General features: G+C 41.7%; 12 protein-coding genes across 18 annotated transcripts in view; 3 read left to right on the forward strand and 9 right to left on the reverse strand.

The window, feature by feature from the left end:
- Positions 1 to 3,487, reverse strand: part of cbx3b (chromobox homolog 3b) — a 4,380-nt gene extending 893 nt beyond the window's left edge. The window contains exons 1-5 of one of the 2 annotated variants that reach the window (XM_061080850.1): positions 3,330 to 3,487; positions 2,804 to 2,947; positions 2,542 to 2,695; positions 1,918 to 2,087; positions 1 to 468 (exon numbers count right to left, since the gene is read on the reverse strand). The exon at positions 1 to 468 is cut by the window's left edge and continues 893 nt beyond it. In XM_061080850.1, coding sequence (XP_060936833.1) covers positions 348 to 468; positions 1,918 to 2,087; positions 2,542 to 2,695; positions 2,804 to 2,946 — 588 coding nt within the window. In that variant the 5' untranslated portion in view covers position 2,947; positions 3,330 to 3,487 and the 3' untranslated portion in view covers positions 1 to 347. Of the gene's footprint in view, positions 469 to 1,917; positions 2,088 to 2,541; positions 2,696 to 2,803; positions 2,948 to 3,298 lie in introns of both variants that reach the window. The other variant, XM_061080851.1, reaches the window with a different exon arrangement.
- A 19,458-nt stretch (positions 3,488 to 22,945) lies between these two features.
- Positions 22,946 to 32,972, reverse strand: pde11al (phosphodiesterase 11a, like). Its single transcript, XM_061081626.1, has 20 exons — positions 32,190 to 32,972; positions 31,164 to 31,322; positions 29,811 to 29,900; positions 29,508 to 29,648; positions 29,354 to 29,418; positions 28,974 to 29,094; positions 28,638 to 28,713; positions 28,484 to 28,551; positions 28,258 to 28,350; positions 27,300 to 27,350; positions 26,972 to 27,118; positions 26,723 to 26,830; positions 24,982 to 25,091; positions 24,807 to 24,897; positions 24,299 to 24,399; positions 24,051 to 24,128; positions 23,899 to 23,962; positions 23,511 to 23,585; positions 23,331 to 23,414; positions 22,946 to 23,248 (listed from the first exon to the last, which is right to left on the reverse strand). The coding sequence occupies exons 1-20, from the start codon at positions 32,970 to 32,972 to the stop codon at positions 22,946 to 22,948; spliced, it is 2,808 nt and encodes a 935-aa protein (XP_060937609.1).
- A 4,708-nt stretch (positions 32,973 to 37,680) lies between these two features.
- LOC133014553 (sperm-associated microtubule inner protein 4) lies at positions 37,681 to 39,700 on the forward strand. Its single transcript, XM_061081820.1, has 8 exons — positions 37,681 to 37,769; positions 37,856 to 37,927; positions 38,035 to 38,064; positions 38,157 to 38,347; positions 38,436 to 38,524; positions 38,604 to 38,778; positions 38,860 to 38,945; positions 39,032 to 39,700. The coding sequence occupies exons 1-8, from the start codon at positions 37,681 to 37,683 to the stop codon at positions 39,698 to 39,700; spliced, it is 1,401 nt and encodes a 466-aa protein (XP_060937803.1).
- Positions 39,701 to 54,007: 14,307 nt separating this feature from the next.
- Positions 54,008 to 76,058, forward strand: osbpl3b (oxysterol binding protein-like 3b). Of its 4 annotated transcripts, XM_061081298.1 has the most exons (22): positions 54,008 to 54,103; positions 59,186 to 59,302; positions 60,574 to 60,627; positions 60,914 to 61,027; positions 61,210 to 61,386; positions 62,068 to 62,191; positions 62,973 to 63,076; positions 63,333 to 63,425; positions 63,512 to 63,671; positions 65,081 to 65,211; positions 66,636 to 66,737; positions 67,976 to 68,113; positions 69,447 to 69,537; positions 69,648 to 69,892; positions 71,187 to 71,324; positions 71,432 to 71,495; positions 71,607 to 71,685; positions 72,211 to 72,355; positions 73,878 to 74,022; positions 74,116 to 74,242; positions 74,799 to 74,921; positions 75,392 to 76,058. In XM_061081298.1, exons 1-22 carry the CDS (start codon positions 54,008 to 54,010, stop codon positions 75,486 to 75,488), a joined length of 2,664 nt encoding a protein of 887 aa, XP_060937281.1. In that variant the 3' UTR covers positions 75,489 to 76,058. The 4 variants fall into 4 exon arrangements, with proteins under 4 accessions (XP_060937281.1, XP_060937283.1, XP_060937282.1 ...); XM_061081300.1 differs by lacking the exon at positions 66,636 to 66,737 and having other exon boundaries at positions 65,081 to 65,215; positions 67,983 to 68,113; XM_061081299.1 differs by lacking the exon at positions 63,333 to 63,425.
- A 1,573-nt stretch (positions 76,059 to 77,631) lies between these two features.
- Positions 77,632 to 82,529, forward strand: gsdmeb (gasdermin Eb). The gene is made up of 10 exons (XM_061081095.1): positions 77,632 to 77,723; positions 77,994 to 78,205; positions 78,717 to 78,909; positions 79,144 to 79,318; positions 79,671 to 79,791; positions 79,895 to 80,014; positions 80,252 to 80,379; positions 80,480 to 80,663; positions 81,344 to 81,417; positions 81,518 to 82,529. Exons 2-10 carry the CDS (start codon positions 78,001 to 78,003, stop codon positions 81,743 to 81,745), a joined length of 1,428 nt encoding a protein of 475 aa, XP_060937078.1. The 5' UTR covers positions 77,632 to 77,723; positions 77,994 to 78,000; the 3' UTR covers positions 81,746 to 82,529.
- Positions 82,530 to 82,621: 92 nt separating this feature from the next.
- On the reverse strand, positions 82,622 to 92,493 carry pals2a (protein associated with LIN7 2, MAGUK p55 family member a). Of its 2 annotated transcripts, XM_061081219.1 has the most exons (14): positions 92,383 to 92,493; positions 90,481 to 90,565; positions 89,899 to 89,988; positions 89,119 to 89,237; positions 87,784 to 87,936; positions 86,980 to 87,129; positions 86,483 to 86,710; positions 85,352 to 85,483; positions 84,756 to 84,858; positions 84,555 to 84,626; positions 84,287 to 84,448; positions 83,986 to 84,188; positions 83,743 to 83,871; positions 82,622 to 83,657 (listed from the first exon to the last, which is right to left on the reverse strand). In XM_061081219.1, exons 3-14 carry the CDS (start codon positions 89,927 to 89,929, stop codon positions 83,481 to 83,483), a joined length of 1,659 nt encoding a protein of 552 aa, XP_060937202.1. In that variant the 5' UTR covers positions 89,930 to 89,988; positions 90,481 to 90,565; positions 92,383 to 92,493; the 3' UTR covers positions 82,622 to 83,480. The 2 variants fall into 2 exon arrangements, with proteins under 2 accessions (XP_060937202.1, XP_060937203.1); XM_061081220.1 differs by lacking the exons at positions 87,784 to 87,936; positions 89,119 to 89,237; positions 89,899 to 89,988; positions 90,481 to 90,565; positions 92,383 to 92,493 and adding an exon at positions 87,426 to 87,743.
- Positions 92,494 to 93,678: 1,185 nt separating this feature from the next.
- Positions 93,679 to 97,985, reverse strand: LOC133014554 (peptide YY-like). The gene is given in 5 exon segments (XM_061081821.1): positions 93,679 to 93,703; positions 94,246 to 94,335; positions 94,430 to 94,612; positions 94,800 to 94,855; positions 97,884 to 97,985. Coding segments are annotated over 5 exon segments (456 nt in total).
- A 1,353-nt stretch (positions 97,986 to 99,338) lies between these two features.
- malsu1 (mitochondrial assembly of ribosomal large subunit 1) lies at positions 99,339 to 100,979 on the reverse strand. Its single transcript, XM_061081669.1, has 4 exons — positions 100,636 to 100,979; positions 100,003 to 100,178; positions 99,839 to 99,920; positions 99,339 to 99,749 (listed from the first exon to the last, which is right to left on the reverse strand). Exons 1-4 carry the CDS (start codon positions 100,928 to 100,930, stop codon positions 99,598 to 99,600), a joined length of 705 nt encoding a protein of 234 aa, XP_060937652.1. The 5' UTR covers positions 100,931 to 100,979; the 3' UTR covers positions 99,339 to 99,597.
- A 2,331-nt stretch (positions 100,980 to 103,310) lies between these two features.
- Positions 103,311 to 107,484, reverse strand: smpd5 (sphingomyelin phosphodiesterase 5). 2 transcript variants are annotated; one of them, XM_061081366.1, is made up of 8 exons: positions 107,334 to 107,484; positions 104,877 to 106,102; positions 104,679 to 104,754; positions 104,434 to 104,574; positions 104,241 to 104,330; positions 104,082 to 104,145; positions 103,814 to 103,973; positions 103,311 to 103,660 (listed from the first exon to the last, which is right to left on the reverse strand). In XM_061081366.1, the coding sequence occupies exons 2-8, from the start codon at positions 105,996 to 105,998 to the stop codon at positions 103,553 to 103,555; spliced, it is 1,761 nt and encodes a 586-aa protein (XP_060937349.1). In that variant the 5' UTR covers positions 105,999 to 106,102; positions 107,334 to 107,484; the 3' UTR covers positions 103,311 to 103,552. The 2 variants fall into 2 exon arrangements, with proteins under 2 accessions (XP_060937349.1, XP_060937350.1); XM_061081367.1 differs by lacking the exon at positions 107,334 to 107,484 and adding an exon at positions 107,267 to 107,310.
- Positions 107,485 to 109,314: 1,830 nt separating this feature from the next.
- grinab (glutamate receptor, ionotropic, N-methyl D-aspartate-associated protein 1b (glutamate binding)) lies at positions 109,315 to 113,355 on the reverse strand. Its single transcript, XM_061080544.1, has 7 exons — positions 113,229 to 113,355; positions 111,941 to 112,426; positions 111,741 to 111,844; positions 111,150 to 111,350; positions 110,717 to 110,845; positions 110,471 to 110,614; positions 109,315 to 110,148 (listed from the first exon to the last, which is right to left on the reverse strand). Exons 2-7 carry the CDS (start codon positions 112,386 to 112,388, stop codon positions 109,996 to 109,998), a joined length of 1,179 nt encoding a protein of 392 aa, XP_060936527.1. The 5' UTR covers positions 112,389 to 112,426; positions 113,229 to 113,355; the 3' UTR covers positions 109,315 to 109,995.
- Positions 113,356 to 117,296: 3,941 nt separating this feature from the next.
- LOC133014513 (RNA-binding protein 24-like) lies at positions 117,297 to 121,471 on the reverse strand. The gene is made up of 4 exons (XM_061081775.1): positions 121,301 to 121,471; positions 120,956 to 121,079; positions 120,297 to 120,351; positions 117,297 to 117,660 (listed from the first exon to the last, which is right to left on the reverse strand). Exons 1-4 carry the CDS (start codon positions 121,466 to 121,468, stop codon positions 117,297 to 117,299), a joined length of 711 nt encoding a protein of 236 aa, XP_060937758.1. The 5' UTR covers positions 121,469 to 121,471.
- Positions 121,472 to 123,735: 2,264 nt separating this feature from the next.
- kif13a (kinesin family member 13A) overlaps positions 123,736 to 139,914 on the reverse strand; it is a 36,215-nt gene continuing 20,036 nt past the window's right edge. The window contains exons 14-39 of the mRNA XM_061082027.1: positions 139,084 to 139,214; positions 138,701 to 138,787; positions 138,448 to 138,623; positions 137,382 to 137,601; positions 136,690 to 136,852; positions 136,442 to 136,585; positions 136,202 to 136,351; positions 135,867 to 136,031; positions 135,556 to 135,729; positions 135,319 to 135,470; positions 135,109 to 135,241; positions 134,785 to 134,931; positions 134,340 to 134,372; positions 133,311 to 133,410; positions 133,075 to 133,201; positions 132,933 to 132,988; positions 132,718 to 132,842; positions 131,631 to 131,807; positions 131,457 to 131,549; positions 131,208 to 131,360; positions 131,041 to 131,118; positions 130,890 to 130,940; positions 129,945 to 130,032; positions 129,666 to 129,817; positions 125,612 to 126,800; positions 123,736 to 125,212 (exon numbers count right to left, since the gene is read on the reverse strand). Of these exons, the coding sequence (XP_060938010.1) occupies positions 125,079 to 125,212; positions 125,612 to 126,800; positions 129,666 to 129,817; positions 129,945 to 130,032; positions 130,890 to 130,940; positions 131,041 to 131,118; positions 131,208 to 131,360; positions 131,457 to 131,549; positions 131,631 to 131,807; positions 132,718 to 132,842; positions 132,933 to 132,988; positions 133,075 to 133,201; positions 133,311 to 133,410; positions 134,340 to 134,372; positions 134,785 to 134,931; positions 135,109 to 135,241; positions 135,319 to 135,470; positions 135,556 to 135,729; positions 135,867 to 136,031; positions 136,202 to 136,351; positions 136,442 to 136,585; positions 136,690 to 136,852; positions 137,382 to 137,601; positions 138,448 to 138,623; positions 138,701 to 138,787; positions 139,084 to 139,214 (4,398 nt within the window). The 3' untranslated portion in view covers positions 123,736 to 125,078. The remainder of the gene's footprint in view (positions 125,213 to 125,611; positions 126,801 to 129,665; positions 129,818 to 129,944; positions 130,033 to 130,889; positions 130,941 to 131,040; positions 131,119 to 131,207; positions 131,361 to 131,456; positions 131,550 to 131,630; positions 131,808 to 132,717; positions 132,843 to 132,932; positions 132,989 to 133,074; positions 133,202 to 133,310; positions 133,411 to 134,339; positions 134,373 to 134,784; positions 134,932 to 135,108; positions 135,242 to 135,318; positions 135,471 to 135,555; positions 135,730 to 135,866; positions 136,032 to 136,201; positions 136,352 to 136,441; positions 136,586 to 136,689; positions 136,853 to 137,381; positions 137,602 to 138,447; positions 138,624 to 138,700; positions 138,788 to 139,083; positions 139,215 to 139,914) is intronic.

Here is a 139,914-nt window from a genome sequence, read left to right on the forward strand (position 1 = left end):
CTGCTACAGGTTCGTCTGACCTCAGAGCGGCTGCTCTTCACACACAGGTTAGTTTAAGTCTCCATCACAGTCTCCACAAAGGCACAGTGACCTTCCTGAGCACCACGGGACAGAGAGCCCTGAACATCCGTCCCCGCTGAGGTTCTTCCACCCGACAGATTCCGAAACTCTTACCTGCGGCGGGATGCAATTTCACACAGCGTGCTTCTAATGTCAGCTGGAGGAGGACACTGGATGGAGGTTAAACTAAGCTTCGGGTGAGGACGCAGCCGCTTACCAGTTCTCCTCCGTACTCAAAACAAAAACACACACACAAACCCGCGAACACGCTAACACACGCGAGTGCTTCACGGCTCCTCGTCTCCACAGTGCCAGGTCAGCTTCTGCTCGTAGAAGTCGATGACCACCTGGGGACACCTGGCGCTGGCTTCATGCGCAGGCAGCAGAGCCACGTCATCCGAGTCCTTCCTGTGGGGGAGCACACGGCAGACGGGAAACATTAAAATACGGCCGCCACCTTTTTTTAATGTATGTAAAATGTTTCAGCAGCAACACACACGTCTGCCAATTTAGAATAGGTTATTGCGAAGGTACGGCTAAAAAAGACCACATCTTTTTTTTGAAAGCACAGCCAGAGGTAACGCAGCTGTTTAGTTTTCCATTTCCTCAAAGTCTGGGGCAAAAGGTGTTAAAGGAATTTCTCTAAACTGTATCGAGCTCCGAAGCGCTGGATCGTCCCATAATGCTTTGTTTGGCATGTTGCTTCAGGTGCCACGTGAAAAACACATCCACGTGTTAGAAGCACTGCACCGGGGTTTATAACACAAGGAGCAGTGGATTTTTACGATGCTGCAAAGTTATCAAAGTGCAATCAGATCATCTTTCTCTGCAATGATCACAGGTATACGACAAAATGATACCTCACATTGCGAAGACATTCATAAAAAAAGCGTTTGAATGCATGTATTTGATTGGCCAATGCCCACGCCTTTGATACTTCACACATCCTTTTTATTCAGCAGATTCCTGTTACAAAGTTTTAGTTTCGAGATTTAGCAATCAGTGTCATGTGTTAATTTTTTTCAAACTTAACAAATACTGTAAAAGAAACCACAGACATGTTATCTGACTAGTTGGGACGTTCTTCCCACGAATTGTAAACTGTAAATCTGCAGTTTACCAGTCAGAACATAGTTTGATCACATGCACTGGTCTGAATGTGTTTTAGTGTGATGGCGTCCTCAAACACATTCAGTGTGGTGATGCTCTCCATAATCAGGGTTTCTGCAGGTTACAGGTTTAATTGAAGACTTTTTTAAAACCCTAATGAAGGAGATTTACGATCTACTTAAAATACAGTCAGTTATCGAGTCACAGAATTGTTAATTGGATATAAGATGAAGGAGCCTTGGAGAGAATAACCCTCCAAACGCCATGTTAGCGTTCAAACTACAGACAGAGACAGTAGGTATCCACACAGGATGTTATCAGTTACAGTCTTCATTGTAGTTTTATTCCAACGTACTAATATATGTATTGTTGAGAGTGAACTGCAGCACAGTCATCTTCTAAAACCTTATTTGAAAAATGTGACAGAAGTAGCGTTAAGTCCTACCTTAACGTTAAAGGCCTAAGATTCTGTTAATTAAGATTTCAAGAGCCCTTGGAAACCCTGACAATCTGCTTTTGAATCTGGGAAATGTTTTGTCAGGTGGCAAATGTTGACTTGACTTTCAGTAAATGATACTTTCACACTACACATTTGGCAAGTGGCCCAATTACTCAATGCCAACAGCACAAATCTGACACATGGATGTTTTTGGAAGTGCAGTTTGTAGCTTCTGCCCATCAGTGCAAATTCTCCCACCACGCAAACATTTACCAAACCGCTGGCAAAAGGGGAAGCAGCGGAGTTACCATTTGACGAGGAACATGAGCTCTCCCTGTCTGTCTGTGGAGCCGATGATGCATTCGGGCTCGAGGTAAGTGCCGAGGTCGGCGGGGGAGTCTGAACGCCCGTCGCTCGGCTGGAGGCCGTCGCCGTCGCTCTGCAGAGTGCAGGCCTGCTGCTGAGGCTGCAGGCAGGACTGCACGGGGGGGGGGGACGACAAGGACAAAAGTACAGTGGTTAGAGGAAATCACAGAGGCCACATGAGCATTCGATTTACTGTATAACCCAGTGAGAAAAGAGGAAATGTTACAGCTTTCACTTTCATTGGTGTTGCTAAACCAACCACAGACAAATGCCATTTGGTTTGTTACTTAAAAAAAGCAGACTTTAACCTTTCCAAAAAAGCAGAAATTAAATCTTCAAACATGTTTTCGACTGCAACAACTATTGTTTTCCAATGCGACCTCTTTTGATTTCAGGAGAATAAAAAGAGAAAGAGTGCAACTATGAATCTTTTGTGGTGCTCAACAGGAAAAGGGATTCTAATCATGTTCCTCCTTTTTCAGGATTCAGGTGCAGACGTTCTGTAAATAACATGGAAAACAACTCGACTCACAGACAGGCCGGCTCTGCACTCCTCACATACTCACAATTTCCGTCTCTTGCTCTGTCATTTCTTCTTTGGGAATGAACTCGCTGTGCTCTTCCTCATTCTCATACCCGAGATGGAGGGCGTTCCTCAGGAACTCGTTGATGAGCTCGGGACAGTCCAGGTTGTCCTCGGGTTCCCACGTGTTGTCCGCACTGTGTCGGCAAGACGACAGACAGAAGAGGAGAAAAAAAAAGAACTAAACCATCAACCGCCAAAAACTGTGAGGAAGCGAGTGTGTGATTGTGCAGCACCTCACTCACTCGGTGAAGCCTTTCCACTTCAGGAAGTACTCCACTCTCCCGTCAGCGACCCTGCGGCGGATGATCTTCTCCACCACAAACTCCTGGACCACCACTGTCGTCTCCTCAGTCTTCCTTTGTTTGGCAGTCTGCTTCTTTCTCATCCTGCCAGGGCACAAAACAAGCATGACAGCCAGCTCATATTACTGTCACACACACAAACACACACACACACACACACACACACACACACACACTGCCAACACAACAGTAAGGGTCTCATTTCTCAGTTTGACCTCCACGCTCATGCACGTTCACGTCCCTGCAGCTGCACAACAACAACACAACTCTGCTGCTGCTGTGTCCTTCACACAATGATCGCTTATTATAGCGCTCCACCTGCTGTTCGGATCAGGAGCACAACACGCAGCTGCTTCTTCACAAGCACACGCAACACGTTACTGTTCTACACACACACACACAAACACAAGAGAGGAGAGAGTGTGTGTAACGCACAGGGCGCAGGAAGGAACAATGTAGCACGTACGCTCTCGGTGTCACTTTGGTCTCTGCGGGTCACAGCCTGCTGCTCTGCTACACACGCACACACACACACACGCACACACACGCACACACACAGACACACACACCGCGCCGTGGGTCGGTGCCGCCGCTTCGTGCGTGAACCCGCGTCCGATCGGCGTGTTTACAACTTTCTCATGAATGGCCGGAGATTAAAGATGGCCGTGGATGCTCGGGAGGAAGTGGTTGCCAAGGGAAAAGGTCACGCCAGGAAAACCGGGAGGAGACGACGGGCACGCGCACGCCGCCGCGGCCAATCAGAGAGCAGTGCCCGCCACCCGAGGGGCGTACGAGGGGGACAGCGGACTGTGAGCCGGGCATCGAACCCTGCTCCACACGCTGAGGGTTTACTCACTGCCAAACACATATGGAGCCGGATGTTTATTATTATTTACAGGTTAATCTCCATGATATGAATACAAATCAGAGTGTTAGCAAAACCACGGAATGTCCCAAAAATAATCAATTAATGAAACAAAAACAAAAAAACAACCATGATCAGAAATCTCTTTTTTATTTACCAGATGAATGAGCCTCAAAATAGTTACTAATCATAGTATATTGTGTTATATTATATTTTAAAAATACAACTTTTGCTTAACTTTTTTGATGCCATTTTAATTTGCACACAAATTACACGACTTTTCAGTAAAAAAAGTATTAATTACCTTTTACTCGTCTACATTTATTTAGTCACTATAGCTACTTTTGACTTTGTAGACCATGATCTACCATGATAATACTAAAATTTGTTGTTTGGATATAAAAATTTAAATATCATCTCCCATTAAAATATTAACATGCAGCATCATGCATTCATAATAACAAAAAAAATAATATTACTTTTGCTAATTAGTGTGGGTATATTTTGCTTGTTTTTATTTAATTTAAAACAATTTTCTTGTAATGCAGTATGTTTGTTTCACTGTGGTATTCCTACTTTTATTTTATCTCTGCTCCTGCAGGAACATTACTGTTTTCACGGAGTAGCTCTGTTCTCCACCAGCTCCTGAAACACACTGAGGACATCATAGAAAAAACTGCCTCTGGAGGATTTGATTGACAGCCCCCTTTTAGCCAATAACAAGGCTCCAAGGCTGCGGATTGGCCGACTGAGAAGCACTAACAGGCCCTCCCACTTGACCAAATTTACAATGCTTTCCTCCAGCGGTTCTACTTTGTTGTGTAGACACACACCACTAGGGGTCGCTGCCTGCTTGTATTGGACTCCCAGGGCCTGAAGCCCAGTGCTCCTGCACCTCAGTGAACTAATGAGAATGGATTTATGCTGGAAAGAAGAACAAAAGCTTTGTGGAACTACAAGGTGGATTCACATTGTAGCTGCCACTGATGCTCGGCTGTCTCTGATGCCATTTCATCCTCAAGGCTGGATTGTGAAACACCGGGTGCATGTGTTCATGAAATGGACTCATGGTGCACCACAGCAGCAACATGAAACTGCAACACAGATACAGGCATGCCCACAGTACAAGCAGCACGTGGTGATCTGCCTCAGCCCTGGGAATTGATATCTTAGATTAATTTTCAATGAGAAATCACCGGGGAGGCCCTGGGGATGTGATTAAAAGTGGTTTCGGTGAAAAGGCTGCCAGACACCTGCACAGAAGATGAATGTGGTGTGGATCGTCCTTCAGAAAAGAGTCTCATTGATCACAGTCTCAGCAGGGACGCGACACAGGTTCCTTCATATACAAGCAGCAAATCAATGTGTGGTCATTTAGAGGTGCCTCATCTGCTCTGTTTCACTACCATGTGCAGAGGAAGCCTCACATAGGAAGCAGACTGTTGTGTGATGCACAGGAGTCACATGTTCTCTGTGATAAAGTAGTCGAGCTGCTGTTTTCATCTGTGATTAATTATTAACACTGGTGGAAAATGGTTTCAAGAACTAAACTCTGCTCTCAGGAGCTCTCGCCTCAAACAAACATGTCGTACCTTGCAACATATTAGTTATTATGATGCTTTTGCATCTTTTCCTCTGAACACTTTAAAACTTTAAAAAAATGTATTTTTTCAGTTTAATTCTGGAAAAAACGTTTCAAAAAATTGGTTTTCTGTGCCTGAGTGGAGGTTTTAATAAGGTACTATTTATAAAGGGTTTAAAAGATGACTTTATTAGTGATCAATCCATTATTTACATATATAACTTGATATGCACATAGATTTAGATATTTATACTTTATATCTGTAACTACATATTAGTAAGAGCAACTTTGAGGTTGCAGGTTATAGATAGATAGATAGATAGATAGATAGATAGATAGATAGATAGATAGATAGATAGATAGATAGAAAGATAGATAGATAGATAGATAGATAGATAGATAGATAGATAGATAGATAGATAGATAGATAGATAGATAGATAGATAGATAGATAGATAGATAGATAGATAGATAGATAGATAGATAGAAAGATAGATAGATAGATAGATAGATAGATAGATAGATAGATAGATAGATAGATAGATAGATAGATAGATAGATAGATAGATAGATAGATAGATAGATAGATAGATAGATAGATAGATAGATAGATAGATAGATAGATAGATAGATAGATAGATAGATAGATAGATAGATAGATAGATAGATAGATAGATAGATAGATAGATAGATAGATAGATAGATAGATAGATAGATAGTGGTTTTAGTAGTTAAAGATAAGGGTTTAAGTTTTAGTTCTAGTATCGCCATGTCCTGTCTGGATACACTGCTTTGTGTTTTCAATACCAAGTTATTTATTTCAACTTGGGAACAAAACACAGAAATTACCCGAGACTGCTATAATTTCTACATTCACAACTTTTCTTATGGTATTTTCACCTTTATTAGATAAGCCAACACTGAACATAAAGCCAATTAATATGAGGAAAGAGTGAGAACGTTTTTGATGTGAAAGCATTGCAGTTTAATTTATCTTAATCACTATAAGAACCATGAATAACCATTTTAACACAGACAAATAACTCAGCAATTTTAATGTTTCAATGACAACCTGGATTTCAGGAGATGGAGTTTAAGGGAATTCGCTTAATAAAATGTTTTTTATGTTGTGCATGTGTTTGTAGCCTCAATGTCACAACCACAGCCAATAATAAAGTGATTTGAAGCCTTTTTTTGGTGCCTAAAACCAAACTGACTGAACCCGGTCATCCAGGATACTAAAAATGAAATACAGATGTTGATGAAATGACATGCTCCAGAGTGCAGGGTGAAAAGATATATTGCGTTGTACCGTCATCCCTTAAATCTCCACAGTTCCCTCCCAGACAGGCACATTCCTGGGGCCCACTGTGAGTGTATAGCCCTCATACAGATGGGCCTTGAGAGCCACCCTGTCGGAGCAGAAATGAGTCCAGATGGCTGGATCCCGCTGTGAGGGGCTGCGGATGGAGAGAGTGCTGGTCTGTGTGGCTCAGGCCAAGCCTGACTGGACCCTTTTCACATGGAGGGCCCCTACATTCCCTCAGAACCACCCCGAGGCTCTCGAGTTACAGCCAGGCAGAGGACATTCACATCCGACCTGTTTTCTTACCAAGCGTTAATCAGGTTGTGTAAGGAGCAGTGTTCAGACAAACAGGAATATTGATGGCTGGTCTGGAGGGTGAGCAATTTACATGTGCTCATTGCTGACCGATTGATTCATTGATTGACAGCATTCTTAAAAACAGTTTTCTCAGAGGTCCTTCACACATGTGACGCAGACACACAAGCAACTCTGCCACCGCTGCAGGAGGCCGCTGCATCGTCATGAGCTCCACACGCTGACTTCAGATCAAATTCAGACTCACATGCTGAGTCAATCTGGCTCAAGTGCAGTCCATGTCTTCTCTCTCTGTGTGTGTGTGTGTGTGTGTGTGTGTGTGTGTGTGTGTGTGTGTGTGTGTGTGTGTGTGTGTGTGTGTGTGTGTGGTTGTGGCAGAGAGAAAAGTGACTTTTCATGAGGACCAGAGGACGTGGGACAGAAGACTGGGATTGCTTGCGGAAATCTGTCTCCTGTTTCAGAACACCTAAAGTGCCCCAGATGCTTTTCTCTGTGTTATTCTAGACTTTGTTCTGGCATGGAGGTTCGGAGGGGGGGTCGTTACATGCTCAGCATCCTTAGAGTCACAGGGAATTTACACAAAAGGATCATATCTTTAGAGTTTCATTGCTTGTCGTCAGGAGACTTCTAAGATTAATGAAATTTTTAAGCCATAAATACTCATGTATAGAGCGTTGAAATAACATTGTCTCTGTAGGATCTTGAGTTGGGATAATTTTGTCAAACTGTTTTTTTCAATTTTTTATTTTAATAACAGCTACTGGGATCATATGAGTTATTTGTGCAACACATTTTAAACAAAGCACCAAAGGATAAAAGCAACAAAACATGAATTACAATTCACACTGACGTTAAAATCATTTTTTAAATGACTTGAGAAGGGATGTAAAAACAATCAGCAAAAACTGTACTGTATATATTGTTTTTTTATTTCCAATGCACCACCCACACCAAGGCAATTTCCCGTACGTGTAAATATACTTTTAATGCAATTAAAAGAATTCTGATTCTGATATGTCATTCCAGAGTTTGGGGACCCAGAAAAATCTTTGGAAAGGAATGAGGACTCCGGGTAAGGATCATATGATGTGTAGTAGAGAGAGTAATAGAGCTTCAGTGTCTCCAAGGGATAATTTATTTTAAAGAGAGTTATCAAATGAACAATGAGGACAAAAACGCTGTAATTGAATTTTGGTGTCATTGTGAATAATCTCCTAAACCACATAAAGGAAAACATCGACAAAAACACCCATAGACAAATCACATTTTCCAAAAGTAAAAAGTACTGCATTTAAAATATTACTAAACTAAAAGTTTCAAAAGGTTTTGTGGTACAAAAGTGGTTTGGTGAATGTTGTATTAGTTAATATAATTATTATCAATACTGACCCCTACATATGTAAATTACATTTTACTGTTGTGTTTAGGTAGAGCTGATTTGATTTTATAAGTGAATGTTCTGCACATAAAAGCTGAATTCACAAAAACAAGTAATTGCTGCAAAATAAATAAAGCAAAACAGAAGTACAAAGAATCATTGATCCACTTTACCTTGACTTTCATTCCTCCAAGCGATCCTGCTTTATGTGTTCACTATGTGCACATTTTAGAAAGAGATCAGTTATTTGCAGTTGCTCGATTTACCGTAATGGCCTGATTGCTCATCACAAAATTAGAACAGGGTCTTTCCTCTCCCTCATTTATCTGAAACTATAATGCCCAAGAAACAGAGTCCCTTCCCACCAGAGAGTCTTTATGTAGAATCATTATTATATTGACGTTAATAACTTTCTTAGACAAACTGCAAAATCATAACCAAACTGATAGACACACATGAACTGGGCTCTGTGCACTAGAAGAACTGATGATTAATCAATGAGTTTTCTGATGAACATGAAAAAGTAATTTTGTTCATGTTGGGGGCTGAGGAAGAAGATGTTTCGGTTTTAGTCAGTTTGCTTTTTGTTGCAGCAGAAACAGGTGCTGACTTCATGGCGCTCTTGGCCGGGAGTTTCCGCTCATGGAGCCCGTATAGGATCCTGTATCACACTGACTGACAGGTGAATGGCACCAGTGACAAGCAAAGTCCCATTCCCCCCAGGGGAAGGGAAAAAGATCGTCTTTGAACCTAAAAAAATCGAGTTCCCCCTCCCGTGCTCAGCATCGTCTTTCTCTCCCCGTCTCTCCCTGTGTGACTTTTCTTTCTCTCCTCAGCGTGGGTGTTTTTGTTCTGGGGAGTTTTGTGGCTGATGGAGCAGGTTGACTCGGGGCAAGAGAGTAAAACGTGAGTCAAGTTAAGTAAAGTACTTTCCGAGAGACACATGGGAATGTGTCAATCAGCTTTTGTCTGGAGCTTTTACGGGGAAAATGTAATTATTCCCTCCTTTGAATGTCATGAAATTAATATCGTTCAGCTTGTCTAACTCCAGCTTTGATGACTTCAAGGTGACGTTCAATTTGCTGCAAGGCCCGAGATTCATGCAACTTAAGATAGGGATGTTTTTCATTGTGCTTGAAAACTTAAATGTTGCTTTTGATCCAAAAGTAATCTACAAATCTCAGAAACGTCTGTCTGTTTGTATGTGGAACGAAAATCTCACCAACTGCTCAACTCATTGGCTTCACACTTGACATGTGTGTTGTTAAGGGCCCAGGGAAGTGCAGGGTGGAATTTGTTGGAATTTGGACATGTGACACACTCAAGAATAATAAAATATGAACAAATCGGCGAACAGCGCTTTGCAGTCCCTGGGGGGTGATAATATCAGATCACGAGTTACACAGCTGCTGATCGCCGATATTGTTAGAGTCATTTACTCTTTAGTAATTTCTCAACAAAGTAAAAGCACAATGTTCGTTTTGTCACCGCAATGCTTCATACCGAGCGGAATTACAGAGCTTTTATTTTGAAAAATTGTGAGTTTGGGTCTGAAGATTGGGTCATTGCAGTGAATCATTCAAATGTACATATAAGCCACACACGAGAAACGTAATAAATAAAACAAGTTCAGTTTCAGTTTAAAAAAAAAAGTTGATCAGAGCTCACTTTTGGAGTTTCAGAGCGAAAGCTGCAACCAGCATGACCACAGGTCAAGCAAGCAGCCCATTCCAAACAGGCAGCTTCAGACTGTGCACCAGTATTATTTTTATGGCAGTTAATAAAAAACATTGATTTTAGTGGCGTAATCTGAGACACACATTCACCATAATTGACGTTTGATTGATTGCTCTCCACTGGTCAGACACAAAGCAGTGACTGCTGCTGTCTGGAAGGAGATTGTTTGCTTTCTTTGTCACACGTCCCCTTCCATCTCGGCTTCTCTCGCTGTTAAGTGTTCCCTTTCACAGCTGCCCATCACCATCCGATGAACCCAAACAACCAGACTCTCTCTTGACTCGGCTCAACCTGCTGGGAGGGGTGAACTCAAAGCCTTGAGTCCTCAATGGAGTCGTTCTAATAGAAAAGCTCAGCACTTTGAGAAATTTGTTTTCTTATCCAGGGTCCGCGGTAAAGATTGACACCACCCTCACGTCCAGATCTGGATTGAGATTGACGTGCATGCGATAGACCCTGCGTGTATTTATCATATAAATGTGAAGGCTATAAACAATAACCAAGACTCATAGTAGACTTTTCAGCTCGCAGACAGCCGAGCAGTATCTCAACCTTGAGTGTTGAGAAGACCTTTGCCTTGGTAAATCTCCCTGTCACTGTGCAGCTGCCGACTGTCGACTCGCATCGGGCGCGACTCCGCAAACCACCGAATCCAGTCTGTTGACCTTTTGCTCCTCTCTCACAGCTGTACACTCTTACCTTCAGATCTGCTCCACGTCCAATCAGGACTCAACCCCTTAAAAACCTCCATTACCCCCCAACCCCCCCGCCACCCCCAATCTCGCTGCAGGAAACTGGTCCATGTGCAGATGGAGCCTGTGTCTGATCCGCACGGGTCTGGGCACAAGCTTTTTTTTTCTTGAATACAGAGCGTTCGCTTCCTGGACCCGGGAATCTGGAGCTTTTCTTCCTAAGCCAAATTTACTTTGACCATGACCCATTTCAGCTCAGCCAAACCAATTGCAGGTTCATGCCATCTGAGGGCTAAGTGCTCAGTGTATGGGCTCCAGTGCGAGCACATGGGGGGGACTAAGCAGCTCCTCAGTCCTGCCTGTCTGCCTGCCATCTGGAAAATAACAGCTTTAAGCAAGTCCTGCCAGTAATTACCCTGCCTGCTCCGAACAAAGGCCCACAACACACTGTGGTGAAATCTGGATAATTGATGAAGACAGGTCGCTGCAACTGATACTCCACTCCGAGCTGTGAAATGTCTAGTTTTGGTTAAAGACACTTGAGTTTGGTTGGAGAAATTGAATTTGGTTTTTGAGTTGGTACAGTTGAAAATAAAATTTAAAAAAGTTTCATAGCTGGAAAACTGCGATGACAAGTGCCCGACTGTGCTTGACGCTGTGTGGGTGAAAGTGAAACCTGCAGCCACACGGCTCCATCTGAACTTCTGATGATAAGAACATGTTGGAAACATTCATGATAATGAAGGTACACAAGTCAACAACATATATAGCATAGATCAATGTGTTTTTAGACATTTTAATGAAGACTTGTTATTCAAAGAGTTATCCTTGTATACAGTTTATGATTTAGAGTATGTTTAGGTTTTTTCCGGTCTCATCCCACTTTACCTACCTTTGTCGTTCAAAATAACATATTAACACTATTGGCTTCCAACTTGGTCGGTCAACTCAACATGTCGCACAAGTTGCTTTGTTATTTTCGACCATACACCAACCTCCACTGGCAGCTGGCTGAGCGAGAAATATATTTCCTAGAATTTTAGAATTTTCCTTTAACTTAATTTTGAAACTCACAAGTTTGAGGTCCTTTAAATCAAAGCCACCACTGTGTGTAGCCAAGACAGCTCTTCCTCAAACAGACAGCTTTATACTGTGAAATAGCCGCTGGGTGTGAAATTTGTTTTCCATATAGCATGGTTTCCACACACTGGTAATCCAGTGCTGAAAAACCACAACCGGTCTGAGCCGCTGCCTGGACCTGACAGTCATGAAACTGATTTACATTGTCCTCCCTCCAAAACGTCATTTTCAATTTGAATCTCATCAGGAGCTAATCTGGAAACCGTTACTCACTGAGTCTTGAAAATAAATAGTTTGCAGCCGAGAGTCAAAAATTGAGATGGAGGAGGCGGGTGGGGGGTCGGGGGACTCACAGGGTGTTGGGGGGGACAAGTGGCTAAGTCCCTCCGGTTAAATGCCATGTTTCGGCCAATGCACAGGAAACAGGCTCTTACCAGCCAGGAAATGAAGTGGCTAGCACAGGCCGGCTTATATTTCCTCCCCTGCTTTCAGAAGGGCCTTGTTAGCGCGGAGACACCAGGGCTCCGGCTTTTTGTTCGCACGGAGCCAATGGTAAACATCGCTGCAGCGTTCTTAAAAGACCTTAAGTGCTTGTGATGGCTGAGTGGTTTGTTGCCATGAGGTCTTGAGTTTCTCAGACCTCCAGATTCCCTCCCACCTCCCCCCATCTCCGAGGGGGGAGCCGAGTCAATGGTCATGATGTGGAAGAGCCCGAACAGATTTATGGGCGGGCGAGAGAAAGGACCTCTCTGACTTGTGTTTCACTGATGAAATATCAGGCTGCATTTTAAGAGTATTTCAACATATCTCTCCTATAGATTAAGGATTTTCCATTTCTCACTCCTGCTGTTTTACATTTGTTATCCTCAAATTAATATTTCTACACTATCACATATACACTGCTGATCCATCTAAAGACAATAGCTTTTAAATTAATGTATCTTAAGAATGCCTTTGCATTTTTGTGTTGATCGTTTCTTATTTCAAGTCTGATGCACCGTTCACCAGAAAATCACTCCTGACAGATCGTAACATAAATCGCTAGCAAGAAGGAACTTAAGAAAAATAAACAGCTCATCATTTGTATACTTTCTAAAGCGCTCAAGGATGAAGTCTTGTGTTACACTGGGACCCTGACAGTGCGGCTTCATGGTCACCTTGAGTCAGAGCGATGAATAAAGTGCCACAGCTGCCAGCAGAGAGAGAGAGAGAGAGAGAGAGAGAGAGAGAGAGAGAGAGAGAGAGAGAGAGAGAGAGAGAGAGAGAGAGAGAGAGAGAGAGAGAGAGAGAGAGAGAGAAACTGGATTTTAACAAGCTGAGGCTGATCCTGAATTCTTTAAGAGTATGAAACACTGACCTAAGATAATCATCGAACCAGAAATCAGTTGTCTGTTGAATCAGAATAGAAGTGTGAATCGTGCAAGTTGAAAGTAAACACATTGGAATTTCTGTATTGATGAAGTCATGTGGAAGAATGAAGCCGTTTGCGGTTTAAACTAAATACTGCAGAGGGAAGCCAGCTGAGACTGCTCCATCAACAGACATTTGTTCACTGCTGACAGTTTGACCTGTAATTCTGGGAAAAGAAAAGGTGACACAAATGTAATTACCGATGTCTGTAAAGATTTTTGGGTTTTCGAGAAGAGACACGTGGCTGGAGACCTCCATGTTTCACTCTTCATTTGAAAGGTTAAACTTTATTAAGTCATTAATTAAACCTATCATTTTTCTCCAATGACAAATTTGTTATTCTAATTGGAAAATATGTTTTCTTTTAACCACAAATTAGATAAAGGTACGTTCTTTTTTCAGTACTAAGAAAATAACTTATGTACATTCTCTGTAAATGCACTACTCTATTCTATTCTCTTTGATTTTATTCTATTTGGGGTTTTGTTTTTCTATTCTGTTTTCACATGTATCTGTATTTGTGCTGCTATAATACCTGAATTTTCATCATTGGGTATCAATAAATGATTATCTTATTTTATAGAAAGTTTTTCTGAATATATAAGCTCCAAGATGTGTATCAAGAGTTACCTCACCTCCTGTTTGAGTAGCAGGACCAGCACGTGTCCTACAAGACTATCAAAGATGGTCGACATGAGAGGTCACCAGAAGTAAAGCCAAACCATTTGAATTGCCCCCTGGATAAGCAGAGAGTTAGTTTACCATAGTTTAATGTGTCAACAACCTAATATTTGTAACTATGAATGTTCATTGCAATCTATCAGATAATTGATAGGCCCCGTCTCTCAACCTTTGTTCCCTGTCTGTCTCTGAACTTTAAACCATCAAACAAAGGCAAATTTGCCAAAATATGAATCTTAAGAAAAATCCCAAATCCCAAAAAGAACACTGGAGGAAAAGTCACAGGGCCTCCAAGGCCAGCCAGACCATAAGTTCCATCCAAAGGTTTTTTGAGATATATATTAGCCAAACCAGAAAAACAAATGTAGAGATAAGTCCATTTATCAAATAAAGTGCAGGCTATAAACTATAATAGCACATTATGAAAAGCCAGAATATTGTTGAGTAACTTTTGGTCAAAGAGGAGGGAAGATGACAGGTGACTGAGGCTCGTGTGGACAGAGATTTCCTGTTAGACTACAGGAACTGGCTGCATGCCCACACAAACCCGGCGCTGCCTCGCTCACGGAAAGGACCACCTCGGTGCTGAGGCCCGCTTCGACGCCGGTGAGCAGTGATTCATGGTGTGCAGCTCAGGGCTCGAGCGTGGAGTCAGTGTAAACAATTACAGTTGAATTGATGTATTCTGAGTTTGTGTCTGTCTGATTATGGAGAGGAAAGAGAAATACGGTCGTCCGACTGAGGTTGGGGTTTGAGCTCGGTGAACACGTTTGCAGTGTTTAATGTCTTGTCAGACAGTGATGTGTGAGAGCTGGGAGAAGCTGAGCGGCTTTGCTTTGGCACTTGTGTGTCTGGTCATGGAACACAAACTGATAATGGAGCATTAAGGGGCTGCAGTTCAAGCTAAACACTGCGGTCGCAGAGGGGCTTTGAGGGAGAAGTGACGCCGGAGTCAGACGGAAACCTGTGAGAAAAAACTGTTTCTCATCCCTTAAATAAAAACCTTGAAGTTGTCAGTAAATCAAGCATGTAAATAAAACGAGGCTCTTACACACCATGAATCTGAAGATGTTCTCTGCAGTGTTTATAAATTCATTCCAAATAACCACATTTCTGCTGTAACCTTTGAAAAAGAGGTTATGTTTTCACCCCTGTAAACAGGATTACGCAAAAACTACTGGACAGATTAACACAAGCATTGGTGGAAGGATGCAGTTTGTTCAATAAAATGTTCTTACAGATCTTAATAAGGGGGCAGATCCAGGACCATTTTAACCACTTTCTTTAATAATGCAAGATAGGACCAAGGAATTTTGACATTTATTTTGTGGATTCATGGATCTTATTATTATGACCATATTTAGGGGACTGATATATTTTAGTGCGTGCAGCTAGATTGAATTTAAGGGAACTATTGGCCCTTATGTGCTCTCCTGAGTTTGGTATGATATAATGATGATACTCTTCTATAAATACAGAGCCATAGTGATACATTTCATGTGAGGGTTTAAACACTGATATTAAAGTCCAAGAAAACGTCACTGTCCTTGATATAAATCTGGACTGCGTAGGATCCTCGCTTTGCTCTTGTTGCTGGCCGACTTTGCACCACTTTTACACTCCTCCGACTCAGTTGTGCTTGTTTCCATCTGTTGGAGAAGGGGTTAGAAGTTGACTGGCAGGGGTCCTGCTCTCTGAGAGTTAGAGTCTGGCTGGAGGGGGCTTGTTTCTATGAGGGGTGAAACACCCGCCCGTCCATCACCCTGACAGAGCTGACAGCCATTCAGCCAAACCAGAGGAGTTCCTGCCAACAATCAAAGGGCTTTTCATTGAAGGAATCCAGCTCTGGCCTGTCATCAGGGAGGGGCGGTCCCAGCTGTCAGCAGGAGCAGGGGGAGACCCTCAGTCCCTCCCCTTGCTTTTCTCTCCCCTCACAAATCTATGATCAAATCCATGGTATTGGTCAAGAGCACATGCTCCACCCTCTCTCTCTCTCTCTCTCTCTCTCTCTCTCTCTCTCTCTCTCTCTCTCTCTCTCTCTCTCTCTCTCTCTCTCTGTGTCTCTCTCCTTGGCCAGCTAATTAATTCATCTGTTTTCAACTTATCTACTTTGTGTTGCTGGACACACACAGTTTCTTAATTTTTTTAAATTTATTAATTTTCCGTTTATAATTCAATTTGATATCCACATTTATTTTGATAGAAATTAATCTTCCCCTTCTCCTATAATACATGTCAGTTCTCTTGTTCAACACTTGAGGGAGGCAAAACTAAACAAAATGGTGAGCAGCAACATTGCTGAAAATTGTTCAAAATAATGTGTTTTCAGATCATTTTCAGGTGATCCAGACTATACGTCAGCATCAAGTGTGTTAACCCTCAATATGTTGTTTGTATCCAGATGCAGATTTTTTAATCTTTACGTTATAATTTCCTCAAGACAATTTTTTTTTCATTTTACATCCCAGGTTTCATAATAATTATAATAATAATTGGCATTTCTGTTTGGAAAATGTTGCTTTCTGACTGATTTATTAATAAACTGATCATGATCATGTGTGTATGAGTGTAAAAGTCGTAGTGTTCCTGATACAGATCACTCAGTTTCCTTTTCTGTAAATGTGTATAAAAAGAAAACAGTTAAATCTTCCTCTGAAACATATCATGCTTGGAAATTGTAGAGTTTAAATCAGTTTCTTTCTGGTCTCTGAATGTGAATCTCTTTCAAGAGAAATACACTGTAGTGTTATGTGACTGTTGTCTCACTAACCGAAGGAAAACTGCATCGGTCTGTCTTCAACTATATATTTGTTGTGTGTGTATTCTTCCCACATCAGGCGTTCATTTAAGTGCACACAAAACAAATACGAGAGTGCACTTGTACTGTTCTGTCAGTTTTCAGTACAGTGTCAGACAAGAACTCTTGTCTGATGCTTCAGTGGGTTTATTACATAACCAGTGAGCCGTCTGCATGAATCAATTATTCATCTCCATGTCATAACACTGAGGATGCTTTGATAATGACAGACAACCAGACAAGGCAGTGCAGTCGAGAAAACACGCACCGCTCTCCTCCTAGTCTGTGGCTCTGCATCATGTGACCGCCAGGAGAGAGAGAGAGAGAGAGAGAGAGAGAGAGAGAGAGAGAAAGAGAGCCTTCAGATGAGACATGTTTCTCTTTTACAGAGGCCGCATGAATACTTTATTTTGAAAACAGCCCTTGGCATTTGGGGCATCAGCAAAAAGCCTGTTCCAACACATTGGATTCCCATTGAGGTGTGGTCAGTGTGGGACAGATAAAGGAATTCCAGGTATATTTCTTCTCGTAGAACCTTCATCAACTCAGGTGCCGCTCGCTGACTAGAGGGTCACAGGTCAAACAGTTCAGCCCGTCTTGATTTATCTGTCAGGATAATCCGCCATGAGCACCTGCTCTGGACAGCTTATCTAGAGACGTTAAGTTGTAGAAAGAGTGAAATTATGACAAGCCATAAATGTTCAAAGGCTGCTTTCTTTTTTTTTAAGATGGCCGTGGCTCTCTCTCTGCTCACGGAGATGAAGAACAGGTCCTCTCAGGTCCACAGTAAATCACGAGGTTAAAACTCACTCATACTTCATAGTGACACCGTGTCCTTCACTTCTTTTCTCAATTTTCTGCTGAGCTTCATCTCCGCAAAACCCACATCTGGGTCCCAGTGAGAGTACAGTGGTCGATTCCCCTGTCGCTAAAGAGCTATGATTAAAACCTCCTGCTGGTTCTGGCTCATTTCAAACTGTACATCTTGCACACCTTCGTCTCCTAATGTAGATATTTTATTGCAGAAAACTGACAATTTGCTTTGTGGTGGATCCTCAGGGAGCAGATCAGAAATCATCTGTTCAACCGCTGAAGTCTGGAAGAAGCTGACATGAACAAAACACAGTGTAGAGTGTGTAAATTTGTACATATGATTTTCATGTTTATTGCCACCCAAGCAATTTATTTATGGCAAGAACAACTCTGCTCCTATGATGATCAAAGGCTTGAATAAAATGTTCGATGATGAGCTTCAGAAAAGTCTCTAAATGGATGTTAAGATGAGAGCTTTATAAAATATTGTCAAAAATGATCAAAAATTAACTTTGTAACTAAACTTATGGCCACATCCTTATAGTACTTTAGGTAATAAAATTCTAATTTGAGCATCTGTAGTTTGACAATTCTCCAAACAACATCTGCTGATGAAAATCATGTGTTTTTACTGAAAGCAGGGGGCGACACGGTGCTGCAGCGGTTAGCACTGTTGCCTCACAGCAAGAAGGTTGATTAAGGGCCTTTCTGAGTTGAGTTCTCAATGTTCTGTGTGAATGTAAGAATGAATGGTTGTTTTTCAATAAAGTGCATTACACTGTCAATCTATAAAGGGTGTACCCCCCCTCCTGCTTAATCTCAGCTGGCATTGGTTACAGCCCCTACACACGACCCTTAAAGTATAAGCGGTATAGATAATGGATGGATGATTGAAAGCACTAGAACTATTAAGATCGGCGAGACCCACCCGTCCCCTTGAAGCTGCACCAAACTTCAAACACTCATAAATATCAGTTCCCACATGTGCCGAATTTTTTTCCGTCAAGATCCATGTATTATTCCCTGAGAAATCGGTGAATATGTTGAAAGACACCTTATCCCCAAATATGAAAGAAATTTATGAAAAGAATTCCTGGATCGTCCTTCTGATCCTGATCCACACCAAACTTGAATGGGTTCTTTTCTGAGTCATACCGTATCCTTCCACCAAGATTTGAGATAACCCCTCACATGATTTTTCTTTCTCACAAACATCAAACCAACCAACAACATACAGGGGTGAAACATAAACTTCATTGGCATAGTTAAAAATAAACTGCAAAATTATTGCTGATATGGTTTATTCCTGCTGTTAAGTTTGCTCGCAGCATTAACATGAGCAGGGCCGTGCAGGGCTATCTGTTTTTTTTCAAAGTCATAATAGAGTTTCAATGTCGTATCATAAAAAATACATGCACATAATAAAATAAGTAATCACGAGGCAAACAAAGCTATTCCTGGTGTATTACCATTAGTATTGAGATGTTTATTAATATTTATAGTCTACTTCACACCATTACATTTGCATAGTTTTGCTCGCCACAATATGGCTTCTAAAATTGGATGTAGGACATTTCCTCCAGATTTGCAAAGCGGCGGTAAAGTATGATCTCATTACTGTAATTATGTTTACACGCACAGTGTTTAAGAGATTCAGCGTAACTCATTCTCAGAGGTTATCACAGGTTGCTTGGTTTCTATTCTCAGCCTCCGTCTCATAAGAAATGACTCAGGATACAAACTAGTTGTATGAATATCTGAGAGGTTAATAAACATTACACACGTCTCCCCACCCCCCCAACCCCACACCCCCCCAGCTGTTTGTATTTTACTCAGTCTTTCTGCATCTGTTTGTCAGTGTGTCCACATATTACAGTATGTCAGCTGCAGAGAAGTGAGATTCATTGTGCTGGTGTGTGAGGGAGATAAAACAGAAAAACAGCAGAGGAGAGAATGAGAGGGAGGGAGGGAGATCAAAAGACGATGGGAGAGTCGGGGCCTGTATCAAAAATGAGGTTGGAAGGCTTCCCCTCCTCTCACCATCCGCCTCTCCCCTGATCATCGACCCTGAGGAGAATAAACTCAATCCATGTTAAATTATAGATTAAGGCCCGACTCTGGCGATGGCTTGGCAGCTGGCGGCTGCATGCATGTCGAGCCGGAGCTGAGTTTCACACACTTCTGCTGCTGTTGTTGCCTCATCTCGCTGCCTTATTAAAATCAACTTCAAACAACCTCCACAGATGAATAACATGGTTTAAAAGAGACTGTATGAATATGTAAAGATTCTCTTTTACAATGTGCTCTCTGTGAGGCCGGGGTTGTGTTCTCCATTGCGCTCTGTGCGCCGTGGACGTGTTAACCTCTCACATCACTTTGCAGGTCACAAGTTTTTTTCTCACTGTTTTTTAAATTTTTTTTATTAACAGATAAGCTTTTTGTTCTTTTAGCTCCACGACAAGAGGAGATGAAATGCTAAAAATGTGTCGCTTGTTGTATAATAGAAAGAAGAACGTTATTTTTTACTCTGCCCATGTGGTAGATCTTGCAGCGTGAGGGAATTAAGTTTGTTCTGGAGATGGATGATGTCTTAAGAAGTATTTATTCTCAGAACTGGATGAGTCAAAGAGAGCAGGCTGATACAGGAAGTTAATAAGTTAGTTGTATGTCATCAATAGAGTATTAAGATCTCACCATGTGGCCACACACCATTAGTCTTCATGTGGAGCTACAGGAAAAATATATCTAAACCTTGTCTCATCTCACAAAACTATTGTTGTCTCTCCTGAATCCCTCTCACAGAAATACTATTTACCTTCATCCAGTTATTGTCTATGAAGCTTCCTCACTCAACAGTGAGTCCTGTACGAATGCTGCAAGATACAGAAACACTGCCTTGTTTCCACGTAGACCAGCTATCACTGGTCTGCATAATGTAAGAAAGCCAAATAGTCATATTTTTTTCATCTGCAAACAGCTAAAAAATATAAATTTGCTCATAAAATCAAGTTTGAAATAATACGCGATCTGAATTATTTAAGAAAAATAAGTCAAGTTGTGATAAACAGTAAATTCCAAACAGCCAAATCACTGACATCAGTTTGTTTTTTGTACGAATGTCTACTGAGTTGTTTGGAGGAAATAACATTTGTCACAGATTTCCTGTTTATGCATCTTGATTCGTCATCCCTGCAAATGCATGAAAACCTTCTCTGCTACGTCAGTGGAGGCACAACAGCATGCAAAATTACAGATAATTTTCATAACTCAGCCTTGAAAAATGTGTTGTATATCCCTTTCTCCAAAAAAGAACTGCCTTTCCGAAGCCCAGCTCAAGTTTTTCACAATCTTTGAGCCAAAAAAAATTAACCAAAAAGGTTCATTGTTTATGTCCCACAGACAAGACACTACCACGAGAAGTGAATTCATTCTCAATTTCTCAGAGCTCACACTAACTAACAAAGGCTGTCCTCTCTTTAATAGTGGAGTTTCATTATCAATACCTCCCCATGGTACTTCATTGTGATATTCATTCTTGCATTTTATTTCATCAATCATGTAATTAATTCTGTAAACATAATTTATAGTTTACTTTTAACTGGCATATATACCAAAACATTTAGTGCTGTATTCGACTAATTCTACAGTATTCTATTTGAGTCACAATAACAGTAATCGTTAAAACGAAAAATGCACAAATTATAGAAAATACCACAAAAGATCGGTTTCAGTGCCACAGCATTTTATTCACAAAACCTCATCTGGAGTCAATTTCCTCCCTTTTATCTAAAATGTGACACATCCCTGTCTTCTCTGAGAAGCTGTTTTTAGACTGTGTATAAATAGCAGGAGAATATGCCAATTCTACATCTTGCATAAATATAGTCCGGTGTATGAAAAATAACGAATGTATAATTTTGGTACAGTCTGTGATCGAAAATAGAAATCTTTATCCGTCCTCAACGACAAAAGTAATAGTAGAGCAACAATATTGTCACGTTACAACACTTGGTATCTACCTTTACAGCAGTTTCATGCAAAGCAAATCTCATAGGGCATTCAAAGGCATCGAGATAAAATCCAGTGTCTATACATCAATTATGATACATGCAGTTTGAACATAATCAGCATGCGGTCCGGTCTGAATTAGTGATGATAAATCACAAACTAAAGAAACACAGTTTATACTCTACAATAATGAAATCTTCTAAAAGCAGAGCTCAGTCTCGTAGAGGTTTTTCATGCTGTTGTGTGCGGTTTAAAGATAAACTGGAGAATGGAATGAGCTAAACTTTGCTCGGCTGATGCATATTTATAAAGTCAATGAGTAAACCAGTTACTTTAAGAAGCACAGGCAAAATAATATAATTTTCTCTATCTAATCCTCTGTGTCATCACTTTTAAAGGGATAAGGAGGGTGTACGCGCACATGATGCAAACATAATACACAAGACCACAGAACAAGTCGACGGCTGGAGGCTCAGGTAACAGAAAAACAACGCCATGCAGCCAAAGGTTTGCAACTGAGGTAAGAAAGCATATCGGTAAGAAACATTCAGGAACAAGCTCGAAGCTCTGGTCTACATTCATAATGGCAGCAATCATAGTGACAGGGAGAAATCACAGTGATTCCTTTTGTTTTTCGTAAAGGCATTTGCAAGGGGAGAGTGTGTTCGAGGCAGTTCCCATTCAAAAGCATTACTGTTATACATGGCCCTCTTTGGTTTCATCAGTTCCTCACTCTTAGATGTCTTTAGATAGATAGATAGATAGATAGATAGATAGATAGATAGATAGATAGATAGATAGATAGATAGATAGATAGATAGATAGATAGATAGATAGATAGATAGATAGATAGATAGATAGATAGATAGATAGATAGATAGATAGATAGATAGATAGATAGATAGATAGATAGATAGATAGATAGATAGATAGAGAGAGAGAGAGAGAGAGAGAGAGAGAGAGAGAGAGATAGATAGATAGATAGATAGATAGATAGATAGATAGATAGATAGATAGATAGATAGATAGATAGATAGATAGATAGATAGATAGATAGATAGATAGATAGATAGATAGATAGATAGATAGATAGATAGATAGATAGATAGATAGATAGATAGATAGATAGATAGATAGATAGATAGATAGATAGATAGATAGATAGATAGATAGATAGATAGATAGATAGATAGATAGATAGATAGATAGATAGATAGATAGATAGATAGATAGATAGATAATATGGGAAACTGCCCTTTAGAGTGTGATAAACAGGAATTATTCCTGCTCCTGAGTCTAACACAGTGACACACTTTTGGTTAGTGCATGTAGAGCATTAGAAAATCACAGGATGCATATGGGAAAAGTCCCATGCGAGTCATTAGAAGGGATAAACATACTTTGACACTTTCTGTGCTTTACTTCTTTCCTGCAGGTGTCGTGCTGTCAGCTGACAAATCGTCACAGCACTCTTCGCTCTCTCTGCACCTCAGAGCCTGGCTGCACTTCGACTTGGATCCAAACTCAACAGGCCTCACAGTCTCAGTGGACTCTTGGTGTTGATTGGTCTCTGCCTCCTCGTGGGGCTCGGGACTCGGATCTGATTCCGTGCTCTCAGTGGACGTCTTCTGATAGGTCGAACAGAGATCCTGCCACTTCTTTCGATTGGCATCAATCTCTTCGACCATTGGCTCCAACTTCACATTGAGCTTCAGCAGGCTCTGTGCGACACACAGGATAGATCTCCAGATAATGCTTTTACATTCATATGAATCATTATCTTAGACATTAAGAGTTACCTACCTGGTAAAGCGGCTTACAGATCCCATCTATCCACTCCAGCTGTAACACCGGTAGTTCATCTTTCCGATTACGGTCAAATATGGCCTAGAGAGAAGTGATACGCTTCTGTCATCTATTAAATGGTCACAATGAGTATATGCTGTTCACGCAGCATAAAGATTTGAAATCTTCATTACTCACTGCTGGGGTCAACTTCAGCTCTGACCTCTCCCTGTCACCTTGCTCAAAGAATTCACTCGTCACCAGCTCTGCAACCTTGAGACATTCATGCAAATCATTGATATTTCATTAGTTTAGTTAGTTTGGGTTCGTTCTGTGCCCTACACATTATGTCCCTTGACAGTTTAAATCCTGACAAAACATGTTGCTTACATCGTGACTCAGGCACACAGGGAAACATGTCTGAGCAAACATTGTGGGAAAGGAAGGGAAACATCCTGGATGAACATGCATGAACATTGCTGTATCCTAAAACTATTAGTATGAAAAAAGCGGCAAATGCAAACTGTTTACATCTCTAAGCCTTCAACATGAAAGATGTGAGAAACGATGTAAACAGGACTCTAACCTGTTTGGAGATCTTCCAAGGACGTGTGACGGCGCCCAGGTCGCATGCTGTCATTAGCATAGATCTGTAGATGGTATCAAAGCTCAGGTTTAGCACTTGTTATGGTCTTCCGATGTAACACGAACAGTTTTATTTTAACTAAAGATAGAAACCTGAGAACTTCTCTGTGTCCTTCATCCGTCCAGCTGTAGTCTCCGGAGAGAACACACTCAAAGAACTTGTTCCGGCGCCTTAGAATCCAAAGAGGCAGTCAAAGATACAGAAAATGTTATGCAACACAGTTTAGCAAAGGCACTTCACATTTGAACAGGAAATTTGATTACGACTCTTTGAATTGCTGGCAAGAATTTATCAAATAATCTGCACTAAGCTTTTGCAATCCATGAAAAAGAAAACTTACTCAAAGTGCAAAGTAAGGTCTGTGGAGAGAATAGCCTGCTTCAATAGTTGCATCATATTGCTGTATTCCTTGGAGCAGAGGTTTGCAAAGATATTGTGTCCCTGTAAAAAAAATACAACAGCATACACACACACACACACACAGAGAAAAGCAAGCAGGGATGAGTAGCAGTGTCTCCTCGAAGCCAATGCATTGGCTAAGTCATTGCTCACTGTCCAAGCAGCTCCCATTATCGATGTTAATTTGCAATGTGCATAGACTTTCTCTGTCCTCTGTTCAAACAAATCAATATAGAACTGAGTGGCCGATGATCAAATGAAGCAGACTTGTAACATCACTATAGTGATCGCCGCTGCCACTTAACATCAGAGGTTTGATGCCCGAAGCTTAACCTGGTCGTCCAGAGTTCTATGACACAACATGTTGAAATAGTTTACAAGAAAGGGATCTGACAGTGGCTTTTCCAAATATTCATTTCAATTAATATTTAACACTTGCAGTGCCTGACCTCACTTTGTAGGATCATGACAGCGTGATTGAAGTGGTGATGCTCCAGTGTGGCTGACGTTCCATAGAGCAGAGCCAGAGCCGAACCTGTCCTGCAGGGAACAACAGAGCAGTGAAGCTTTCAGTCGCCAAGCAGACGTCTGTTTGACATCACACTTCCGACCTGAGCAACTCACTTGGCTTGAAAGGCGTTGTTGGTTCCCCGGTGGTCCAAGTCATGACAAAGGCAGCCAACCATCAGGGCCAGTATCTCTGCCTCGGACAGCACATCTTGAAAATTGGCCGTCTGCAGAAGGCAAAGCAGATAGACATCTTCTTATTCGTCTATACAGCAGAGGGATAGAGTGGGATAGGATAGGATATGGTAGGAAAGGATAGGACAGGAAAGGCTGTGGTAGGATAGGGTATGGTAGGATAGGATAGGATAGAATAGAGTGATGTAGGATGCAACAGGATAGAGTAGAATAGGGTAGGATATAGGATAGGGTAGAGTATGATAGGGTACGATAGCATAGGATAGGATAGGATAGGATAGGATAGGATAGGATAGGATAGGATAGGATAGGATAGGATAGAATAGGATAGGATAGGATAGGATAGGATAGGATAGGATAGGATAGGATAGGATAGGATCGGAAAGGATAGGATAGGGTAGGATAGGATAGGATAGGATAGGATAGGATAGGATAGGATAGGATAGGATAGGATAGGGTAGGATGGGATAGGATAGGATAGGATAGGATATGGTAGGAAAGGATGGGACAGGAAAGGGTGTGGTAGGATAGGGTACGGTAGGTTAGGATAGGGTGATATAGGATGCGACAGGATAGAATAGGATAGGATATAGGATAGGGTAGGATAGGATAGGGTTGGATAGGATAAGATAGGATAGGATAGGATAGGATAGGATAGGATAGGATAGGATAGGATAGGATAGGATAGGATAGGATAGGATAGGATCAGAAAGGATAGGATAGGGTAGGGTAGGACAGGATAGGATCGGAAAGGATAGGATAGGGTAGGATAGGATAGGATAGGATAGGATAGGATAGGATAGGATAGGATAGGATAGGATAGGATAGGATAGGATAGGGTATGATAGGGTAGGATATCATAGGATATGATATGATAGGATGGGATAGGATGGGACAGGATAGGATAGAATAGGGTTGGGTTTTGGGAGTGAGAATAGTTTTTGGATTTTTGCGATTCTCTGTGCAGACCTGATCACACAGGAAAGTTGATCATTTGTCTCTGAGGCTTTACCCAAATTATCCCTCTTTTGAATTCTCTCTTTTCCTCTGATGTTGCCTCATAATGATGTATTGTTCAGTGACTGACGGCTAGTCTGTATGATGGTAAGTCCACTGAGACTTACATTTCTCATGACAGGTTTTAAAAAAAAACCTCAGCATGATATCCTCCTTGAGGGTCTAAGTTTTGATGGTGTCCTTTGGTGGAATTTTGTCTTTGCTGTATTAGACAGTTTGACAGTAGAGTCTGAAAGCAAACACGAGGTTGTGACTCAAAACGTTGGTATGAGAGGAAGTGGAGACACACATCTTAGAAATCTGGGTCAATTTAGTTTTAAATCTGTCTATTTTAGGGCCTGGATAAAAACTTAAGTTTTAACTTCTTTAACCCTTAACATCCACTATCCTTCTTCCCTGGCCATCATATAAACAGTATATATTTTTTACGGGCTTCACTTTAGTTTAAGTACTGTGATGTTTATAATGAATTAAATATTCAAACCCAGGAGCCCCGCTCCCCTCAAATTCTGCCTGATATGCTTGAAACTTTTGAGATGTTCACTGCAATTCAAAACTAAAGTTCTGTGGGTTTGAACAAAGTTGCTGACTGAATACACTGCAATGCACACACATTCGAGTTGACTTGAAGTATCTTGAAACTTACTGTGATCATAAGAAACATGCACTGGGACACATTGAAAGCATGCCTCCAGTTATGGTACACCACAGTCCGATAATTCTTCCTCACAGTCAGGAGCCAGCGGCATAAAACCTGAAAAGAAGACACATATCCAGGTGATATACATACATACATACAAACATATGTACACACATGCACACCTATAGTAAATATATGCATACAAATATCCACATTAGTCATACATACATAATACATATTAAAGGACATTTTCACCTCATAGTCAATTTTAAACTTTTGCACGACACCAAGTTCCAGAAACATTCTCAGTGACGCAGTGATCATGGCGTCATTGTCCAAAGAGAAGTCGTTGAAGTAAAACTCATCGATGCCTAACTCACTGCTCAGGGGGATCTTGGCTGCCTTGGGGGGAAAGGACAGAGCTGTCAGTCACACGCTGTCAGCAAGGAGGTTGTGGAGAATTAAAACAAACCGAGAGTAGGCTTAATTCATGTTCCACTACTGACAGACTCTAGATTGAAGTCAGTAAATCATAATGCAAACATATAAATGTTATTTTCTTCATGTTTTTGCAGAGGATTACCTTGAGTCTGTCAACTTCTACCTTGGAGCAGGTAGCATGGTAGGACAACATCTAAAAAAAGAAACACAAATCGTGCAAAATAGTGAGATATAAAAAACTCTCAAGACCACAGTAATTAAAGCAGCTGATAATACATGTTTGCCAAGAATTTTGATGAAATCCAACCCTTCCTAATTATCTTGTTACATAATCAGGATCAAACAAAGTACATATCTGTTTTAAACAAACTTGTTGATACTTTTTGTGTCTCCTGACAGAAAGAAATATCGATCCGATGTTAAAAGAAAAAGCAGACATATGTGACACAAATGCGGCTTTGATGGGATGTGGACACATTGGCACATGTATTTATGAATTATTGATAGCAGCTGAAATATTAATGGTGGAGAAGCAGAACTGTGTTTGCTGAAGGATAATGTTACAGCTCGGGTTATATAACGGGCAGTGGAGCAGAACACAGACGGCGACACTAATAGATGTGAGGAGCCTCTGATATGATTAGCATTAATCAACGACACCACTCTCTTACATAACCTTCATTCTCTTAGCCACTCATTTTTATAATAGATGTCAAGGACTGGGATGAAATTAGATTCGGAGTAAAGTTTGGAGAGATGGATTGAGAATCATTTGAACAAACCAGAATGGTAACCCAGTATTTATCTGTTTATTCATATCAATGTTGTTTGTGCAGAGTTCATTTGTAGTCTCATTGGCTGATCAATTAGACTTTATTTATACTTGCTTTAATGGCTAATATCCTTTAAATACATACTTAACTTAAGTGACTGTAGCAAGAAAATAGGACATTTCATAAATAGATTTTATTTATCTGTTCACCTGTGTATTGTTATAAATATAATGATTTAGCGTAGAAAAGTTATATACACAACAAAGAAACATAATATTGTATTGTATTCTCTACAGTGGTGAGATTCGTTTTAATCACTGTACTTACATCCAGTGCCACAGACTGCTTGGCCCAAGTCTTCTTAACCTGATTGTACATCATCGTGTTGTTTATTCCAAGTCCACAGAAAATGACGAATGCCTTCATACACAAGACAAGCCAGAGAAAAAACAACAACACATTAAATGAACTAAATTGGCATCTCCAGAGTAACCATGTACAGCAAATCCAAAGTCTGGTCATGCAAATCCGAACAGAGTTCTATGTATTTAACCTCAAACAGTCTCTGATCTGCATCATTGAAAGTCTTCCTGTCCAGTCGGTTCAGAATTTGTGCGACCCCTGTGGGAAGAAAAGGCACGCATCAGTGACCAAGACATGAACACTGGTTTCCATTAGAACAAATAGATTGTTTCTGGTCAACGTACCAATTATCTGATGAGTTCGATTCCAGATCGGGACACATAACACTGATCGGATGTGAAACCCTGAGGCATGATCCGCCTGTGAAGAGAGGAGTCAGTGACCGTGGAGAAAGACCGAAAGCAGTTCATGTTAGAGAGATGAATATCTTTGTGTGCGTGGCTCTAAAGCAGGTTATGGCACAAACATTTCATCCACTAATGTTAAAAATCATTTTACGCAAACAAATTCACCAGTGTTTATGAAAACTGTACAAATTATAACTTGTGATGTGTGTGTGTGTGTGTGTGTGTGTGTGTGAGCTTTTAACAGGTCAAACAGGGACAGTGAAAGGTCCAGACCTCAGCATCAAAGCGCGGGTCCTGACACACGTCGCTGATGTTAACGGGCAGTCCCGTGGAAGCCACCAGCTCAGCAATGCTGTTATTGATCAGCCAATCAGAACACGACAGCTTCTCCAAGCTGATGTGGCCAGTGATGCAACAGGAAACAAGTCAGTTAAACATCAAGAACAACAGCAGCAAATAGTTCAAGTTTCTTACTGGAAATGCACCAAAGAGTCATAGATTTTCATGAAATATTCTTTGTATCTTATATCCATGTGTCCTTTTGCATCTTATATCCATGGTTACCACGTCTGTTGCTTTAGTACCCCCCATGAGCTAAATAACCAACCTGTCCGACTGTACCCAGTAATTTTTATAACCTTCGAGAGTTTCACCTGATGTCACGGTCAATGTTGCACAAGGGCGACATGAGTTCAAACGTCTTGGAGAACTTTACAACCTGCAAGAAAGGACAGGAGTTGCCACAGTGAGCGCATTTAGCAACAGAGACAGGAGAGGTTTGCACTGATAAGGAATGAGGCGCCTCACAGGTGAGTCGATGTCCTCCAGGAGAAGCACAGAGCAGCGTTCACACTGCAAGAGGGTCAGAGCTCGCTGCATGATCTTCCTCACAATCTTCTCCAGGTCGGTCTGCTCCTCAAACAGGTCGTTGACCACCTCCAGCAGAGCCTGAGGAGAAAAGCAAGGGACACATGGTCACCAGTGTTCATTAGTAACATCTGTAGTTAAGCACTTAGAGATAAAAATAGGAATTTACTATTTATCCTCCAGGGGCTATAAAACCAGTAAACATCTATTTTCTCCATAAATGCACAATTTGCAACTTCTCACCCTGCTCCTGTCATACTCCTTGCGAGACTCTGAAAACAACTTGGCATTGGAAATCGATATTCCACAGAATGGTAGATACATCTGCAGCACCTGAGAAAAAGTACAAAAAATAGGCAGGTGGTGAAGAGCATGCATAATCTATAAATGTGAGCTATTTATATGCTAAAAGAAAAGGCATAAAAGAAGAGAAAACAATGTGTGTTGATGGGGGCGGTAGGTCACGATGGAGTCGGCTGTTTCTCTGCATGAATTCCTCTCCAACAGATTCCCTGTTAATGAAGTATTGATGTCGAGAAAGACACCATTTAAGATGCCAAAGGCCTAGAAATGTCCAGATGAGCTGACACATCTCGATGGAGTCCTTCTCGTCTATTCTCAGGACTAGTTTCTGAAGTTACTTTGCCTCGGCTATATTTAGTGATTTTATTTCACTTTCATATGCACAGAAGACTAAAAATGCTGCTGCTACTACAAACTTGGTTTCTCTGAAGTCAAAGTCAGAGAGCATACTGTATGAATTAAGAATAAATGAATTTACACAACTTTATCCTGCCACCTTGTGGACAAACTGTGACACCTCTGGACACAGGTGAGTAATCTGATAATGTTTCTTACACACTGTGTGTACATGCTTTTGTTGATTTTAATGTATCTACCTGAAATGAGCACATTAGACTTTTAATGACCTTGCTACACGCACATGCAACAAGAAGCCAACACTATTCACCTCACAATATATTGGTTGCTCATCAACAAACTGAGGAAAGAAATTCCTCGGCTGTATGAAATGTAAGCAACGTTATAATACATGCAGATTCTAGTAAACCTATTTGAAGTGAATTTCTCAAGGGAGTATTTGACAATGTATCCTCTCAAAATGCATTTCCTAAGTGTGTGGTTGTGTGTGTGTGTGTGTGTGTTGCACTGCCAGACATATTTAATGCTCCACACTCAAGTGAGAGTTGACCTCATCTCTTCACATTTGTCTGGTAATGTGTTTCCCAGGGAACACTTTGCCCCTACTCCGCAGCCATTAAAAAAGAGAAGTACAAACAGTGTTTTCAGCTGCATGGCTAAAGCGTTCCTGTGCAAGTGTGTGTGTGCGTGTGTTTGTGTGTGTGTGTGTGCGGTGTGTGTGGGGTGTGTGTGTGTAAATGGTGGTGGGGATTGAGTGGGAAGGTACACTATTCTCCACAGAAATTATAACTCCAGCACTAAAATAAACCGTAATGGCCAAAACTATAACTTCAATAAACCTGGAGAAGATAATAAAATACAATGTGAATGCCACAACCCTCCCTGGTAACATGAATTTTATTTTTGATCAAGCAAGAAACATTATATCCTCCTCACCTTCTCATCATCCTCAGTGAAGGGGCTGCCCAAGGGGTTCTTGTTTATTGCTTGCACGACACCTATGACCTCTCCATCACTGTTGCAGATGGCCAGGCAGAGGATGGACTGAGTCTTGTAGCCGGTCAACTTGTCTATTTCATCACTGAAGCGGTGATCCTGGGAAAAGGAATCCCACAAACACACTTTACACATCCATGAGCCAACATGAAAACATGCATCACATTCCACCTTGCAGCCCTGTATGACCATATTTAGGCACCACTGTCATGCACAATAAATAAGTTGTGATTGTTTGGGATTTAAATCCACGGCTCTAAAGGAGGCCTCTTGTTTTTAAGCTGAAAACTATAATACCCCTCCTTCCTTGACACATTTCAACACTATTGCAGTAATAGGCCTGGACCTCAGGGGGATCTGCATCATGTTGCCTTAGCCTCCCCAGCAGCCCAGGGCCATGATATAATGATGTGGTGCGCAACTGGTAGCGGATATAGACGAGATCTAGCTTGTGGGAAGCTGAGAGACTCGCAACGCTTGCTTCCCTGCGTTGTTGATTTTTTCTTTGAAAACTATAGAGTGAAGTTATTCTTTATTCTGACATGTTTTAGGTAATTAATCGAAGTGTTTGTTCAGTTTCTTTGAGTGGAGCGCGAAGCATCGTGCGCAAAAAGTTTCATCCCAGAATGGTGGCACAACTGTTCCCAGCATTGCCCAGCATTACCAGTCTCCTCTGGCAACACAACGACCTCAAAGACAACTCATTAAAATGTGTCGCACTCATTTTGAACATGTGTGGATACTTTCATGTGACCAAAGGGGAGAGTCGCCTGCAGCAAGGACTCACTGTTTATGTTCGTGTTTTCTCCAGATGCTGCAAACACAGATCTGGTTTTCACTTGGGTCATAAATCATAAATCAACATCTTAACTCTCTTGAAGTATCAGTGAATCTGCCCAACTTTGGTCCAGATATTAAACGTGTAAATATCATCTGGATGATTGTGTGCACCAGGCTCACATTTACCTGATATGCATTTGGGATGTTCACAGTCTCCCCGTGCTCTGCCACATACCCAATGATCCCCTTGCCCCACGGCACCTGCACCTCATTGGAGTGCAGTCTGCTGGAGGATGGTCGGACCGTGGTGCCCGAGTGCACGTCGAAGAACTTGGACACCAGCGTCCTCTTGTGCGCGGGTCCCTCCACGAGGAAAAGCGAGCACCTGTCTGCGTCCACCAGGATGCACACGTTGATCAGGATCTTATAGCTCAGGTTGGTCAGGTCCAGATCGTTGGAGATGTCCTTCACCAACTCCAGGAAGAACTCCCGCTCGTTGGTTTCCTTCAGTCGGTATTTGTAGTCGATGGCGCTGGACGCGTACTGGGGCACGCTGACCCTGGACTCCAGCAGCGCGCTCAGGATGTGCGCGGTGGTCGGAGGAAGGGAGCTGGCTTTACGCAGGAGCGCACGACGCCTCACGCTGGACTGGGACTCGTGTTCGATGATGCTGACGTGCTCGTCGTAGGTCCGGTGCGCGGTGGTGGCTTTGGACCGGGCGAAGTTCCGTCGCAGCTCCATGTGGGACGACCTGCGCCGGAGCCCGTCCGGGTTGCCGGACCACAGCGGGTCCCTGTGGCAGGCGGCGCCGCGCTTCTCATCACTGGCTGGGGACGCCTTGGACGGCTGATGCTCCTTCAACCACCTGCTGACCTGGTCACACTTCGCCTTGCGGACCAGATACTCCTCGAAGAGATCCGGATGGCAGTCCAGGAACGCTTCTATATCCGAGAAGTCAAATGTTGTCATGGTGAGAGCAGCTGTGAAGGGCCAAGTGAGAGACTTCTAGTGTGGATGGAACAAGACTTTCTGGTCGAATGGTTGAGAAGAGAGGGGAGAGAGGAGAGAGGAGAGAGGAGAGAGGAGAGAGGAGGGAGGAGAGAGGAGAGAGGAGAGAGGAGAGAGGAGAGAGGAGAGAGGAGAGAGGAGAGAGGAGAGAGGAGAGAGGAGAGAGGAGAGAGGAGAGAGGAGAGGAGGCTGCAGCTGAGCTTGTCAAAGAAGTGATGTCCTCATAAAATTTTTCTTCATTCACCCCACATGAGCTCGTCCATCGTGTTCTCTTGTGAAACACTGGGAGCACATGTGGTCCAGCACGTCCAGTGTGTCTGATGGAGAGAGAGGAGCTACAGCTGTCAGTCAGGGAGATGAAGCTGTGTCTCTGGAGTAGAACAACACAGCGCCTATATAGCCTCAGTAGAGAAAAAAAAACTGCAGGGCAGTGTTCACTCTCTCTCTCTCTCTCTTTATTCTACACCACCTGAGACTCTGTGCAGGGCTCCAATCACAACCCAGCACCAATATGATGTTTTATTTTCATTGAACACGCGCAGCCAAGGCACTATTTTCATATGTAGGCTCATATATAAACATATGTACTTATACGTGTGTGTTGATATAGATATGACAATGAGAAGGGTGGTCTGCATGTACTTTTGTACTGCTTGTTCTTCCATGATAGATAGATAGATAGATAGATAGATAGATAGATAGATAGATAGATAGATAGATAGATAGATAGATAGATAGATAGATAGATAGAAAGATAGATAGATAGATAGATAGATAGATAGATAGATAGATAGATAGATAGATAGATAGATAGATAGATAGATAGATAGATAGATAGATAGATAGATAGATAGATAGATAGAGTGGCTGTAGAGGTATGAAAGCTGCAGCTCTGACAGTCAAACTAACTCTGAATAACTCAGGGAAACAGGATATGACTGAATTGATGGAGAGAATGAAAACAGTGAAAGACTATAATGGCACTCAGTCGAGCCCATATCTCTGCCAAGGCCAAACAATCCGACACACAACTGTCTAACTCTTGTAATGAAAAATAAGAGGAGCAGGGAACATGCCTGATATTCGCTAGAAACTCTCAACACCATATGCAAGTCAGATTTTGTTTAACATCATGATCGTAACCACTGCATCCTTGGTGCAGGCAGAAGACTTTATGTTTGCACAATTTTCACTGAGTTGCATGCAACTGGAAAAACACTCATGTCACATATTAAGATGTCAGAAGAAGCTGCTTAATATGATTTGCATCAAAGTATTTCCTATTTGAGGGGTAAACACATATGTGTGTTATCGCAGGGTGATGTGTGGCCTTGCAATTAGAAGATTACAATACTGTTTCTTTCATACTCCCACCTTCATTTTCATTTTCAAACACACACACTAACACATAAAAAAAATCCGTCTTTGGTTGTGAAATGTTTTTTTATTTTTTTACATGAAATTAATGAAACATCCTCCAGAGCTGTGTGCTTTGAGGTGCAGGTTCACAGGTTCATCTTTTATTCTTTCATTCTCGGCTCGCATGAAAGAAGCGGTATGAATGTCTCCATAAACTCTGTGAAGGAGATCGTGCTCGATGTTTTATAAAAGTGTTGCATTTTTAACTTTACCAAAACCAAATAACACTCAGCACTCAAATACTCTCAGGCCTTAGAGTATTCGATGAGTGCTAGTAGATTTCAGAGGTTGTTGGTGCCCAAAGATAATATTTGGGCCTCTGGCAGCTTTTTAGATGGAGTAAAGTTAGTTTGCAACAATGCAGAAAATAAAAAAAAATCATCATGAGAGAGGTGCATTCATTTCTCCCTATATTCCTGATGTTATTGGTGAGGTACCTATATCTACTGATTAAGTTGAATTTCTGCCGGTGTTTGAAACCCTCTGGGCATCAACCTGAATCCGCACAATAACTTAATATTAGGGAAATCACTGCGGGCCGCGGCACATTTATAATGCAGCAGCAGGAAATGTAATCTGGAGAGCGGCAGTTCCGCTGGGGCAGAGCCGGGGTAATTGGTTACTGGACTTAGCTCAGGCTGCTTGATCGCACTTGTGTGTTTTTGCAGAGACTTTGGACAAGGTCTCGTGGGAATCCCAATTAAAAAGCAGAATGCAGAATGTGGGTCTGGTGAGGGTCAACAAACAAGGTGAGGTTTGCTGCTCGGAAAGCAGCCGTGTCATGTCCAAGGAAAGGCAGCTGCATTGATTATAAGTCCATCCCTGATCGGTTGATTGACAGCTGGTATTTAGGTGCAGTTTTCAGGTTCCTGGTGTCTTCAGGAGCAGATCAGCTTGTCCTATTTTAAACAGCCTGACTTCTTCTTTCCTCACTTTGAGTGATGGGATGAAAACATTATTTTCTGCAAAAGTTACACGGTGTGTTTTCTTTTGTCTCGGATGAGTTTTTGATATTTCTTTTTCATTGGTTTGAATCAGAATCTGCTGATTGTTTGTTAGTTGTTTACTGTCAATCAAATCTGTTCTAATCACCCCCTCACAGTCCTAATGAAGCAGATTAGCTGAGTGTGTGTTGGCCTTTTTAATACACAGACATTGTGTTTCATAGGTAGCTTGTTTGGTCATGATTTTTTAATGTTGTTGTGAATTATTAACATATAAAGCCAAGCTATTAGGGGTTTTTAATATAATATAGTCATTAAACAACATTGTATGGACTGGGCACTATTAGGCTTCTTGGGTTCCCTGGATAAAGTAAGTTATTGTTTCAATTGTACCTTATTTTTTTGAGTCTCATCAAATTAAGTTTAAGGATTAATACAAATCCTTTGAAAAGTTTAGGGAACCCTCCAGAGACACTGCTTGTATTTCATTGGTGTTCTAACTTTAATCAGAGTCGGATGTGTTGTAAAGCTATGAGTTGGCCGGTATTCACCAGAGACAAGGAAGAAAAACGTGGCTTGTGGTACAGTCATTAGCACAATCACCTCACAGCAAGAAAGATCCATGTTGAAATCCCAGTTCGGCCGAGGTCTTTCTGTGTGGAGTTTGCATGTTCTTTGTTTTTTTTCGGATACTCCGGTTTTCTCCCATAGTCCAAAGACAAGCAAATTGCCTGTGATACACCAGCGACCTGTCCAGACTGCACCCTGCCCTCATCCAATGTCAGCTGGGATTGACTCAAGCTCCCCCATAACCCTCAAAGAGCAAGCGCTCCAGATAATGGATACATGCTCAAGGAAGAAACTCACAGCAGCACCATGGACAGCGCACATCTAGCCTGCCACCAAAATCCTTGAAGAACTCATTCTACAAATTGAGCACAAAATGTCTGAATGAGGTGAAAATTGTCCCTGAATCTCTCTTTGAACATGATTTTTTTTTGTCAGTGTCTGCAGCACATTTAACTGTTTCTATGACAATGACAATGAAACGTGACTCCTGAAACCAAACCCTCCTGCACACAGCTTGTATCTGGTGACAGTGTGTGCTAGTCAGAGCCAACTCCATTTTCATTTCAGCGCAGCTTTAGTTTAGTTGTATGAGTTTACCAGACTGTGACTGTGTAATATGATCAGATCCACACTTGATAACCCGGTGACATGCAGCAATGAGCAGTGATTGGATATGAAAATACTGACACTGACAATCTTGATCTCTATAGTAACTACTCCTGCACTACTGGAACATAATGAATCACAAGGTTACATGTACTTAGCAAACTCAATGATTGTGTGATGTTGCTTCAGTGTTTTGTTTTAGTCTCACAAAGGACTTTAAGGCCACACCTCTGCTCACACACTTGATGCTGGGGGTTGGATTGTGTGTCACTCACTGAGATCCCATTGTTTATTGTAACACTGTCACTCTGACCGTTCCAGGAATTCAAACCCATGTCACAGGCCACAGGCGAAGACGAGGGAGTCCAGTTCTGTGAATGTATCCTTGAGGCTTTCCACATTTATTCTCCTGGACCTGAACAATGACGGCTGTCGGTATCTGCATCGGGAGGACGGAAGAAACTTGTCTGGATTAGTTTCTCGGCATTCACAATAAGGGGTAAAATAAAATCTATTCAATCAATTTTGTTCTATGCCCCTATCTTTGAGTAATCGTTGTGCAATTATTTCATAAATTAAACTATAACGTGTGCTGTAATGCTATGTGTGAACGTACTGTCAATTATATAAAGCAGGTCAGGGGTTGCAACAAGTCATGGAAAATTTAATTAAATGAATGCTTATGGTAAAACAATAAGACAAAACAACATTATTGATTAGCAGATGAGGTTTTACCACAGATTCAACTTAATTACCTCTGCCAACAAGGTCATGTCTTTAGCACCTCCATGTGTTGGTTGCTTGCTTGTTTGCCCATTAAATGGCAAAAATCCAGACAATGGTCAAGGAATGTTTTTCCAGTCTCTGAAATATTCTGATATGGGGTTGTTTTTTGAAATTTTCACAGATTTTCCTGGAATTATTCCTCCAACTTGATGAAAAAAATCAGGCACATTTAGAGGACTGATACCTATGAATCTGTGCAATTTGTTTGAGCTTGATTGAGCTCAAGGGGACTCGCAGGGAGGTATGCTCTCTTCTGACTGCCATTCAAGTTTGTTAACTTAACCTTCATGTACTTTTCTCTCCTCAGTATTTCTTACTTTCTGAGTCAGAGTCCCAGCAGCTAGATGGAGCCGGATTCTTCACTTACATACAACGTCCCTTCTGATTTAAACAGGCGTTATCCCTGTGACTATGGAGGCGCCATTATGTCTGAGTGAGTTTAGTAACATTCTGCATAGAAAAATCTAAATTAAAAATGTGATGCATCAAATGTAGTTGAATAATATTTTACTTTCACAGATATATCACCAGTCCAGAGCTTTATACCAATACTGGCAAAAAGAAAAGTAAACTTCGTCTCAATGACCAGTTGTAAGTAGCCATTGATTTACAATAATTCAAATATAATTCAGATTCTTCAGTAGTGATACAAAATAATACGTGTTGTTTTTGTGTTATTGTGTCGTGTCTTTTCTCAGAATACCAAAACCAACTGACATAAATGTGGCGTGAGTACCTGCATGAACACACATTCTTAACGTGTTTTCCTGTGTCTGCCTCAAACATTGGAGACTCTTTATCTTTCTTTGTTTTACAACAGGGAAAAAATGTCACAAATTCCAACTCTAAGGGAACATCCCTACTCATCCCACATCTCCCGGTTTGCAATGTTCCCATCCTTCCAGTCACCAGACGACCCGGTGACAGGAGTCAGAGCTGCCTCCCAACCTTACCCCAGCCGGCTCATCCCGAACAGTGCACCAGACGTCACTCTGCAGAGCAAAACGTTTGGTAAAAGTGACAAATATTGTGGCAAAATTGGATATCAAAATAGATTTCTACTGAGAAGTCTTGAAGGTGTCTCTATTTTCATATAAAGGTGGCCCATATAGACATGAAATCTTGGAGACGCCAATAAAAACCAAGCAGAAGGCCGTTAGGTGGACGGGAGAACACAGCTTCCGGGATGTGAGTAATAAAATACATGGCTTCATGTTGTCGATGTCAAGTTAATCAATAATTTAAATACCTCACCGACTTCCTCCAGCAGTCCGACGCATCGAAGGGGGAGAACCAAGTGTTCTACCCGACTCCTCCAAAGACGGTCCTGCCCAACCCCAAACTGCGTCACTGGGATTTGTCTTTATCTGAGCGGACGAGCAACATGTTGAAAAATCTGGAGAGGACACACTGGATCACCTCTTACCAAATGGACTACAATGGTACAAGCCCAATAATTAGATATCTTTTTCACTTTGAAATCGATAATTAATAATCTGCCATTTAAATTTGATATTTTGAAGAATCTGGGCCAGCCAATCCTTTGAAAGTAGATGACTTCGAGGAAAAAACGAGACTCAGTGGGATCATTTCACACACTGCAACACTGGTAAAACACTCACAGTGTGTGTTACCTTTACAATAACATAGGTACAGTGTGCAACATTAATCTTAATGAGTGTTTTTTTCCGACAGAGAGAAGGGTCTTATCCTGTGTTTGTTCCCTCAAAACCAAAACACGCATGTAGAAGAAGACAGGGGAGCCACGTGGGGAGGAGCACCTGCAGTCCCACTGCTGCTGAACTCCTGAATACATCCTCAGCTCGACAGCAAGGAGCCGCTACAGCTATTATAAACCAGCTTAGGCCACAAGAGATCACAGCTCAGCATAATGAGGCCCCGGATTTAAATCCAAAGGGCCACAGTTGGTCCTTTGGAGCACAGAGGGATGAGCCGTCCCAGGGGGCTTCACGCAGAGTATCCATGTCACAGAACAACCAAGAGGCAGATAGATCACAGCAGAACTTTAAAGTTGCAGGTATTGAATCACTTACTGAGTCACTATCAAGAGCCCCTTCAGAACTGCAGAAACCAGCAGAGGGCAGAGAGCTGGCACACGGCATCTCTAACCTCGGCATCCTGCAGAGGCCTCGTGTCCTGCCCGGCATCCGGCCAGGCGACAGCGCTGGGACTACGAGTGGAGCAAATGCTCTCCTGGACCTTCAAAATTCATTCAGTAAGACGGCAGCACATCGCAGGTTCAATAACTCTATCACACATGCTGCTGTGGACCTGAGGGACAACGTGGTCACAGGGAGACAACACAACTTCTACGGGATCAACTGCTGCTACTTGCATGGATAATCTCATTGCGATATATTTTGAATCTCTATGGAAAAACCAAAGTGATATTTTAATACCTAAAATTTGATCAATTACTAAATAGGTGGATAGGTCACCTAATGTCATCATAATTTAAATGTTGAACTTTGAAAATGATCTAAACTGAATGTACAAGGCTTGATTTCCTCTCTTTACATGTTTCATGTTATGTAAAGAGATGATGTTAATTGTTAATTCACTCTGATTTTAACACATTGCTTGCATCTTATTGGCAAATTCACACACCAAAATTCTGAAATGAAAAATTCTAACCTTACACTACACCTACTTAAGCTTCTAAGAGTATCCAATCTGTCTAAGTGGGTTATGTTCTTTCGCAAAGGATCCAATCTGCCTCCAATACAAGAGGAAGAAATATCCCTACTAGCCTGAATGTTAAAGTTAAAAAAAATCCTTTTTGACTAAATTTTTTAGATCGTTATTTATGAATCTTTAATATATCTTTTTTAAATATTTGACACTTACTAATACATTTAAAGGTGTTTTCATTCCAACTTTACCACCACAGTTAGGAATGATTTTTATGACAATGTAACATGTTGAAGTGTTGGATCTTTGGTCTTTGACTCTTTTTCTTTGAGCAACTTTACAGACTGTTTTTATACTTCTACCTTAATCAGTCAGGTCTATCTGCAAACATTGTTAATTTGCTCTTTTGTTGCCCACATTTCATTTGCAATATTCATTAGAGTCCAAGGTGTATTATACAATAATGGTCTTATGTAAGGCTCCCATAAGCCAGGGCCCATTGTAAGAGTAAAATAAAAGAAACAGCCTTCAAAGCCTCCACGCTTCACATCCAAGAAACATTCTGCAGCAGTCAATTCATCAGGCTGCACAGATGAATACTTTGATCCACTGTAACCTTTCATATTTTTACAGGGAGGAGTGTTCGTATTCAGCTGATTCCCCCTCACCCCCCTCCCCAATATATAACATGACACAGGTCACCTTGCAGCATTGTGCTGCCAGTGTTACGGAATCCAGCTCTCTTTGTTGTAGCTGCTGCAGTAACCACCTTGGCTCCATGATGTAAAAGAAGAGGAGGAGAAAAAAATACCTCTTCGCACATAATCTGTTGCTGACTTGCTGCTGTGAAAGGTTTTTTTGTGAGAGTACGTCCTTGAGCAGCAAGACTGCAACCTTCAGTGATAGAACCCTTTCTCATTCAGAGGTTCAGAGAGACAAGGAAAAGCAGATAACAGCTGTTTCAAAATTGACCATTATGAATGTTCTTGCTGAATATTGCAGACAATCTCATACTGTGAGGTTTTTATTCATAACAATGCAACACCTTAACAGCAGCTAAGATAATAATGTTTTTGTGTTTTTTTGTCAACAAACATGATTAAAAAATGTACTTAAATAACATTTATTATCGAATAGATCTTATAACCTGTGTAGTCATTAGGTCAATGCTCCTCTTTTATATCAGTTTATATATTTAACAGATTATTTTGCAATGTGACTAAATTTCTTTTATTGTGAGGACCGATGAAAATCTGTGATTCAGCCTTTTCTCCAGCAGGTGGTGGTATATAATCATTTAAGCCATCACATGATGTTATTTTTGTTTCTGAGAATATTTCTTGTTTCTCATACCTTTTCATTTGTATCATGTTATCATGACATAATCAGTAAAACATACATATTGCTGTTATCCCCAATTTTTTTTTTATTATTTGAATATCAGCTCCATATCTATGTATATACAACCATTAAAGATTAAAATACATTTGCAGGTAGTCTATATGATAAATTAAAGGCTCCATCAGTAAAAGAGCCATTTGCATTGTGGTGACCGTGGTCTTCACTGTTTGCCCTTGCTTTTGGGGATACTCCTCGACACGTCACGGAAAAGATGCTGTCAATGACACGAGCCCCGCCCCCTTCCATGTGACGCCATCTGCTGTCCTTCATTTCGATTGGACGCGGCAGCAGCCTCTCACGCACCCCCCTCCCTCCTCCACTCGCACGGAGGCGGAGAGGGTGATGCTGATCAGAGGGGCCCGATGGTGCAAGTGTGTGCATGTCAGAGTGGAGTCAGGGAGCCTGTGTCGCTTCAGGCTGTAATTTTGAGTTTCAGCAGCTTTATCCTCCTGCACCTGAATATTCTGTTTTCAAGCTCAACACCTTCAGGACCTGGAGGTCACATCTCTGACTCTGCCAAGGTGAGTGATCCTTACTGATGTTGTTTTTACCAGATTAAAGTAGGAGTTGTCATTCCCTCTGGGGTCAGCAGTAGGATCAGGTCAGCTGAATAGTGATGTAGAAAAGTGCATCTAAAGTGAAGTTGCCAAGCTCTTTATGTGACTGAAACATTTTGCAGCAGTTAAGTGAAATCTCCTCAGACTGAAGCTTCAAAGTGAAACAACGGCAAACTAACTGCATGTAATTCACTTCAAACCCTCAATTAAACCTACATAATACCATGTTTTGCATTGTTCAAGGTAGGTACAGATCCTGTCAGTCTCCATGGAAACTCCACGAGCCCACCTTTGCTTTTATTCTTCCAGACAAGTAAAGGCAAGTTGTGGAGTCTGCCCGCTTCCATATGAGCTTTAGGTCTGTGCATTCTTTCAGTGCATCTCAATCTCTTCATGAGTCAAAGACTGTTTCTCTCATGCTGAGTGCATGTAGGTGTGTGTGATACAGTGAGCACCATGATTCACTTTCAGATTCAATCAAGGTTTGAGCTCAGCATCTCAAACTCTCCACAGAGCGAAAACAGGAATATGGAGGATTTCAGATGGAGGAGAAGTTATCAGCACACCGATAATTACAAATCTGTGTAAATCCACCGTAATGATGGTGATTCCAGTTCTGAATATGGGGCTCGCGCCAAAGTTTCCCAGTCGTAATCCTAAAATATCCGGTAGAGTGAAAGCTGTTTTGTTTGGCAAAATATCACCATGGCTCACATAGCTTTCCCTCTACGACATTTATGGTAGTGTGGCCTCAGCTCTTTGGGGAGTTGTGCATCAACGGTGAAACAAGGGAGTCTTTTCAGGTGCTGCTTGTTGTGTGTCCAAACATGTCTGGGGATAAATAGGGGCCACTGGGGATATCGGTAAAACAGGTCATGAATGAATGGCACGAAGGAAGGGGGGGTGGTTCTAGCACATCCTGCCCTCAGACTGGGTGCACACGTGACAGAGAAGAGCAATGTCAACTTGAAATTTGGATTTGACTTGTGGAAACGCTTCTTAGAGAAATACTTTCTGGTCAAATTCAGCTTCTAGACCCCTTCTCTGTTTCCACTGTCCCAGCTGTGTTCACCGGGCGACTCTGGGTTTGTTTGGAGGCCAATTAGTCACTTCTCCTTATTGCAGCTCCTGAGGCTTTTTAATTTTTTTTTTATTCCTGTCACACCCAAACCAGTGGCTGCAGTGAAACACATGTGAGACTGTGAGGGAGAGGAATGAATGCGATCTATGGAATGAAGCAGCAGGAAAGAAAAACACGTGTCTGTGCAAAAGCATGTGGTTAAAGCAGCAGCCGGGCATTTCACTGCATCGGGGCCTGACCTCTATGGTAATTTCAGTTTTCCCCTGTCAGGCTGAATCTTATATAAATGTGCATGACCCTGTAATCTATTAGATTACACTGTATACAGCTATTGTGTATTTTTGTGCTGATGCTTTAGAGCTGGACAAGTTAAAGTTGAAGTCACTTGCAGCCAGTGTTATCCAAATGGTGTACGTCTTACAGTAATCTATGCAATGTTGCTTCAGGGCCTGTGCTTAAAATAAAAGATAGTACAAATAGTTTTTTTGTGTATCCAGTAACGAAGAGGTGAATAATACAGAAAGTGGATAAACTGGGAGCAGAGCAGCTCTTGTGAGCCTCTCGTGCATGTGGCAGACCTTCATGATTTATTCTTGTGGGTTTATATGCGAACAGGTAAATATGTTTTTACAACACAGAGAGTAACATAGTGTGCAGGTTTTTTTCCAGAAGCAAGAACAAAATAACAAATAGTAGCATTAGAGTTTCACTTGTATTACTTTGCTCAGTTGTTCTCATTGATGGTATGGTTTTTTAATGGCAGAGTGCTGCTCCTGTCTTCATCCTCCTCCAGGCACCAGAGAGGCTGAGGGGAGCTCCCTCAGAGACCGCCAGATATCAACATCAAATTTTAACGACACCGGCAGACACGTTTAACTTAATAACAATAGCACACTCTGAGAGCAAAGTCGAGTTTCTACTGAGCTGCTCTATCCGACCCACAGTTATTCTCTTGTTGTATAGGACTAAATTATTCAAAAAGTTCACTATGTTAAAAGATAAAAGCTCTGATGTGCTTAAATAATGTAGACGTTGAGTCCAGAAATAATATTTCCGGTTTAACATTGATGTTTTTTTCAAACATCAATGTCAAGACAAATTTCTGCAGGTCAGACATAGTTTATATATTTTCATATTTACAGTTATTGGCCCCTGATAAATATTTATATTAATAAAGAAGATGATATAGTCTAATTTCATGAAAAGGTTCTTAAAGTGAATATTTCTATAACATTTCCTATTTCTTAAAAGCATTTATACTGCCTGGCTAAACTTCAACCTGCGTGTCTACATATTTATTTATCTGTCTTTGTATATTCAAGAGCCCAAACTTATGGATTTGTGTTTCTGTCCCAACTCAGCCGTGCATCTTAAGTTATTAGCATGCAAGTTCACAAAATTAGCCGTTCAGCTCTCTGATTCACCCAATGATCAGTACTCCTGGACATTTAGGATCAAATATTGTTGTTGAAGACATTTGTATGCATTCATGTTCCCCAGAGGATTCATCTTAATGATCCTTGAGCAATCCATTACTTCACCAAGTTGACATTTAGCGGTTGGAAGTGGAATATCAGGGTAACAGGGGTGCATCGCTATTGACTGATATTTGCAATAAATGTTCAATGTCCCAAGAGGATCAATTAGCTTGACTCCGGAGATCATCTAACTTAAATTAGCATCTGTCATCAGGTCAACCCAATACTTTGGATTGTGACCCCGGATAAATAATGACATATTCCCATCACCCTTAGCTGTAGTTTACTAGGTGCTAATTAGTAACATGCTAACAACATAAACCAAGTTGAACATGGGAAGTATAACTTTACAATCATTACCATTGTCACTGAGCCTGTTAGCACGCTAATTAGAGCAGCATTTGGCCCAATCCACCACTGTACAGCATTACATAGCTGCTAGCATTGCTGTGTTGATATTTAGCCTTGCTAGCATACAGCTTTCACACTTTTATCGCAGCTTCAAGAGAAAAGTATCCCGCCATCATCGAACTTGAAATTGCAGCTTTTCAGAACATTTACGACTTTGTATTTGTTTCTGACGTCATCTCTGTCTACCCAAAAGTGGAGGGCAATGGAAGACCATGTCCTGTCTGCTCTCTAAGGACTTTGTAACAGACTGTGCAGACGTTTCAATTCAATTTTATTTGTATAGCATCAAATCCTAATATATATTACCTCAAGGCACTTTACATGAAAGGTCACTCATCGTGTCACGATGCTGCTGCTGCGTCCCTATCAGACCACTTTAATCTTTTGGGGAAGTAACAGCTGGATCGTACTGTCACACTATAGTTGTTATATGTCATGCATTCATGTTTTTTCTTTTCCCCCCACTCCTTTGTCGGTGGATGTCTGCGTCCTAATGAGTGCGTGTTGAGTTATGGGGCTGTCAGGCTCCCCCACACTGCAATGTTTTAGAGCAGAGCAGACAGGAGAAAGAGATAGAGAGTGGGAGGGAGGATGGAGGTGTGGGAGGGAAGGGAGTGTGATGAGGATGTGGTTGATTAACAGGATGCTTTGCGGCTTTGGTGATCGAGTGAGCAAAACAGAGCCTGCTGTATTTGAGACAGTCGACATGAATGAAGAACAACACGCCCTGAGCAGCAGGAAGTTAGCGAGAGGGAACTTTAAGTGCCTCTGTGTTATTATTGTGATCACAACTGCAAGCATTTTCTCTGGCTGGGAAAATGATGAATACAGAGAGATTCAAACTTGTTTTCTATGCTGTTGAAAATGTAAGATTACAGCGGCCAGTGGGCATTTTAAGCTCTGCAGCGTTGAGCCTGATTTTTGGAGTGGCTCCCCCCCACCCAGCTCTTGGCAACCTTTCACCGTGCCGCCTTAAGCAGATCAGGAGCCGGCGTTACCATCTGTGCGCCTCATTCAGAGAAGGTGTGGTCGCACGCACAAACAAACGTGGGCTGGCAAACATTAACCTGCCTGATCAAGAGATGTACCGATGAATAATAGATGTCGAGTTGGGATGGAGCCATCTTCTGTCTCCTGGCTAATGGCTTGCTGGGTGCTGCCCTGCTGAACTAAGATAGAGCTTGAAGGATATATGGTACGACTTCTAGACTCTTGTTTGGTGCCCTGATACTGCAGCTGGATTTAAGAAGAGAGATTTTTTTTTCTTTGCCCTACTCCCAAAGACTCTGCTCAGGTCTTTTTTGGGAAGAATACAGGGCAGACGTAATGGCTGGAGAAGGAAAATAATTACTGCTCTTCTCACATGGATCAGGAAGCAGGTGGAGCTGTGTGTTACTTCTGCTCTTCGACAGATTGGAGCCTCTTGAGGACCCTGATCTGAAACTCGAAACACATCACCTTTGAAAGACACAATCAAAGAAATACTGCATTACAATTTTAGCCACTTGTGTTCTCCTCTTATTTCTCCGATCAGAGCCCATGTATGCAAATGTTGTTGTGATCATCATTTTAACGGAGATTGGGTACAGAAAAGAATGAGACACCATTGAAGAGAGTGCTCTCAACCGTCTGTGTTCGCCGCTGAAGAAACTAGATGGTCGTCAGTCTTTTGAAATGGTGTCTATTAAGTGAATTCAACTGGAGGAAATGTTTCTGTGTGTGAATGAGTTTCTGAAAAATGAAAACAGGCCGTTTTGCCTAAAAGTTTGAAAGGCCTTCAACTATAGAGCCATACAGTTTGTCATTTTCAGAAATGATTGGCTTTCTTGTTTGGACTTAGATGAGACGATCAATTTCACTCTAATGTTTGTCTGGTCAATGCGAAGCTACACTGCTAGCAGAAAGTTATCTTAGCTTAGCATAAAGATTGGAAACATGATTTACAGCATCTGTAAAGCCACCTTAATAAAACTATATCTTGTTTATTCAACTTAAATGTAAAATAATTACAAACTATTTCCTGTTTGGGTGCTGTCTGATTAGGTAAGTTTGCAATTTTGTAAATAAAGTAAATTAAATGGAAAGGCTTCATATTCAAAGATAAGGGGCTGCTTACAGAGCTAGGCTAGCTGTGTTGTCATGCTAGGCTATACCACTCTAATGTTTTTATGGTTAGAATGAAGCTAATGCTAGCATGCAGTTAGCTTAGCATGAAAATTGGAAATGGAAATGTCTACATCAGACTGATTAGTTGTGGTAATTATATCTTTAAATAGTATCATATTAATATATATTTTGACATATATAAACATGTAAATAAAAAAATGAGTAACCAAAGCAACAGGTTTTTAAGCTGGACTTTTTGTATGATTTAAAGAAATTACTTGTTGGCTGGTATTTCCAACTAATTATATACTAAACTATATTTATCTTTATCCTCCAGCAGGTATTTCCCAAAATGTCAAACACACTCATATAACACAGAATCGTATCGGGATGTTGAAATTAATCATAACTTCAGCTTGTTAATGCTGCCAAAGTAAAGAAGTGTATTTTAATAATTAAAAGCAGATGTATTGCAGCACTAAATCTCAATAATGATTTCAATGTGGCCAAAGGGAGAATATATTTCTCTGCCTTTCGCCTCCACCTCACTCCTTATTTCTCTCTCTCTCTGTATTTCTCTGTTTCAATAATGACCACACAAAGACTAAGTGGCATCCTCTCAGCGGGGAAATGCACAGATGTAATGTGATTTCTGTTATTAAAGTGGTAACTTTTAGATGCAGCAAATGTGTTCCCTTTAGTGGGTGGAGGCTGTCAGACGATGCTCTTAATGGGTGTGATGTTTCCAAGGCAAACAAACAGGAACAATAATCCGGAGCTCGGGACAAACTGAGCACTGATGAAGTTTATCCTGCGGAGGGAAATTAAACACAATCAAAATGAAGCATGAGTTACTGATTCGGATTTATCCAGATTGATGGGTGGACGACATTTCTTCATCAGAGTTGCCAAAGTTTGTTTTGTAGCTGCTTGCTTGAAGCTCTGGATTAAGAGGAATGAGCTGACCGCAGAGATAAGGTGGTTACCACAACACCATGTTGGGCGTGTGGTGAAGGCCGAGGCCATTTGTTTTGTCAAGTGTAGGCAGATAGTTTCAGAGGTTAAAAAAAAAAGAAGTGATTTTTGCCCTTTTGAAGCCTTCTCAAATCGACATTGATTTTCTGCAAAGTAAATAATTAGGTTTGATCAGTCAAGATAAAAAGACTCATTCATCTTATTATAGTCTTTCCCACATATTTGTTTGCTTTACACAGAAACCCAGCTGGAATTTATATACGAAATATAATTTAAGGGATTATGTGAACCTGTGTGCATCTATCTAAATATCATCTTCTCAGCCTGGTCAGAGTCGATGATCTATCTATAGTTTGAGATGACTCGTTTTTCACCGGGGGCTGTGCCTCGAGGGCAGCTTCAGGCAACACTTTCCCTCGTCATCACTGATCTCCAGCAGTGTTCCGTCTCTCCTAAAATGAATTCGCTTGTCTTCTTCTTCGCAGTGGGAGTGTGTTTCAAAGTCTGTTCCCACTTCCCACCCAAATTCTTTGAATTACTGCAGAGCATCAGCTGCCAATCGGAGCTTAAGTGCTTTCATTTTTTCGCAAACATGAATCCATTTCCTCAGAAAGCTGCGCGGCGGGGGGGGGGCCACCATGAGACGTTTATTCCGGTGAGTCACGTCCTAATGATGCTTGTTAGGCTTGTCAGTCCCTTTGGCAGACTGTGGAGACAGTGGAGGGGCCGAGGAACATCTGCAACATGAACTGCAGAAAATAATGGAGGCCTTTCAGCTTCTGTCAATCTAGTTAGTGCGGCTCAGAAGGACATTAAGCAGCGATAACTGCAGTGAGTAAGGACTGGCTGCTGACTGTTCTCTGATACACCTCAACTAACCATAATATAATATATGCCTATTAAATCTCATCTCTCTCACCTCATGAAATGGAACCATTTCCTCAAACACTTCCTGATAGTCATTAGACATTCTGGTTTTTGCCCGTAACCGTACTCATTGGAATTACATGATTAGTTGTGATGGGAATACGTCGTCATTAAGGATCCTGTTGAGTCAAGACACTTGACCATGTAATTGCAGCACGGCTCAGTGTCTGTTGTTGCAATGGACCTGAAAACATTGGATGATTACCAGAGAATTGATGGTCAACTGTTTTGATTATCTTTGAGTAATTACACAAGCATTTTTCTGCTAGTAAAATTACTTTTAAAAATGAGTATCGTTTACTTTTCTATGTCTTGTGTGATGCACTGTTCAGTATGTTAAACAAAACATACAATTTGAACACAAAAAAGCTAGATATTTCTCATGACTGTTATCAAAGTTAGTCAATAATAAAAATGACCAATGGTTGCGGTTTCAGTTGAATGTTGTCCCGCATCTCTCTTTTCCTTTTTGACTTGTTTGCTCTCTACTAGATAATTCAAAACACCCTAAAAACACAAAGGACACTGCTGCCACCAGTTTTGCAAGTGGTTAGTAATCAACCAACGTTCTGGGTAATTCAAGAATGTGACGTCATGGTGGCACTAGAGGAGAAGTCAGGGGACAAAGTCTGTGTGGTATATCGTCTGGGAATCATGACGGCCAAGTTTCATGGTAATCCAGCCAATAGCTATTGAGAGATTTCATTCTTGACCAATGAGGAGGACCAACCTACAGAGTGATGGTTCCATCCTCAGAGCCACTACAGTCACTTGCTTGGTTTCTTTCTGGGTTCCTTCCGTCTGACGGAGGTTCTCGAGTTGTTCTACAATTAGAAGAAGGTGTTTTAAAGCGTTGCTCCACATCTGTCTCCCCAATGTGTCCCACCCACACTGGAATATCCAAGCGTGTCACTCACCTCTTCACAAACCATTTAGCCTTTTCTCCACACTCTGTCAAGAGCATTTGCATGTATATCCCTTCCCCTAACAAAGGGGTGACAGGCTAAATAGGGCCTGAGAAATGAATAGTGATGAAGTACAGCTTGTATTCTTGTAGACGTATAATATTTTCTTTGTCTTTTCCCCACCTAGGATAGTCAGATATTGTCGATTCAGTTAAATCTATCGATCCCGTTACAACACTAAATATTATGTGTGAGAATTATTCAACTTTTTACCCAAGAAGTTTGAGTTTGACCTTCTTTGTGATTTTTCAATTTATACACATTGGGATTATGCTGTCATGTGTATTAGGATGTGGATTTTGTCCACACAGCCCGGCACATATTTAAGTTAATGGGACATGAGTCACGGTCATTGTCTCTAAAGGTCAGCTCAGTGCCATCTTTAAAGACTTTTTTTAATTATTTTTTTACAGCAGTCAGCAGGTTTCCTGCAGCAGAAGACATCAGATTTTATATATTGTATTGTTTAATGTCTGCCTTGATTAGATTACTTATGTTATCACAAAACCTTGCACTCTTTTGTTTTTGTGTAAATGCACCTGCACATGTGCATATTTTTACAGGTGTTCATGTACACATATATGAAAAGGAGGCCACCATGATGGCAGTCGAACTTTCCTTGGGGCCTGTGTTTATCTTTTGTCCTGTAGCTGTCTTTGTCCCTGTGATCCTTTCTGCTTCTTTGTCCTCAACACACTGGACAAACACACTCAGCATTCATCGTCTGTCAGCGTTCGTGTTTTTACCAGACGTGCATGTTGCTCTGCATGTTCGACTTTCGCTCTCCATGTTTGCTACAGTTTCTTCACTCGTGTTGCTCAGTTTATTAATGACAGCAGCAGCCGTCAAGTGAAGTTAAAATCCATACTAACAGTAACCTCAATCACAGCTCCTCTGTAATTTAATACGGTTTTATCGCAGTCACTTACTGCACTTCTTTATTGCCGTCAATGAGCTCTGTTAGAAAGGGTAATTACTGGAGCTCTGTCGTCGGATGCTCCTGCCACCATGATGAAAGCCTGAGAAGTGATGTTGATGTATCAGATGAAAGGGTTCCCTGAAGGATGGCCGAGTGAGAGACCTTCATATAGTAGCTGGTGTGATCTGCGGAAAGTGGATGAATAAAACATGGGCAATGGAGAGCTGTGATATGTACTATGGATGACATTTAGTGTGTCATATATCATGATTGTCTTTGGCTTAGATTGTTTTTGTCCTGGTACGATTAATTACATGCAGAAATAATTGAGCGCCAAGCCTGTGGTCCGCTGCGTGGTGTTGGACGGGAGGTTTCAGATGACCATGCTTTTGTCTCTCCAGCAGCACAAGTGGCTGTGGCCATTATGCAGCGCAAAGCCTGCGGATACAGAGCAGGTAATATGATTAACCTTGCCGCTGCTTCAAAGTGGTAATCAACACGTGGCGTGTCTGATTCAGTGGAGGTGGGAGGAGACCAATAAATGATTCATCATTATCATTTCAAATTTGTCTGATTTGAATGCAAAATCCTAAATGTCCGTTATGTTTTTAACTTAGTAGAACACAGTTGTTGATACTTAACAAGTGTTGATGACCTTGTGAGTAAAGTGACAAAATGCTAAATTTGTAGTTTAATTATCATTTATGTATTTTATCCAGTAGCTGGTTACAGCTTCTGAAATGTGAGGATTTGATACTTTATCATAAATTAAATACATTATTGTATTGAACTCCTGTTTGTACAAAGAAGCAGTTTACAGATGACACTTTGAACTCTGGGAGGAACTTTTCACTATTGGTGGCGGAGAGTAAATTATAAAATGAATTATAAAAAAAAAAAGATAATTGGTGGCTTGTAGCCTTACTTGTACCTATTTAATTATACGAACGAAGATGTTGCAGGTATTTGTCATGTTGTGAGAGATATTTTTTTATAACGCTGTAAATTGTAATCAAAAATATTGAAATATTTTGTATAATGAACAGCGAATATATTTGTATGTAGCCCTAAACATAATATATTGAAGGAACAGAAGGAAAAAACTTAAATATGTTCAACTGTCTTGTCTTTTAGACAAAATCTCACCAAAGGTCACTGGTTAATGATAAATGAATGACCTTAGAATGGTTTCAAAACTCTGTCCTGCTTTGTAACCTATAGTGATGATCTGATGCGTGTTACCATGTGGACTGACAATATTTACACAAACACTTGTGACTGGTGCCAGTTTTCCTGTTTAACGACAAATGGCCACTCAAAGTTCATTAGCGAAATGCACCTGTACGTGCTGATGTGGTCGACCAGGCACACGTTGTTAATTAGACTGTGTGAAGTGTGGCAGCTGACTGAAGGTTGTCATTTTCGAAAAAGAGGCTCCATTATTTTCACACGCTGTTGAAGTGTTAATTTAACGTGACACTGTTTATCTCACATCTTTACATGTGACACTTGTCAATGAGCCGTCTGTGGAGTCAGATGAGCCCCCCCCACTCTGTCATCTCCTAAAATACTGAAGCCAAAATCCCTCCAAAGAAAAAGTTGGTGTTTAGTCGATAAAATAATCAGTAGGCAATCAACTTACAAGTTTATATGAATAGTGGGAAGTAACTAACTACTGTTAATACACTTTTTCTTTCATGTTCTTTTTTTTTGACGATTAATTATTATTATTGAAGTAAATTTCTGAGGAAAACATGTTTTTAAATAGTCGTCTGTTTGTTGTTTAGTCTGAAAAATGTCTGTTACAATTTCCCAAAGCACACCATGACATCAAGTACATGTTTTTACTGACCAACAGTTCATTTTTATATTTTTTTAGTTGCTCAATGACTGGACCGAGACCTGTTTTAGTCATATTCAGGTTTATAATTTTATTGTGGGTTTTAACTTGAAAAGGTTTAGATGTTCAACTGTTGAGAAAAGACATTCCTTTGCCTCATACTGGCCATTGCTGCAGCTCCTCTTTTCAGCTTCTGTCTGAAAGACTTGGTTTTCGCTGCTGTCTCTTTAAGGGCCCTCTCCTGATGAAGCCTGCTCTTATTGGCTCGCTGACCCGCTCTGTAATGATCGCAGCATATGCCGGAAATGACGGCCTCTCTTCTCTTTTCAAGCGTATTAAAAACATTTTAAAACTCATATCATCTACCCCTTAGACTTCTTACACAAGAACGCAAAGAGTGGCCTTCTCAGCTGCCATGGTTCCAACGTTTGTATTATGGCGGCAACAACTATCAATTATATATATATATTGATTATAAAATAGTTGGCAACTCATGTAGTAATCGATTGGTCAGGTCTGTTGTAATGCACGGCACACGCTTTGGCAACATCTCCTTGGGTGGTGGCAGTATATCAACCAATCCCGTGCCTTGTTTAGCTCACGTGAGGAGCCATCCTCTCTGGAGCAAATGTTTTCGGAGACAAACAATCGCTGTCAACACAGCAGAGACAAGTCGTCACAAGTGTGGGAACACTTAACATAAAAGCCTTCAGAGACTGTATAAAGCTGATTTCACATGGAACAGCAGCTTTCCCGACGAGAGAGAGAGAGAGAGAGAGAGAGAGAGAGAGAGAGAGAGAGAGAGAGAGAGAGGTGGTCGATTGTTTGGGCATCATAAAACCATTATTATAAATTGTAATAGCAACTTTGTACTGATGATAATAGGTCTAAAGGAATCCTCGGAAGGACTTTTTACTGTATGATTGCTACTTTAACTCAAGTCAAAGTCTCTGAATACCTCTGAGTGCATGTATTTCTAGCTAATGCTTAACATTCGTAAATTCTGATTATCCTTCTCTGGCTATATGAGTAAGATATGCATGATTTAAATCTGAAGTCACCTATGAAATTCATGTCTTTCAGTCTCGTCTGCCGATTGGATTGTTGAGAATCCTTCTGTGCAGCTTTCATCATCGTGTCCCTTAGTTCTGCTCCATGAAGATGGAAAAAACGAATCACTTTGAATAAACTAATGCCTTTTCAGTGAGAGAGAGCTAAGGGCTTTTAGAGGGCTTGCTTATTAAAGCCATTTTTCTCCACCCGCGTCCTCTCTTTGTCTCTCCCCTTGACCTCCACTCCACTCCTTTGTTTGCAGGAGGAATGTTTCTGGTACTCCGGACGTAGCCAGTCTGCAGCGAGATGGGCTCAGAGGAGCGCAGTTCGGCCATGTCACAGAAGATCTCCTCCCTGTCACGCAGCAACAGCAGCTCCTCGTCCAAGCATGACAGCCGACAGGTAACTCACACCAGCTGGAAACACTGGAGGACCAGTCACACGTTACAAATGCACATCCGGCCACACGTCATTCACTGCTCACTGGTGCAGTTAGCCTCTGTGGTCTTGTTACACTTCCAGATCATTTCCCTGATATAACGCAGACAGACAGTTTGGATTATATGTTATTTTTCTCCCTAATCATTTTGTTAATTGCAGAGGTGTAAAGTAACGAATTACATTTACTCACGTTACTGTAATTGAGTCGTTTTTTTGTGCACTTTGTAATTTTTTGAGTAGTTTTTAAAATGGGTAATTTTACTTTTACTTAAGTAGATTTTGACTGAATTATTGTACTTCGCTACATCGGAAATTACATCCGTTACTGAGTAAAAAAAAAACATAGTTCAAGGCACAAGGCAATTCTCACTGCAGTCGTAGACAGTGTTGTGCGCGAGGCACACCTGCCAGTAGTGATCTTTTCCGTATTATTCGGGAAGTGCCTTTTCAAAATAAAAGAAACCATTTCAAAATAAATGTATCAAAACTTTGATTTGTTGTTCCTTTTGTTTGCAGGATATGAATAAATAAACAGGGTAAATTAGCAATAATAAAAAATTTAAAAAAAAATTATATATATAATATATATAATTGATTCATATGAAGTACAGTTTTAGGCAAGGGGTAGTGATGGATAAAGTTTTCTTTAAAAAACAAGTTAAGTCTTTCATTCTCACTTTCCACCTTAAAACTATGAAATTAACTGAACTATGAACTAGTTCAGAATTTAAATGGTGAACTATGAACGTGAACTATTCATGTTTACTTGTATGAACTGAACTTTGAACTAGTTCATGAGAGGTGTGAACTTGCACAACACTGATGGTAGATGCTGCTTAGAGAGTCGATGTCACGAGAGCTAGAGAAGGATGATATTGCGGACGACCAACAAGCGGAAGCATCGAACTTTCCGCCAGTTGAGATTAAAGCATATGAAGAAAACCTGTGGCCACATCTCAGCAAGATGTTTGTAGACTAGTGCTCTAAAGGTGGACCAAAGTTTAACCAAAAGTTTAAATATACAGTGACATAGCGGCATTTTAACTTTTTATTTTAGCTGTCATGTGGTTCATGTCTTGACATGTCCTCCCAATAGTTCTTCAATGTTGTGTTGACATGTTAAATGTTTAATGTTTGACATGTTTAATGTCATTGCACTTATATTTGAAAAGATTCTCCTTTAATTAAAAATAACTGTTTTTGGATTGGATTTATGGCCCCTTGTCCTTTTTTGCACTGTATAGGAGCGGCCCCCATCAAGTTGTTGGAAGTAACTAAGTAACTTTTACTTAAAGTACATTTTAAATTAACTACTTTTTACTTTTACTTGAGTAGATTTTTAGATGGGTACTTTTACTTGTACTTGAGTAAAATTTCATCAAAGTAAAGGTACTTATACTTGAGTACAATATTTCAGTACTTTTTACACCTCTGGTTAATTGCAAATATAGCATCGGGCAACCCTCAGGGATTTCTCTGGGCCATGGGAGGAGAACGACCTGACACCAAATTCCATTTCAGAAAAGATCTTGTGTTTTTCTCAGATGTTCTTGTGAGACTTTATTCAGCTCTTTACAAAAGCAAGCCTGAGGACACAAGCGCATCTCAGCCGCTCTGCGTCATATATCTCACACACAGAGGAATCAGATCTGCCAACTTGACGGAGATGTTTTCTTTCTCAGAGATGTTTGTAGTCTCAGACCACAGCATTTCTTACAAATGTGGCAAAATGTAAGAGAAGCTTCTGAATAACTTAGATGCATTTTCCCCCTCAAAGGTTGTTCTCTCACATCCACATTAGTGGAGATATCAGCACCGTGAACACACTGTTGTTGCATTTGCCTTGAGCACTTATCTGTTGGCAGCAGACTCATTAATTTTTCATTACCTGCAACAGCTTTTCTGTTTGGAAATGAAAGTAATACAGTTCCTGTGCAGTCCTCCCTGTCGGACACACAGACACCAGTGGTTATAACACATAGACAAGTGTTTTCACCTGCAAAGACGTTTGAACAAACAAATAAATAAATATATATCACCTTAAAATCGCAATTTCACACCTCATAAGCCTCAGTCATGCTTGGACTGTAGTTTTGTATTACTTATGTCAATGTCAATGTCAATTTTATTTATACAAATAAGAAATCTTTTATTCTTATCTAACATGAATTCTTAATTAAATATACTGAAGAAGTCAGTGTTGTTGTGGTTCTCTCACTCACTGAGTTTGACCTTGCTGTGCTATTATTATGAAAGAATCACTTGAAGCTGTCCAACCACTGACCAGATGTGATCAGATAAGAGCAACGCATCTAACATTTGATCAGGAGACTACAGCCTGAGCTACTAGCACCTATAACGCTCCTTATAACCGACAAGGAGGTTTTGTTTTCCCCCCTGTCCCTTTTGTTTTTGTTTGCTGTTTGTCTACATGATTATGCATAAACTACTCCTCAGATTTTAATGTTAGAAAGAGTCCATTAAATGTTGGCACAGATCCCAGCAATTCCAGGAACTTTCTCTAACATTGCAGACTTTTTTTTATACTTTTTCACGGATTTCACAAGATATAATTCATGAATCCTGTTGGAAAAGAATCAGGTTTGGGACTGATATTTATAAGTGTGTGCAATTTGGTGAACATCCAAATCAAGTAAATCCAGTGGTTTTAAACGTGGTTTCATAAGGGGATTCTTGGGTCTTTGAAGTTACACTCTACTGAGTGTGATAGCTAACTCAACACCATAAATCTGTTTAAAGTTTCTTAAGCTGAGCAATAACTGATGTTGTATATTTCTTGGTTGGATAAAATCACTTTATTTTGTATTTAAAGGTGAAACAAACATGACCAAACGTTTAGTTAGTGATCTTAGTTACATTTGGCCAGAGAGTCTTTGCACTCTCACGATTTCTTAATTTACAGATTTTTATATTTAAACATCCCAGTTTCCTTTATTCTTAGCCTGATGTTTATCCCTGTAAGTCAACATCTTGTTATGTCACTGTTTCCTCTAAGAAAATGTCCCTTGACCTTGAAGCAAAGCGCCTGGCTGGTATATATATATGACTCACTGTGTGTGACTGTGTCTATCGGAGCTAGGGCGAGCGTTCAGGGAGAGATGGTGAGAGAGAGAGGGAGAGAACGCCCCACAAGCCACGCCCCTCCTCCACGACCTCCATCCCCCACCCCATCAGATAAGAGGGTTTATTTTAGGCCGCCTCACCTCCAGCAGTCAGCGTCTCTGACTGATACAGTTTGTTTGGCCAGGACTGTTTCCTCCTGGAGTAGTCAGGGACGCCCTGGGACAACAAACACAGAGTCACCTCAAACGTCTGCCTAGTCCGTCTTGACACCTGTGACGTGACCAGCTTTCTTGCGTTTTTGTCCCTATAGGAAAATTCATGATGCATAAGGTGTATCACCATTGCCGCATTCATACAAGGAACTACACCTTAAAGAGTGATTTCATGAATTGCTCCTAAAAGTGAGAAAATAGTAAGAGACATATACTAATCACTATTCTTATACTACAATGCCACTAAGTAGAGCACATACCTTCAGCGAGGCCAAACGATCATCAAACATGATGGTCTAGTTCTGTCAGTAAAAAGAAAAGATCCCTGATTCGCCATTTAATCTGCATCTAAGTGTAATATGTTCTCCCCAGGCCCAGATCCCATCCCTCCACCAGGTTTGGAGGAAATTGGTTTGGTAGTATTTGCATAAAATCCTGTTAATAAATAAATGAACAAACAAACCAATAGACACGAGTGAAAACATAACCTTCTCCGTGGAGGTAACAAGACAGAGGATTGCGGGCTAAGCCTCGTCCTTGGATGGCAAGGATAGGGAATATTGCATCTGTGATAGATAGACTTTTGAAAAGGATGCATCCATTTGAGCTCATATATGTAATAATTGATTTTAGCTGGTGATCTTTGTCGCACATGATACCCCACACTCTATCCTGTTTGCTCTCAAACTGCTCAGAAAGACCAAAATAACAAAAATCTGGGTTAAAATTGCAGCATTAAAAGCTTCCAGGATGTGGTTGACTTCCTGTTTGCCCCATGGAACACAAATGGCATAAAATAAGATTAAATTTTAGTTTTGTGATGAATTCAAATTCTGATAGTGCAAAGAGTATTTAGTTTGTTTGGTTGTAATGCTCAGGAAAATATATATCACTCTTTTGCATTTGTTCCTTTACTAACGTTTGTGTGGGTCTTTTTGTGTATCAGGTTATATAGAAATATTGAGTGTTACCACTATGTCGAAATGTCGAGATTGCCTCCCAACGATAGACTTTTCTCTGCCTGGTAAACGTTTAAAGTCTTTCCAAATTCCACTCGTCCAGTGTGTGTTAAAAATACATATACTTCAAAAACGACATCAAGCGATTGTTTCCACAAGCTAAGTAGCTCGGCTTGTGACGAGCAAACTGTGTGGAAAATCAATGGACTGCCTCTCTGAACAAAAATTGATTGATGACCAATCTTCTGTCTAACTGATAAATCAACTAATCGTTTCGTGCTATGAAGCACAAGTGAGTCCTCAAAGATATTACACAGCCCTCTTTTGATACTGTTTATGCTGCCGTCCTGGAAATCTCACTGAAGTCCATGACACAGCTATCTGGATTAGTCTGTGATGAAATATCATCTTAATCCTTGCATGTGCAGGGGATTTGGACTTGAGCGTTTTAATCTCATCAGGAAATTATTATTATTGTGAAGCGTAAGATTAGACGGGTAAGATAATTTAATAAGTGGGACCATGAGGTTAAATTTGCAGTTGACACCAAACCTTGTATGGAAGCGTTTTCATGGAGCAGAGGACACAATTCTAAACACTGCCAACAGCAGCAAAAAATTACAATATACTTTTGATACTGACCTTCACGCTGTTGTTTGATGTATTCATTCACTTTATACACGGCTGCACCTCACGGCAACTTTAATCTGCACGTGTCTGCATTAAATTGAGTGTCGGCTAATGTTTGTGTACATCTCAGAGTTTTCATAGACAATGTGTGCCCACAGGACAGCTGGGAAATAGTGGAGGGATTGCGTGGAGGCTTTGGCACCGTCCTGGAGCCCCAGAGACAGGAGGGCTACATGCTGAAGAGGAGAAAGTGGCCTATGAAGGGCTGGCATAAGGTATGATCCAACCTCTGGGATGTCCTTAAAGGGACAGTTCACCGGAAAATGAAAATTCACTCATTATCCTCTCACCACTTATCCGGTGGAGGGGTGGGTGAAGTGATCGAGTCCACAAAACACTTCTGGAGTCTCAGGGGAAACAGCGTGGCAGGCAAATCCAATCCCTTCCGGAAGGACACATTTAGGCTGAACCCACAGTGGTAATTACCTTGTTTCAAGTCGAATATGAATGTCGGGGCTTTCGGACTCTTGGATGACACCACACAAGCAGTATGGAGGAATCTCATGATTTTTCTGTGAAGTATCCCTTCAAATGATCCTGGCTAAATTACACTGCTCATCAGAGCAATGACATGAAGACGTGTTTTCTGATGACCTTTCCATTTCCCTATTTTACCGAACATGGTCCAGGTTGCTTTAACACGCAAAAAAGAAAAATTGTTGACGTGACTCATTTACGTTTTGAAGTAATTGAATGAGTTTTTGCTGTAGATGGTTTCATCCGCAGAGGAGTCACATGTGCCCCGGGTCAGAGGCTCTTCACGCGGCGTCTAAAAGCTTTCACTGGGATGATGCTGTCTCCAAGGCTCAGTGTTCCTCTCAGATGCATTAGCTGATGGTCTGTTGGTTAATAGAACCGTATACATTTAGTATTGACTTACAGTCAGAGCTTTGCAGATCGTGGTGCTGTAAAGAGTCAGACTCTGTATATGTAGAGAAAGGATTTACAAAGAGAACTGAGGAGGAGGAAGATGACAGCAGGAAGTAGGATAGGGAGGCAGATGCAAGAGACGAGGCTGGGTTGAAAAACATCTATCGATGATCTCGGCAATCGACGGTGGACAGATGGATCATCGATCGCCCAATGTCAAGACCAATATGTGGATATTTATAAAAGAGATTTTTCTAAAAGTGTAAAATATCAAGGATTTGATAATGATGTCTCAGGAATAATAATAAAAAAAAAGATATCGGCCAATTTATCGATATCGGATTTGTTTTACCGTCTATTATCTGTATCGGCCCCAGAACCCCACAGCGTTTGGGCTCCACTCCTCAGATCATATCACAGTGTGGCAATAAGAGGATCTGACACTGGAGAAGATCCCTCAACGCTGCAGCAGAGACATTAACAACACACACGACCAAGAGGCCGACTGTGTCATGATCACTCACAACAGTGACGTCATACTTGTGCTGTCAGGGATGTCGTATATCATCATCCCAGCTGCATCTCATCGGCTCATCGTCCCTCTTTCTCCCCACAGAGATACTTCTTCCTGGACAAGGGCATCCTGAAGTACGGCAAGTGCAGTGCTGATGTGAGTACAGACGCCTGCCGGCTGCCTCCCATCTGGGACGCTATGTGTCTCTTGTTGTACAGCGCTCTGTGCCAGTAAATGAAATACCCTCACAATCTCCTGGTCATCGATAGGAGTCACACAATGCAATGTCAATCTTGTATAATTCTCCTGCATTGTATTCAGAAAGTCTGCCTGGCCAGGTCTGAGCAGACTGTTACTGCTGCTTTCAGCACAAAATAACTGAGCTGCATTGTGTGTCTCCTCCGGTGTGTTTAAAGCACCATGTGTTGACATGTGTTGGCAGATTGAGAAAGGGAAGCTGCACGGCCGCATTGATGTGGGTCTCTCTGTGATGGCCATTAAGAAGAAAGCCAAGTGCATCGATCTTGATGCCGAGGAAAACATCTATCACCTTAAGGTAAACTGCAAGGCTAATACATATAAGGCATCCCCCCCTGTCTTACAGGAAAAGATGGTAAACATGGATTATTTAGATTATTGCCTGTGACTTCCTGGAACAGCTGACGTTGGAACGACTTTAAAATGACCTCACCATACTTGTCCTTGTGCTACTTTCTGATTGTGGTATCTGCTCTGCAGATTAAGTCACAGGAGCTGTTTGATGAATGGGTGTCCAAGCTGCGCCACCATCGGCTCTATCGGCAGAACGAGATTGCCATGTACCCTAATGAGAAATCCTTCTACTACCCTCATTACTCCTCCCCCAAGTCGCCCAACTCCCCCAGCTTGGCCAAGACTAGTGCCTCTATCAGAAAGGTAAACATCTCCATTACACAGCATACGGTCAATGAACACAAAGTGGTCCGTAAATGCTTTCCTCTGCCTTTCTGCTTATGGTTGCCAGTGACTACATTAACATGGACGCCAACAATCTGACTGTTGACCTGATTCTGAATAAAACATGACTCTGATTATGGTGTTTACCTGTTTTGCTAAAAGAATATTTCCATTCATATTACTGATTACATGTTACAGAGCATAGTCTGATAATGACGCACGTCAATATTACTTCCACTTAAGTTTCTGCAAGAGTAAAAAAAACAAACTGAAATAATGCATAAAGCCAATGTTGATTGTTTTCTTTTTAATTTTGTGAACACCGCATCTCCTTGGTGATAACTGCTGCATTTCAATATCACAAAATGCTGTGAAAACTCCAATAGGACGTTATAATTAAATTAAGACATATACATGTCTACATAATGCGGCTAAGGTCAGAATGCTCCATGTGTCTTAATTCTATTAATTCTTTTCCCCTATTTTTTCTTAAGTTAATCAGAAAATGCTGTTTACATGTCTTACTCAATAACTCGGGTTAATATTGGTGTCCATCTAAATGTGTTTATTGCTCCATCAGTCAAAGCCCCTCTATTGACACATTTCTATAAGGGATGCAAACAGTGATTGTTGTGACCTTGGTTTTGTTTGCTATCGCAGTGCATGTCTATACAAAGACAGTCCACAGTGCATTCTGTCGGAGCCTTCCCTGTGAGCTGCAACAGCCAGGCCAAAGTTACAGCCTGGCTCCAGTCATCAGATGATATGGACAAGTGCTCCAAAGGTGAGACTACACAACTGCCCCCTGCGATGCGAGTATGTGACCACAAACTATATAGACCTATACAGAGGCTGCAGCTGAAAGGTTTTGGAATTGCTTATTTGTTCGTGAAGGTTTGTCCTGTTTTCAGTGACTCTGAATTACAGTTAAGGTTTTTGCTGTGAACTCACAAAAGAAATGTTTTTTCCTCGTGAATGGGAAATCTCAGGGACACCTCCAGAGAATCATTAAGCACAATTGTTGACTCACAGACTAACTGATTAGATTTGAGTGGTCAAAGGTCAGGGTGACCTCACCCCACACATTTTAGGCCTCTTGAAAACAATATCTATCTTCAGGGAATTTCTTCAGATTTTGACCATTTGACACTGGGACTCAAAGCTTAACTAATCAGAAAACAGTGGTCAAAGGTCAGGGTGACCTTATGTGAGTCTGTAGACTCAAACCACACTGGTTGGCGGAGGCATTCAACAAGAGGGCCGTACTTGTTTTCATTCAATTAATTTGTATGCTTGTCAGATGCTGGTACTAACAACAAATAGCTCACAGTGTTGTTTATACAGAAAGAAGCCGTTGATTACTGATTCACTGTTCGCCCCTGCTTCCTTCATTTGAATTCTTACTATTTCAACACTTTCCCTATCTATTAAATGGGAAACTATGTCTTTTTAAACCAGAATGTTGGAAAATCCTTAATCAACAAGGGACACAAAGCGTTGATTCTGTTTCTGTTTCTCTTTTAATCTTCTTCCCTCAATGTTGATCTTTTGCCTGCTCTGAGCAGACCTGTCAGTCTGTGACGCCTACCTGCTGGAGCTCAACCACCTGCTTCAGAGTATGGAAGTCCTCCATCGAACATATTCTGCTCCATCCATCCAAGCCCTGCAGGTCAGCGCTCGTTTTTTTTCTGGTTCCCTTCATAGACTGGTTCCCTTTGTTTGGGTCTTTCATCACAATTCAACATTTTAAAGTCTAAAGAACCAGCATAGTAAATAAACCACATCCAAAGCAGAAGAAGACTCTGACTTTTATACAAAGTAACTTCTGGTTCTCTTCTTTTATCCTTTATCTCCATCATACACTGCCAGTTGTGGAATAATATTCTCTGAAAATACTTACAAGTGTCGTCTTTTTTGTTCATCAGACATCTACATTTGACAGCCCTAAGAAGGAGAAGAGACTTCCAAAGAAATGGCGGAATAAAAACTACAACAAAGACGTAAAAACAACTCTGCAGGTAGAAAATATGACGATGAGGGGGATCATACTTTTTCTGTGTGTGTGTCTGGCCTTTTTGGATTTATTTGCTCTTCTTTCATGCAGGTACCCAGCTGCATCTCCTCTGGCTCTATCCGCCTCCATGCCTCTAACCCCAACCTCTCCTCCGCTGCACTCGCTAATGACAAAGCCGACACCGAGTCACTCGATTCTCCCTTTGATGTGGCCAAGCTCCAGGAGGACTTCTGCCGTATCGCCACCGACTGTGAGTGAATGATTTTAATGAGCAGATTGGTTTTGATGTGGACGTACGACAAACTCAAGATTTAAAAAATACTTTACAAACTCTCTCTGTCGTTTTTGCAAGTACGATAGCACTGGTAATGTGTTGTTAGAACAGAACAGAACAGAAGTGACAGTGGTGCCGCCATTCAGCTGTTAATTACTGATAAACTGTCAGTCTCAGTTTTCATTCGTTCAAATTCTGACGATGGTCCCTGTCAGCATCCCCTCGCTGCTACCGCGTCAGAGGTTTGCATTTTGTAAACCACAGTGGATTAAAAATCTCTTTTGTATACAGAAGGTTGCTTCTTATGGGACTAATTTAGTTTTCTGCCTTCTCCTCCGAGAAATTCATATTAATAATGAGGAATATCTGTGTTTTACATAATGATATCCCAATTTTATCGTTGCTCCTGGGAATAGCTAGCCTGGGTGCCAGACGAACTTAGCCCCGCCCACAACATTTGTTGTTCGGGAAGTTCGGTCTGGAGTCGCTCCGTTGGGGAGAAACTATGCTCGTACAGAAGCTGTACGGACCAATCAAATCGTCAGGGCGGGCTTTATACGATGATTGACAGATGATCTACAGTGACGTAGTCAACCACGTCAGCAAAGAGCGCTGCCTGCCGCTGGAGAGCTGAGACATATTTAGATTTCTGGTAGCGACGGATCTCTCTCAGAGCCTCGCGACCGGGACCGGGAAGGTCCCGGGTCCCGGTAGCGGTGGGGCTTCTTCACGCCGCCGCCGGCCGGGGCTCTCACAAGAAGCCCTGGTCTCCAGCTGCTTCCTGGGGGCTTTGCCTCCGGTGGAGATACGAGCGGCATTTGCAGCATTTCCATTGATTTATTTATAGAGTGAACAAACTCGTGAAACAGACAACTAACAACTATGCGTCGCTTGACATACGTCACATACTACGTTGCTCTGATTGGTTGTAGGTCTATCCAATTGAGCGAAGAGGCACTTGGTTTCCTGGTTCCGTTGAAACACGCCCCATAATCACAGCCCAATGGAGCGGTCTCAGACTCATATTCTGACTAGAATAATGAGTCTGACAACGTCAGGCTAGGGAATAGCTGTCAACGCATTTAAATTGCGCACTTGAAATTATGAAGATAAGGATGTGTGATGAGCCTTAACTGATTAATTTTTTGTTTTTTTAACATTTTAACAGCATTTTTATGTAATGTATCTTCCCAAGCACCGATTACGAAAGGCGTGGGAAAATTACTGTCATTAAACAAAGATGGCAGCCTGCTGAGGGATGGGAGCTAATCAAAATTTCACTTGTGTGTGATAGACTTTCAGTGGACTAACTGGGATTTGCTCTATTTGATATGAATACTTGGTTTCGCATCTAACGCTCCCTGCTTCTCCTCTTGTTGCCACAGTGCATGCAACCATGAAGTCGGCCCTCAGTACGCTGACGTCTGAGCGGGAGAGGTTAAGGACGTGTCTGGACCACGAACCGTGTCCGCCTACCTCGCCGCAAGTTGTCGGTTTGAAGAACACGCTGGCAACGGTATGTGAATTACAAACATCATCAGCAGGCACGGAGATCTGTACCAGTATCGAGAAACACATTCCACCTTCTTTAAGTCTACTCTCATGTCCTCCCACTCCACTTGTCAGCCCTGACACATTGATGAGTCTTTTAGAGGAATCACTAGCTGCTGGTGTGATGTGTTCGACCCACTTCAACATGACCACGTTCAACAGTCATGTTTCCAGGTGCCTCCCACCCTGACTCTCTTTCTATTTTCTGTCTCTATTCACACACGTTCATTGACATGCCGACTTCTTCTTCTTCTTCTTCTTCTTCTTCTTGGGCATGAGGCCGCCTCTCTGCTCAAACCATATAAAGCCATAATAACATATATTTGTTACTTCCTATATTAGCCCCTATTCACAATATCTTTGGTTTTAGGTGATCTATCTATCTACCTATCTATCTGTTTTTCTGTCTGTCTGTCTCTGTCTCTGTCTCTCTATCTCTATCTCTATCTATCTATCTATCTATCTATCTATCTATCTATCTATCTATCTATCTATCTATCTATCTATCTATCTATCTATCTATCTATCTATCTATCTATCTATCTATCTATCTATCTATCTATCTATCTATCTATCTATATATCTATCTATCTACCTATCTATCTGTTTTTCTGTCTGTCTGTCTCTCTATCTCTATCTATCTATCTATCTATCTATCTATCTATCTATCTATCTATCTATCTATCTATCTATCTATCTATCTATCTATCTATCTATCTATCTATCTATCTATCTATCTATCTATCTATCTATCTATCTATCTATCTATCTATCTATCTATGTATATATCTATCTATCTATCTATCTATCTATATATATCTGTATCTCTCTCTCTATCTATCTATCTATCTATCTATCTATCTATCTATCTATCTATCTATCTATCTATCTATCTATCTATATCTGTATCTCTCTATCTATCTTACCTATCTATCTATCTATCTATCTATCTATCTATCTATCTATCTATCTATCTATCTATCTATCTATCTATCTATCTATCTATCTATCTATCTATCTATCTATCTATCTATCTATCTATCTATCTATCTATCTATCTATCTATCTATCTATCTATCTATCTATCTATCTATCTATCTATCTATCTATCTATCTATCTATCTATCTATCTATCTATCTATCTATCTGTCTGTCTGTCTGTCTGTCTGTCTGTCTGTCTGTCTCTACATTTCTCTATACATCTCTATATCTATTACTGTCTCTCTCACACCTGGTAAGTCACATCATTTGGACTCTCTCTGCCTTCTGCTGATGTGATAACACATGTTTATTATTGCACATATGTCTCTGTTGTAAATCTAAATGATGATATTCCGTGTTATGTCGGGTGTTTTCTATATATGATGTTTACACTGGTTATTTTTCCAGGCTTTAGCCCAGAACTCTGAGCTGAGAGAGCGCCTGAGCAAGATTCATGCCGAGTCCCACATCGTAGAGCCCACACTAATAAATCACACTGCCCCTGTGCAGGTGGGTGCAGGAATGCAGTGACTCTACCCCCCCTCTCCCCTTCATCACCACCTTCACAATGATTATTATTATCTCCATCTTTTTTCTTTTTTTTCATCCTACACTGTCTCGAGTTTGCCACGGAATGAATGAGCTGTCCTTCCCCTCTCTTCGAGATTCAACGAACGTTAGCGCTCCTCCCGCCCCCTCACTGCTCTCACTTTGTCTTGTGATGACAACGGAAAAAAAGACACAAAAAAAAGTGAACAGAATTTTCTTCACGACGTACCAGGAATAGGACAAAAAAACCCTGTTGAGTTTCTGTTCTTTTTAACGAGAAAGTGCTTCCTCTCAGTCTAATGGTTCGGAGGAAGACCTCTCACTACCTGACACATTATCTTCTCCTGAGGGAAGCTCTTTGCTCCCCTAATCAGATTTGCTGACCTGAGAGCGAGCTGATCCGCTTAATTGTGTCCCTGGAAATTTGTAGAACACACATTGACCAAACTAATACGCCGTCTCTGAGATTATCCCCCTGGCTAATTAATCCGCTTCACCATTAACTAATGAGAGATGGGCACACTCACTTCCACATGTGATTCTGTGTAAAATACTTTTTTTATATGTTTGCATGTTTTCAAATGTTGCAAGAAGAGTTACGTGAATGGCTAATTTTAAATGTGCATCTTTTTGTTTGTGATATAACAAAATAGCTGGTTTGCAGTGAAAGGGCCACGTCCCACACACGCAAATGCGAAGTAAATATCGCAGGTTCACCGCCGATACATTTGCGTTTGTGTGACTTTGCCTTAAGAGTGGCTTTTTAAACTTGTTGCAAAGTTGCAGGATTGACATATTGTGATACTGTCTCTAGAACTACCCTACTACAATATGTTATATACGTTTGTGAAAAAGGTATTTTTATCGTAGCTGTAGCTGAGTTCTTCCTTTACACAAATGTAATGTTCAGATTTTTAGAAGCGGATCATGTGGTCAGTTCAAATGATGTCACACATGAGCGTTGTGAATTAAAAACAAAAAGACTGTAAGCTCTTAAATATCTTTATACCGCTATGACACATGAAAGCATGCAGTAATTAATTTTCCTTTTCCTTGACACATCATAGTCATTTCAATAGGCAGCTCTCTCTATCTCCACATTGTATTCTGAATGACCCTGTGATTGCCACGCTCCCTCCCTACAATGAGGTCATTCCCTACCTGCTCTTAATTATAGCTGTGCACACTGTGTCTCCTAGAAACAAGACTCCGCTGATGCGTCCCCTCCCCTTGTGCACCAAGTGTCCAATGAGAGCAGAGCTTCCGTCGCAGAGTCTTTGTCCGAGTTCTTCGATGCACAGGAAGTCTTGCTGTCCGCCAGCTCCTCTGAAAATGAGGTAAGTGTAAGTGTTAAAGCTTTTACCCTCCACGCTGATTTTTTTCCTACTCAGAATCAATAAGTAGAATAGACTATAAATACTGATGTCTGGGGCTGAAATTAATTCTTCTGCAATGATGGTTTGATCCATTATTGCTGCATCAGCTGCCTGATACAACCCAGTGGTAGAGTGGGAAACAAAGAGTGGCACTCAGTAGAGCACGTACCTCCACCAGGGCCCTGCCGTACCCTTATGAAACCACATTTAAATTCACTAAATCCAGATTTTTATTTGGATCTGCAACCAATTGCACACACTCTCTCATATCAGTCCTTCAAATATGCCAGATAGTTTTCTTCAAGATTCATGGAACTATTATTTTCTGCGATATTGGTGAAATGTAAAAAATAAAACTCTTGGTCTGCCCCTTTGTCCAGATCAATGCCAAAATAATTCCATCCTTCCACCAAGTTTTGTGGAAATTCGCCATACAGCTTTTGCATAGTCCTACTGAGTATGTACAGACCAGATAGAATGGCACTCAGTCAAGCACCTACCTCCACCAGCAGTCCCCTTAAACTCAATCAAGCCGCACTAAATTGCACACATGGATCAGTCCCTGAAATATGCCCGATTTATTTCATCAGGATCCATGAATTTTTCCCTGGGAAATCTGTGAAATGTCCTATCTCACAATGGTAAAGACAGTGATAAAAATCTTGGATGCACCCCCCTGATCTATATCTGCAGCGAAATGAAATGTGTTCTTTCATGGCCCATGTCCCATCCTTCCACCAAGTTTTGTGGAAATATGTCTTGTAGTTATTGAAAAAGCCAGAGGACAGAGGCGAGAACATAATTCATTTAATTTATTAAAAATAATCCAGACAATTGAGTCTAAAATTAAATTTCCATCTGAGGTTTTGAACACATTTGACTCAGTTCCGTCTGTATCTGTTCACCCTGCTCTGACAGTTCCCTCCATCGCTGAGAGAACTGCTTCCCTTTTATCACCATAATGTTTGTAGGCATCTTTAATTATTAAAGCTAAGTTTTTATGTTGTCTGCCCTCCGCTTCTTCTTTCTCCTCTTTCATATGTTCGTTTGTAAATGTCTGATCAGTTCACCGCTGGATCAGAAACAATGTGAAAATGGAAGTTAATTACTTAAATCTAAAAATACAGCACACCGAGGTGCAAATTTGTCCCCAGGTCCTCAGGGACAATTCATCTCCAGATCTGCTGCTGACGTGACAGAATGCTGAAGGAGGCCTGCACAGTCCCCTGCTGCTGCTTGTATTAAAAATGTGTCTTTAATCTATCAACTTAAGTTTGAATCGTTTTTTTTGTAGGCGTCGGAGGATGATTCATACAACAGTGATGTCAGTGACAACATTTCCATGGACTTCAGCAATGGGACAGAAATCGAGAGACCGAACTCAGGTTAACAAAGAGCTTTGGTCCAATTTCAAGGGGCTCAGTGACAAAATGCTGTTTGTTGTTTGTACCACACAAATAACTGTGTCCTGACCTCATTCACCATCTGCTCCCAGGCTCTGCAGAAGAAGGCGCTTCCCTCTGTCAGCGTAGATCCTGCCTGCCCTCTCCCAGTCCCAACAGCAGCACCGTCAGCCTGTGGAACATCCTCAGGAACAACATCGGCAAAGACCTGTCCAAGGTGGCGATGCCTGTGCAGCTCAATGAGCCGCTCAACACCCTGCAGAGACTGTGTGAGGAGCTGGAGTACAGCGAGCTGCTCGACAGAGCCGCCAACACACAGGACCCGTTTGAACGAATGGTGAGATGGCACGTTGACTTTCGCTGTTTTGGCGAGAGTCGGCAGGCTCATAGTTTTAATGCTCAGATCACATGTTCTCTTTCAGTTCTCAGTGGATTTTCCTGACTCTGTCCAAAATTCCCAAAACTTTTACCAGCACTAAAACTTACTGGTTGATATGTTAAATAGTTAATCCCCACATTAAAACATGGTAAACCACTTGATTAAGTTAGACTCATTGTTTAGTATTTGTTGAATGCCTATGAATCTTAGATCCCATCGGCTATATCAGATGCATTAGGACAATGTGATCCACTTCTCTTGCTCTCCACACAATCTGTTAATCCAGAGATAACCAAAGCTTGCTCCAACATGATTAGTCAAACTTATTCTGCATATTCGTACGTAGAATCTGTTAAAATACATTACCTGCTAGCCTTTGCAGGAACTGAGAACTATCAGACTAAGATGTCAGAAGTCAAAAAGTTCTATCAATCAGTCTGCATGTCTTTGTACTATTGGAGGAAGCCAGAGTTCTGGTAGAAACCTTCACAGACACGGGGAGAACATGCAAACTCCACACACAGAGACCCCGACTGAACCAGGATTCGAACCTATAACCTTCTTGCTTTGCCGACCTCTATCAATACAAAAAATGTATTGAAGCAGATTGTTTGTAAAAGCCCCGAATGGCCCATTAGTGGTTCCTGGCTTTTGTTTCTCTTGAGTGGACTAGAAGAAATATTGTCCAGTGCTGGAGCTCTTACCAGCCCTGCTTATTGTATTATATTCATGTGAGAGACAATTTTCTGCTTGCGGACTCTTTAGTGTTTCCCTTTAGCTCACATGTGTACTGTCTGACTTTGTAGCGATTCAGTTTAAGCTTCCTGATTGTTCTTTTGTGAGTGTGTGGGAGGTGCAGCGATGCAGCCTGCGGACTGGCTTTGTCATAAAGGACAAAAGTGCAATACACAGTGTATAAATGTAATATGGAAAGCAGTGGAAGTCATCTGCAGTGTGCGGCCTCCCATTATGATATGAAATGAATTCAGCTCCTGGCACACAACCATGTGAGGAGCATTCAGACAGATGCCCTGTTCATTACAGTAAAATGAGGAGGAAATAAGAAGTGCTGAGAATTAAAATGGGATGCTTATCATAAAAAATGTGTGCTATAGCTTATTGTCTTAGCTCTCTGGGATTTTTTAATCCCTAAAGTTTTCCCAATTCCGCAATTAAAAGTTTCCGCAACTTATTATTCAGTCTCGAAAATTGTGAATAAAGTGACTAACTGTATTGTCTTGTGTTTATGCAGGTATACATAGCTACATTTGTTGTGTCAGGCTATGCATCCAGCTACTACAGAACTGGTGGAAAGCCGTTCAACCCCCTCCTGGGAGAGACGTACGAGTCTGACCGGCCAGATAAAGGCTTTCGATTTGTTGCTGAGCAAGTATGCAAGTTTTTTAAAATTTTGGTTGAACAATCACAGCATTCTGATCATAACTCACAGAATCTATGTTCTAACGCCGCTCTTTGTTTCCCCTTTGTCATGGTCAGGTCAGCCATCACCCACCGATCTCAGCCTGTCACGCAGGGTCTAAAAACTTCATGTTCTGGCAAGGTAGAGGAATATATAAATGAGCTGGATCTATTATTGTTTTTTGTTCATGATACGGAGCAGCTGGTTGTTCTGGATGAATGTTGATGTGCTTCTCTCCCCCTGGTTCTGTAGATGTCAGGTGTAAGAACAAGTTCTGGGGGAAGTCGATGGAGATTGTTCCTGTGGGCACAACTCATGTAACTCTGCCGGAGTGAGTCTCTCCTGCCTCGTTTCCTCCAGCACAGGACACACACACACACACACACATACAAAGATACACACACACACACACACACACACACACACACACACACACACACACACACACACACACACACACACCACACATAACATCTGTCTGTTTAACTTCAGAGGACATTGCATTGATTTCCTAGAGGCTTACTCTAAACCTAACCACAGTTTCTTCTTGTCCAACCTTAACCTAACCTCAACCTAAACCTAAATTAACCTAACCTTAAAACTTGTCTTCATCTTAAAATGTTATGATTTATATCATGGGGATTTTTGTTCCCATAATGTGACTATGTTAACAGACTCAGGTCCCTACAACATGAGTATTACCTGGACAACACACACACACACACACACACACACACACACACACACACACACACACACACACACACACACACACACACAGATTGCACACACCAATGACCATGACAAGTGTGAGGGAACAGGTTAATCAATAGTTTTATATTCTCTTTTTTCTTAGATTTGGAGACCACTATGAGTGGAACAAGGTCACGTCCTGCATCCACAACATTCTCAGTGGACAGCGCTGGATCGAGCACTACGGGGAGATCACCATCCGAAACACCAGCAGTGACATTTGCCAATGCAAGATCACATTTGTTAAGGTGAGGTCATCAATCTCCGAGCCCATCGTATGACAGCAGATATGCGGGCCAAGACTCCATCTTCTGTTTGCTATGTTTACAGTCTGACTAGTGGCTTTAATCACAGTTAAATGTTTCTCCACAACAGTGATACTTTTTGATTGTGTTGTGTCCAGACGACATTTTTGCTAATCTGCATAAACATCTTTCTGCATATGAAGGCAGATACTTCAAAAATGTAATTGCAGATGCATTTCGGTCAGTGTTTTCTGTTCTGCCTCTGAACTGTGGGCAACCAAGCCTGCTCAAACACAGAAGGTGACTGATCCCAAAATCTCATCCCCTTCTTTTAGTTTCTTAATATTGTTTATTATAGAGATAAAGGTGAGATTAACACTGGAGAATCATTTAGAGTTTTATTTAGTATCAGTATTCAGTGCTGCACCCAGAGAGCCTGGCCACCTCTAACATCTCCTTTCAATAGGGTTTTATTAACAGAGGCATTATTGTTCTAGACACGTGTTATCAATTCTGCCTGCAGTGTCTTATGTTCCTTTTGATCCCAGACTAATTATGATTATATTCACTTTGGGCTCGAGAGCAACGGTCAAAGGAGGAGAGAGAGGCTTTGCTCTTTAAATAACTTCACTAAATCAAATAGTTGGAATTAAGCAAGTGATCTGGAGAGAATCAATCAAATATTTTCCATGTCTACTTCACTGCCAACAACTGCTCTGGCTCTGTGGACGTGGCAGCCCGAGCCGACCAATAACATTTACATCTCTTCAGAAGTGCTAGACTGTGAAACCCTCTGCACAGCTGCTGGGTGGAGACACCAGGACACACCAGTATGAGGCCTTACGGAGTGTTGTCACCACATTTATGACATAAGTATATCCAATACTGTAAACTATCGTGATTTATAGGCCACAATATTTGAGTATTTTAATATATTTAAGTATATTGTTGGTCCATAATACCATAGCTCTCTCAATTGCCATATCTTAGTGTTGGTAGCATAGATTCTTTATAAAGGTGGACTCCCCAAAAGTGAAGTAAAAGCATGTGAGCCCCAGAGTGTCTCATCAAAACAACTTCAAATGAAAAGGCATTTTTCAGTGAATTGTATTGATGACACGTCACCAACAGTCATAGTAAAAACTGCACTTCCTTCCAAAGTCTATGAGCTCTCTCCACAGATGGTCGTCTTCACACGCAGGTCAGCAAAGATCCTCTTGATATTGTCAATATCAGGTGCATGGAGGGCTTTACCCAGAGGAGAAGGTTAATTGCTTTAGCTTGTGTCCAATTTAAAAGACCTGAAGCTGCGCGGCATGGCAAGCCAAAACATGCCAGAACTCATTATGCATCCTCATTTCTAATTAAGCACAGCAGCCACGCAACACACTCTGGTGCTTTACGCCACAGCAACATCTGCTGACTGCGACTGGACTCCGTCACGATTTCTGCACTGTCCGTTCCTTCTCAGCTGCAGGGACACACGACAAGGAGATTAACCTGTTCTGTCAATTTGGTTTCACAGGCCAAGTACTGGAATTCTAGTGTGAACGAGGTGGAGGGAACCGTCACGGATCAGAAAGGGAAGGTGGTCCACAGACTCTTTGGAAAGTGGCATGAGGCGGTTTTCTGTGGAGACCCACCTTCAGCCACGTGCATCTGGAGAGCAAGTATGGCAGGTTTCTCTAGCAACTGTGAACCTGTATAACATATTTCTCCCTAATATGATATCTTAACGCCATGGTTGTTTGTTTGCTATGCAGATGCAATGCCAGTGGACCATGAGCAGTACTATGGTTTTACAAAGTTTGCTGTTGAACTGAATGAGTTGGACCCATCTCTGAAACTGCTGCTGCCAACCACAGACACCAGGCTACGAGTTGACCAAAGGTTAGAGCAACAGATGGGAAAATAAAAGTATATTCTCATGCACGTAGGATTGGACTTTCTGCAATATCCTGAAAGATAAGACTGAAAGAAACACTAGATTTCGGCCACAGTATTGTGATATGATGATATCAAAAAATAGCACATTGCCAGTGAATATCTAAGCAACACATCTTTTTTTATCTCACATCACGAATCTCAGTCGAACGCTTGAGAGCCGTCTTGAAAAGTGCACACCCTACGCTATGATCAAAATAGCACCGAAACAGACACATCAATGCTCATGTTAAAAATAGTAAGTGACCTCAGAAACTCTCAGATCCATCAACATTATTTGAGATGACATTTGCACGGTTTAAAAGTCTGTTAACTAAAGGCTGCTGTCACAAGGCGCCACAGAAATAAGAGGCATTTGGCAGCAAAGTTATTTCGATACCCTGATTTATGTATATTCCTTTTTGTCCATAATTGAGTTATAATAACACACACACAAGTGGAGAATAAATTTGAATATTTGAAGATGTTTTATAATGTTTGTATAATGGATGTGTCCTGGCAGATTGCTGGAGGAGGGGAAGTTGGAGGCTGCAGAGGAGCAGAAGCAGAGGATCGAACAGCTGCAGAGAGAAAGACGGAGAGTCCTGGAGGAGAGCAATGCCACACATCTGCCTCATTTCTTCAGGTAGCCCAGACCTCCCCTCTAAAGAAAGTCATGTATAGAGAAGTGAGAATTTCTTAGCTTAGAAATACATAATGCAACAACTAGACCGATAATTCAAAAGGATTATTCATTGCTTTGTAACGCAAATAAAACTTTTATACATTCCCTCATCATATAGATTTTCATTAGCAATGACAGTGAAGGCAACAATTCCCATGATCCCACAATGCTTCATGATGTCATCAAACTAGGCCTTCTGTTATTGATAGGATTGATTTCCTTCCATGCATTAGTATATATAGATGTACATTACTATGCTTTACATGTGCTGTCAACATTATACCTGATTTCTCTGTAGTAATGTTTGTTTTTGTCAAAACACCCCTAGTGGCCCAAAATAGATAGTGTATGTTTAATGCCTTCACCTGCAGCTTGTCATGGTAACACAATCATTTCATCATTACTATCTGGAATCTCTGTTTTCCCCTCAGGAGGTCAAAGGACGATACGTGGGTGAGCAACAACACGTACTGGGAGTTGAGGAAGGACCTCGGCTTCGCCCACATAGATTTCCCGGTGCTGTGGTGACCCCTGAAATGTACCTCACACACATTTTCCACCTGCGCAGCCTCTACTGTGACCCAGGCTGGTTCTGGTGACGTCTGTATCCCAGTCTTGCCGTCCACATCCAATCCTGTCTTCGTTTTTGCAGTTCATCAAAGTTGTTGCCTTAATAGCAAGTGCTTATCTAAGTTGTGTAAAGATGTTTATGCAATTAAATTATGAAAAAGTTGATCGATGTAAACAGATTTTTGCCCACATTCCCACCTCGAATGTTCAAGAGACAGGAGCTACAAACCAAGAGGCTGAAAAGAGGAGCTGCAGCAACAGGCAGAATGAGGAAGTCTTGTTTTTTTAAACATTAGGGCTTCTAAACCTTTTTACAAAATAATATAAAGAAAAATTATGAAGCTCAGAACATGAGCATAATAGGTCTCCATTAATTATTGCTCTACACTAGCGTAACATGGACCGAACAACTGGTCACTTTAGCTGCCGTCTCATCATGGACATTCTCTACCTCTGAGATAAAACTAGCCTTGATATGCCAGTCATGAAGTAAACACATGTAATATCTATTCTGCACCTGCCTGATGCCTTACTGCTTGTACTCATATTGTTTAATTTATTTTTTGTTGCATATGTTAAGTGTTTTTTTAAATTAATGTTTTGTAAGGAACTCTTAAGAACACATGATCTGTAATCCTTACTGACCTTTTCTTTCTGTCTTCATCTGAGTAATTACAGCTTTTTGCTATGACTGCGTCAATGATTGTGAACCAATGAGCTGCTGTAGCAAACATCAAATCCAGCTATTTTTCACTTCATCCATTTGCACCGTCGTCTCTGTGGACTCGGGGAGGACTTGTGACCAAAAGTCTCAGAGGCTATGCTCCATGAGCTCAAATAAAATCTGTGATGCTTTCTTTCTGTTGAGTCATTTCTTTTTTGGGGCTGTTTGTGCAAAACACTGACAGCACCTTGGCTATTACCATAATTTCCACTTACCATCCTGAATTCCACAGTGTCCTTGGGCAAGATAATGAACCCCTCAATGTCCCTGATGGCTGTGTATGAGTGACAGTGTTGTACATAGATGTAATGTATGAATGTAGGGTGAGTGGCAAAACTGTACTGTAAAGAGCCGTGAGTGATTATCAAGACTAGAAAACACTCTTTTATTCACATTTATTATCAGAAAGTTGTCATATTACTTTTAATAAACCTCTGCATTTAGTTGGGATCTGTCTGCTGGTCTTGGGACAGAGCATGGGCGTCAGTCAGGTGAGCCAGCAGGGCCATGTCATGTGATCACTTAAATGTCTGGTTTCTGGTGGTTAAATATTGTTAGACTGTCTCAATAAATCTTAAATAGAAAGTTGTATCATGTGATCCTGGTATGTAGACAGCACATGAAGCTGTGGCCATGTCCCCTGTCTCCTTCAGACTGTGGTCAGAGTGACTTTAGAGAAAAACAATGACGTTTCTATATGGTGTTAAAAACAACTTCCTAAAAAAGCACTTCTGGTTGTCATCACAGACGATAATACACAACACTACAAGTCAAGTGAAGACAGTGACGTCTGTGTGTAGTCACTGAGAACCGGCCTCTAGGTGTCAGCAAAGAGCCGCATTGCTGCTTATACGGTCAAAGAGACATCAGTGAACTTTGCAGTGTTGTTGTCAAGTTTACAGCCTGAAGCTTTGACAAAGAAAAAAAATCTCCGTTTCTATTATATAATATTTAAACCACGTGAGGGAGAATTATGTCATTTAATTTCAGGTTGAACAATCAAAAGGACAGTTCATATTTTACCGGAATATGATCAAATTCTTTAATTCATTCAATGTGGCCTAAATAACGTAAGTGGCTTTATTTATTCTTTTTATTTATGTCATGTATTATATTCTTAAAATTATGTTGCAGGCTGAGGGAAAATACAACTATTGTTATTATTATTATTATTATTATTATTATTATTAATAGTAGTAGTAGTACTGTTATTTATATTTATATTGTTATTGTTATTATTATTGTAAATCACAATTTTTATTTTATTTTATTTTATTTGTGTTATAACCTAGGTCTGGTGTGTTGACAGTGTTCAGTGACACGCCCACAGTTTCCTGAGGAGGGGGCGGAGCGTCTTTTGTGTTGAACAGCCTCACACTGACGTGAAGAAGAACTGTCTGTTCTTAAAGTCTGAGCTCAGAGAAAACTTTTGATCTGCTTCCTCAGAACACAAATCACCCGGGGACACGGTAACAGTTGTTTTCTGTTTTATCCACGATGCTGAGTTTTGTTTCTCGAACACCTGAAGTCTCGATCCTGAGAGAAGCAGCTGAGGCTGATGTGTTTGTTGACGCTATTAGCATGTTAGCTTCAGGCAGAAATACATGCATTCAGTGTATTGATGTTGTTATGGGGACTTTTTTAAAGAAAGACAGGAAATGAAGGGACGGTGGAAGGATTGTTGACCAAAGTCAGTTGAGCCCACATGAGTGCTGCGGTCTTTGTCTTCATCCCTCCAGGTGGGAGATGTTTGCCACAGCCACCAGGAACTTCGTGGAGGAGGTGGATCATGGGGGTTTGCTGATCCCTGTGTCCAGCCTCAATGACACCATTGAGCTGCTGACTGTGGTGGTGAAGCGTAAACGTTTCTGGTTCTGGCAGAAGCCCAAGTATCTCCCCACTGACTTTAACCTGAATGACATCCTGGCAGGTGACGCCCTCCTACAGCCAGGTAAACACCAAACACTCTGTATAAGTACCTGCATGTGCTGTCATGTTAGTTGTTGAATATCTGCAGCATTAAATCACAGAAAACGATAGATATATAGTCAAGATACTGTTGATTGCAACTAAGAAAACAATAACAAGGGACTGGTGCAAAACTGAATCTCCTACCATAGAACAATGGTTAGGGATTGTAAGAGAAATATACTGTATGGAGAGAATGACCTACCAACTTCCACTGAAGGAAGATGTTTCCATAACAAAGTGGAAAAAATGGGTGTTGTATGACATAACGAAAGACATGTGAACTGTAAACTGTATAAATCTGATTTTGTAGAATAAGGATACCTGCAGCCATGACTGACTTTTTTTAATTTTCTTTGTTGTATATGTCTTGTATGTGTAAATGTAAAAAATCTGAATAAACACTACAGTTTAAAAAATAAAAATAAAAATAAAAAAAAATTCACAGAAAACCCTGCTCATGCACTGCACCCTATTTCCTCCTGTTTCCACAGTTACCATAGAGATAGACTTCATCAAGTTCAACGGGACGTATGGGGACAACATTCAGGGAGCTGTGGACGCCAACTTCAGCAACTCCAGCGTGAGCCTGAGCGGCAAAGACTCGTCCAAACTCCAGTCGTCCTTCGACAGTTTGAAAAAAGAGGAAGTGAATGTGCAGAAGCTGCTGCAGGGATCCAAAAGCAGGTCTGTTCCCCGACCTGTCTCCAGCGTCCTGACGGCAAAACACCAGACACCTGACCTCTGTGTTACAGATATTCACACAGCAGCAGTGATCTTTGTCCACTCATAAAGCTGCACACAAAACACACAGTCAGTTGAATATGAAAACTCACAAGAGAAAAGCTTCTATTTGAAGAGGGTTTTATTTACATAAGTGAAAAATATAACGCTGGTGCTGCTGTACATTCATTGTCTCAGGGTCCTGGACATGTCCCACTGTCTGATCCTGCAGGCCAAGGAGAAGCACAGGCGCGTGCTGGGGATTGTGAAGGAGCGCATTGTGACCACCAAGCCCTGTTCGGTCATAGAGGAGGTGCAGCAGGGCGGAGAGTGTGGAGGGAGCCTCACCTCCTGTGGGCCCAAGTGCTCCAAGGTAGAGAAGTAAAACTGAAACAATCTCATAATGTCTCTTGTTATCAACCCATTATCTATATACTGCTTATAAAAGGTCTCTTTTTCTCTGAATGAGTTTCAGCTCTGCATTTAACTTATCTTTGCTTTTTAAGTAGTACAAGTGGAAGTTAACTTTGTGCCATTTAATGCTGAAAAGTGATTTAAATTCAATTTCAGCCACATATAATTTTTTGTATTGACTCCCACATGTTTTGCATAATAAGAGACACATTCATAGGTGAAGGGTGCATCCCCAGCAGCTGTTATTTTTCAGCAGTAATTGTTGTTTTAGAGTCTGTAGTCAAACGTCTGCTGTCTCTTTGTTTCTGCAGGTTTCACTGAAAGAGAACGGGAAGCTGAGTAAAGACAGTAATGTTACCATGGAGATTCCCACCCATACTACCATTGCCTATGCCCTCATAGAACTAGAGATCAAACAGGATGGCTGCTATGGTGAGGAGTCATCAGCTAAACCAATACATTTGCATATTTAACCAGAGCAACTGATCCTGAATATATTAAATATGTGAAATGTGACATGCTGCGTTTTCCTCAGAGTTGTGTCTGATGTCAGACACCAAAGGAGGTTTTGAAGTCGACGGCCATGCTCACACACGACTGTGTGGTGCCTCCGGAGCTGATCTGCACGCTTTTGATAATAGCCGCCTTCAACAAGGTAAATTACTGTTTTTCTCTCGGCAGCTGTGGAACATGTGACTGTAGATGATGACGTGTTTAGAAATATGTCCCGGCTCACAAACGACCTCGGAGTCTTATCAGAATGGTTTGATAACTTCTTGTAAACATCTGCTTTGACCTGAACCTTTTATCTGAAGGTTTTAGTGGCCTGCTACATAATTCGCACATTCTGTGTTTGGAGTAATTTTGAATGGCTTTTTCTTTCTATGAACAGATCTTGAGAAGTTTCACGATTACTTCCAGCTGCTGTCGACTCTCCCTGCCTCCACACGGTCCTCTCTGCTCCAGCAACTCACTCAAGTTATGCAGGACCAAGTAGCCGTCCGTGCACTTCAGGATGGGGTAGGTGGGACAGGGCAGAGGCACAATGATAACGTGGAGTTAAGACCATAAACCTCTGTTACGACTGCCTGTTAAACATGGGTGTGTTCCTCTTGCTCAGCTGGACCAGATGTGCCAGGATAAGAGCTCCGTCCTGGGTGATGTTATGACGACAGAGAACCAAACACAGAACGTCCAGGCAATTCTGGACCTCGTGGAGCAGTGTAGTGAAGCAGAGACAGCTCAGGCAGGCCAGGCCACATCCCTCCTCACAGCACTCCACCTCATTAGCAGCGCCTTGGACGGTGGGTAAAAGTACTCTCTGTGCAGCCTTTATTACTTTACCCATTAGGTAAGTCGAATGCTGCATGAAGTCCTGTAAAAAGAGGCCGACTGATAGGGAGTTTTGGGGCCATGCTGATATTTTTGTTAATATATAGTTGAAAATTATTCTATAAGATGTTGTTTTCAAACCCTCACGACAAAGATATGTAAGTTCAACCATAAACTTTATTATAAATGAAAATTAAACACAAATGTTATCAAATATATAGAACTTTATTTAGGAAAATAAACATATTTTTATCCCAAATGTAAACATATATATATATTTTCAGCGTTGTTTATTCAATAAAATAAAATGTCTAGTTTTTTGAGGTTATTTTTCCCTGTAAGGAAATTGGTTTGCAACAATAATCACAGGGTATTTTGTCAGAGGTAGACATTTGGTCAAGATCAGCTAGTTTGAATAAAATTAACATCTTGTGGAAAAAAAGGAAATTTAGAAAGCTGTTGTTTGTTAATCGAGGGGGGGCAGTGACGTCATTCATCCTATGTCTGTGAAAGGCTCATTAAGTTGAATTCTTTATGACCAACTGATAAATCGGTCAGTCTCTAGCAGTCATCATTTCAATGTCATGAGGAGAAGCGTGTAGAGTATCCTGAAGTTCTGTTTTCATCCCACGTCTTTGTGTTTCCCTTTCAGAGATGACCAATGAGTGTCGTGGCGTCTTGGGAATGTGCTGCAGCCACTCAGTGTTAAACACATTGGAGCTGTTGGTGAGTGAAGGCGGTTTTTACAAAATGAAAACCTCACGTTACATGGGTGATGCATCATAGCTCCAGCTGCATGTTCAACTTTGTCTCCCCCCTGTTCCAGGTGCAGTGTGCGTCAGGAAGCGGAGAGCTGCCGCTGAGCAGCGCACACCTGACCGCTCTGACAGAGGACGTGTATGAAAAGACTGCACATCTGTTCGCCTCCTCCAACATGCACCTGAAGAGAGACGGGGACACTGTGAGGACAGAAATAAACCAGGAGTCAGGGAACCTTCCTCTGGTCCTGTGCATCGCTGTCAGAGGTCTGACCTCATTAACCCTCGGAGTTTGAATGGAAAATGCCTTCAAATCCACCAGAAACTATTACTAACCACACCTGCATGAGGGGCACGGGATCACAAGTGTTATTTATGAGTGTTTTATAAATTCAATCTGGTGCTGTAGAATGTTATTTAAAACACTTCTGCATTTTACGGTGCGTTAATTACTTACATTTACTCATGAGACAGTCACTTTGTGCTTTAGTCGATGAAAAGACAATCACTGATCAATGACAAGTCTTCAAAGGTTTTGAGGAGAAAATTTGTCACGTTTATGGATTTTAGATCAAACTAAAATGTCAAGACATCAACGTACTCTAAGATTTTATTGAAAAAAAACATGATTTATAATCAATTTTTAAGTAATCATCTGTGTGTTACCAAAGGTTGATCTAAACCTTCAAGCCAATCAGATCCAAGAATTATCAATGGGCTGGGAACAAAGTAAAATAAACACTACTTATTTTACGTGGGATCTAATGTGATGTCGCAGCACTGAGGCTGTTGGGACATCTTGCACTTCAGATTGTTTATCAGCACTAATATTTTAACTGTCATATATTGGTGACACTTCCTCATGAAACCATGTTATTGTTCTTCATAAACATGCATCTTTGATGCTGTTTTTTAATGTGCCAACCACAGACCTCATTCTCAACCACTTGAGCAAACCTGCCTTTTATTATTTTAACTTTTGATGCAGATTAAATGCACATTTCTTTTAGTTTTAAATTCAGGTTTGATATTTTGCATATTTTTCTCTATTGCGGAAAAATAAAATGTGACCATGTCAGCGGTGGTTGTTACTGTTTCCTTCACACTGAACACATTCAACACATTTGTCATAGAATTCTGCCATAATCATCAAAAAGCAAATACAAAGCACATCATTATAAAACACATCATTTATTTCACATCTGAAAATACATCTTTTCTGAAGTCTTGTAAAATATAACCTTTATAAGTAAATATGAACTTTTATTAAAACTGTTAAGTTTTTTAGTAATATCACATCAAAAGGGATGGTTCACTGAAATGCAGTACCCTGCTCAAGAGTCCTGTGGAAAGTTTCTTTCTTCCAGACAAACACAGCACCGTAGTCACTGGTCAAACAGTCACGCACGTGATCCAGATGTATGACCGTCAACATATTACACTTCTGTTGTGCTTGAGTGAAAGAGAGAAGTGGGTAAACACGGCAGTAAAACGTTTTCTTCCTGTACAGCATCAAACAGGTCTCAGATACATACGACTCTATTCTACATGAGGGACGAACTGAGATGACGTACTGGAGGCATACACACTGTAAACTGTAACACTGAGGTATCATCCTTTTCAATGAGCAAACCCTCCTGATTTGAAAAATAAATACACTTCACCTATCTTACATACTGATGTAAATTGAAAATAACAGGGTTTAGCAAACACTGCTTTTGTTATTATTTTAAAACACCCTGACACATTGGCCAGTAATTTCTTCCAATCCATTCGAAGAGAAGGATTCTTTAAAAAAAATATTTTGCCAATAAGTACACTTCCTGTGTGTTGTCAGTTGCATAGTGTGCTATTAAGGAATCTTGCATTTCAGATCAGGTGACACTGATGCACCTTTGTGCAAGACCCAAATGAACACAGGACTGATGTCCAACACTTAGTCTGTGTGTGTGCAGAACAGGGTTGTGCCCCTGTTTGTCCCCGGCCTAGCAGCTCCCACAGCCTTGTCCGTCCAGCAGGGGGGGCATTACATCAGTAGACCCAGCTGACTGGAACCCACTGAGGCTCAATGAATAATCGCTCTACAGCTTCCTGCAGCTTGTCAAAGGCCTTGTCCAGATTGTCATTAACTATAGTCAGGTCGAAGTAGTGACTATAGGCCCGGCGTATCCTGGCACTCTCATCCACAGTCTTCTTCAAATCGTTCTCCTGGTACAAAATGAGGCAACAACAATTAACCAAACCGTTATAATTTATAAATATTTAGGTAAACTGAAATCCACTCATAACTTACCGTGAGTAGTTTGGTAGTAAGTCCAGCCTCTACCACAGCTGTGTGCATAGCTCTTAGTGTGTCCAGCTCAGGAGCAGCAATAAACACCACGAATGGCATAAACTCAGCAGTCTTTAACATTTTCAGGGCCTGAACAACAAAAAATACAATGTCCAAACCAAATCTGTAGACCTCATTCTCAACCACTTGAGCAAACTTGCTATTTATATAAATTGAGTGTGCATGTGTGTGCGTTAAATTAACCTGAGGGTTGACGTCTAGGATGCAGGTTTGACCCATATCCACAACTTCGTGGATCGAGTCAATCTTGGTACCATAAAGGTTGGCATCATACTCCCCGTGCTCCAGGTAGCGGCTTCCCTTGATGTCCTTCTCCATCTCTTCCCGGGTCACAAAGCAGTAGTTCTGATTGTCTTTCTCCTCTTCTCTGGCTCGTCGTGACGTGACTGGTGGTAAAAGGTGAGGAAAGGTGTAACATGTACCAAGACAGAACACCTTGAAATATACAATGAAGTTGCCTTAGCCATTAGTTTCACACACTCACATGGAACAGTGGTGCTGTATCTCAGAGGATTCACAGCGATGAGCCTGTTTTTCAAGCTCCGCCTGCCAACTCCCTGAGCTCCTATCAGAATAAGCGTCTTTCTCTGGAATGGTGGCATCTTTGCGACCTCCTCATAGATCTGCAGCTCATAACGGTCAAACTCTGTTCAAGGTGATACACAGGCTGATTTAGCACTGTATAGTTATATATGCAGTTATTGTCAAAATATCTTGCATGTAGACAAATGAGAACTAGTGGTGATACACACCAGCATTCTTAGAAGTCAGGTACATCATTTTTTTCTTCTTTTTCTTTGCAGTTCGAGTTCCGCAGAGCATCCCTGAGTCACACAGAGAAAATGTTAGCTCACCACTGGTGGCGCTAAAGCCAAGAGATCTTAGACTGTCATGAAAATAAATGATAACAGCTGGTATCATGATGAGAAGGAGAGAACATGACTTGTACTCACCAGAATCCGAAGTGTCCCAGTCTCGTCTAACGAAAGCTTTCCTCTTCTCCTCCAAGAACTGACTGGGGATGAGACCAGTGGCTTCACCAAACACTTTGCGTGCCTGTGTGGAAATCAGAGAGGTTCAGAAATCATTGGTTTCAATAAATCACATACAGAAATGAGGTATCAGGAATCCACAGCCACCTACAGTGGCACAGTGGAAACAGAAGCTGAGGGAGGTGTATGGAATGGAGGCTTTAACTGCTCAATTACAATTAAGGTCTGATGTTTTTGTGAGGAGGTAGCTTCCTATTGCACGATACCTCTCTAACTGAGGGGAATCCTGTGGTACGATGGAATGTCTTAACTGTCCATTTATTTATTTATTATTTTTCACTAATCAGTCTGTCATATATAATTTGTGATGTTGTCAAGGAATGTTTGTGTTTCTCTTCAATAAAGTTCTAAAAAAAAAGAAGAAATGAGGTATCAGTCACAAGCACCTCCCTCCTCATCTTGAACTACCTCTTGCAATGTTAAGCAGGCAAATAGTTGGCCACAACCCCTTATCAGCCCAGCAGCTGTAGTCAGTATCACAGCAACAGCTTACTCACCTGCCACCAGTTGGGGTCCTCCTTGTTAACTACGTGAAGAATGTCTCCCTTGGAGAAGGCCAAACCCGCTTCTTTACAGGGGATCAAGTTGTCTGTGGTCGGGTTGTAGTTGAAATGTGGCTTCAGATAAACCTACGACAAGATATGAGACAATTCAATTACAGGCAGTACATTACCGTAAATGTATCATATTTACTTGATAATATAAATCACTTATATCAGTAATGGGACTCCAATCAAGCTGCACCAAATTTCACAAACTCATAGATAGTAGTTCCATGAATGGGCCTGATTTGTTTTTCATTAAGAACCATGAATAACTATCATGAGCGCATGTCGACTCCCTTTCTTGATGAAGCAGCTAAAAGAAGGTTGCTTTTGTTCTCTTCCTTTCCACTCATTTTATTATCTGTTCTGCATTGGTGCTGTTCAGTTCTTTTAGTCTAAACAAGGCTCTAAGGACAGTAGGTGGAACGAGGTATATGAGCATGGACAAGATGAAACTTTGACAGATTCACCCATGAGATCAGTACGGGCAGTCAGGACAATTTAAAAAAAAATCCAGTATGTTCAAAATTGTGTTTTATGAAAGATTAATCAGGAAGATACTGTGCTGGCCTCATTCAGAAGTTAAAACTCTAACCATGACTATAAACCAACAAATACATAAGCAAACAGGAGAATGAGATAATGTGATCCTCCCCAGCACAAAGGTCAGTGTCTGACATAACCCTAAATACTGCTCCTCGTGTCAGCTGCTGTGTGTGCCTGTTACAGTAAGAGGGGGGGGCTCCAGTGAGTAGAGTGGTGTATACCATACAGATAGTGTGTGGGGTGTTATTAATAGACCCTACGAGGGCTCAATTTTCAGGAGCATGGTATTCTGGGATCAGCCAGGTCGGGAAGCTCTCACCCAATCACTGACAGGTACTGTACAACTACTGGAGTGGCTCAATACACCACCCATACCCATCAACACTGCTGTACACGTAAAGCACTGATTTCAAGAAAGATTAGAGGAGCACAAATAGAAGAAAAAGAAACTAGAATGAAACTGACTTTTTATCCTGTAATAAAGTATCACTGAGTTCCCACAGGTGAAAATGAACAGGCAGCATCCCTCTTCCTCACCTGCGGGGGTGCCGGTGTGTCTCTGTAGCTGGGCAGGACCTTGAGCGTGATGCTCCCTCTGCAGACCTTCAGCAGCTCCTGGAGTTCATGGGGGTTGCTGCCGACCTCACGACCGTTCACCTCGCGAATAATGTCCCCAGTGTGCAGCATGCCCTGCCTGTCAATGGAGCTGCCGTGCAGGATCCGTGCGATCACCATCTCTCCCCGCTCCACACGGAACGTCACCCCCTGAAAGAGAGCAGCAGCCTGTCAGTATCGTACGTACGCACTTCATAAATCTAAGGCAAGGCTTATTTGTTAGGGAGGTTTCGTCTGCGTGGGTGCTCTAGATAAAAATTAACTTATGTTGAGGTACCAAGTAAAACTGAGTCACTCTGTTTTAACAGGTGGTCGATAAAAGAGGACACCATGATGGGTAAAGCAATTTACTGACAAACAGGAGCACGACATGTTCCCTCTGAGGAGCTGTGGTTGATTTAAGTGCCCGGCCAACTTACCAGAGGTTCCCCAGCTTTCTTCTGGATGCCAATCATCCTGACAGCATCAGCTGGCATGAGGGAACTGGTCATCACGACATGGCTGTTCACCGCAGCGGCAGGCATTTCGTAGCACTTTGCAGCCACTTTGTCATGAGCCTCGATCAAAGACTGAGGCAGAAAGATTGGAGGAGAGAGGATAAATCAGACTGACTCACAATCTCTGTATTTTAAGACATTTAGGGTAGATTTCCGGAAGCTTTTTCTAATTAAGAAAGACAACAATAACTGCTGCCACAAGGTTAATTTACAAATATACTCAAATATAACAGTGACCAACACATCTGACACATTAACATGAGCGTTAAGACATAAATCATTGCTCTACACATTCCTTCAGAAAAGATGTTTTGCACTGACAGCAGATTGATTGTTAAGAAGAGAAGAGAAAGCAGGCGTGTTCTTACCCTAGCAGTCACAAGACACAGTTAGCATTGGTCAGGCACTACAAACTGCGTTAGCAAATGGGAAGATTTACTGAAACAGTAGGTGACACGGTCTTCTCCCCCTCACTTTACCCACATAACTCAGCCTGCTATTGGCCCGAGGAAATACACCCCCACCCTCCCGTGCTGCAGCTTGTGGTGGGGAATATGAAAGCTGACAAAGAAGCAGGGCTGCCTAACAGTCACTTCAGGGGAAATTAGGCAATAGCTAGAGTAAAAATCTCTGACATCCATTCCCAAACAAGCAGAACGTAAATTCATTCCACAAAGCTCTGATCTATTCAACATTGTGTGCCAGGGGAATGAGGCCAAACTGTACCTGAAAGTGAGGCTCCTGCAATATATTGACGAGCTCTGTAGCAGCAGGATCTTTTTCTGGCAGTTCGTTGAGGGAATCCAGGATCTCTGTGACCAGCTGAACGTTATCGTCCCGCACGGCTTGTAATTCAACTTCTTCAAGACGCTCATGGGCCTACACATAGAGGAAATTAGTCAAATTACATCAAAACTTTATCAAATTACTGCAAATACATGCATGTATGGAAAAACTGACAGAAGAAAAAGATTAACAGAACACAAAGAAAGAAAATGAATGAGGACTGATTGCAAAAAGCACTGATTGGTGTCCGTGAGGTAGACGGATGAAACAGCAGTAGAAAGACAGTATTGTGCACAAAAGGGACAAAGTCTTCTGACTTTATTTTGGTGTCTCAATATGGATGTACTTTTTATAGTGATTTAGTATTTTTCAGGGAACTTGAGAAACTGCTGTGCCTGGTTAGCACTAGTGGATGAGCATAACAGCCTGGTGTAGGCTTAGGGAAATTAGTTAATCATATTGTCACACATCAACTGTTTCAGCACTATATAATATTGTATATCAAATTATAGTGAAGCCCCATCAAAATGTCATATTATTCCTCAAACAGTGATACATAACAGACACAGAAACTGATAATTGTAGAAATAGTGATGCGTTCAATTGGCACTATTTCAATGACATTAAACTACTCGTTGGCCCATCTACCAGGAAAGGATCTAACACTTTAAGACAGCAGAGCTCCGTTTGTAGGAAATGAGGACAAGAACGTCCCTCGGTGACAGGTTTTATATAGAAATCATTCTATTTATACACATAGTAGTTGAACCTGATCACCTCAATCTGCATTGGAGCATTTTTTCTGTTATGCAAGACATTTGTTCACCAAACTGTCAGCAAAAACCGACAATTGGATTGTTTATTTTAAGACAGACTTGTAGAATTGTACTGTCACCCTGCACACAGTGGGCAGGGTTAGACTTTATCTTGGCAAGTAGATATTTCCTGCAAGTAATTTAAACCTTGACACAACAACAGTTGGCACACAGCATGATTAATTAACATCAAGGTCATAGCACATCACAAGATGCAGTTTGTTGCAGTTCTCTCTATTTCCCACCCCACTTCACACATGAATAAACATTAGCTGCCCGGTTGAACTAGGTTGATGAGTCCACTGTCAGGAAGAGAAAAACATAATCTTGAAAATGTGGTGACGTGACGAGTCATACACTTTCATTTCTTCAGGATGTGTATGTGTGTGTGTGTCTGTACATGCGACAGAGCACTGGAGTAGTTAGAGTGATTGTGTGTGTGTGTGTGTGTGTGTGTTACCTTAGCAAGGGAACGGACGATGGGACTCTCCATGATGCCTCTGAGGAAGATGAGATCAATATCTTTGGCTCCTGTGCCTGTTGGGAGGTCTTTCAGGTTGTCCAACACCTGCTGCATTGCTGTGTTCAGAATATGCACTTTGAGTTTAGGATTTACGGATTTAGAAATGCAGGCAGAAATGTTAGTGATAAACAAAGCTTACTGCCAGTAATAATGCAAATAATTTTAATTCTAAGCCAATGAAAAAAAGCTAGACACTGAGTATAATAAGAGCTTACAAGAGAGGAACAATAAGTGGACACTCAATCAATGGGCCAATTCACAGAGAGCATCCCTGATTTCCATTGCAGCAGCAACAAGCACGCAGAGTCACAAAGGAATTGTTCTAGGAACAGGACTGCCTTGTGGCTGCTGAACTCTCAGCAAGAAACTGAGGCCAAAATAACTGGGTTTGCATTAAGAGCACAACATAAACTGCAAGTATTTATCAGTCATTATAACACAGTAAAATAAATCAAATTGAATTTTGTGACTCTTTCCATAAAAATAGGATTTGTAATTTGTTTTTTTTAATGGAATAAGTTGGCCATTATCTCATGTTAGATACACTGAGAAATATTAGTACTTTTTCTGCCATGTGTGTGTATTGTATGTCACAGTGGGACAAATGTGAACGATCAAACACACAGCTATCTCTGTTCAAATGTCCAAATTTTGCACACAACCTTGCAACAGTTCCTGTGCAACAGTCTATTTAGGACTTTGCCTGTGGTGACTTACCTGAGCCAGACTTCTCATTGGCCACAGTCATGTTTATTATTCCCCAGCTCAGGACGGATAAACTCAGGAGGTTTGCAGAAGGGAGGAAACCTGCACAAAGTGGGTTCACCAAAATTACCACACAAGCCAAGTCAAAAAAAGAGAGGCATTCTGAGAAATTTGATAAAGTGTATTAGTGCAGCACTTATGGATATATGAAGGGCATGGAGACACAAAATAGCACTGAGCACTTTTGTCTTGGGCTTAATGCACATGGAAGCACAGCGAGTACTGAGAACTAATGGAGCCACAAAGAAGGCTTTTGAAAGAAAAAGGGTCGGTCTCCCGTCCTTCTGGTTGTGCCAGCCACACACTGAGTCGTCCCTGGGAACTCTCTCCTCAAACATGCTATCCCACAGAATGGGGCAAGAACAGTCCGGTCAAAGCCTCAGTAGGTAGATGGACAAAAAACAGTAAGGTCTTTCTGATAATAGAACATGTTTTTTAACACTAAAAACATCCAAAATTAAACAGGGTAGTCCATCAAAACAATGTCAATGCACAAAAGTCCTTATAATAATACAGAGAAAAAAAGGCACTCACCTACAAACTGCGTTCAAATCATCAGTGCAGCACTCCAACACGGAGCCCCACGTTTTCTACTAAACACTCATCTGGTACCTTTGGGCTACAGAGAGAATGGAGGTGGGGTTAAAAAAAAAAATCACATTATTCTTATTATTAGATTAAATTGGCACAGGCAGCCTAAAAGCCCTCCTGGATATTGATAAACCGGCACATGCTGGCAAGTAGCCTCCTCTCTATCTCAAGGGCGTCTTCATGTTCGGGCAATGCCAGAGTAATGTAAAGCAGCCATTCTTATTGTCCAACTCAGGCAGATAATGAGAGTCTGTTTAAAAAGAGTCATTGGGACCACCAAGTCACATCGAGCCCAGAGGAGTGTGGATTTAGCTGGAAAATTCATTAATTTGTATGGGACATACTTTGTGGCATATTCCAGTGTTGACCTGCAACTGCAGAGAATAGATATTAAATAAATCATATTCCATGTGCAGAAGTAGGCTTGATATTCAGCAATTCATGTTCTCAATATATGAAATAACAAAGTATACAAAAAACTAAATCAGATTCATTACTCACACATTTCCTTATGACCTTAAGCATATTGCTGATATAAATAAAAACAAGGTATGCTGGGGAAATGTATTCTCTAAAAAATACATTTTTATTATAGATATTTATAAATGTTAAATTAATTTTAAATATGGCAACTATTCTCTACTTCCAGCTTCTGCAGAATTTCTGTTATTTAACATAAACTAAATATGTATTAGTCAGTAAGTAGTTATGTCAAACAGAAACAAGATACTTCTTGATGCATTACATAACTTCTTGCTACATTACTGAATTGATTAATCCGGAAATAAGCTTCAGATTTATAGGCAGTGACGATCATAATTGAAATAGTTGCAGCACTACTTTTAAATGAATGGACCAGTGGGCTGCAGGGACACTTAAACCGACTGTATTTGACATTTAATACATTTTTAGCAATCGTATTAGATTTGTCTTGTTTGATATTTGAGGCAAACTAAAAGGAATTTACACTAAAGAAAGGGTTTTGTGTAATGTCATGATAAGGTTATGTGTTTCAAGACTTCAACGATTAGATATACAAGAGTTTTGAGAATTTGTGAGTTCGGATTCTCACGTTAACATCGCTCTCTTCAGAAACTAGCAGCCGCTCTGAATGAATGGAGCTGAGGGGAGCGCGCCCGGGGCTGGCCGAGGTTCACCCGGGGCTCAGCGCCTCTCAGCCCGGCCTGACAGGAGGTGAGGGCTCGGTGCTGGAGGTGGAGGCCGGTGGAGGTGAAGTGAAACCCGGTCACAAGCTGTCAGCTTTCACGTGTTCCGTCCTGCTACACACGCACCGGGCACGTGTAGCCACCTCTCCAACACGATAACCAGCCATGAGTCAATAATACGCAGCTGTAAATGCTAACTTCAATGTTAGCACACAACTATCGGATGTTAATTCAAATGATCTAGAACGTGGCTAAGTGCTGTCAGAGTTTTTATTACCGTTTAATCAACCCGGTGACTGTCCCGTATCAAGTTAGAGCTAGCCGCTGCTACGTTAGCATTGCTAATGGCCACTAGCAAACACTAGCTTGTCTTTACACGTGTAAGACAGCTTTCAGACTGACGGGTAATACAGTAACCTCCAAGTAATGAGACACGTCGGCGGATTTAACACTGCTACATTAGCGTGTTCGTGTTTTATCGCGACGTGTGAGTAGCAAGGTTCGGGTTTAGCCACAACACCGGGCATTAGCCTGTTAGCAGCTAACAGTGAATGCGGCTCAGGCTAGCTAGCTAGCTGCCGTTAGCCGTGTGTTACAGTGCGAGCAGAGGAACCAGAGGGTCTCCTGCCGTCCTACTGTCTTCTGGGCTGCGAGGAGAAATGAAGAAATGATCATTTACCTGATTTGATTCAGTCTCATCCAGTCACACGTTCCCGCTTCGCTCCATTTTCTAAAGTTCCCCCAGAAAACTTGCGCAACAGTAACTTGTAAAGTGTATTTCGAGGGAGCGTGTCTGCGCCCCCTCCCTCAGATCCCCGCGCGCACACACACACACACACACACAATCACACAAACTCACTGTGCTAATGACATCCAGTGCCGCTCATTTAGAATTGAATAGAAACATGATGGAGTGGAGCTAAAGTGCATTCATGGCTTCTTCCATCATTATTCCCCCATCAAATCAAATGTTTAAACTGTCTGTCTCTGGACATAAACTGTCCGCACTCCCAGTCATATTGTGAGTTGACCGACAAATATCACCTTGCTGTTTGGTCACCATACATTTAAATGAACAAAACTCCTTTGGCTTAGATCTGTACTTTTTAAACTGCAACATGCTTCACTGAGTGTGCTAATCTGCTGCAGTAGTAACTAAATACTAATCTGGCTTTGACAAAAGTAGCTTGTATCCCCCTGTCGACAACATGCACTTACCCCATGAGGAGGATTTACTGTAGATCCCACTGCTGTCAATGGTGCATGTCATATAATACCCCCACATGTGTCCAATAACTAATATCCTATGTAAAAGCCCATCAGCAGGACAACATGAAGCACCAAGCAATTCCTCTGTTCACCAAATCGGGTTCTCCAGCTGTAATGAAGCTCCCTCAAAGATAACTACAGAATTACCAGTGTCTGTAGCTCATAGGAACCATAAGCCTGGACCAGGTGTCATAACAGAGTTAACCGAATACTCAGCGTGGCGTGATTTGCATTGGATAGATCCAGGTCACTTGATGGGATTAACCGGTTAATCTGTGTTCAGGCAGGGTCCAGGTGCATCTCAGCAGGTTTTGATATAACAAGCGAAATAAAAAAGCAACACTCGTGTATTCAATTTATATTTTTTTATTTTAACCCCCATCCCCAACAAAGTATGAGCAGTAGACACGGATTACAAGGTGTTTGTCCCATTTGAAAAACTCTCAAAATCTTTGGACGGCAGTTCACCAGTAGAGAGCACTGTAAGTCCATCAGTGAATGACACAAGACACTGTTTAACAAACCTCCATTAAAGACACTGCATACTGGTTCTACTTGTAGTTTTTAATCAAACGCTGGCCACATTACACGCCAAAGTAATTATTTGGTACATTGATTATTCCATGCAATACAAACTCATTTCATGTCTGTAACAGACAGGCGGCAGCTTTGTGGAATCAGCCTCGGTACGACGGCTCCAGCAGCATCACCACAGGGGCGACCCATCGTATCTGTAACATGAGGACCTCAGTAAAAAGTGTGTTTTTAGACATCCATCCAAACCATGTAAGGATATGGATGTATGGGTAAACAGAAAGTGAAAAAAGGAGCACGAGAGAATCATGCAATCAAAAACACATAACATTGAATTAAATAGGATTCAAACTATGACACACATTAACAGAAACATAAATAATCATGCTGAATTAAAAGCAAGATAAAGGGAAAGAGGGTAGATGAATGCTCAATATTATGAGAGTCCAATACAAAAACCTAAAAATCACTGTTATTTACAATAAAGACTTTGATTCGACATTCAACTCATTATCACAAGCTTCATAGGAATATAATAGGGTTACACCAAATTGTATGGTTGTTTTTTCAGTATCACATTGTATTATATAGCTTAAAATGTACATGTACATCTAAAAAATGAAGGTAAAACAATCCAGTCGATATCACTGCAGGGTACTTGATGACAAAATGTGTAACAAGCAGCAAAGCATTGTAATTTCAGAATAAAAAAATAATAAATAATACTAAAATAATTTACCTGACATAGTTATATCCCGGAATATTCTCTGTGCTCTCCCTCACCAACACGTCGGAAAATACAGTTTCTGGAGTGTCTCTTTTGCCATACCTATAATTTACACAATAAAATTAAATCTGCACGTTAATACATCATTGTATTTAATTTCTAAGCTGTAATGTTGAACAGAAGTTTAAATACTAACCTCTGTCTTGTAATGAGGTTGATGTAGTGTCTTAGTGCAGAGTAATATTTGGCAAGATCCTCAGCTGGTGCCCCTTCCCGGGGACTGACCGGCTTGACTGGATATGCACTGGTGCCAGAGTGAAAACAAGCCAGCAGGCAGAGAGCCAGTGAACCCAGCGACATCATGTAGCTCGAGCGAATCCTGGATCACAGGGTAAATTCATTAAATGCACGGTAAACAGTTATTATCCAACAATTTCACAATATCAACTTCATTCTTCCATAGTTCATAAACCATAAAAGATTTCAGATGCATAAGTACTCATTGACTTTCAAGCAAAACAGTGACAAATTGGTGTGAAAAACAGAGAAATTTAAATTTGTCTTACATTGTAACGCGTCACTTAATGCTGCTGTGATCGTTTTTTCTCGCTGTCCGAGGCACCTCTGTCCGATTCCTCACATTACCCCAGTTTTATAGAGTGTGAGTCGGGTGGGGAGGGAGGGTCATTTCATTCACTTATAGGTCACTCCTGAGAAATGTCTACTGCCTCCTTAGTTAATAATCCTTACATGGCAAAACAGACTCAAACGTGTAAAGGGTCAACTAAATATCACAGTTACGGTTACCATTAAATACCATGAAAAAACATAGCCCTGGTTCTGTTATTTTACGACATTAGATTTATCAAAACCTTGTTTCTAATAAAGTAACCATGTTTTATTCCTGTTCAAAACTGTGGCATTGCTACAAACAATTAGCCTGGAAATGGTTTGTATTTACAAACTCGCCAAGCAACATTGTGTGATGTCCCTGTTAAATCAACCCAGCATCAAGATTATTTTGAGATGGGATTAGTGTTAATTGCTCATCCAATCTACTAAATACTGCACTTGACAAATCAGTCAATCAAAGGAAAATCAAAGGAACGACAGAAAGAGATTTTGAGAGTTTATTAGAATTTGAATTGCCTGCATTACAAATTGACTGAAGAGTTAACATGTGCTTTGTGGATTCAATTATTATAGATTTATGTCAACACACATTTAGAACATGATCAATTCCTGGACAAGCAATTAGTTTAATAACACTTAAATCCACTGATGTCACCAGGATGGACTCATGTCGATTTGCAGAGTAGTTATTTTATTCTAAATTATTCTCTTTTCCATGTTAAATATGGGAATATGTGTGTGGAAAAATAATAAAATCATGGAATGTTCTCTCCTTTTTTTACGGGAAATAAATATTTAAGTGGAAAGCCTAAAACTGTCCACTTGTGAATCATAACTAGCTTGACCAGTTTCATTAAAACTGATGATGCACAACTTGAAGTGGCTGATGATGGTTTGTTGTTGTTACATTAAGGTGAAATATGTGAAGAAGCCGCAGGTGTTTAGAAAGATGACGTTTCAGTTTGATTGGATCTGCAGAAACAATAACTTCACTTCTGACGTGAATGAAAGGATATGTGCAGATTAAGAAAAAATGTTTACTGAAACTATAAGCTTACAATGTCATTGTGTCACACAGTTAAAAAACGATGTGCTCTTGTGCCTCAACAGCTCCCTGCTCACCTAACGTCACTCACTCAATGTCACTTACTAAAGGGAGCATCTGTGAACAGCATTCTACAGATATGTCTTTACTTTATAATTTCTTACATTATCTATGACACATTAACAAATGAACTTCTATTAAGCTATTGTCAATAATTCATTCAATAAATTATGTGAATCTGAAGGTAGAGCGTGTTGACCCCTAAACAGAGGGTTGGCAGTTTGATTCCCGGCTCCTCCTGTCTACATACCAAAGAGTCTTGAGGCAAGATACTGAGCCGTTAAATGCCTCAGATGGCTGTTCTACCAGAGGGTGAATGTTATATTATAGAGATCAGCGTAAAGAAAGATGGGTGAATGTGGGGTCGTTTAGACTAGAAATGTGTTATATAGATGCAGTCAATCTACCATTAATCTGAAATATTAAACCCAACCATTAGAAATAAAAGAAAAGGCAGCTGTAGTCTATGTTATCATTGATATCTGTATTTTCTTATAGTTATACCTAAAAGACGAAGCTTATAACAGGTTAGCCAGACAAAGTCTTAATCTCATAAGTAAAATAAAATCAATTTGTGTTTACTTCTCATTTATCATATCTACATGAAGGGAAAACATGACCTTACAACTTCTTTTCAAACTCTACTGACTGACATACATTTGTCTTTAGACAATAACTTGACCGTTTCAGCCAAACCAGCAAGTGGCTCCAAACAACCACACGAGAATAAACCCCAGTAAATCGCACAAGCCCTTAAAACTTTCAATTTCAGCTGATAGAGGGCACAAAAAGCTTTTACCCAACAAATGGTAAGATGACTTTAATGACAACTATTTTCTTGAAGAGCACTCTACTGAAATTTGACAGTAAATTGGTTCTGTTGTTTCCTACGACAGTCATGTGAGGACTCGGGGAAAGAACTTAAGAGTTGCAAACTTTCATTCTTTATGTTATATACAGGTTATCCTGATGTTGTTTGTCAAAAATAACTTATTGGATTCTGCAAAAGCTATGTATATATTAAATGAAGGATTTTTTTTGATTGGATTGTCAGTCCCAAGCTATCTTTTTGATATCTTCAATATTTTCTCTAGATTCAGATTTGTTTATTAAAGTTAAAGATTACAACAGCATAGAACAGTTTTTTAAACGTTACACTATCGTAAGCAGCATCATGAATTAAGAATTATAAACCCAATCATAAACATTTTTCCAACATGAGGGGCTTACTCTTGATTCCAAAAATAAAAACTACACAGTACAATAACAATATGCAATTATACTTTACTATAATAATAAATAGTGTGTCAGACGTCACATGCTTTGTGGAGTCACTGGTGTTTTACTTGATAAATAACCATTCATCACCTTCTGAATAATGGGTGTGCAGTTTGGAGAATGATTAATAATTACCTCATTTGAAGACATCAGCCTGCACTGTACCTTTGTAAAACATGAGGACCAGGTGGTTAAATCACAGAGAGTCCTTCAGATGTCACTACTGATAATATTCCTCATAACCACTGACTGCCAAGAGAAAACCAAAGACAGACGGCAGGTTCCAGCCCACCTGCTGCACACAGGCTGACACCAAAGGACCTGAATACTCATTTCTAGGACTTGTACTTTTACTACTGCAGATATAACATAAGAACACTATCAATACAGAGGGTGGGTGGTTTGAATTATATGAGATAAAGTATTTATTCCCAGTCATCTGCATACTGGAGATTAATTTGCACTCTCACTGCAACAAAACATTGCCATGCATACACAATGATTATGATTACATCTGCAGGAACCCATTATAAGCTACTTTAAATCAATTGTATTAAACTAGATAGACGTGTTTTTATTGATTGAAGCAAAAACAATTGGAAGGATATGAGCCATTTCAAAATGCCTTGTGTACCTTAGTGTGTACCTCTGCTCCTGCTGTTTGCAAGAGGTAATTAATCTGCCTCCTCTTCCCCATGTCCTCCATCATGGAGGATATTAACTCCTGCATGTCCATAACGTAAAATGGCTGCATGCACAAAGAGAACATCAGCCACTGTGACAGAATTAATATTTTAATTTTCCCACTAGTGTGGTTTTGCTTATCGACTAGAAAGTGATTGTTTTAACACAGTTTGGGAAACAAAAGATCTGAAGCAAAGGCTTGCACTGGTGTTCTACGATTTCACTCATGTGCAACCATTATCTACAAAATAGCACTTGTGCAATTTAAATTGGCTATTTGACAGTTAAAGTATAAATATTTAAGTATTTACAATTTAACTCCCACAATTTTGTATTTTAGTAGGTTTTTCCTATGGTTTTGTGAAGCTGCCGAGATTGATTGTCATTATTAACTTTGTTATTTAGTGTGTTAGGGAGAACATTAGTGCGAGTCACGATCTTAATTTCCGACCATGTTAAGTGTAAACTCAACAGGCAGAGAGACACTCAGACACTAGGTCCTGTCGGGCTCTGTGGGCTTCTCCTGCCTCATTACATTTTCACATTCAACTAATGCCCTGATCGTGCAGGACTCACAGCAGCTCAATGGAACGGAATGGTCACTTGCAAGGAAGTAATCAGGGAGTGTATGTGTGTCATCATTATGCTCTCATGTAGTATCTTTCAGTGTTTGGTTCAGGCAGATTCTCCACTAAAATATGGATCTGCAATAATTGGAAGCTGTACAAACATGCATTTGAATGTTAATGTAGTGACAGAAAATAAACATATAGCATAGAATTCTTAGTTGCAGACAGTAGAGGCTCTGAGTTACATAAGTGCTGACCGGCCTCATATGACCAATTTACTGACCAATCTTTCAGCAGATGTGAGTGAAGAGTGAATGCACATCATGACACCGTCTCTTTCGGTGGAGGCAACAATATGTCTGCTTGAAAGCATAAAATGGAGTGCCTTGTTTTGTTAAACCCACATAATCTCCTCTTTGGAAAAGTGTTTTACAGTTTTGCAGACAACAAACTGCTCAGTGGATTGAGCTCACAAGTGGAAGGTGGCCGAGTGCATTGAAATGAATATGCTTCAGTAAGCACTTTGAAGGAATATTTCCATTTCATGAGCTTTTATTCTTGTGCATTAAAGTTTGATGGGTTTGGAATTACTGCAATAATTTTTACCTCTAAAAGATTTTTTTTCAACAGTACTCAAGGGTTTTAATACTTTTTCAGCTCTAGTTGGTTAAAATGTTAATATTTGCAAGCCTATAACTAAAATGTATCTTGTTAGCACGTATGCGTCTGTATGTTTATAGGAAATACTCAGAATAATCCAAAGAGTAGTATATAACCCTCGAATAGTATAAAAATAATTTATTTTTACCATCAACATGTAAAATCATTTTCTCTTCAGCAGTCAACAAATATGTAACCTATGAAATACCATTTAATACAAATTCCATATGATGACCTAATATGAAAAATAGAAATCAATTAATCAACATGCTGGGGTAGTGACTTGACAGGAAAGCTTATGCATTAGAGATACATTCATGCAAAATGTGTTTCATTGTCCAAAGTTATTTAACATGTTAATAAATACAACAGAGATGGGAAACAATGATCCCAACATTATAATTAAAGTCTATGAATCTGTGATTTCTTGTGTTGTCACTTGATGTCAACATCATAGATGAAGTCTTCTGGAAGCTTCTCAACAGGAATCTTCATCAGCTGTTCATCATAGTTGCGGAGTGTCCAGAGTTTCTCTAGTTCGTACACGTCCCTGGCCTCTGGCAGCATGAAGTGAACAACCATATTACCTGAGGCGAAGAGAAATGGACATCAGAATCTACAACACCATCACCAGTTAACATAACCAGTCTGAATGGGATCTTTGAGTTTTATATACCAAAGTCAATACACATCCAGTCCTCTGCATCCTTCCCTTCCGTCTTCACATTCGGATCACCATCTTTCTTCAGGAACTTGTACTAGAGGAAAACAACGTGTTGAGTTTTAAAAACAAATGCAGTTTGCACCTATGAGCATCAACAAAGAGAAAAAGAACGTTACCACTTTGATGGCATAAAGTGCCATTGCCCGGAGGTGCCTCGGGGATGTTCCAGTGACGACAATGAAGTACTCGGCATATTTGATCTGGTCTGGAACTTTAATCACGCAGATGTCCGCTGCATTTTCCTGACGCAGCAGAGACACCAGCACATCAAGAGTGAAGGACTCTGAGGGTCCTGGAGAAAACAAAGATCAAACAGTTTGTCTCACAATTATCTAGCAGTGAATGTGGCTGATCCACAACAACAGATCTCTTGTGCAGATATTCACTAATGAGGCAATGCAGCTTGACTGCGTTACCTCATCCATTAAAAGTAATAAAGGCTGCTACTGACACGTTCTCAATATCCATTATCTCATTGATTAATAACTTGTTAATTTCAAACTGAAATACAAAGTCACGATTCCTAAATATAAAATTATTAATCCAATCAGGTCAATTGACACGAATTCATCAGCATCTATTTTTAAATTTTTTGAGCAACAGCCAAAACACAAAAGCCTTTGGTGTGATTAGGCTGTAAGTTATTCTTACATTTAACATATGTCTTAACTTTAAAATGACAAAATATCATTAAAATATAACATTATTTATATGTATTGATCCACTCATCATCTCAACCAAGCACCTACCCGGGGCTCTGCTGTCACCGTGACTCTCTTGTGATTCCTCTGTAGAAACTTCAGCTTCCTTCTCTGAATCCCTGTTTTGACTCTTCACCTCTGAATAACATCTCGTGTTCAGTTGACAGGTGAACACATGAGGTCGCAGCTGACGTGAAGCTGAACTCGATGTGAAACGTCTGGTCAGACACAGACTGTGACGTGGTTCTCTGATGACGTGTCTCTGAACACATCTTTGTTCCAGTAAAACGCTTCTTCTAAACACAGACGACACCAGTTTCCTACATCCGCTGAAAACACTCATGATTGTAATCAATGAACGAGTCTGTGGAGGGCTAAGCTAAAAACAGGAAGTGATTTCAGTCCTTGGCTTTTGATTGGTTCGTGCGGCTTCTTCGTTGGTTTCTGGAGTTTGCTTGAAATAACTTAGAGCACCACCTATCGGCCACAGAGGTTACGACGTCAGAATTCAGACTGTTGATTTCAGGATCCTAAATACTGAATTTCAAAAGGCAGGATTATACAGTTAATTATGTAAAGGTTAATAATAGTGAGCACAGGGAAACTTTAAGAGGTACACTTTAAATTATGCCTTCTAGTGTCACACTGTGAACACTGTGAACACACATGATTCTGTGCAGCGAAGGTGAAAGATCCAAAAGGAGTTCAAAAGGAACAAAACACATTTTTGAGAGAAGAGACTCTTCGTTTGAATATAGTAACTGGTGAATATCTTCTCTGGGATCAACAGTCTTAATCTAACCTACTGTATCAATTCATTTCAAGCTATTAGTTTATTATATTTTGTATTAGTAATCTGAATCTGTAGTGATGTGGAAGTATATACAGCCGTGGCCAAAAGTTTTGAGAATGGCACAAGTATTGGTTTTCACAAAGTGTGCTGCTTCAGTGTTTTTAGATCTTTTTGTCAGATGTTACTATGGTATACTGAAGTATAATTACAAGCATTTCAAGTGTCAAAGGATTTTGATGACAATTACATTAAGTTTCTACAAAGAGTCAATATTTGCAGTGTTGACCCTTCTTTTTCAAGACCTCTGTAATTCGCTCTGGCATGCTTTCAATTAACTTCTGTGCCACATCCTGACTGATGGTAGCTTATTCTTGCATAATCAATGCTTGGACTTTGTCAGAATTTGTGGGTTTTTGTTTGTTCTCCCGCCTTTTGAGGATTGAACACAAATTCTGAATGGGATTAAGGTCTGGGGAATTTCCTGGTCATGGACCCAAAATTTCGATGTTTTGTTCCCCGAGCCACTTGGTTATCACTTTTGCCTTATGGCAAGGTGCTCCATCATGTTGGAAAAGGCACTGTTCGTCACCAAACTGTTCTTGGATGGTTGGGAGAAGTGGCTCTCGGAGGATGTTTTGGTACCATTCTTAATTCATGGCTGTGTTCTTTGGCAAAATTGTTAGTGAGCCCATTCCCTTGGCTGAGAAGCAACCCCACAGATGAATGGTCTCAGGATGCTTTACTGTTGGCACAACACAGGACTGATGGTAGCGCTCACCTTTTCTTCTCCGGAAAAGCTTTTTTCCAGATGCCCTAAACAATCGGTAAGGGGATTCATCAGAGAAAATGACTTTACCCAAGTCCTCAGCAGTCCAATCCCTGTACCTTTGACAGAATATCAGTCTGTCCCTGATGTTTTTCCTGGAGATAAAGGGATTCTTTGCTGCCCTTCTTGACACCAGGCCATCCTCCAAACGTCTTCGCCTCACTGTGCGTGCAGATGCAATCGCACCTGCCTGCTTCCAATCCTGAGCAACCTCTGCACTAGTGGTGCCCCGATCCTGAAGCTGGATCAACTTTAGAAGACGTTCCTGTCGCTTGCCGGACTTTCTTGGGTGCCCTGAAGCCTTCTTGCAACAATTGCACCTCTCTCCTTGAACTTCTTGATGATCAGATAAATGGTACATTTGGGTGCAATTTTACTGGCAGCAATATCCTGGCCTCTGAAGCCCTTTTTGTGCAAAACAATGATTACTGCACGTGTTTCCTTGCAGGTAACCATGGTTAACAGAGGAAGAACAATGATTTCAAGCACCCCTCTCCTTTTAAAGCTTCCAGTCTGCTATTTTGTCTGAATCAGGATGACAGAGTGATCTCCAGCTTTTTCCTAGTCGACACTCTCACCCGTGTTTACAAGAGAAGCACTGTCATGATGCAGTGGAAATGGTTTTTGGGGTATTAAGTTCATCTGATCACTCTTCATAACATTCTGGAGTATATGCAAATTGCCTTCCTATAAACTGAGGCAGCAGACTTTGTGAAAATGAATATTTGTGCCATTCTCAAAACTTTTGGCCACGGCTGTAGTAGCAGGATATAGAAACTATCCAGCACTCAAGTCTTCTGGCTGTGCTTGTGCATCCTTTTGAAATCTTATGAGATAGTAACAATCACTATGGTTGTAGAGTTTATTGTGCTAAATATCTTCTGCTGTGTAACTATCAGATTCACACTGATCTCTCCGCTGTTGCCATTGTGGGATCTATAAGGTTTCTTTGTGTTAAGGGCCTTCAGATATATCTTGTGATTTGGTGCCATACAAATAAAACTGAATTCAATTCAATCAAATCATGCACCTCATAATTGATGACAAATTAAAGATACATACTCTGTGTCAAATTTATTCTTTGTATTTATTTCTGTAGGAAAATTAATGAATGGAAAAAGCATTACAAAATCAATACCTCTGGCCCTAAAGAGCCTTAATGCATAAGATTATCTACATTATAAAATTTTGATAAACCCATATTAATTTCACCTGAGGTATAATATCATTGGTCAGTACATTGTAAGTGAAATGTCAAATTCATGAGTGTAAACAAAACAATAATGTACAGGTTTGTACATTTTGTTCCCTTTTGTGTGAACGTGAAGCGGTGATCATGTTAGCCCTCATTCATCCGCTAAGTCGGAGTCCATCATTACATTCAGTCTCAAGCCCACAGGAATATGGTCTGTAAGGCCAGCCAGCTGCGTTATAAAGGTCACCTCTTCAATTTCCTAAGAGACGAACAGAGGGCAAGGTTTTAATGATGCTTGGAGATAATTGATGTTTAAAGAGCTGACTGAATTGTAATTTAAAGGAGACAAACAATGGAGAAGAAAGAGAGGACTGCTTAGAATTAACACTGGAAACACACACGGGCCACGTACTGTTCGGCATTGTCTTGAAATGGAGTTTTCTCGAAACAGGATGTAGTCGATCCGACGTCCGATCCACGGCTGGCCGGGCTCAGGGTAAACCAGTGGCAAGCCCTCCGCAGGGACAGGTGGGGAAATGTAATGCTTTCTCACCTCTTCACTTTCCAAAGTTCTGCACAGAAACAGAGCGAAGTCAGAGCAGAGCTTTGTCTTAATAAAGTCAGTGAGGAGCCCTGTTCACATCAGAGTAGTGGGTACACGCTGTAGAAAGTGAGTTAACCTTTGTAGATTCTCTGAGGTATTTATGTCGTCCTCATACATCGTGGGCTGCTCCAGTAAAGTACCTTTGGAGGAAAATCATCATATTACCTTTAAACATCAGCATATAGTGTAGATCTGGAGCATTAACTGTCGTTTAATTGATCGAAATTCTACTTACCAATGACCCAGGGCTTCTCTTTTCCCGGCCCTGCCCTGCAAGGATCTCTGTATTCCTTAAACAGACAGTGATTCTGTTCTAGGGTGTCATCTACAAAAACAATAAAGCATTTATCAATACTAAAGAAATCTACTGAAGATGCTTTCGAGAAATATTGACAAAACAACGAAAATGGTCAGAGACACAGACACACCAGGTGAGCAGTTGTCAAAGTTGAAATCACCACAGAGCACATCAAAAACCACCTCCTCATCAGGGTCTCTGTTGGCAGCTTGAAAGTCACCGATCCACTTGGTCACCATGTTCAACTGCTCGCAGCGAATTTCACCTTCACCTGATAAAAGATCACACAGAAGCTGTCAAAAAAGTGTGTTTCCTCACGAGAAGCTGCAAACCAGTCTATTACATGAACAGACCGAATCAGGAAATTTGACTTGCCTTCTGGTGCATGAAGGTGTGTGCAGTTCATATAGCCGACCACATTCTTCTGATTCTTATTCTGACCAATTAGCAGCTGAAATGTCAAAAAACATCACTGCGTTATATTTTCACAGTGTTAAGAGTATTGCAAAATCCTGACTGATTAATATGAATTTTGCAAAACAAAAAGGACACAGGAGCCACTCATAGAGGTACCTTAGTAGAAAGGAGGCCCTTAGCAGCCAGTGCGTCTTCCCCACGGCTGTTGGGAAAGCAGTGATACTGGGCCTCGAGCACTGGGAATCGGCTGGCTAGAAACAGTCCACTGTTGAAGAACTTGAAAGAGGAACATCTGCATGGCGGCTGGCAGGCATACACACCGACGTCGTACAATATGTGTCCAAACATGGGACTTAGAGCTTGGGTGAGTTTCTTCGCAGCCCTCTTATCGAACACTTCCTCCAGGCAAAGTATGTCCAAGTTGGCTGGAAACAGTGCCGAGACCTCCCAAGGTACATCGTCCTGCTGGCGGAGACCCTGGGAGAGCAAAGCTCGAGGAGCGCTCCGGTGACCCGCTCGCTCCTGCTGGTTGTGGTTCTGGTTGGAATTGAGGAGGGGGGAGGGCGACTCGGACGAGGGCTCTTCTGTATCATCACAAGGCACACTAACCACGTTGCTGTTGGACTTTGGGATTGGAGCTTGTCCTTCATTTGAGTCTGAATGGGGATTCACGGTTTCCTGGGCCTGTCTATCTGTAGCACCGTATGTAGATGAGTTCCCCGTGGGGAAGATGCTGCCGGAGGGGCTGAGAGTGCCACAGCTGCTGGGGGAATCTACAAAGATGCGGATGTGAGGTCGACACACACCGTGCACAATGCGCTGACCAATGGTGGTCGCCCTGTGCTGAGTGTGTGCTAGGTTGTTAAAGCGAGCCAGGCTATCGGGCAAAAGACACAGGTTGGCCGTGGCGAAACCAAATGCTGCCTTTCCTACCAGCTCAAAGCCCCTGTGTGTCTCCGTCTCCGGTGAGGACGGCGTCTCCCTGTGGTAGCGAAAGGGTCTGCGGAAGGCCTGAAGAGGAGCCCAGAGCATAAAGCCCAGGAGGGCCAAGGGGGCTGTTACGAGAAAAAGAATTAAGAAGAGAATGAAGCCAAAAAAGACCTTGAGTGGGTGAAGGTAGCATTCCTTCTCCAGTCTCTGCTCTCGCTCCAAGGTGGTGGACTTGCACACGGCGACGAGGTGATCAAGAGACCAGAAACAAGGCAGGATGAATGCCCATCCCACCGCATGGAGGCCTGCGACAAGGCAGTTGGGAAAGGGAGACTCCTGCAGGGCCATGCCTCCGCACCTTCTCTAAGCTGCAAAGAGGTTGAACAATATGGGGACTTCCCGTACTAGCCTCATTCCGGTGGAAAGATTCTCCTTCATGGGCGTCCTGGACACTAAAAACAGGGGAAAAAAACAAGAGAGAAATCAAAATGTGGCTCTGTTCTTTCTTCCGTACAAACAAGTACAGCGAGGATCCTCAGGAATACCTGGCTCTCATTCAAACTCTGACTTCATGCCTGAACACGCAGTCGTGGGAAACATGAGGCAACTGACATGAATGCAGGGTAGTCAGAGGCACAGGGAGGATAAGACTGGCTTAACGGCACACTTTATAACTTTTTAATACGTAATAATCACATTTAAAGGAAGCAAAGAGGAAAAACTGTTTTTGAAATGCGTATAATCCCTCTGTCACCATCTGCACAGTGCTGCTGCCAACCACTGGCAAAATGACGAGAGAGGAAACACCACAACAACACCACTCCCTAATGGGTTTCGACATTTCTTGATTATACTATAAAGGCGTTGGGTGTATCAAAGGGAAAACCTAGTGCAAATATTTTTTTAAACTTGTCATGTTAAAGATCAATGATGAGATGTAACTCTATTGATCCTCTGTAGAGCACACAGCGGCGAAAGGAAGAAAATGTAACACGAATATAAATAGAAATACTCGGTTTTGTCATTTCAAAATGTGTGATATGAAGATAGGGATCAAGGTCCAATTATTTGTAATATACGATTAACCAAAATGTGCATTCGTTTTTTGTGGAAATTCGAATTTGAGTGTTTGACAGTCGGGTCTGTGTTGTGCAGTCTGACACTAACAATTGACTTTAGAGTGACGATAAGTGTGGATCAGTGTGTGTTTCTCCTGCAGTGATGTGAAAAGGACAGGAACCAGGAAGTTGCGATCCCGCGGGACTATGTGAAAACCCCCCCATTCAAATCAGACCACTATCAAGTACCAGCACCATGTGACCCATGCATTATTAATGAATGGAAGTGAGTGTGTGTGTGTCACTGTGTCCACTCTGCACTCGCACAGGTAGTTCAGAGGAGCGGTGGCAGCCTGTGTGCAGGTATGCTAAGCTAACAGTTTCACTTAATGATAAAGCGCACACACACACACACACACACACAGACACACACACTTTGTTCAGACCCACGTTAACGTCGGTGTGTGGCTTCAACAAGTCGCCGAGTGGCCTCAGCTCATGGCCACTGGATAATCTCACTTCACACGTATGCGAGTTATCTGGAATGGAAGCTGTCACCTGTCCCGTCGCACAGCAGCTAGCTTAGAAAACACCCGGCTAACGTGGCAGGTTGTTCGGGTCTTACCTTCGAGCCGGGGGGGAGGAGGGGGTCGGTGAGTGGAGCCAGGGCAGCTCACATTTAACATGCTACGTGTAAAACTGTAAACATGTTCCTTTAAATCAATAACAATGATGGTAAGTACACGAGAGGAACGTGAAGCCTCTCTTGAGCTCAGACGATCATCACAACATTAAGCCACGCCCTAATGGCGGTTGTCATGGAGCCGGGCCCGACTGTCACGTGACCTTACCTGAGGCGACCTGATACTAGAGCTGAACCCGCGGAGTAACAGTAGAAATAGTATCAGTGATAAAAGTACTACTGTTAGTAAAGTAGAGGTAAAGTAATACTGTAGTATTACAAAGCCTCCTGTGGCCCTGGAATGTCCTGAGTTTGGGTCAGGATGCTTCCCTGTCTACTGATATTTTGAAATGCTGCAGTTGAAGCCAAGAAGATGTTTATGAGTTGGTCTATACATGTACATGCTTATATTATTAAATGTCTCAAGAGGAAGGAGATCTCATGACCAAAGAAATGCAAATTTTACTTTACTAAAATGAAGGCAGCCAAGCTTTAATGGGCGTCAGGTATTCAAAGTATGAATTCAAGGAACTGTTCATCGCCTATCATGTCCAGAGAAAGGCTGTTGGTAGACCTGCGGCCATAGAACAAGGGTTTGTCTTGGCAGTGCAAGAGAGGAAAGAAAGTGAGTTCATCAGGGGTCTTTGGGTTTGGAGAGATTTCCGGGAATTTCTCGTTCTCTCTGTCCGTTTTGCAGGTAGCTCTGAGCCAGATCTATGTACTGCACTGTAAAACCACAAAGCCTCCTGTGGTCCTGGAAGACATGAGACAGAATCCTCTGGTCCAGCTGGAAAGCATCTCTCCCAGGATGCTGGCTGCAACAGCAACAAAATAATTCAAACTAATCAAACGTTTCTCTTTGGGCAACACTTCGATTACTTAAACTTCTCCAAATAAACATCACTCACCTTTGCCCTCAAGAGCCACCCCAGTTTGGCTAGAGTGGAGGCGTGTCTTCCTGACAGGAAGCAAACTGCCCACAAGAAATGCAGATATTACTATATACTTGTATTGTCTGAGGTCAACAGAAAATATAGTAAAAAAAATGTTCCTGTTGATCATTTAAAAAGGGTCCCCTACGCCAGTGTTCACACTGTATTATATGGAATATCAAGGCTTATACTATTTCAATTCCATACAATGCACCAAATTTGAAAAAAAAAACATTTAAAATGTTGTATATTCCTGTAACTGTATGATTGGAAGGTTTACGGATAATGATAAATGTAGCCCAGGGCTATTCATATTCAAATTGTTCCTTAATTTGATAAAATCCTGACGTTTACCATCTTATTTCTAGTATCAAGTCAAGGGATTTATTTTTCAAAATCGAAATCTCTGGAATTGTGTTCGGGAAAGAGTCTGGGTCAGGATCCTTCCCTGTCTACTGATATTTGGAAATGCTGCAGTTGAATCCAAGAAGATGTTTATGAGTTGGTCTATACATGTACATGCTATATTACTAAATGTCTCAAGTCAAAAGGAAGGGGATCTCATGACCAAAGAAATGCAAATTTTACTTTACTAAAATGAAGGCAACCAGCTATCCCACGGTTTATTTAACTCACAATAGTATTTTAAATTCATTCTTGTTCTTGTTCCAGCTGCCATCTAGTGGCAAAGAAGAACAACAACACTATCTGATGCCTCCAGATTATCTGTTGAGGCTCTGCATCATAGCTCTGAGGTCAAACGTTTTCCTTAATTACACTTCAGCTGCTCGTTCTCATGTCCCAGTTGATTGCTTTCTGACAGCGACCGTTTGCTCCAGATCCATTTTGAAGATCCCAGTCTAAGAGCAGCAGCCACAAGCTCACTCACCTCCACACCGACTGAATCATTTTTTCAAATCAAAACTGAAGTCTCTGCTAGGATGTGATTCTGACAAGATTCTTTCACTCAATACAAACGACAGTGGTCAGGGTTTGAAAAGCATCTTCATATTTAATCATGAAAAGTTTTTACCTTTACATTGGAAATAGTAGTCCCAACTCAAAGTGCATTTAGCATTTCAGCCACATCACATCACACGGCCGTTAGTGGATGGAGGTTTTTTTAGTTTGCAGCAGAGAAAGAATCAAGCTCAGTAGCTTCTGCTTCATCCAGTACACTACAACATCAGCAGTTTTCATAGGTTTTGGTTTATAGGTTAAGTATGAACATTTCCTCTTGACCCCGGACAATCTGGACACCATTTAGTAGATTTTTTCGTAAAGCTGGAATGGATGATATCATAACTGGTACTAAGGTTGCATGGAGAAAGAGCCATCGCCTGCGGATGAAGACTGTGTGATAGAGGCGAAAGCTCTGGAATAAGCAAGTAACAGGACTTTGACTTTGAGTTGTGACCATTTTGTCAATTTTCATACAGCAGAAGAAATGATTTACCAAACCAAGATGAAGTTTTGTACCACAGGACATATACCTCATAAAACCCCAAAATTACAACATATATAAAATCTATATTATCATAAAAGAAAAACATATGCACAAGGTGAAGCAAAGAAAAATCCCACTGTGATCAATGCACACTACAAGCCAAAAATAAAATGATAATGGGAATTCACTTTTATATATGAACTCAAAGCTATCGAGCCCCTCCCACTCAGCCCCCTCTTGCTCGTCCAACGATAGCCAGAATGTAGAGGAAGATGTTGATGATGTCTGTGTACAGCGTCAGAGCAGCGAAGATGTACTCCTCCGGACTCAGGGCCAGTTCCTTGTTGCCAAGCAGCAGCTGTGTGTCAACGGCCAAGAACTGCAACGGAAAAGAAATTCACAGTGGGTCATTTTCACATCGTCCCAAACAAAAGATATAGAAAAGTCAATATCTACTCTTATGCAAGTCCTGTGGTCACCATTTGAAGGGGAACTTTACCCCTTTAAAATTTGAAAACAGCAAAAATGTCTTTCCAGAAACCCAATCTTATTGTTAATTATTATAATACAGTTACAAAAACCCAGCAAATGTCCACGTATTATACTGCTTGGACGTCAGAAACATGATTAACAAGGACAATGCTCTCTTATCTCATTATTACCATTAACAGAAAATACCAGAGAAAACCGTTGGCACTTACACAGGTGAAAAGCAAAGCTCCCAGTCCAGCATACACAATGTGCAGAATCCTGTTGCGGATGAAGATGCAGAGGATGCCGAAGAAGATCAGGACGATTAAACAGACGAAGAGCACGCCGTGACAGGAAGTGAAGTCGTACTTGGTCTGCAGGAGGAAGCCAAGAGGGACATTGAGGTTACTTCCACGTCAGAGTGGGATCGATGTACATAACATACACACACGAGGCAGGGACGGCCAGATACACACCTGCAGAGAGAAGAGGACCACTGTGAAGCACACAACTGCTGTGATGCCCACTGCCATGATTACGGACTCGGTCTCGTGGAAGCTGGCGATCATTCCCACCATGTAGGACATGCTGAGGGTCAGGATGGACTGAAAGACAAGACACACGTCTGATGAGGTACAAACTCAAGAAATGAATTACTGATCATTTCCAGGTTACAACAGAGATTTGTGAGGCTGTATTTATCAAGGTTTTTTTTTTTTAGCAAGGAGGCTGTCAGTTCCTGAATCAATTCAATGATTAAAACATTAAAAAAGTTTTATAGAAATTAAATTGGGATGCTCCCTCCCCCCCCTTCTCCCTCCAGGACAAGACATTGCTGCATTTCCTGAGCTCTAACTCCTCCCCTCTTCGTTTCCTGTTCTCTGATAAAGAAAGTCTGAGCAGGCGTACCAATGCAACCAGGTTCCAAGGGTGTCTCCGGCGAACGCTTCCACAGCAGCTGATCACACAAACAGACACAAAGAACACGGCGTAGGACACCATGTAGGTCCAGGTGTTCACCAGGACGAACATCTTGACTTCATCCACAAAGGTGAAGACTGCCACAAAGGCAAACGTCACCATCAGCTGAGCAGTTAACACCAAGAAAACCTAGAGGGAAGAGGGAATTAATAGGCAGCAGACACACATGGCATTCCCTACAATCAAAGTGTATCTCAAGTTGCATCAGTGATTAATATCAACTCCGCCATGAAGGTCTGATGTTTGTCAGGAGGATACGTCAAAATATTGCAACGAAATACAGTGGAAAGTATGGCGACTTGTGAAATATGATCTTTATGCAAATTCTGGGAATTAAACAAAGTTAGAGGATCTTGTGATTGTGATGCATTTTCGATTTAATTCAATGTCTGGATGCAAAAAAAACCCATCTCAATTTCTTTTTAGTTAAATATTAAATTGAAGGATTTTGCAGCATTGGCCGGATATAAAGTAACATTCTCTGTCACTGTATATATGTAATACACTCGGTGTCCTTACCTTTCGAATGAAAGCTCGTCTTATGGTTTTGTTGTCTAATCCAAAATCAAAGTCATTATTCTCGTGGAAGGGGGGCGGCTCGTCCTGGTTGGGGAAATCATCATCTGAAAAGGCACCAAGCAGAAACACCAATTTGATTCAAATAATTCTGCGAACCTAATTCTGAGTTAAAAAACAAAAACAATGTTAGAAATACTAACTGTCAAAGTTTGCAATGAAGCCCTGGTCTGGTGGAGAATATGGCAAAGATGATGGTTTGCCCTCGCCTGGTGGAGGATACGGCAAAGATGAAGGATTGCCCTGGCCTGGTGGAGGATACGGCAAAGATGAAGGATTGCCCTGGCCTGGTGGAGGATACGGCAAAGATGAAGGATTGCCTTGGCCTGGTGGAGCGTATGGCGAAAAGGAATCATTGAAGCCATATCCCATGCCGCCTTGGGGGTTTTGGGCCGCCCCAAAACCCCCAACCATGCCTGGTCCAAAGGCAGTCGGTGGAGGGAAAGGCAGGCCGCCAGGAGCAGGGCCCCCGAACACGATAGGTCCGGCCATGTTCATGTCAAACGCAGCAGGGTGAGCAGGCGGCCCCGGGGTATAGGGTGGACAGGGATCCATTTGCAGGGGGGTGTATTCGATCTTGTCGGACGACATCTCTGGCTTGGATCAGGATCAGGACGATTGGTATAGCTCTGAAAAACATACAAGATGCATGAGAGGTTGTCAGAGGGAAATAAGGTGTTAGAAGCTCATGGGGGGTCACATAAGGACACAGCCCAATCCCAAGGAATCAACAGTGACTGGCTTCCTGATGCATGTGTTTATAATGTCCAGTCACCAAGCTGGAGCTGGAATGAAGGTTTGAAACCCACCGACTCCACTTATCACGATTGTTTTCAATGCAGACAATTTGCCTCGTCACAGCCGGAAAGATCCGTTTTTTTCCCTAATCAATTCAATTACTGTATTCAAATTGATTTTAAATCATCCTGTGACGCCATGTCCTCGGTGGAAAGGGCCTGTTTGATTCCACCAGGGAGGAAGTGCAGAGGGTTTTCATGTTGATTTCTTCCTCCCTTTATCTGAGCCTGCTCTCATCCCTCACCACCCCTCCACCTCCACTGTGTGATGAAGGATGCTTCCCCTGACCCCATCTTTAGCTTCGTGCTAAACGAGGACAGCTTCATGCTAATGGCCGTTTAGAAGTCAAACGATGAGCTGCACTCATTTCCCTGAGGAGAACCAGCGACTGGATTTAGGCCACAAATTCCACTTTTAGCCAAAGAAACGGACGTTTAGCCCAAAATAACCCACATTCACCTGGGTCTCCTGAGCTAAATGAACAGCAGCGACGAATAACCAGACAAAGAAAAGGAAACCAGGCTCATTTTAACGTCACAACACAAGATGCTAACAACAACGTTAGCTCAGAGAAAACGCGACAAAAAAACCCCAACAACGTGAGCACAGCTGGATTCTGTGAGTGCTACTCACGGTCCTGACGGTCACAGGTTCGATCCCGGGTGGCTCTCTGGCTAATATCCGCTGTGTTTTCCTCTCACCCTTTGATGCACATGTGTGTTATGCTTTCACCTGACGGTTCACACCGACTGCCAGGAAATAGACGGCCCCCCTCTCTCCCCCCCACGGTCACCGCCCCCAAGGCTGCGGAATGTCACGTCGCGTTCAGGTCGCACCGGACAGACGGGAACGACCCGAGAGAATTCACCACACATGACAACTATTTACGGTTTTGTGGGAGTAGTTTGGTCGTGTAAGATTTAATATATTTACTTAACAACAAAAACAGCTCTATTTCGACTTGTGTTTTCTTAGACCACAGTGAGATACGGACGTTTGACTGTTTGAGGCATTAGTGTTTGATTAAGAGGAAATTATATGTTTTTCAGCCTTAATTTATAGATATTGGAGCTTTAATTAATTTCAAGGTCCCACATCATGTTTATGACGGGGATATTGACATGGACTCATCTTTTGGAATGGTTGGAAACCCATAAGTACAGCGACTCCGGCAGCACTTGAACGCAGCACTCTTACTTGCTGAACGCGTATCTTAAAGCTATTTGCGTAAATGTGAGACAGAAATTCACATTCACCAACACTAACAGACTGACCAGGAAGAATAGTGAGTTAATTCAATGGCTTCGTTTTAAATCAAGTGCATCAACGCTATCGTCGTAGTTTTAGGATTCATTTGAATGATCAGCAGTTGTAACATTTTACATTACAACAGAAATCAAACACAAAGTGACTGTGTGTCAAAGCATTGAACCACATTCAGCTGGAGAAACGGCAGAACAATGTCTGAATGTCTCTAGCTTGTTTTGGGGGATTTTCACAGTTGGGTGTTAAACAATGATTTGTTTTTGCTAGCTTGTAGAAGAAATAATTTTTCTAAAATATCTTAATAGTACTTTCTCTACACAAATGTTTTTTTAAGAACCACCCCACGAAATATTTTTGGAAGAATTTAGATTCTTTAAAACTGATAAAAACTGGAAAAGCAATGATATTATATGAATATTTGTAGTAGCCTATTATAATTTATTCGGTCCTAGGACAAAAGATTAATTACACATTTTCTCTTCTATCTATCATTTTTTAATGGAATTTTACTTTTGAAGCGTCTCACTTGTGATTTTTATGTTTATGCATATGTATGTTTATTTAAATCAAATTTACCTGATATAATATTGTTTTTTATATTGTCTTTGTCTTTGATTCGTATTTTGCAAAGAAAAATCAGCTGTGGACAGTTCACATACGAAATCCAGGTTTATTCTTCATCAGTCGTTGCACCAAACTATCTACGCTACATTCTACATTTTATTCTTTTGTATTGTATTTTATTGTATTCAAATATACCGGCTGCTATGATGACTTAATTTATCTTCGGGGATGAATAAAGTAATCTATCTCTCTATCTATCAGTCAAATATGCAAAACAGAAATTACACTGTCTGGTCAAACTTTGAGAAAATTAAATGACCAAGCGCACGTCTCTGCATTGCATGTGTTTTGCGCACTGTGGCAAGGATAAACAATTCACTTCCTGCGTCTGTCATGCACCGCTGGACCACGCTCACTAATCACGCATTACGGTCCACCCAGTCAAGTTATATCTATATCGAATTTAGTTTTAAAACGAGGCTTACCTCCTCTTGGCAGTAGGAGGTGCTATCACTATCACTACACTAGACTCATAGATCTGGTCAAAAACATTCTTTTATCTCTTCAGATCGTGTAAATATTTCATCATTGTATCCAAGACATCAAAGGATTTTAACATCACTGACACTGTGACATTAAAGCAAACTGACAACAAAGAATTAATAATACAACTTTCAAAATAAACTTTTCCGTCCCTGTAGTTATGCTCCTTCACAGTATGGGGTGCTGCAGCCTCCTCAGCACCCCCACCTCCAGCGTCCTTGGCCACAGCTCTGGGCGACAGTCACCAAACAGCATCTGTTAGACTGGACCTACAGACCCTGCAGCTGTCTGTCTTTCTTCTCCTCTGTTGTTCTGCAGGTCACATTACACAGGTTTCCTCACAGCTGTACAGTAACATGAGCCGTACCAACTGTGGTGAGCGATTGCAACAGGTGAATGAGACGTGGAATCGGATCTTAGGGTCTCTCAACCAGCAGAGGGCTGAGATAGGGTTTATGACTTATACTGCAGCCAGCCAGCAGGGGGCTATTGAGATGCTTTGGCTTCACTTTTGAGAGCCGTCATTTCGTCCATTTCCATGTACAGTTTATGTTTCTGCTCGACAAATGTAATTTTAGCATTTACGTGTAAAGTTATCAATATCTAAGGGTTTCCGATGGTGGTGTATCGAGGGACCTCTCATACTTAATAGTGGGAGGCTGGATTCATGTACCACAAACATCTGCATTGTTTTTTTAATGTTGTGTAATCCATTATTAGTTGGTCCGAAGATTTGTGTGTCCTGAGATAAAGGACTCAACTCCTTGCCAGTAGAGTGTCTATCTTTGTTTTGAAATACAGGAATCACGTTATTTTTGCTGACAATAGTCAATAAAAATCAGCTTATGTGACAGTCACATAGGTACAGTTCAAATTGTCGTGGGACTAAATACGACTCATCTGCTGCCTCAGTATACACAGATAGCTCATAACAGAACATTAGAGGATGTTAACTCTATATGAAAACTAGTATACATGCTTTGTATACATTTACCATCTGCTACTGTTCTGTATTCATTTCCACATTGTTACCATCATAGAACGTCCAATAAAAACACAGTTGAAGGTAGATTACCTTTTATTTCACAAATTAAATGTTTGCATTCGTTTTGAGTCATGCATTACAAATTACAAGGTGCAACAGGTGAAGCCCTTGTGTGAGAAGACATTTAATGTCAAAAGACATCAAATGTAAATGAAGAACAAGACATTTAAAAAGTCGACAGCCGTCACACTGTCCTTTATCAAACTGGTCAAGTATAAAAAGCGACATTAAAGAATTAAGGATATATTTTAGACAACATTAAATCGACAGGAATCAGGAAAAAATCTTTGGAGTTATTGCTACGTTTCCACACATATTTTGTTCTTTATACACAGTATAGCACAAAGTGAAGCCAAGTTCAAACATTCTTCTTCACATGTGCGCTTGATCATGAGAAATGCAGCAGCACGTGTGGGACATGTTCTACAGGAGGCTTTATACTAATACACAAATAATAAAGGGTTTATTTTTACTGAAAGGCTCCATAATAAATACATAAATAGCATAATTTAAAAGGCACGTGATGAAATCGTTTTTTTTTTCCATTTTCAAGATGAAAGATTCACATTCAACAATGTTTCTTCCCTTCTGCTGAGTTTAGTTGAGGTGCAATTTGAAGGGAAGAAAAGTGAGTGCTTTTTACTGCAGCATTTTGTCATATGTACTATCAAGAAAACACATTTCAGAAGGAACTAGTCGAGGATGTCTAATCTATCTCACTCCAAACAATTATTACAAAAGAGAAAATCCTAAGAAAATAGCTCTATCAATGTCTGCATAGCTTTACCAAACAGAAATACTGGTCCAAAACTATGAAATACTGAAAACTGCATGATGATGTAACACATATTTTTTCTAATGTGTGAGTGTGTGTTTGTTTTAACTGGGGAGGAAACCTGATTATAAGACATAAATGTTATTGTGAATTTTATGCAAATTCCACTTAAATATATAAATATACACAAGTGGTTGACATGAGGTACAGAGAGTGTGCTTCAATTAACATTAAACATTATTTAGCTACTGAATAAATATTAAATATTCATATCTATATTCAATAGTGGCAAAATACTGTTGCTGCCTGAATAAATTATACAGTAATTTCTCATCTGTCTCCACGTTTTTGGTGATTTTCTTCAGGCTCTTTGGTAGAAGGATTGATAAGATAAAACCTGGGACTGACAACCATCATTCAGCTTCTACTGTTTTCCCTCTGTGACCTTTGACCTCCTTATATGGAGTGGACCACCCCTGCTTTCCTCCTGTCAGGTAGTTTTCATGTTTTACTGCATGCGGTCTGTCTGCAGCTGCTGGGGTTGGTACTGGCTGAAGGCCGCAGCCGCAGCAGCAGCTCCTGGGGTGGCAGCGGCGGCGAGCGGCTGTTGCATCGCGTATCCGTACCCTGCTGAGGTCATGTAGCTTGTTGGTGCTGGTGAGGCCGCATACGGATACTGCTCATAGGCAGCTGCAGCGGCGGCAGCGGTGGCAGCAGCCGCAGAGTACTGAGCGTATGTCGCTCCGGTATAGTCAAGGTACGGGGAAGTGGCGGCAGCAGCAGCTGTCGCTGAAGCAGCCGAGGATTGGACATGAGGGATCATCATACTGGGCTGGACAAAGGCCTGAGGATACACGTAGTGAGCAGGGATCCTGAGGGACACAAAGACACACAGGGTCAGAGCAGAAACACAGCCGCTCATCTGTCCAACGCTGAAACTAAATTCTGGAAAACTGAAAAGCAGGCGCCACAAATACGTCAATCCAGTCCTCAGAACACAGCAAATCCATTCATTAACAACTGAAAAACCCTGGCTAGAAATGAAAAGTTAAGGAAGCAGCAAAACCACAACAGAAACTCAAGCGCAGCTTTTAATTTGAATAAAGCACCGGACTCTGAAACTCAGTGAGGCATTAAAGAGAAGGCACAGCCCAGGTCTGCACCCAGTGGTTCACTGAAAACTGGATGTGACAAAATGCGAGCTCATCGCACAACACCACAACATATCAAGATAAGAAGTGAACAGTATTCTGTCCACGCACTGCCACACCAACACCACACATACAGGCATGCCCACACATGTTAATAGATCCTTTAACACAAACTGATATGATATCCGTGTCTAAATAAATTATTTAGAGCAATGCTGTGGGTGTAGCTGCTGAGTTAACCAAACAGCCAAACAGTATCCCAACAAGTGGGTGGTTGGTTATTAGTTTGTGCAGAAGCCTTGTTGTTGTGGCTGATTTAAAAAGAAATGAATTTAAATGTTTTAAAATGAGAAAATAGTGTTCTAAGAGTATGAGATTTCCATTGGAAGAGTAATATTCTGAATATAGAGCAGGGTATAAATGGAAAAGTACAAGCCTGGGTATCTGGGTAAATTTGGTCCCACTTTAAACTTGTTAAATTCCCCCCTCAGTAAAATATACTGAGGAGCAGGTGTGAAACTGTTATATCTGTCCTCACACGAGCGCCCCCCCTCCCCCTCTTACTGACATACACCCCCACACAAACAGACACACCAGCTTGACTGACAAGGGAGGCTGGTAGCATGCTATTTTCTGCTCCCCTTGTCATGTCCAAAGGACAAGCTGATCTCTTCCTTCACAAACACATGGCAGGGAACTGGTCACTGTAATGGCCGCCCGCAGCGCTCTCCTGTCTCAATGACTCCCCCGATCGTGTTTAATGTCAGATTGGAGGCTGTTCAAGAAGTGGGACGTATGATCCACGGCTGTTAATAAAAGGTAAAGGTCTTTGTACTGAAGCTGCATACTGATAGTAGGAAACATTTTTTGTTCATCAATACAATCACATACATACTTAGGAATTTGTCACTATGGGGGGGAAACGTGCCGTTAGGTGTTCTCGGATATTTGTCCTTGTTTAAATATCAGAGTTTCAACAAGGGCACATGAGCAGCTGACCGGGGTCTATTGAAAGAGCAGGGGCGAGTTCACAGCTAAATAAAGATGCTTTGTAAATCACCAGGACACATGGGTAATCCCCAGCACATAACCAAAAGGCTCCACGGGCACATGGCACGCTCCACCTGTTGTGCACGGCCGAGCGGCCCCGTCGGTGCCATACATTATTAACAGCGCTGCCGAGTGACTCCTGTTTTCCATCTGAATCTGAGAGGCCGTGGAGATCGCTGTGGCCGACAGCTGCTGCCTGAGAGGCCGGCTGAGACACAGCAGACAACTTGTCTGTATGGACTTTTTTTTGTAAAGCTAAATAATACTTTACATATGTTTAACATTTAAAATTGCTTAATACAAAGTGTGATCTGGCTTTAAAGTGGGACATTTAACATTCTATTTGCTTCGCTGGAGTGATAAGAAAAATGAATGTGTGTGTTTCATGTCCCTGTAAATTTAAGCTACAAGTGAGAGCAGTGGGTTAATAAAAGAAAACAAAAACACAGCATCATGGGTAAGAAAACAGAAAAACAACTCCCACATGCAGGCCAGTGTTGGTTTTGTTGAAAGGGATCAAGTTTTTTTTTTGGAGGAAATTACAAACACACCGAGTGATCGTCAGCCCCTTTGTGACAACAAAACACAATCAAATGATGTTAACTAAAATAAACAAAATGGGGAGGAGGAAACAAAAAAAAACAGGCTAAAGCACAAATCAAATCTTTCAAAAAAAGGGAAAAAAGAATCAACACCACATCGCAGAGTTACACGACTCCCTATCAAAACTCACAAAGTCCGCACAAAAAAACAAAAAACTCCTGCACCCCACTGCAAGTAGGAATGAGCACACAGTTAAGCTGAACACCACATCATACTGAACACAAGGCACACACCAGTCTATGTTCTATGGAAAACTGAAAAACAACAACAGCAGAAGAACTTCCATGCATCTAGTCACCATTTCGGTTCGTTTCTGCATGTTTACAGGTAACACTTTAGCGCTCTGCCCAATGCAGACTCAGCTATTCCTCAAACCATCCTGTGCCCCTCATCAGCTATTTTAACCGTTAGCGAGCCTGTCAGATCAGAGAGAGATGGACAACATGAAGTCAAGTCCTGTGAGTGGGCTGAGGACAAAACAAAAAGGTTCCTTCACAGTCAACACCAAGCAGAGGAGCACACGTCAACACTCACATGTCCTCATTCAGCATTAAGAAGGTGGAGGCAGTGATGAATAAATGTTTACAACAGTAACAAACATACATTTATATATATACAAGGTCATGAAAGACATGACAAAGGTTTTCTAGCATTTTGCACAGAAGATGTTGTGAGAGAGGTGGATGTTCTGCAGGTGAACTCACCCATACGGTCTTTGGATGAACGCCGGGTGGATCTGGGGCATACCAAATGCAAAGCCTGGAACAAAAACACACATTTGTTTTGTTTTAAAATTTAAAATCGTCAAATTTATTTTAATGCAGTGGAGAGGACTTTCAAGAGAAGGAGACTTTTCCTTTTTATAAAACTACACGTCCTCTCCAAGAAAACAAAAAACGTCACCAAAGATGTCCGTCACCAAAGAAGCTTGTATTCTCCGAATATCAAGATGATCTTCTTACTCTAAGTTGTACTTGTGTCTACTTTTATTTATGTTTCCACCTGTGTCTGTTTGTTTGTTGGTTTGATTGTAACCAAGATTACACAAAAACTGCTAAACCGATTATCAAGAGACTTGGTGGAGGGAAGAATCCATTCAATTCAGGTCAGAGTCCAGGAATCTTCCTTTCACCTTTTCATCGTTTTTTCTCTGTTTTCCACAGAAATAATTCATGGATCTTGTTTAAACATTTTTAAGGGACTGATTCCTATGCATGTGTGAAATTTGTTGGAGCTCCAGTGAATGTAAGGGGACTGTTGGGCCTTGGCAGTGGTTCTAGTTTCATCTGAGCAGTGATATCAGTGTGTGTGTGTGTGTGTGTGTGTGTGTGTGTGTGTGTGTGTGTGTGAGAGAGACCCTCACCTGGCTGTATGACCCGGGGCTTGGCTCCCAGGTAGGCCAGGTTCACATTGGCTTTCCTCCCGTCTATGATGGGGTTGGGGTCCTTGCAGGCTCGGTCAGCGGAGGTCCGGTCTGCCATGGTCACCTACAGGGAAAACAACATGGGGGGGGTTTCAACATGGTTGGTGGGCTTCTTACTGCACAAGTTTGGCCACAGGGATGAAACAGAGAACATGTGCTGTCATGTAGAGTCTGCCACACTGACAACAACACTTAACCCTCACAGAGCAGACTCACACTTCAGTCGCTGGCTGCAGACTGTCGATCAAGCAACTTTTAAAACAAAACTCCAGCTCGTTCACTTACGAATCCATAGCCCCTGGACTTGCCGGTCTGCCGGTCAGTGATGACCACCGCCTCCTCGATGTCCCCGAACACCTCGAAGTACTTCCTGAGGCTGGAGTCCGTGGTGTGGTACGGGAGCCCCCCCACGAAGATCTTGGTGTAGGTGGTGTCTTTCTGAGCGGAGTGCATCGTGCGAGAGAGGAGTGAGTTCCTGGAGCTTTTGCAGGTGAGATGAAGGGGAAGAGAGAAGGAGGCGAGAGGAGCAGCAGTCAGGGAGCGAGTGTGCGGAGCGGACAGGCGGATCCCCGGTAATGTGACGGTGCAGGAGGAGGAGGAGGAAGAGGAAGAGGAGAAGGACACCTGTTGTCAGAATGAGACTCAGACACTTGACTCCACCCAGACGCAGCCAAGCCACTGTCACACAGCTGCTCAAACAGGGGTCTCTCTCTCTCTCTCTCTCTCTCTCTCTCTCTCTCTCTCTCTCTCTCTCTCTCTCTCTCTCTCTCTCTCTCTCTCTCTCTCTCTCTCTCTCTCTCTCTCTCTCTCCCCCCCTCCCTCTCCTCATGGGCTCGTGTTTCTAATAAAGTGAGCAACAGATGTGGGTCATATATACAGTCTGTGGTCAAGACACGTTGGAGAGGGATGTTCAGGACCACGTGGTTTTGCCACCGCTCGCAGGCAACATGAGGTTGCACATCAACGCCAGCAGGATGTCGCCCAAACATCCCCAAATAAATGCAAACCCATTGAAAAAGTCAAATTTGTAAACTTATTCTTCTGGCTTGGAGGTCTACTTCTCCACCCTGCTTCACACACTGGCTTAACGAGATGTTCTCTGTAATTCAAATAGAAAAACTGCGTCACCACAAAGGGAACACACAGAAAAAGTTTGAGAAAACATGGGAACGTGCTTTGGCGCAGTGCAATATATCTTCAACTCTGACCTACCTGGCTACATAAGTTGATGTAGTATATTGCTCTGTTCACTTATTCGTTTTACCTGGTCCTATATTTTAGATAGGGCTATTGTGAGAACATTCCTGAAAGACCATATATGTAATTGAGTAATCTGTCTGGCAGCTTGTTTTTATTTTTGTTGTTTGTTTTTGATGTGTGATTTTACCCTATGTTTTGTTTTTGTTTGTAAATTTGTATTATGTATTGTCAACACGTTGTTATGTATCTGAAAATTGTAAATAAAGTATTTAAAAAAAAGAAAAAAGTTCCATTTTTTTTTTACAATTCATTAGATTTTCTTAAATATTTCATTCATTTATTTATGTTTTCATTTATCAAACTGTAGCTTCTTCTCCCGAAACAAAGGTGTCTACTCTAAACCGACCTGAGCATCCTGAGCTGATTCTGAAAGTTCTGATGTCTACAACTGTGAGGTTGGATTTTCCACACTTGGTCTCTGAAAACAAAACCCCCTGATGGATGTGGACTAAAGACTGAGACTAAAACTCTCTTATAAGAAAACATGGAAGGATAAATACATTTGACTGCGTTTTGCAAAACTACATTCATTTAGTTTAAGAATAAAAGGTCTTCTAATTAGTGACCTGTGCTCATGTATTGGGATCAGTCCATCCTGGTCCCTGCCTCAAACATTTCTGGATGACAACATGTTTACATGTTTGTGTTGTTTATCTCTCCATCAGCCGCAGGCAGGATAAGTTCCAGGGGAATGAACTCTGCTCCTGTGACAGGGGTCGTCTTCGCCCGACATGAAGTAACCAGAAAGTGGAACAAACATCACTGCTGACACTCTGCATGAGCACATGTTTTAAATAACAGAATCAGATCAATTACCTGCTTGTGGACACCTCAGAGATATGGACTTATGATGGTTGCATTAGGATATCGGGTATTTTTTGTTTTAGGAAACTGGAGCATTGTGAGGATTACTGTATCACAATCTGAATATCAAAATGACATTGAATAAACAAGAAAAAGGGGGAACCAGAAAACATCTGACAACTGCAAGACTGACTGCTTGGTGGAGGGATAGGGAATAATGCAGGACTACATTTTGAGACAGATAATCATTGAAGTTGTAAGACCCAGGTTCAGTTCTGACGACTCAACCCTTTGCTGCATGTCTTCCCCTCTCTCTCTCTCCCTTTCACGTTTGGCTTTTGTCCTATCAATAAATGCCATAGTGCCCCAAAATATTACCATTACAAATATTATTACTGTGAAAGGAAATTTTGGGCCACCTTCCACATGCAAATGGTTCTTAAACAAATTTATTTCCACATACACACCATGTAATCTGGGAGGATGTAATAAAATACCTCACAGAATCTCTTTTAGAATCTGTCTGTATATCCGTCGTCTGCTATATTTAAATATGTGTTACACAACTAAAACACACAGACCCGATGAATGAATAAAGAGACAACACAGCGCGCTGATTGTAAATGTTCTATTCTAGAACATTTTGTACCAATTAAAACAGTTTGAGATACATTATAAATACAATTCTGTACATTATAATAGTGTAAATACTATGTTCAAATACATTTCTATTTACAACTCCTTATAAGGGAGAGCAGCTTTGTTCTCTTCTTTAATGTAAGGTCTTGGGTTTCTTTCATTTACGTGAAATAACAGCTTGAATGCAAACTATTTCTAGTCAGTTCCACAGTTCACCACTTCCATAAAAATATATGTTCATGTAGGACAGCGTCTCTCCATAATTAGAACAACTTTTGCGCCGTTATTCTCTCACGTGATTCTGTCCATCACCCAGCCATCCAAATTGCATTACTGAGTACCTTTTAACATGTAGTCTAATGCACAAAATAAAATGCAGATGGAAGAGCAGTTAAAAAGGTTTTTCAATGAATCAGTCGACGAGGCTGAGTGGCATTTTGAATGTGTCTGAGCGCCGTGATACACACACACAGGTCTCAGGTCCACAAAGTGTGTGATGGAGTCTGGGGGTTAATGTGCCGGGGCGATAAGGCATCAGCACCCAGGCCTTTAAAGTGACAAACACGTGTTTCTTCAGTCACCTCAGTTAGAAAATATTTGATCGGTCCAATATGGAAGACAGTCGGCGACCTCTCCAAGAATCCTCTCCAGTGCAAGCGTTCAAACAGCAACAGTCTCATGCTGGATGGGAACATTCTCCTCCACAGTGTTACAGTACTTCAACAGGATAATTTAACGTGATAACTGCACTCAAACACTGAGAGCAACTCAGGTTTTGCAGATTCGTCCTCTGTTCAGGGTATGTGGCATTACTCCTATGGCACTAAGCGTTACTTGGACACATAGATACAGTATATAGTGAATACCTCCACACGTGTACTTTAAAAAAATAGCATACTACTCATAACAGCAGATATGGAACCGTAGTTCTTTGGTTACCCCTGACATATCATATTTATGTAAATATCATCGTGTATTAACAGTAGTACATTCTTAATCTTCGTATCCAAGATTACTCCACTATGAGCCAAAGGGGAAGATGCATTGTCTTACAAAAATAGTAAATATACCGTTCAGATACCAGTTTGTGAAAAAAGTACGTGGGTGATATTTCCGATATGGACTCCCAGTCAAAAGTTAAGGTCTCTATCAAAAAAATCAGCGTGTAGAAAACTCAGATATGTGCATAGAGAAGTTTCGTCGATCAGGATAAACCCCCATGACACGCACAGGTCAGGGAAGCAGACGAGTCGTCGGAATACATCAGCTCAGAGAGTTGAGTGGTAAATACGATGGAGGGTGAGGAGAAGCCACCCTCGGGTCTCTGCTTGTCCTCAGAGAGCTGCTCCTTCTTTGGGTCCTATCTGATGACAGTCTGGGGCTCTGTGTCCATGGAGGGGTGTCCTCTGGTGAGACGAGACGGTTTGACAAACACACCGTGGCCGGGGGGGCAGCGGAAGTACACCCTGCCCTGGACAGTCCCGTTGTGCTTCCCTACGGGGGGGGGGGAGGGTCGAGAAGGTCATCGGATTAGGGATCGTATGTTTTTCTGAAATTCATAGCCGATTAAATGCTATTTTCCAAATAAATAACTGAAGCGTTTCTATCTTTCGTAACGTGACACATTTCTGATCACAGATAATTATCTGTCTTTTTTCAAATGTATATCTTTATTTGAGGGTTAAATAAATCTGGTCCAAAAAGAAAAAAACATCTATAATGAGATTCCTACAGTTTAAATTAGAATAAATATTGGTGAACCGTGACTAAGTTATTAGAACATTTGACAAATGAAATTGTCAGTGCCCTCTGGTGGACAAACAATGTAACAACACTATTTCCACATTATATATCATGTGTTAAACTAAACTTGTTCCTTTCAAAAGTACTCACCTACTGCCATGTCCAGTTTCACACCAATCCAAATTCCCTTCGCAAACTCTACCCCTCCAACATAGTGGACTGTTCCTCTCCTCTTCCCCACCCAAACCTGCTCCCCAGGCGCCATCCAGTCCGGGAGCTGAGCCACGGGGGTGCTCTCATCCCCGCTGGAGTCCCCCGAGGGCTCTGCACTGCTGGGGTTGGGACTGGGACAGGGGCTCCCGTGGGGCAGATCTCCCTGTGCAGGCTCCTGGATCGGAGGCTCTCCTCCCGCTCGCGTCACTGGGGCACGAGAGGCAGCCGGGGATGGTGATGCTGGAGGCGGGACTGATGCAGAGGGAATTATTTGGGCTTGAGATGGAGCTGGGACTTTGTCAGGAACATTAACTGGGGCTCTGACTGAAGTGCAAACTATAGTTGAGTTAGGGCAGGTCACAGGTACACTAACAGAGTCCTCGCTCTTGGGATATTTGCATATTGCATTTTCAGGATTAGATGTGACACCAGAGGAGGGTTGATTGCTGGTGTCGGATGGTTTTACGTTATCAGGTTTCTTCCGCTCCACATCCTCCGGCTGCCATCCCGCTGTGAAACGGGCTAAATCGCTCTCTGCAGGGCTGTCGTCGGCCCCTTTGAAGTCGGTGAACTCCTGGCTGGTGCTGGGGACACAGTTGTGAGGCAGAGGGAATGTTTGCTTCTTGTCTGTGCAATTAGTAATACAGACAAGTGCGGAGCTCTGAGGGGGCAGATCCTGCACCGTGTCTGCAGAGAGAGGAGGCTGCTGAGTGTCCGTCCCTGCAGAGACACTTTTGTCTTGGGCGCAGCCTCGTCCAGCGGAGCAGCCGAGGGAGTCCTGCTGGTCTCTGGAGCTGCAGCTGAGTTGGTCGGAGCTCTCGCTGGCACTGAAGGGCATGTCGGACAGCGTGGCGTTGGAGGCGCTGTGTGAAAAGTAGCCACTGGTGCAGCTGCTGGCCGTGGGGCTTCGGGTCACCTCTCTCTCGCTGCTCCCGCCTCCACACCGGCTTCCCTTCAGGTCAGAACAGGAGGAGAGGAACCCCTCCTGGCTCTCCAGGGTGGCGTTGTAGATCTCAAAGTTTGCAAAGTCCTCTGGGATGTAAGGCTGGAAGCTGCCGTGGTCCTGAGGGCCCTGATCCAGGTTCAGAGTCAGATGCAGGTCCGTCTCCTCTTCCTCAGAGTCCTGCTGGTAAAAACATGGACAGCAGGACAGAAGACACAGCCCACCAGCCATGTTGTGAGACAGAGCCTGTACAGAGTCATAACCTACACAGTTTAAAAGATGAATGAAGACAATGATTAAATGATTGTGATAATGGAACATGGAAAATATGTATTTATGTTTGTAATGTGGCCCCGCCTTCAAATTAGTTGTTGCATCACTGCAATCACGTGTGAAAGAACATGGCTGTATGAGCATTACACTCCAGCTTTTTAAATATAGTTAGAGCCACTTGAATTAATGCTGAATAGTTCTGAGTGTATTCACTGCACAATAACTAGTTCTACCACGATAAAGAGCAACTTAAACCTAGTTTTGTCTGTATTTTCTTTTTACAAATATGAACAGAATTTGGAGGAATTCCTCTTTCGCGTGAGGGAGGTTTTCTGTTTCTGCAGAAACACAGTATTTTATGCCATATGCCAGAATGCATTGGACATGGTAGTAGTAGGGAACTGAAAGTATACAACTACAACCTAAATTATTTTGTCAGAATTTAGTCACAATTCATTGGGCCAATTAATATTCAGCTAAAAGTACTTTTCAGGGATATGCCTGATACAAAAACTATTAATTTGTGCATTTTCCGTGTGGTTGTAGAAATCTGACTCTCAGTGAAGAACTGCGAATACAATTATAAAATTAGGATTAATATTGTGACTTTATTCTTGAATTCTCTAATCCCTAATCCTCTGTTGTCCACTGGTATTGGTACCAATCCAAAGACTGGTTGAAGAGTGCCCCAGGTGTAAGCCTAAAAGCAAAGTATATGACCATGTGAACATGTGTAAGTGCAATGCTCACAGCCGTGTTAGCATGTTCATGTCAGTGTGTGTGTGTAAAACTCTTACAGTGACGTTCAAAGCAGTGTGCGCTGGATTGTGTAGCACTTACAGCAGTGCGTGGCAGTGTGTGGCTGAGCTGTCTGCTGGTGGGAGTGGTGGTGGGGGTGGAAGTGGAGGTGGTGGTGGAAGGCTTGCAGTGGCCCTCGCTGCCTGCCCTGGGTCGGCCAGGGCAGGGAGGGGGGAGCAGTGCAGGGCTGTCCACGCATGAGCGCATGCTCTGCAGATGGGTCAGAACAACAGCACACACTTCACACACACACACACACACACAACATGCATGGAGCTGGGCAGGCCAGTTACACAGTTAGTGGCATGCAGTGCTTGAAGTGTCCTAAGTACGTGTAGCAGCACTTTTTATTGCACCCTAACTTCTTGTGAGTTTGTGAACACATGTTGTTTAGTTTCTCGACTGTTGTTTGAGTCTGTGGCAACTGTAAAATCGTTCTGTCTTTTAAAGGTCCAGTGTGAAGGTTTTAGGGGAATCTATCTGCAGAAACTAAATATCATAATCAAGTGTATGATGTTCTAAAACTAGGAATTGTTAACTCTGCCGAGGAGGATATGTTTTCATGCTGTTTGTCTCTCTATCAGTAAGATTACTCATAGAGAAACTGTTGCATTTTGCAGCGGATCCAGGTATAAATGTGCAGATCAAGGAATTTTTTCTTTTCTTTAACATGGCAAAATAGGGCGTTAACCTTGATGGATTATCAACTATCTAATTTAGCTAATGTTACCTTAGAATTATCCCTTCACATCTACACTGGGAGTGAGTCCTCTTACACCATGTTGCGTTTCTACAGTAGCTCAGAATGGACAAATAGAAACACTGGCTCCACAGAAGCTCTTTCATGTTTTGTGCTACCTGGGGACGTGATGATTTTTTAAAGACTGTAGCTGCTTACACACAACTGCAGTCACATGCACAGGAAGTTGTATCTTCTCTTCTACTTTGATGCTGCTCCTTCAAACCACAGTGTTCTTGACATGAACTACATTTGCAAAGTACCTGCACCTCTTTTAGTCCACTTCAAGCACAGATGAAAACAAATCTGCAATGTTAGTTTCAATTGTTGAAACAGCCACAAACTCTCTGGAAAATCCAACGATCACAAACAAAAATAAACGACATGAGACTTTACAGCAAATTGTCGTCTAATTAAGTGTTGAGATTATTTCCAGTTAAAATCCTGGGCTGTGGTCGAAAAAGTATTTTTTGGCTTAGAAAGTTGCGTAACAGATTAAAATGACCTGTAAGTAGATGTAGATTACTAAATGTTGTAATTTGTCTAGTTCAGCATGATGTTGAAAAATGAAAACATATTCAATTGGTAGTAAGCAATAAAGTCATATGTAAGATGAAAGCACATAAGTCTGGCAATAATCTAATATGGATCCTTGCTCAGTTGCTTATTTCTAGTTGATAATGATTATTTGAATGGTTGGTTTTGTTTTAATTTTCAACAGAATCTTTTTAGTTATTTCTTCCGAAAACCTCTTTTATGAGGAAGTGTGATTCAGTTTTAGTTTAAGGAAACCTTACTTGAACTGTAGGACCATAGAGTGGCGTCACTGTATGTTTTTTAAATTAAGTTGGTATAAAAAAAGTGAAGTTGGATATTTAAGACACCACGGTTTTTGAATTTCTCCTTCACCACGTGATGTTTTGGGTGAGGAAGTGGTGAGGAAAAGAGAACATTCAGACTTTTCGACCACAGTTGTGAGTTGTGACATGAATACATTGTGTTTTTCTCATCCAGTCACACAACAGCAAAGCCATTCTCATAAAAGAATGATCATGCAGCTCTGGAAAAATTAGTCATATAGTTGTCATGTTGTAGAAATGTAAAATGTCAAAATAGTGTTTGAGAGGGGGCCGACAAAAAGTAGAGGTATGTGGGATTGAAGAAATGTTCAATGGAAACGGGAACAGCATGAATACTTTGCTCTTAAGAGAGAAATCATTTAACTCCTCCCTGCTTACCTCTTGTCCCAGCAGCGGTCGAGCCTCAAGGGCTTTCTTCACCTTGTTCTCCTCTTTGACCGGCAGCAGGGACTTGAGGAACTTGGGCGGCTGAGGGGAGAGGACTTTGAAGGGGCTGGAGTTGAAAAAGATCGGGCTCTCTGGAACCAAACCTGTGTGGGAACATGCAGTTAAAACCCAGTTGCCATGGAGCAACACACAAAAACAGATTCTTACTGAGAAGCAGGCAGGACTCATCTGCTGTGTCCTGTTGCAAATCTTTTCTTTCCTGGACTTTACCTTGGTTCTCCTTGTTTTTAATGGGAGTGCTGCATAGGGAGCCATCCGGAGGATTGCAGCTGGAGCTGTCCACATGATCACAGTGATCCTAGACAGGGACACAAGGGACATGTTTGGCACTTTCATGAAGTTAAAGTAAAGCTGAAGTAAAGCTGGGCTCAGACGACAGAACCTTCGGGCTGATTTAATCCTGGTTCGGCCCATTCAAGAATCAAAGGAAAGATCTTGTCTGGAACCTGAGATAGTACAGATTATTTAGTAGTGTGAGGAGTTACAGAGCTATTCTTCAACCTCCTCATCTGCCCGCAGAGTCACTCTGGGGCGGGGCATCCCAATAATTATTATGTTTGATATTAAGGCTTCAAATCGGGATGATTATGTCAGTGCTTTCCAAAAAGAAGCACATCAGACAATGACAGAGACAAAGAATGGAGCGGCTGCTAGTGCTGCCAAGCTAAGGTAAACAATGGGAGGCTAACATCAGTTAGCGTGCTACTGTTGACATTTATTAAAATGGACAGTTATCTGAAGAAAAGATAACCTGTGTTGGCCACATCTTCCCGACCATTTTCTCATCAAGACTCATTTAGCCAAGAATTTGGTTTACATCTGCTTCTCCTTGAGGTCACATGAGAGACATGAGGTGTTGAGTCACTGCCTCTGGAGCAATCATTTTAATTATATCCTTTAGTGTGTGATAAACCACAAGTTTATAGTGAAGAATATCTGTGAAGATTCTCTTAATATGTGCGATCACTTCGTTTTTAAAATTCCTATATTCTGAGCCCAGTTTAAGCTTCTGCTATAGTTTACTTTATTTTGTATTATCTACAGTCTCCATGTTAAGTCCCCATAGCAACAAGACGAAGAGTCACCTCTTCCAAAAATAATAAACTGTGTGTATTTAATTATAAAAGAAGAAATCAGAAGAAGCAGAACTCTTACCTTGCAGTCTTCATCCTCACAACCTGTCAGGTCTGTTTTACTACATGAAGACTGGAGAGCAAGAAGAAACACGTCGTCAGTGTCATCATGTTTAATAACAGTTATTTCCATGTGGTTCAGTGAGTGGTGCAGTAGGTGATGTGTTCATTACATGCTGTACATTTGGTGTGCTGATACTCCTTCTTAGGTGTCTCCCTTTAGCAGCGAGAGCTTCCTTCACTGTCACAGCCTGCAGAAACAAGACAGGTGCATCTTTACATCTCAGCCTGTGGATGAATCCCTGTCCAGTCATACCTAGTATCTTCTTGTGTACAGTACCTGCCGTAACCTTTCTAGACTGAGGATGTTCTCCACTTCCAGAACGCCCCGTGTGTATTTCTCTATGTAGGTTTCTCCGTCCTGAGTCTCCTCGCAGTCACCGCGAGCCGCCATGAGGGCCAAGGTTTCCCTCTCCTCTGGCTCCTCTGAGGCCTGCAGAGGAAAGACAAACACCAAACTGGTTATTAGCAACATAAAGGGGGAGCAGCTTTCATTGGAGAGGTGGAATGACTTTATGAAGAGTGTTACCTTTGGTATGTTGGAAACGATTTCATAAATCACACCACAGGAGTAAAGGGTGTTCTTTAGCGACATTCTTCTCTTGAGACTCTGGGTAAAACTCTACAAAAAATGACAATAATTAGAGCATTTCAACCATATCCACTGATTTGCACTGACAACCTCAATCTGCCTCCCATTCACCTGTTTGTTGTAGATGTTGACGGCGATCCGCTTGCGGAGCACCAGCTCCATGGAGGCAGGGTGGCTGAGCTGCACCGTGGCTTTGATGATCAGGTAGATGCGTTCGTTGGGAGACGTAACCCGGTTGAGGTGCACAGAATCGTGGATGGACGAGTCCCAGGAGCACACTGCCAACACCTGGCAAATCAGAAGAGTTATGTTTTATTTATGCAGCTCCACAGTCGAATGCAGAGAGAGAATCAGCGCCGACAGCATGTGATGTGACAAACAGACACCTGGATTACAGTCGGGAAGGTGGGCTGGAGATTTTGGGTTTATAGCTAAAGACTAATCTCTTCACATGACACTGCAGAGTACTGTGTGGAGAGAGCTGCTGCTCAGCATTAAGGAAAGAGAAATTAAGATTTCCTTTAAATGCTTCTACCCATGCATTCATGCAATTACATCACTCTATCATTGTTCAATTGTGCACATAACAAGTGTATGTGTGTAAACATCTCACAAAGTAACCTTCAATAGCAAAATTACAGAAGAAAAATCTAAGTTATTGAGCATATACAATTACAGTTGACATATTCATTAGTAACTGAGGAAGTTTTAGTCCATTGGCAAATTATCTGCCATGCTCATTACCTATACCAAAATATGTTTTTGTTTGTGAGCAATGAATGTTTCTTTGTTTGTGAGCAAGATTACACAAAATTTACTCAAACTATGTAGATGAATCTAGATGGAAGGACTGGACATGGCCCGAGAAAGAACCGATACATTTTGGCGTGGATCTGGACAAAAGCGCAGATCAAGGAATTTGTTTTATCACTTTCTTTAATATCGTGAGAGGCACTCATTGGACATTTTTACTGATTTCTCAGAGAATAATTCATGGATCTTGAATAAAAAATCTGATTTAATTGAGAGACCGTTATCGGTAAGTGTGAGCAATTTAGTGCAGTTTAATTGCCTTGGTGGAGGTATGCGCTCTACTGAGTGCCACCCTAGTTGATACAGAAATGCACAAAAACGTTTCTCTTGCGTGCAGCTTCCTTTTTGGCCACAGCGGGTCAGAAAAGACCATCACATCGCTCACCTCCTCAGCACTATCTCTGATGATGGGCAGATAGAAGAACTGGCTTCCGTGCTCCTTAGGCAGGATGGAGTTAACTCCTGCAGCGTGTGGGCCTCTCAGCTGCTCGTTCACTGTCAGGTTATCCGCTGGTGGAGAGAACAGAGGAAGGTAAGTGCTTATAAAGCCTGAGAAAATCTGTGACACATCAGTTGACATAAAGGATGTGTCCGTCTCACCATTCAAGTCCAGGAAAAGTACAGGGATGTGAGCTTCCATTCCTGCAGGTGGGGTCCTACAAGTAGTTGAATATGAGGTCAAATATGAGGTGCAAATGAACTGAATCTCTCACATGTGGTTGAGTCTTAATAGCTTTGTTACCAGTCAGCAGGAGCTCCAGGGATGCCACTGCCAGGTGCAGGTACCAGCACTGCATTTCTCTCTTCAGTCAGTCCAACCCACTGCTCCACCAGCCGAGCCTCTCGCTCAATATCCTCCTCTGACTTCTCTGGAATTAACAAGTGAGGGAAAGAGGCGTTAAATCACAACACATTACGAAATTATTAAAACTAGAAGATAATCGAAGCACCAGCTGTCATACAGAGCCTTAGACGCACCGTGTTTGTTGATGATTTTCTTGATTTGTTCGTCCAGGTACTCCCGACGTTTGATCAGAGCTTCTGACCAGCGCTCTCTCACACAGTTGAGATCTTCCTCCTGCAGGCGGACAGAGACCAGAATCAGTGCCACAGGACTCAGTGAAGAGAGGATCTGCTACAGGGCTCCGCAAAGTGTTACCAGGTGATGGAACGGGTGGACTGGGCTGGCATGTTCGAGGGAATATCATATTTACTTTGCTAATATCTTAAAAAAGCCAAGTGAAGCTAATCCTGACAGAAGTCCCCAAACCAAAGGTGTTAAAAACCAAAGCTTTGTGTCCTGTATTTGTGTTTTTATTTATTTATAATTAACAGTAATAGTGCGGAAATCTTTTGTACCTCCTGGTATAAGTATGGGCGTTGGCCCCCAAATCGGTCAGGCTCAATTACGCTCAATCTTTTTAAAATCCCACCTCCCTTTCACCCCTTTTTCACTCACATACATGCATTCACACATACAGACCTACATGCGTGCCCTCACATGCGGCCACAGTCTACCACAGTCCTACCTGGATACACAGCAGAGAGCAGACCCCCCTCTGTCCTGTCCAAAGTAACAACACACCTCAAAGCACATCACACTTCAGACATCAACACGCTTCCACCATGCAGGGTGCTGTAAATCATGCAGCCATGCAACGCCCATGTGATTAAGTGAGGCCTGTTATTTCCACTCGTCAGTAGTGACAAGCAAACCGGGGCATTAGTGTGCGCAACCTGAGCGGGAAGGCGAGCGGGAGCAGGATGGTTGGCGGGCGGACCCCGGCTGGGAGCTCAGCCATGGGTGGGACTGCTTTTTGCACAGAGGGCTGCCAAAGAACGGTCGGTGTGATTGATCATTAATCATCCACATGTGCAGCTGCTGTTTAATAAAGCGCTCTTTTAGTTGAGGGGCACGGTCCTCTGTGAACACACGATCAGTTGGTTGCCGTCATGCTGCAGAGTGAACTATGGGGGGAGCAGCCACAGGGAGGGGGCTGCAGGTACCTGATAACTATCCATATCCTCTTCCGCCTCTCTCTGGCAGGAGAGAACACACTCAGTCAAATGTGGGGAGCACAAAAGTCCTCAGAGGCATCGCTCGGGTAACTAACATTTCGATTGTATGAAAATCTGACGAAAATGATTCTGTGACTATTTCGAATTAATCAAACAGTCACTTCCCTTGTAGCAGTGCATGTTAACAGAGCTAACAGGGCACTAGTGAGTTTTCTCCTTTAAACATACTGCCAGCTTTCCAGATGAACCAGTCATGGCCCGAAACCAGAGGCTTAACGTAATTTGGCATAATATTGGATATCACTGGCATGAAACGAGCACAGTGTTCCCAAAACACTGTTCTGATTTAATGCAGAATTAGTTAAATACACATATAATCCAATTTTTGTCTACTTAGCATCAGTGAGAATATGTAAATAGATGTTCCACAGACCTGGTAGCTGTCAAGAGGTCTCTGCAGCTTGGTGGAGCGAGCTGACACGCAGCCAATAGAGACGGACAGCAGAGCCTCCACCAGCAGAGGCAGAGTGCCTGAGTTCTGGACTGGTTTCACGCAAACCTGCAGCCTCCTGGAGTGACCCTGTTTGGACGAAACCCCAACATTTAAAACCTCAGAGTGCTGCTTTCCAATACTGCACTCTCAAACTATTTCATGTCTGTTCATATTTGCACAATTAGTTATTATCCTCTTAAATGTGTGTTTGATTTTTGGCCAGTCAGACCGAAAGGAAAACTTCTGCATCAGTTTTTCTCTGACCTGTCGTAGTTGGAAGACTCCTCCGGTGCTGCCGTCTTTTCCAGACTGCAGCTCTACAGATGAATACTCGCCCTGCTCGTTCAGTTCCTGGATGGAGACCAACAGCTCGACCCTGCGAGACACCTCGCTCCACCTTGGACAATCAGAGATCGAGATTAGTGAGGTCTGAAATGTCAGCGCGTTGGTCTGAAGTCTGAGTGAAACATGTACCTGTCTCTGAGCGTTTGGGTCTGGGCCTCTAGTGCATCCAATTCCCAGAGTGAGCGTCCATTCCCAGCACAGCGGTGACCCCAAACCTCTATCGCCAAAGCTCCATCCGATATAAATTCTAGAAACTCGTCCGTCACATACACAACGTAGTCCTGCACAAAGACAAGATTTTATACAGTGAAGCCGATTGGCTTTGACAACCTCAATCTGAAACAAGAAGCAGCTCCGTTTTCTTACCTTGCAGTTATCAAACTGGACAGTAAACTGGGCTTCTGGGCTTCGAGGGGTGGGTCTGTCTGGGCTAACCATGGGAGGAGCCACAGTGGGCTCGCCATGCTCCCAGAAGGTGTACTGACAGAAAACAAAGTTGGACAAGTTGAGCGGCAGACCTGTGGCCTCCCTGATCCGCACCTGCAGCAAGATAAGAGACAGAATGAAATTACTGAGGGTTTCTGCATGTTGGTGCATCTTAGAAACAATTGTCCTCCAAAAACAGAGGTGACACAAATGCGTAGTTTGGTTAGAATCCACTGAGAAGTGCCTGTTACCCTGCAGGTGAGCCTCTTGGCCATGTGGACGATCTCCCCGTTGGTGTCCATGACCTCGTAGCAGCTACTCTCACTGGAGTTTTCTGATGAGTCATCTCCCCCACACAGACGCTCTGGTATGGCACCACTGACTCGCATCAGCTCAATGTGCAACCGGCCTGCAACCTGTACACACAAGCAGAATGAGGGTGTTATCACTGAATGTTTTAGATATGCAAATATATATTATATCGTTTTTAAAAGTAAAATGTACATATGAAAACTTTCTGATAACTTCTCCATCTGTGTTTTGAAGTGGCATTTGCATTCATCCGTTTATGTTGGTGCGCCCTTACCTCCCCCTGCTGGCTGATGATGGGAACAGCGTATTGCAGTTTAACATCATGGAAAAGGCACTCGAGAAAAATGTTGGCCACTCCTATCAGGTTGTGGTTCTCTTGTGCCTCATAGAATGGATCACAGTGCTTACTGTTTGCTTTGTTATACTGAAAAAAACAACAAAGGAGCAGGATAAATAATCAGTTTTTTTTTTTATCGTACTTATCTTTTTCCTCTCTCTGGTTCCTGTTTCTCACCATCTCCTCTGTGCCTTCCCTCCAGTCACTGTAGTGGTCTCTCATGTCCACCAGTTTGTTCTCCAGCTTCTCGATGGTCCAAACCTGAGTCCCCTTCCCTTTCCTCCGTACCTGGATGGCCGGCTCGCTCACTATCACTCCCTGCTGCATAGAAACAAACGATGACAGGTATTTTAGTACATATACAAAGAAGAGAGTAAATTCAGCACCAATGCGATGCCACATTCTTTGCAGTTCAGGGGTCTGACCTTGCGGTTGGCGCTGAGGTTGGCCGCAGGAATCTGAAGGGTGACCTGATAGTCCGTCAGTTTGTTCATCTCCTCTGCCAGAAAGTTGGCTTCTCGCACCAAAGTGTTGGCTTTCATCACCTGCTCCCTGAGCCGAGAGAGGCTCCGACGAAAAAGCTCATCGCTGTCAAACGCACACGCACACACGTTGATTCATGAACATGAAAACCTGTCATTATCTTTTATGTACGGTCGTTCTAGATTGACATAAACAGACATTTTACATTTAATGACTGACTAAACTACGACTTGAAAAATGTGTTTTGAAGTATAAACACTGATCCCTGCATCTCAGAAACTGCTCAGCGAAAAGGAACGGGAAAATCTCTCAGTAAAGTGAACGCAACAGTAAGCAAAAATGCTGCATAATAGCGACAGATGTTTTTTTAGCAAATTGCAACAAGATCCACTGTAAATGATCAGCTCACCAACTGACCTCTCTCTTTAAAAAGCTGAAAATCAACTGGGGGTCTTGGCAGTCTTGCATAAGGCAAATCCTGAAAATATTTCATCCACTTCTGGTTAAAGCAGAAATATTCACCAATGATAACAGGTTATATAAACAAGAATGGTTCATGAGGCCTCCCTGCAGTTTCCTCCCTGCAGTGTCCAGTTTGTGTATCATTGCATGTTTCTCTGCCTGCTCCACTCACCGCTCCTCCGTCCACAGCCGCAGTTTGCTGTGGGGCGTGTGTGTCGGGAACGCAAGGCGGTCACTGCTGCTGCGGTGGTGCTGTGGTGCTTTCTCAGGAGACAGCTGTTGCCTCAGCGACTCCAGCTCTCGCTCGTACATCATCCTCTGCTCCTCCAGAGCCGTCCGCTTCTCCTCCAGGTACTGCTTCTCCAGCACCTGGACCACGTTCTGCATGGGGTCTGCTCACAGGGAAAGGACAAATGAAGCCTGAGTGTTCAAGCCTGTATTTAAATAATAATACAATACAAAGAAAGTTCATTTGGGGGGTTTCATCATCATTGCCGCTGAAAAGCTATCTGACGGGATTCAAGTGAAACTATTGTTCATGGATGATTTAAAGTATTAAAGTTTTATTCATGTTACAAAGCAAATAGCAATGAATAACTGTGACCCATTAATTGATCAATTCAAACAATGGAGCTGACGAACTGGCTGGCTGTGTGTTTTTCCTTTGTCATTTTGTCAGAGACGGACAAAGGCACAAGTAATGTGGATATGAAGCAATTGAAAGGCGCTAAAAATTAAACTTTAAGGTATGTTAAATAAAATTATAGATTTTTCTGGGCTTGAACATTGTTGCTATCTTTATAGTTAATGTACAGTGAAACATATATGATAGGTATAGTAGTCTTTAGACAGTTGGAGTTGGAGAAAGACATGGATTAATAACCACATTTCTTTAATTTCAACTTTGCTTGATATATCAAATTTTATTTATTTGATATATATCTCTATTTTGTATAATGTCGCTGCCTCACTCAAGGCTAAAATCTGACTAGAATATGGATTTTGTGGAAATAATCCACTGACAAAATAACAGCAAAGGGTAGAATTGGATTTGGGCTTTTGTAAATCCAGTTGGAAAAACAAAGGTTAGCTTGACAGTAATGCTATCCCTAAAAGATATTACGATTTTGTGTGATGGTAGCTGGAATGAGCTGAAGGTCCTGAAACCTTTCGACAGCTGAAGCCTTAAAGCCTAAAGGATGATGTAGATTGCAGAAGCCACATTATCCTAATTGTACCATTGTTCCCAAGAGTCTTCATTGTGACCTCCATCTGTGCAAACTCATAGCTGTAGTCCTGCTCAGAAGACGCCTCGCTGGCCGTCTCCACGTCCGCCTCCACGAAGCTCTCTCTGGGAGAAGCTCGCTCCAGCTCCTTCAAACGGTCCCGCCGCTTTCGATTCGGCAGATTGATCCTGCGACAGGACATGATGTCCAATCAGTGACCTTCTAGTCATGACTGTGACACACGTTTGATTGAAATATGTCATACCTGAAGAAGTGGTTGTTGCCCCATAAGATCCGGTCTCCATGCCACAGGTGCACCAAGGAATCGATCATTGTTCCGTTCACACAGGTTCTTAAAAAGAAGACAGAGAAATGATTGAAGACTTTTTATTAAGGAAGATATTGGATGCCGTTATAATGTCAAGCTTCAAACAGAGAGTGGAAATTGAGGCAGAACAGTCACTTTGTAGTGGGAGGGGATGTGGCTCTGATATCAAAGCGAGGAGCCCAGATCAGAGATTCCTGTACAGTGAGGTCATGTGAAACACTGAGGTCCAGTCATCCATGAAGGAGAGAGACGGCCGACCGAGACACAGACTGAGATAGACAGATTGAGAGAGTGTTGGAGATGGTTGTGTGTTAGCTCACCTGGCATTCCCGATGGGCATCAGGGTGACATCACTGTCTGTGCAGACTTCCAGGGTGCAGTGCTCCGGCTGGATTCCGATCCCAAAGAGCTGGATGTCCTGAGACGTGTCTGCGCCCACACGTGTGTGCTCCTACACACAGATGGAGGACAAATTAAGGAAACTATAATGATAGATGTGAAAGTAATTACAGCCAATGCCTTATTCCAACATTTTGGTCTTAACCAGCGAAGTTAGAAACTGTAAATTATTGAGCCAAACTGAAAAAGATAAAACTTGGGGGAAATCGAGAGCAATGCAAAAGGGAAACCAGGCCTGAGTGAAAACACTTGTCTCTCTTTCTCTCAGTGCCGAGAGGGCGTTGTTGAACAAACATCCCAGCTTCTAGAGGATGTCCTACCCTGCGGCGAACTAACCCATTTCACATTACCATAGTCATTCCACACTGATATGCCAGGCCGGTCTGCAGAGCCCAGACAAAGGCCTGTTGTTCTGCGCACCGCACACAGGCTGGTTTTTCACATGCCTCTGCTCTTACAGGTCCAACTCACTGATTGTTTGTTCCATGGCAGCGCTTTGCAAAGTCCAGACCTGCTCTGACTGGACTCGTATCTGCTCTCGCACTGTCACATAGACCCCTGCAACAAGGGTGCTAATAGTTCAGTGCTTGCACTGACGGTTTGATATGTCACAGCAGTGAGTTGGAGACCAGCTGGCTTTGCAGTCTTCAGATTGCGTTGTACAGTGTGTGGACAGGGCAATTATCTATTTTTAGAGCTTCTTAAGTTGAAATGTGAGGGAAGCAGATCAGGAACAGGTTCAGGATTCAAAT

This window comes from Limanda limanda, chromosome 11 (assembly GCF_963576545.1).
Source record: "Limanda limanda chromosome 11, fLimLim1.1, whole genome shotgun sequence".
Taxonomy (NCBI): domain Eukaryota; kingdom Metazoa; phylum Chordata; class Actinopteri; order Pleuronectiformes; family Pleuronectidae; genus Limanda; species Limanda limanda.

Bases quoted from the DNA above. Each gene is read 5' to 3' on its own strand.
- pde11al (XM_061081626.1), bottom strand. From the start codon at position 32,972: ATGACAACATTTGACTTCTCGGATATAGAAGCGTTCCTGGACTGCCAT. The intron at 28,552-28,637 runs GTACGTTGACCA...TTCTTCCCACAG, and splicing joins TCGAACTCATCAGATAATTG to GGGTCGCACAAATTCTGAAC. The intron at 23,586-23,898 runs GTTAGAGTCCTG...GAATGTCTCAAG, and splicing joins CTTGGAAGATCTCCAAACAG to GTTGCAGAGCTGGTGACGAG.
- LOC133014553 (XM_061081820.1), top strand. From the start codon at position 37,681: ATGGAGCCGGATTCTTCACTTACATACAACGTCCCTTCTGATTTAAAC. The intron at 37,770-37,855 runs GTGAGTTTAGTA...TTACTTTCACAG, and splicing joins GGAGGCGCCATTATGTCTGA to ATATATCACCAGTCCAGAGC. The intron at 38,348-38,435 runs GTAAAAGTGACA...TTTCATATAAAG, and splicing joins TCTGCAGAGCAAAACGTTTG to GTGGCCCATATAGACATGAA.
- osbpl3b (XM_061081298.1), top strand. From the start codon at position 54,008: ATGGGCTCAGAGGAGCGCAGTTCGGCCATGTCACAGAAGATCTCCTCC. The intron at 63,672-65,080 runs GTGAGTGAATGA...TTGTTGCCACAG, and splicing joins CTGCCGTATCGCCACCGACT to TGCATGCAACCATGAAGTCG. The intron at 71,325-71,431 runs GTATGCAAGTTT...TGTCATGGTCAG, and splicing joins TTCGATTTGTTGCTGAGCAA to GTCAGCCATCACCCACCGAT.
- gsdmeb (XM_061081095.1), top strand. From the start codon at position 78,001: ATGTTTGCCACAGCCACCAGGAACTTCGTGGAGGAGGTGGATCATGGG. The intron at 78,206-78,716 runs GTAAACACCAAA...CTGTTTCCACAG, and splicing joins TGACGCCCTCCTACAGCCAG to TTACCATAGAGATAGACTTC. The intron at 80,015-80,251 runs GTAAATTACTGT...TTCTATGAACAG, and splicing joins TAATAGCCGCCTTCAACAAG to ATCTTGAGAAGTTTCACGAT.
- pals2a (XM_061081219.1), bottom strand. From the start codon at position 89,929: ATGACTGTGGCCAATGAGAAGTCTGGCTCAG. The intron at 84,449-84,554 runs GTGTGTATCACC...CACCTTGAACAG, and splicing joins CCTGACTTCTAAGAATGCTG to AGTTTGACCGTTATGAGCTG. The intron at 84,189-84,286 runs GTGAGTGTGTGA...TTTTACCACCAG, and splicing joins ATACAGCACCACTGTTCCAT to TCACGTCACGACGAGCCAGA.
- malsu1 (XM_061081669.1), bottom strand. From the start codon at position 100,930: ATGAGTGTTTTCAGCGGATGTAGGAAACTGGTGTCGTCTGTGTTTAGA. The intron at 99,921-100,002 runs GTAACGTTCTTT...GTTTTCCTCTAG, and splicing joins CACTTTATGCCATCAAAGTG to TACAAGTTCCTGAAGAAAGA. The intron at 99,750-99,838 runs GTATATAAAACT...TCTTCGCCTCAG, and splicing joins CTGGATGTGTATTGACTTTG to GTAATATGGTTGTTCACTTC.
- smpd5 (XM_061081366.1), bottom strand. From the start codon at position 105,998: ATGGCCCTGCAGGAGTCTCCCTTTCCCAACTGCCTTGTCGCAGGCCTC. The intron at 104,755-104,876 runs GTACCTCTATGA...TTGACATTTCAG, and splicing joins AGGGCCTCCTTTCTACTAAG to CTGCTAATTGGTCAGAATAA. The intron at 103,661-103,813 runs GTACGTGGCCCG...TTCGTCTCTTAG, and splicing joins TTTCAAGACAATGCCGAACA to GAAATTGAAGAGGTGACCTT.
- grinab (XM_061080544.1), bottom strand. From the start codon at position 112,388: ATGTCGTCCGACAAGATCGAATACACCCCCCTGCAAATGGATCCCTGT. The intron at 111,845-111,940 runs GTTAGTATTTCT...GTGCCTTTTCAG, and splicing joins CTTCATTGCAAACTTTGACA to ATGATGATTTCCCCAACCAG. The intron at 110,149-110,470 runs GTAAGTGCCAAC...TTTCCGTTGCAG, and splicing joins GAGCTTTGCTTTTCACCTGT to TTCTTGGCCGTTGACACACA.
- LOC133014513 (XM_061081775.1), bottom strand. From the start codon at position 121,468: ATGCACTCCGCTCAGAAAGACACCACCTACACCAAGATCTTCGTGGGG. The intron at 120,352-120,955 runs GTGAGGGTCTCT...TTTTTGTTCCAG, and splicing joins GCCCCGGGTCATACAGCCAG to GCTTTGCATTTGGTATGCCC. The intron at 117,661-120,296 runs GTGAGTTCACCT...TGTGTCCCTCAG, and splicing joins TTCATCCAAAGACCGTATGG to GATCCCTGCTCACTACGTGT.